At 41.0% G+C, this 144,179-nt stretch overlaps 4 protein-coding genes across 5 annotated transcripts; all 4 read right to left on the bottom strand.

Annotated features, from left to right (window-relative positions):
• Nucleotides 1–76,929: 76,929 nt before the first annotated feature.
• On the bottom strand, nucleotides 76,930–108,387 carry hace1 (HECT domain and ankyrin repeat containing E3 ubiquitin protein ligase 1). 2 transcript variants are annotated; one of them, XM_035164322.2, is made up of 24 exons: nucleotides 106,999–108,387; nucleotides 105,216–105,270; nucleotides 105,005–105,094; nucleotides 103,658–103,762; nucleotides 102,343–102,418; nucleotides 102,056–102,187; nucleotides 100,940–101,022; nucleotides 100,630–100,726; nucleotides 100,419–100,520; nucleotides 100,219–100,325; nucleotides 99,514–99,664; nucleotides 97,762–98,066; nucleotides 95,110–95,178; nucleotides 94,880–94,967; nucleotides 93,614–93,725; nucleotides 91,807–91,904; nucleotides 91,597–91,684; nucleotides 91,324–91,473; nucleotides 90,691–90,887; nucleotides 87,621–87,752; nucleotides 84,366–84,464; nucleotides 83,226–83,296; nucleotides 83,027–83,140; nucleotides 76,930–81,665 (listed from the first exon to the last, which is right to left on the bottom strand). In XM_035164322.2, the coding sequence occupies exons 1-24, from the start codon at nucleotides 107,087–107,089 to the stop codon at nucleotides 81,563–81,565; spliced, it is 2,715 nt and encodes a 904-aa protein (XP_035020213.1). In that variant the 5' UTR covers nucleotides 107,090–108,387; the 3' UTR covers nucleotides 76,930–81,562. The 2 variants fall into 2 exon arrangements, with proteins under 2 accessions (XP_035020213.1, XP_035020214.1); XM_035164323.2 differs by lacking the exons at nucleotides 102,343–102,418; nucleotides 105,005–105,094; nucleotides 105,216–105,270; nucleotides 106,999–108,387 and having other exon boundaries at nucleotides 103,658–103,756.
• A 145-nt stretch (nucleotides 108,388–108,532) lies between these two features.
• On the bottom strand, nucleotides 108,533–117,153 carry bves (blood vessel epicardial substance). Its single transcript, XM_035164324.2, has 8 exons — nucleotides 116,997–117,153; nucleotides 114,645–114,895; nucleotides 113,249–113,373; nucleotides 112,630–112,817; nucleotides 111,970–112,078; nucleotides 111,548–111,715; nucleotides 111,290–111,431; nucleotides 108,533–110,747 (listed from the first exon to the last, which is right to left on the bottom strand). Exons 2-8 carry the CDS (start codon nucleotides 114,868–114,870, stop codon nucleotides 110,620–110,622), a joined length of 1,086 nt encoding a protein of 361 aa, XP_035020215.2. The 5' UTR covers nucleotides 114,871–114,895; nucleotides 116,997–117,153; the 3' UTR covers nucleotides 108,533–110,619.
• Nucleotides 117,154–119,009: 1,856 nt separating this feature from the next.
• popdc3 (popeye domain containing 3) lies at nucleotides 119,010–125,949 on the bottom strand. The gene is made up of 3 exons (XM_035164326.2): nucleotides 125,294–125,949; nucleotides 123,300–123,408; nucleotides 119,010–120,857 (listed from the first exon to the last, which is right to left on the bottom strand). The coding sequence occupies exons 1-3, from the start codon at nucleotides 125,797–125,799 to the stop codon at nucleotides 120,582–120,584; spliced, it is 891 nt and encodes a 296-aa protein (XP_035020217.1). The 5' UTR covers nucleotides 125,800–125,949; the 3' UTR covers nucleotides 119,010–120,581.
• An 8,466-nt stretch (nucleotides 125,950–134,415) lies between these two features.
• LOC118113283 (syntaxin-12) lies at nucleotides 134,416–142,566 on the bottom strand. The gene is made up of 10 exons (XM_035162820.2): nucleotides 142,412–142,566; nucleotides 140,854–141,006; nucleotides 140,665–140,734; nucleotides 140,444–140,543; nucleotides 138,475–138,612; nucleotides 138,263–138,306; nucleotides 137,412–137,517; nucleotides 137,238–137,310; nucleotides 137,067–137,149; nucleotides 134,416–135,708 (listed from the first exon to the last, which is right to left on the bottom strand). The coding sequence occupies exons 2-10, from the start codon at nucleotides 140,951–140,953 to the stop codon at nucleotides 135,616–135,618; spliced, it is 807 nt and encodes a 268-aa protein (XP_035018711.1). The 5' UTR covers nucleotides 140,954–141,006; nucleotides 142,412–142,566; the 3' UTR covers nucleotides 134,416–135,615.
• Nucleotides 142,567–144,179: the final 1,613 nt, after the last annotated feature.

Raw genomic sequence — 144,179 nt, 5'->3', positions numbered from 1 at the left:
AGTCTGTGAGAGATGAAGACAGCAGCCCAGAGTTTGACAGTGAGTCATCGCCTGACTCCTACTGAGAAGTGGTGAATTTGCAGCTCAATGAATTTAACATCAGAAAATATCGTCTCTGGCTTTTTTTTGTATCAAAATTTTATTAGCCCTAAGGCATTGGCTTGTTTACTATTTAATCTTTGCTGTCGAACGGAATGTCTAACTAAACTCTGAAATCTGGCACTTCAATGCATTGTTTGATAGTCTATGGAAAAAAGGGACAAATAATCGATATACATAATTCTTACAACCCACAAATTATTATATTTCCATGCATTCATGTGTTTTCCTGATACATTACCAGATACACATACTGTGAAGCACCCACATCGAGCTCTGTGTGCAGGACACCGTCAGATATTGACTGCAACCCTGAAAGTAAAATACATTTTGGAAATATACTGTGTGTAAATGCATGGCTGTTCTTATTTGCTTGACTTGCAGTGATAAGTCTGTAGTTTTAAATTTCACACAATCTGTGTTACACAAATGATGAAGTTTTCATTAGATTTAATCAAGCGTTGTTGCTTATCACAATAATGGCCAGAACACATGCGGTTTCAGTGTTTGGACTCATCAGCTACAGTTTTCACAATTCTGTCATGTGTTTTTCTTACAGTAAGGCGAGTCTGTAGTGGAAATTGAGTTTAGAGCTTCCCTGCCCTCAGACCTTGTATACACCGATATGCAGCCACTTTTCAATTTAATGCGTTCAAGGAGAGAAACTTGGTGACCCAGTTGTTACTGTACCTGATTCAGTAGAAGACAGAGAAGTTATTGGGCCAGAGGAAAGATAATTCAGCATTACAATTTGGGAAGATGGATAGGATCATTATTATTTACTTGCAAGCCCGTTGCCCTTTTAGCTGAGCTTTGGGAAAGCTGTGGAAAAGGAGCAGCCCCAGACCTTGCCCATACGGATCTAATATGTGACTCTCTGATGGGAATTGTGAAAAGCTGCTCTCCCAACTGGATGGCCATGTTTGCCCTCCAATTGTCCCACAGGGTCCCTGCAGTGCAATTTATCAAGCCCATTCTCTACGGCAGTGCTCCATACCTGGATGATGACCAGTTACATGCATACACAACCAGTGATCAACCAAGTTAATATCACAACGTCTTGGTTCAATACGTTTCTCACTAAGAACATTAGTGTAAAATCTATGACTTCAAGTTAAATTCAAGAGCAATTAAAAACAGTTTTTGCAAAACATAAAATCTGAAAGTATGGAGCTTGGCCAGTGTTGTGGTTACAAGTTAGTCACATAAAACCTCAACTAAACCTCCATAGAAATGTAAACAATTCTTCATAACTTTTCTCATACTAGTCAGACGGTTTTCTGCACAATCTGTATAATCAAGTGCATCAAATGCAAAAAGGAAAGGTTGATGCCCAATGTCAGTGCAACATGACTTTTCCTCGTCATTTGCTATTGAAGCTGGCATATAGACAGGCTGAAGTCAGAAAAACTGCAGCAAGATGGCAGATGGCTTTTCAAACTCATTATTCAAAGGCACTTAATAACTTTACATCTATCTGGACCTTTTCTCATTAGAACCTTCACCTTCAAAATAAAAGCTCGGCTTTTTTGGAAATGAAAATGCACCAGTCTGGAAGATGTACACCTTCTGGTGAAGTCAGTTTCAGTGTGAATCTGGACACAAATATTTTTGTCAAACATTTATAGGTACAGATGGTGCCTTTGTGTTGCACCCCTATACTTATTCTCATATACTTACATTACCTCTATTTAGTTGGAAGAGGCTTTTACAAATGAGGTGTAATTCCAGACACGGTAGATCAAGGAGAAGCAGCTGAAAATAAGTGCACAGCAAATTACATTTTTCTTTTGAAGGATAAAGAGGAGAGAGGGGCAGTAGTTGGGTAGTTTTTAAAGAGGTTGATCTGAAAGTGATTCTTGAAGACAGAGGGCTTTTGCTGACTTAACTAAGTTACTTTTGTTCAATAAATGCAGCCATTTTTTCTGTAAAGAAGAAAGACTACATAAGAAGTTAGACGCTAAATCTACAGGTCATTTTGTTTCCAGAACGAAACCAAAAATCTATTCAGAACGTTTTCATGAAACTTAAAAAGCTGTTAATCAGTTAGTGAAGTGTTGCCTTTTGATAGTGTTGGCAACAATGATATGACTGAGATTGTATCGATGCGTTCAGGTGAGTCTGTGCTCAGTGGAGATCTGAGTAACACATCTAGAAAGTAAGGATTTAAATGGTAGAATAACTGGGTCCCTCTCAGACCTGCATGGCTGTGTGACCCATGTTTAGCTGCTGAATACAGATTACTCTGAAGGGACAATCCGTAAACAAGCACATAGGATTTCTTTAAAACACTATTATAGATAAACATAAAGGTGTTTTTTTTTCCCGAGTTGCGCTCAGTGCGTGTCTTCTTAATCTGGGTGTTCCTTCAGTTGTCAGTGTGTTTTCAGCAGTCACCATGCTGAGAAGACTTAAATGACACAAAGTGAGAAGAAGACTGCAATATTGTGGGTGGGTTGGTTGGTTGGTGGGGTGCAATGTTTGTGGTCAAGGCAGGTGTGAATACCTTGTGGCATCAATCCCTTTTGCAGGTTGTCATGTATAAAATAAGCCTGTTAAGTTTTAGGGTTAGGTAGGTCAGGAGAGGGGGAGGGATTAGGATAAGGTTAGCGGGGGTAGAGGTTGGGTTGAGGAGGGGGTTCTTAGAGATGGGTATAAAGTGTAGTTTAAGAAAAGTACTCAGTGAATTAGGAAGGTGGTGGTCTTATGTTGGGTCTGGGTGAAGTGGCTCATGACTCTGTTGAGGTTGTTGGGTGAGTGATTTGATTTGTTCTTTCTATGTGCTGAGATGACCTTGTAGTTTTGGAAGGTTGACTGTTGTGACTCTGTGTGAGAGAAATTGTGTTTCATGATCTGGTGCAAGCTGGTTGTCCTGTGTGAGGAAGTGGAGACCAGGGGTATGAGTTGAGGCTAATGTGGTGTTCGCCTGTTGGAAGGGTAGAAATGGCCACCATCCCCAGTAGAAGAGGATTGGGTGTTGGGATGCGGACCCTGGTTCGGGTAAGGTAAGGGGGGTTCAGAGGATGCTGATACTGGGGGCAGAGGTCGTCCCATGCTGGCAATCTGGGATGGAGCTAGATCATCTGGGGTGCCAGTGGGAGTAAGAGCAGCCAAGGTACTGTTCTTTACTGTGCGGAGGAACCGTGTTGAATATCCTCTGTTTGAGGCTATTGAATAGGATTTGTGTTGATTGTTAAAAATCTGAGAGGTTGGATGAGATGCGGTGGAAGCGGATTAGCTGTGGGTTTTATGATTCCTTTGAATGTGTGTTTTGGGTGGTAACTTGATTTGTGAAGAAGAGCATGTGTCGATAGCTTTATAATTGATTGATCAGCATTTGTTTGTGTGGCATTAATTGGCTGAAATAAAAACTGTATTGTCTAAGTACCCAATGTGGGTCTATAGTGCATTTTACCTGTATGGATGGATAATGACTATTGAGTGTGTTGAATTCTGGGAATAGGGCAACCTCATGTGGCCCAGCACCGATGATGTCGTCAGGTATCTGAGGTAGAATCTGGGCTGCAGTTTACACTTGGCTAGTGCTTCTCTGAGGTATCGTTTGGAATATCCTCTCTTCCTAAGGCTATGAAAAGTGTTTTGGTGAGATGCAATGAAAACGGCTCAATTGAGATTGTATTATACTTTTGAAAGTGTGTTTTGGATGATAGCTGGATTTGTGTAGTGATGCATTGGTGTCTCTGGCTTTGAAATAAACTTTGGTCCATAGCTGTTGTTCCGGATTAGAATTTTGAAAGTAGACTTGGATATCATCTAGAACAGTGATTCTCAACTGGTGGGTCGCGGACCCGTTTTCATTGGGTCGCGGGCCTTTGCCTGGGCAAAATAAAATGTTAAGAAAAAAGTCCTGTGCTTTTATTTTGAAGGGGATTTTTGTTATGCAGCAGAGTGCCATCTATTCACACTCAACAGTATTTATTAAGGAGTGTGAATAGGATCAGTTTTGTTGGTTATCATAGATTCAGTGAGTGAGTATTTTCAGCTAAAGCTACATAATTTGGGTCTTTTTGAAACTACTTCTCAGTAGTTGGACTTTTTTATTTCAAGTTTGTGCATGAAAGCACTGTTGAGTCTGTTTAAAAAAGGCTGAAGTTACTGAATTGTTATGTATGTTGTTTTACCTTGTGTCCTTAAGATTCACTTTTTGGTTTTTAATTAAAAGGCAGCTAATTGAGTGTAAAAGGAAATATTTCCCTCTAGCATCGCCACCTGCTGGTCGTTTTGGTTTATCATGATTTTTTTTGTGTGTGTTGGCATACTGTGATATTGTGTACTATCTCAGGTTCAAACTGTACCATCTTTTTATTAAATAAATTTGAGAAGTTGAATATTTGCCTCCATTTGGGTCGCGGCTTGTCATTAAGGGGTGATGGTGGGTCCTGAAGCCAGACCAGTTGAGAACCACTGATCTAGAAAACTGAGATAGGAGAGGTTTGTGTGTGCATTTTGCCAAGGCTACTCGCTCCCACTCGCTCATGTATATGTTGGCATAGTACAGTGCAAGGCTTTGACCCACTGATTTGGAGAAAGTGACTTATTGAATGTTAAATCATTATGGTTAATTAGATTAAGCCACTCCCAAGATAACGCCCCCCTTGGAATGTTTACGACATGTAGCGGGGGTCAGAGAGATGGGTGCTGAGATATGCGTGTGTGTTGGTGCCAAGTTAGAGAGAGCGTAGAGTGAAGAGCATACATAACTAACATAACTTTCAAATAACTTGTAACCAAAATATCACTGCAACATAAATCAAACGTATAAACATCACAAGGAATCGAATAAACAGTCTTGCTTAGCCTAGTATAATTATTACGCTCAGTTGTGTTACCCGTCCATGGAAAGGGAAAAAAAAAGGTTGCTGTGCTGTTCGAAGTTCTGTGAAGTCGTCTTGCTGGTTTGTGGCTCCTGCCTTCGTGGTTCTGTTGGGCTGTGCAGCAGTTTTGCTGTTCGTTGTTAGGCAGGACCTCGTGTCGCAGCTTGAAGGTTGGTAGAGCTTGGATTGGGAGGAGGTTTCCTTGTTGAGATGAGTGGAAAGCTGCACCTCTCCTCCAAAGTTCTCTCCTCGGAGGGTTGCATGGAAAGATGAGCTGGACAGCCACCCTTCTCCTCTGAGGGTTTCGTGGAAAGAGAGCTTATATTGGCCCGGTGACCTCATAGGTCAGGGGGCCCAGAGTGACCAATAGTAGTGGAAACTTGTGTCCCTGGTCGGTTTTCACACCTCTGTGTGACATTGCCGCACCCTGGGAGACGGAGTTCTGGAGGCTCTGGTTTTCTCCAGAACAAAGGACATGCAGCCTTTGGCTTTTGACTACACATGTAGGCCGAACTGTAGTTCACAAATACCAGGTCCCAATATCACTAATACGGCAGCTAAATCAATCTGTTAGCCGAATTAGCTCACCAGCCACAAACAACTCACACCTACCAGTGACACGTGATAGACTTTGATACCAGATGTCATACACAACCAGCAGCATTAAGTCTGGTTTTAACAACAACAAACTCTCCCAGATCCTGCCAAAGCAAACACCAGTGGCCAAAACCCTGAAACACCTACCCCCATCTGGGACTTATCCCCACCCAGGATTACTCCGAAAACAAAAATAATAACAGTGCCCAAAGGAAAGACTGATTAAGTCAAGTTGGACACTCACCTCGTGGAAGGAAGCTGTGGAATGTTACGTTTAAGAAAAACTATCCAATCAACGTCAAATATCCACACAAAGAAAACACACGCTTATCAATCTATCAGCTCTTCCAATCCCGCACGAGCCCCCATTTGTTATGTTCCCCAATTAAAGTCCAGAGGATGAGGGGATTAACAATATAAATTACCCAGGAAAAAAATCATGGGCAAAGGATGAATGAACAAACAGTAATTTATTTATAATTAACTGAAAACAACTTTCTAAAAAGGAAAGAGAGACTGACTAGCAGCAGTTACAATTAACCTCAAAACCACAACCTAAACGGTCACACGACCAAAAACGGCACACCCGACCTAACAGAGGAGATCACCAAATCCACAACACTAAGCCTGAATGCTGCCACTTGGCCCTGCGGCTGGGTGTCTGCTTCTCTCTGCCTCTTAACCATCATGGTCTTAATTGGTGATTGAGCCCAACCGTGTACACTCACACACTGCAGCTGCAGGGAAAAGAGAGGCTCCTGAATGGACATTTGGGAGAGAGCAGAGAGAAAACACAACAAGGCACGTAACATTTGTTGAGGCAGATTTCAAGTAATTGGGAGATGTATTGATCTGGTCTTTTTTTGTCTGGGTATTTTGAAAAATCTGATGTAATGGCCCTAAGTCTGGCTTCTGTTTGAATGTTTGTATAAAGGCCGTCTATATCAATTGTGAAGAGAAGGGAGTGAATGGGGACAACCATGGGTCGGATGATTTCGAGGAAAGGGTGTCTTTGAGATAACTGGGGTGTCTGTTGGAGAGGGGGCCAAGGAAATGATCTATGTATTGGGAGATGTTGTATGAGGCACTATTGCAGTCTGAAACCATTGGTTGACCTGGAGGAACTTCAAAAGGAATGGTCCATGTCTGTGGTTCTTTATTTATTTTTGGTAATGGGTAAAAGTGTCTGGAACATGAGGTGTTGTGAATAGGAAGTCTTTGTTTTCCGGTAATGCATTTTTTATTGTATAGTGTTTGAGTGAATGGAATATGTTGGTGGTCTGTCTTGGTGTGGAAGTAGTCTGTTAACTTTAATTGTCTGTGGTATCTGTACAGGTCCCTTTGAATTTCCTCCCAGTCATATTTAGAAGGTCGTGGAATGAATGAAAGCCCCTCTCCAGTAGTTGGATCTGTGCTGGGGATGGAGAGGTTTGGGGTAAGGAGGTGGGGTTAGATAAGGGGAGTTGAAGGGGTTGTTTACAGGTTGTGGTTGTTGGTCTTAGGGAGGAATCACCGGGTTGGGTTTATGGGTTATTGTAAATGTAGCTGTTGACACCTTGAAAGTTTGTCTGGGGCTTGTGCTTTGGGGAGGCCTGGAAAGTCTTCTTCGGTTTCCAAAATGGGGGGTAAAGGGTTTTCTGGGGGGATGCTGTATTTTTTTATTTCTACACAAAGTAAAACACAATGTTAATTATGTGGTGTGGGTGTGTTTGTGAGTAAGAGAGAGAGGAGCGCTCGCTCCGTGTATGTCTAGCCGAGCATTGCGCACTCTGACTCAGCCAGTGGAGCTTGTGCGAGCCGCCTGGCTCTCACTCACTCACTCAACTTGTGGAGAGAAGCGCTCGCTCCGTGTGCGTCTAGCCGAGCATGACGCACTCTGACTCAGCCAGTGGAGATTGTGCGAGCCGCCTGGCTCTCACTAACTCACTCCGCTGGTAGAGGGGAGCGCTCACTCCCTGTGCGTCTAGCCCATACAGTCTATGGTCTAGCCGGGTCACTCTGACTCTGCCAGTGGACACTGAGAATGTATGATCATAGATGACGATGTTACACGTTAGTATCCCTGTGGACAGACTGGCTGTGACTGTGTTGTAGGCAGTCAACTTTTTATAGGCTTTGTGTAGGGGAAGAGCTCTGTGTGTGGCTGGCCTGTCAAGGAATGATGGGGACACAGCTATCCAATGAGGATTTTCATTGCCCCTGTCCCACACATCACACAACCATGCAGCCAGAACTGTTGACACAAGGCAGGTTGGGTCAATGGATTGATGTTGTTGGTGCCAAATTCTGTGCCTACCATCTGCAGCCTCAGCAGTAATCCAGACAGAAAGACAGAATACTTACATCTGCCATCCTCCCCATGAGCTTTAAAACTGCTGTGGTTACTTAAGAAATTGCACCCTGATCCTCTGAATAATTATCAACCAGTCCGACACACAATATGCTAATGAATCTTTTCACCCTTTTAAATCTGTGTTCAGGGCCTGTCACTCTATTGAAAGTAGTAGTCCTGAATGATTGTCTGCTTACTATTCAGACTTCACCTCTGCATTTCTCACTCAGCTTTCCGATAACACAGATATCTGAGTATTCCTAAACTGACTGGAAATCCAATTTGGCATCTGTGGCCTGGCTCACAAGTGTTTCTTATCTGAAAAATACACTGTTTCTACCAATAATACTACATCAATATTTTCAGGAGTAACCCAGGGCTCTGTTCTCTGCCCTCTTTCTGTATGTATTTATATTTAACATATTTACCAAATTATGAAATCTTTCCACTGGGTGGATTAATTTCACTTATGCAGCTATGATTGGGCTCGGGCTGGGCAGTGGAGCCTGAGGCTGCACCCTTGGGTCTGAGGCCCTCTGCAGCCAATCGGTCCTGAGGTTGTTACACAATCAGCTGGTGCACGGCTGAGGGTTGGCTATTAATGATTTTAATGTGTCCACGCAGACTCAAACCCACAACCTAAACAAACTAAATGGTCACGCTACCAAAAACGGCACACACGACTAAACAGAGGAGATCACGAAATCCACAACACTAAGCTTGAATGCTGCCACTTGGCACTGCGGCTAGGTATTATACCATTCCCCCTGGTTGAATTTTTCTAAATTTCTCTTCCTTGAATCTACTGTGTTCTTTAGCAAGAGGGAAATACTGGTGATCATGCATTTGATATTGACTGAGCAATGGAAAGCTTTGGTTTCATTTAGCTCTTTCTTAAATGGCTCAATAGCTTTTCTTCTTTTTGACAACAAATGTTTAATGTTGCCGTTTGTCCCTCATTTTGAAAACCGTTTCATATTAGTCATAATCAAACAAATAACATTTCTTATTTCAAATTCTCCTAGTAAAAAAGACTGTGGCTTTGTATGTGCGATTATCTGTGAGTGGTCTGAGTCGCATAGATTGACTGTTGAGGATCTTTTAAAATGAATCCTGTTTTTGTGTGTTTCTTTCCTTAATTTAGAGTCTGGGTGAAAAGGAACGTGTTGACTTTGTGGAGCCTTCAGCCTCCTCGAGGAAGAGAACAGAGGCTACAGTTTTTTTTCTTACCTGAGGAGCGAAAAGTGGTGTCTTAAAAACAAGTGATTTCTCTGTCCTTAAATAAAGCATGAACGTTTGGCCCAGGTTTGGTTAATCCTGTGGGTACTAACCTGAATTCTAAATTGGTCAGTTAAAGTAACTCATGGTCAACTACTCAAGATCACACAACAATTGTTTTCCCCTTTCAGTTTTATTCTCCTTGACTGATTCAATTGGTGTACAGATTGTTAAGGCCCTTGGGGGAAATATGTGATTTGTGGTATTGGGCTTTATGAATAAAATCTGACTCACCATGACAATAGTGGCCCCAGTGCATGCAGATTTTTTTAATGGATAAGATCATATTTGGCATGCAACTGTGGATTGCTAAAAGGCAGAACAGATTGGAGCTCTTGTACTCTGGAACAAATCAAAGCTTTTGTGTTGTGTGTCTATCATTCAAAGTGATGTTCTTCATGTCTTATATCATCCACTTTTGGCTTCTATGTGTGCTGTAGAACATTGTGGTATTCAGCTTATGGTGCTGTATACTTTCTTTCATCACGGGTCTGGTTTCATGTATTGTGTGCAGGCTCACTAGAGCACATTCACGACCAAACATTTTATGAATCAGAATAGCAAGTGAGCAGTAGTGACAGTGAATTCCAATTTTCCTCTTGGCGGGGCCTCAGAAGATTGAAATTCTAATGAATAAAAGATAATCACTTCAGCAGAGCTTTTGTCAGCCAGTTTCAGCTCATTTTCAATTATAACCCCAGCCTCCTTTCCACCTCTGTGAATGCATTATGCTCAATAATATTTAAAGCTTTTTTTCCAGGTCCCCTCAACCGCCACAGCCACTGAAAATGTCTTGTCAGCTTAGGTAATCTCTGACAGGTGAGCACATATTGTTCCCATATTGAGGATCTACATTAGTCTCAATATTTCTGCTGCTATGCAGAACATTTAACTGACTGAGCTGAGGGTGGGATTATAGCCAGTCCAAATATAGTTTAACTTCACCAATAATGACAAATAGAAAAAGCGACGGCAACAAAAAAGTAACAAAATGGAGATGATGTCTCACTGGCTTCCCATCCACAAGCACAGTCCATTGTGTTGGTTGGATCAAAGAGCATATAAAGATTGACGATGTGTCTCCACATCGTCCAATTCTTCAGAAATTAAGCTAAAATATCCTGAATATAAACGCAGCCATTTTGGACCATTGATGTCAATGGGAGCAGGGCGTTGTGCAGTAGCGATCAGGGAGATGGAGCTGCAATATCAGGGTCTTGCCGATAGACTTTTTTAAGTTTACTACTTGAAGCCTCTGGATTGTGAATGTGTCTTTGATGGTCACTCCGTCCATTATTACTGCTGACTTTGTGAATTAATGAATTATATTCATCGATAAAACCATCAAAGAACCCAAACATTCAAATAATTTACCATAGAAAGCTCCACAAAACGTAAATAAGAGGCATTTTGAGCATCCAAAGAAAAGACAGCAATTGCTGTAGAGGACACTTTTAAAAGGGATGACCTTCCATTTATGAATCCTATTATATGAATGTTTTAGTTTTGGCAGAATCTTTGTCAAGGGTGGAATGGTGTTTCAGTGTTTTGTACTTTTGCGCCACAGCAAGACGTTCTTTGTGCGAATCCTGGTTCAGTCCTAAATTGACTGTAGGAGTATATGGTTGTTTGTCTCTACTGGCCATGCGATCAACTGGCAATGTCCAGTGTGTACACTGTGCCATGCCCAATGATGGATGTGATTGGCTCCAACCTTTATAAGATGTTACAAAGCATTTATTGACAATTTGCAACTGACATTTAATTATCTGTCTAGATATTGTTACATCCTGGTATTACTATGTTACTCTAGTATCTACATTGAGATCTTATTGAGGGACTCCTTTCATTTGTAAGCCTCAATTAAAACAAATTAAAAAACATTGATCCATCCACATATCTTGAATATCATCCATAGTTGATGACTGAAAAGAAGACGCGTATGTTTACTGGATTATAGCTGCTATCTGGTGTAGTGCAATGTATTTCAACCCAGGGCAGTAGTCATAATAGTCATTGGGGGGGACGTTTAAATATGGTCAAATTGTTTTGGGCTAGTGCTGGTTCACAGTTGCTTTTCGACAGGCCAGTGCCGTTTAAAGAGCCACGTCATGACGTCACTGTATACGTCTGTCTACGGCTCCGCTCTCCCGGCTAATGCTAGCGCTAACTTTATGCACAACAACAAAAACAGCGGTGGATACATCGTATTTTAATAGTGTTGCTTGTGGCTTTGCTTTTCTGTTTTCCGAGCATATGCAGACTTCCAAACACAACTGGTCCAGCATATTTTTGCTGCTCGTCGCGATCGCTATGGATGGCGATCAACCCCCATAAATGTGAACAGTCATCAACGTTATTTGTTTCCATGATTGCTACTTCTGGTTTGAGGACGGTGTGCACAGCTGTTTTCGGTTCAGGACGACGGTCATTGACAAGACAAATAACTAAATTACGAGGTGTGTCCAGGATCTACCAATTAAAAACAATCATGTGCGCTGGTATTGCTAATGTTATGCTACCGCTATCTCGATCGAGGTCTTTCCACCGCAAACAGTTAAGCTCACCCCGCATACCCGGAAGTTGAGAGACGCCATCTTATGAACCGGGCGTGTATTAGCAGCCACTCATTCACCCAGCGACCAACAGTCATGCGCATAAGTTAAAATATTAACGTTCTTGTTTTTATCAAAGATTTAAGTGGGTGCCATCTTGTCGAAGAGAAAGGGTGCCTCTTTACTGATAATATTTCTTTCAGGTTCACTGTGGTGTGTTCAGAGTAAAGAAAGAGAGAGAGAGAGAAGGAGAGAAAGAGGATGCTGTCAGGGCAGGGAGAGCAGGTGACATGGAGGTGAGTGAAAAAGGTACATGTTTATTATAACTAAATAAGGACATCATACCAGTCTAATCTGAATGTACAGACTTGGCCTACATGTATTTGTATCTCAATATTTTTGTGTAGACCGTAGTTTGCTACTACAGTGGTTTTCCCGTTTAGTTAACTGTCTAGGAGATATTAAAGACTGGATGTCAAATAATTTCCTTCAATTGAACTCTGACAGAACTGAAATTCTCATTATTTGCCCAGATCACTTGCATTCCCAAATTCAGTCATCTCTGGGTCCACTGTTCAAACAATGTTAGGTCTGTCCCCAAAAACCTTGGTGTCATATTTGATCCCAGCCTACACTTTGAAAGCCATGTTATCAAACTTGCTCAGACATGTTTTTTACCATTTCAGGAATATATCCAGGATCAGATCGATCTTGAGTTTTAAAGACACTAAAATCATCATACATGCTTTTATTTCTTCACGGCTTGATTATTGTAATGGTGTTTTAACATGTCTTAAGCAAAAAACACTCAATAGGCTCCAACTTTTACAGAACGATGCTGCTAGGCTTTTATCTTAATCCAGGAGAAGAGAGCCTATCACTCCTATTTTAGCTTCCCTACACTGGTTGCCTGTCTGTTTTACCAATTGATTTTAAGATGTTATTGTCTACTTTTAAAGCACTTCATGACCTGGCCCCTAACATTTTAGAATTATTAACCCCTCACTAGCCTGTGCGCAGCCTGAGGTCCTCAGACAGGAACCTGCTGGTTGTTCCTGAGTCAAGGATGAGGACAAGGGGTGACCGTGCGTTTGCTGTCACGGCTCCTCGACTCTGGACCGACCTGCCTGAGGAGCTCAGGCTTGCTAAATCAGTGTCTTATTTTAAAACACGCACTTTTATCCAAAGGCCTTTCCATAATTTAAAACTTTGATATTGAATTTGATTTTCTTGGTGTTTCAATTTCCGCTGCATTTTACATTTCATACATGTTTTGATTGATACAATTGTATTATTCTCTATTTTAGGTAAAGCAGTTTTGATAAGTGCTTTATAAATAAAGTTTATTATTATTCATTCATATTTACTGTGGTGCGTTCAGAGTAAAAAGAGAGAGAGGGAGATAACTTGGTTGCTGCAGGGAGAGCAGGTGACATGTAGGTGAGTGAGACAAGGAACCAATGTTGATGATTGTTGATTTTCTTAGGCTATCCTTGCATAGTAACTTAGTTGAAGAACCATATAATTTCACTACATGTTTTACTTAGTAAGTCTGTTTGTGACAAGTAAAAGTCCTTGTATCCTTGATTTATTATAACCACATAATAACATAGGAGTCTAATCCATATGTACAGACTGCATATATTTGTATCAATATTTTTGTAGTCAATAGTTTTCTAATAATATTTCATTGATATTCACTGTAGTGCGTTCATAGAAAAGAGAGAGGGAGATAGAGAGAACGAGGTTGCTGTCAGGGCAGGAAGAGCAGGTGACATGGAGGTGAGTGAGAAAAGGTTTATGTTGATTGTAATCAAATAAGGGCATCATAGCAGTCTAATCTGAATATTAATTGAAGCTAAAATATCCATCTGAGTAGAGCCTCTCATGTGTATTTCAGATAACACAGTCAAGCAGGGAGGGAGAAAGAGAGCAGTCAGTCAGGCAGGCGAGGAAGGGGAGAAGCTTGGACCCGCACCAAATCAACCCAGTGTGAATACCCTACCTTGTCAAATATTAGCAAACTAAATTCTCCACTTTCAGCAGAAATGTTTTCAAGACTACACCTGGCTCCATTACAGTCCATCTTTAAAGGGTGTCCTGTGTTTTCATTGTGCTAAATACTTTGTAACACAAAAGTCAAATCTTGGGTCAAAAGCTGATCCAGCGTTTGTGACAAAAGGTTTTCAGAATTGGAAGAAATGTAATGCCCACAAGGAAAGCCGGTGCTAGAAACAGGCTATGATGACCTTGATCCAAGAACCAAAGTCGATAAAAGTGCAACTGTCAAGGGAGATTGAAAGACAGCAGCAACAGGCAAAAATAAACCTGTTGAAGATAGTTGGGGGTGTTAAGTACTTGGCGCGGTAAGGTCTGGTACTTCGTGGTGCCAATAAAGAGTCTGGGCCGACACTTTAGGGTTGGCGATAAAGTCTTGGTGTTGCTGCCGATACCCGGTTCTGCCCTCTCAGCCAAATTTTCCAACATACTTATCGTGTTAACCCAGTTAAGCGTAGTTTGATGAAAAAGGAAGTATCTCTTGCAACATGGTTTAGCCATACCCAGCTTCACTTCCTGGAGTTCACCGTGCCTCTTGGAGGTTAAATCTGGCCAACACTTAGCTAGCTGCTGAAGTACAAGGCAGAGGGAGATTTAGAGCTAGCCACCTGGCTGAAAGGTTACTTTGATTTCACCTGTCCCCAAATTCAAAATGAAATTCGTGGGCAGCACCATTATCCCGACAATAGTTTCAGAAATCGGTTATGGGCCAGTTGTCCAGTGTTCATTAAAAATTGATGACACCCAGGATATATCTGGTGTTGAGCAGGAGTCGACCTGTGCGCGCTATCTGCATCTAATTCCAAAGGAGGAATTCCTGGGGCTGTTTGAACTGTCATCAACAACTGGACAGAGCATTGCCAAAATGGCATGTGATGTTATGATGCGTCTACGCCTTCCTCTATCCCAGCTGCGAGGACAAACATATGGCGGTGAAGCAAATAAGACTGGACATATGCAGGGTGTGCAGGCCATTTTAAGACAACAGAAACTGCTGTGTTCTTTCATTGTTGTCTACACTGTGTAGCCTCTCCACTCGTCAGAGACTCAATGGCCTTAGTGCATGAACTGGGGGGATTTTTCAACCAATGCGGTAAGTTCAAAGTGATCTTCCAGGAAGTTGCAAAATGTACAGATCATGTCTTCACCTTGTTGAAACCACTATGTCCCACCAGATGGACAGATCATACTAAAGCCATCTGTTCAGTACTAAGCCAGTACGAGTCAGTCCTGACAGCTCTAGAGGAAATGGCCACATGAGGCTCATTGGACACGTCATCCAAGGCCAGTGGTCTTCACGGGGCATTTCTTAAAGGGAACACTGTGGTTGGTCTCATAATGGCTGAAGATCTGACTGGGGAGTTGGAGTGCCTCAATACCTCTACAGTACAGTTTCAGGCATGTTGGAAGCTGTGGACCATGTCAGAACGAGTATGCAGGAAAAACGGTCAGAGGGGCACTTTGAGGACCTTTATAAAAAAGCATCTTCCATGGTAACCAAGTTTGATTTGCAGCCCATTCAGATGCCTCATGTCCGTAAACCAACAAAGCGCTACACTGGTCAGGCTGCAGCCAATACACTTCCAGATGCAAAGCATTTATACAGAGCCAAATTCTATCATGCTCTGGATACTGTGAATATTCAATTTACAGAGAGATTTGATCAAGCCGGTTTTCAGAAATGCTACTACACGGAAACATGGACAAGGTGGTGGACGAGTATCCACAATTGGATTCAAAATTACTACAAACCCATTTTTGGGGCCAATTAAACCTATCAATCAATTGCATATGTTGCCAGCATTATCCTAAAATGGTGCCAGAGGTCACAGTAGTGAAGCTTCTGCTTGTTGTCCCGGCCTCCTCTGCAGAGGCTGAGAGGAGTTTTAGTGCCCTGAGGAGGCTGAAAGCATTGGCTCTATGCCACCAGTGTTCAGGGCCTGGTTTAATTTCTATCTCGTGTGAAACTAAATATCGGCCATGCTTCTATCACAGATCTGTAGAAAGGGGTCGGTCCGGTGCGGTCTATGTCCTCAGATTGTAAGTGGAAAAGATGTTTGTCATACACCAAATGACCAGCTCTCTTCAGCAGCAGACGAGCTGCATCACACCATCTCGGGCCACAGTTGTATAATAGTCTTTGTGCAGGCCGAAGTCGAAATGCTGCAATTTTGGACTGAATGTCTACTAGTCCCTGCCCTCCTTCAACCACAGGCAGAAAGACGACCACTGCCCAAACCCAGTGTTTGCCAGACCAGAAAAAATCCAGTATGGCTCTTTGAATGTCCTCTTGGTGGTGTCAGTGCCATAAGTCTGTGCCAGAGAGTCGAGGCGACCGAGCTGCCGGCAACCATCTTCCTCTATATGACAGCTGGGGTAGCAACCATTTCCATTTAGACAACCGAGCACACACTTTCTCCTTCACTCCCTCAGTTTTTTTTAAAACCCTTCATTTCCCAAAAAGACACCCAAAACTTTTAGTACCTCCTTTCCCCACTCAAGACCACCAGGCAGACCTGGTACTGCCTGACCTCTCCACTGTCCCACCAAAAACCCTCACTCTTCTTCCAGTTCACCCATGCAGAGGAAGCCTTTACATATAATGAAAGTGTTTCTTGTAAAATCTGTACATCGTTTTGATAAGAGACAAAAACATTTACATCGTCTGCATAAGCAGAAACAGTGAGGGAATAATCAGGGTCTGAGAACCCAGGCAGTGAGAGACCACAGATCCTACTCCTCAACCTGCACAGCAAAGGCTCTATAGCCAGACTATATAGCTGACCGGAAATGGGACACCCTTGTCTTATCCCTCGCTGTACAAGGATTGGTCGACTCAGCCCTGTCCCCATCTTAACCATGCATTGAGCACTGTTTTATAGTAAACTAAGCCACGCCAGAAACCCATTACCCAAACCAAAAGCTCTTAATGTGGAAAATAATTAAGACTGATCTACCCGATCAAAGGCTTTCTCCTGATCTAAAGACACAATGCCACAATAAAAATTACAGTGTTTACATATATCACTAACATCACGAATAAGAAAGATATTGTCCATAATTGTCCGAGCTGGTATGCAGTAGGTTTGGTCTCTGAACAATTATCTCCAAAATGTTTTTGAGTATTTGCTAAGGCCTTAGAAAGCACCTTGTAGTCAGTACATACGAGAGCAACGGGCCTTCAGGTTGTAAGTAAAGCCAAATGTCCTTTCTTTGGTAGCAGGGAAATGACAGCTCGCTGACAGGAAATAGGAAGTGATCCTGTTCTAAGGCACTCCAAAAAGACACCATGCAAGTCAGGGCCAATGATGTTCCAGAACCTCCTTAGGAAATCATTGGAGAGACCATCGATTCCTGGTGCTCGTCCTGATGCGATCTGCTTTACAGCATCTGTCAACTCCTCTAGAGGCAGCGCAAAGTCCAAAACGGTCCTCTCCTCGAGGCTAAGTTGCGGTAGTCCCTGCAGCAGCTCCTCACGGCACTCCATGCTGCATGTTTCTGCAGCAAAGAGGTCAGTGTGTCAGGTTTGTGAGGAGCAGGTGGACCCAAGTTGCAGAGACAGAAATGTTTTAACAAAAAGTGTCAATCAACAAAACAGAAAAAAACCACTAGAAAAGGATATCAAAAGTGTAAACTGAAAAAACATAGATCACACTGGAGATACACTAGGAACTCAAGAGTGAAGGAGAGACGGGTAATTGAACACAGGTGGAACACATGAGGACTGGTGCAGACAATCACAAGGGCGGGAAACAGGACAAAGACAGAAAGTCAAGATGGAAAACAAAATAAAACAGAACACAGGGAGAAAACATAAATCGAAACACAGAGTGGGACACCATGAAACACAGATACAGATCAAATACAAACGTAAACACAGGGATGGATACGAAACACAAGGAGGTCATAATCAAACTGAAAACACTCTTCATAAAAGAGGCAACAACTAGAGAGAGTAAATAGTCCAGAGTCATAATTGTGACATAGTGTAAAAATCTGATGCATGGCTCCTTATTTCACCTGGGCTGGTGGTTACTCTGCCTCCTGGGAATCTAAGCGAGGTCAGCCGTTTCCTCTGCGCAACTGATCTCTCAAGATTGAAAAAAAAAAAAGGAGTTGGAGCATCCATTTCTTTTAGAGGGAGGAAACGAGACCTGACCAGAGCTCCTGTGGTGGTATCTGCAGATAAGACCTCCTTTGTTTTTAATGCTGGCCTCTAGTTCTTAAATAACTGCCTTAGTTCTGGCAGTGGAGTAGGAGGTGTATTGTTGGCAAAAGATTAATAAAATGGTACCTTGCTTATCTCCCAACAGAGCTTGCAAGAACTGAAATCAGTTTTTTGATTCTTCCACTGCTGCCAAAAGAGCTCAAAAGAATGCAACAGCAGAACTTAACCCTCTCTCCTGGTGAAATTACTAACTAGATGGTGATACGTTAAACCAACAGGGCTTATGTTGCTGTGAATAAGTCTGGATCTAAAGTTTTGTGAAATGACAATCATGTCCAGTCTGGCTGCAGTCACCCTGTTATTTCTGAGCCTCACCCATGAGTACTGTCTGGATTGTGAACCAGCCACTCAGACTCATTCACAGCATCACCACCAATCACTTCTCTGACGCGGGTGGACTCCGCCGGAGCGGCCCGCAGAGTGTGTGTGGTTGAATCCAGAAACATGAACGCTTTCGCCTCAGGGACTGAACGTGCTTCAGTTTCAGATCCTTACAGCCTAAACTCAGAGTTTTGAACCCGCTGGAAAATGTCCCAAACCTGCGGAGCTTAGACTGTAAGAGCTCATTCGGTATAAACGGCGGAACTCCAGAGACAGTGATCCGCGTTGAGGGAACTGACAGGAGGGAAACCTGCATGAAGAAGTCCCTAATAAACAGGCCACTTTTGATCAACTTGTAAACCTGTAGTTGCTCTTTCAAAAACACCACCACTGCTTTATTCATTCTGGAGGCGAAACATAACTTATCGTGTCCGACCTGTTCGCCCACAGCCAGCAGGACCTCCTCCACACTAATGTCATTTTAGGGCGGAGCTGTCCTCACTCCCTTCCGGATTGACGGAGGACACCATTCCTCCAGAGACCACCGACAAAAACAGCGATCTCTTGGTAAACACTCACCTGGCCCAGGTGTGCACTGATTAAAGCTGACGTCATCTCCACCTACAGCTCAGGGGAAAGAAGAACAGGGAAACCTAGGGTCCAGGTGAGGGTGGAGGGGGTACGAGTTGGAACATCATTAATCAGACAACTCAGCACACCGTTTACTGGACAAATGTCCAAATACAGATTTTAATTCACGTAGTGACTCAGAATTTTTCAAACGACCCGGCAGCCGGTTTTCATCGGGTGAAACCACGACATCTTCCTCCTGTACAGACACCCCAGAAGCAGGTGAGCGTCTTCCAACAGTGTCTGTCACTAACACAGGTTTCACAGTCTGCTGCGGCACACTCCCCCCAGTTTCACAAAATGCCGACTCACGAGTAAATACGGCTTTAACAGATTCACATGGCAGAGCTTAGTTGACTTTCTACGTTTTGGCATAGACCGCAGGTAATTCTGCTCAGACACCTGGTGCAAAACTGTAAAAGGGCCGTCGAACTTGGCCTGAAACAGTGAACACACTAGTGGTAACAAAGCCAGAACCTGGTCACCAGGACTGAAGTTCAGTCTTGGCAGTACAGCCATAAATATTTTGTATCTTTTTCTGAGCAGATGCTAAATTTCCCCTAGCTTTCTCCCCATCAACATACAACCTATGCCGGAAAACATTCATATAATCAAGCAGACTATGGAGTGGTTCAGATTGAACAACTTCATCTTGCAGTAACGTTAATGGTCCACGCATCGTGTGACCAAACACAAGTTGGTTCGGACTAAATCCTGTGCTCTCCTGAACTACTCCTCTGTTGCAGCCAGGGTAAACCTTCCTCCCAATCCTGACTCAACTCTACACAATAACTACGCAACAGAGATTTAAGGGTTTGATGAAACCTTTCCAACGCGCCTTGACTCTGAGCGTGGTATGCTGAGGCCTGATTATGTTTTACACCCAGCTGTTTCAAAACCTGGGAAAAGACTGGATGTAAAATTTGTGCCCTGGTCACTTTGGATCACCTTAGGGATCCCAAAAACAGAAATAAATTGTGTTAAAGCTTTAACAACGGATTTAGCAGGAATGGAGCGTAACGGATTTGCAGCCGGATATCTCCTGCTCTGACACATTACTGTAAGCAAATAATTACTTCCCGACTTTGAGCGTGGTAAGGGACCAACACAATCGATTATTAAAGGCTCAAATGGCTGAGAAATTGCAGGAATGGGATAGAGAGGAGCCGGCTTAATAGTCTGGTTCGGTTTACTCGTCATTTGACAAGTGTGACATGTTTTAATATAACGAGATGGATCCCTCTTCATGCGCGGCCAGAAAAAATACCTGAGGATATAGTCATAGGTCTTACGAACCCCCAAGTGCCCCAACTGATCGTGCAAGGTCCTCAGTACCTCTTCGCGAAACTTTGGTGGAACAACAACCTGAAAAACCAGCCCAGGTGTGCACTGATTAAAGCTGAAGTCACCTCCACCTACAGCTCAGGGAAAAGAACAGGGACACCTAGTGTCCAGGTGAGGGTGGAGGGGGTCGTCACAACAGACAGAAAACCAGTTCAAAACTCTGCGCCACTCACACGTCGACCACCACCACTCACTCACACCTGAAACGAGAGGAGAGGTTTGGTTTTCAAAATCCATTTATTGTGAATTTCCAGGAAGAAAAACCCTCCTTACGTCAACAACCAAATGTAAAACCTAATACAAAACAAGATGAGTAAATAATACAGTTTTCCTTTCCATATATACACAAACACATATATATATTTTTTCTCAATTTAAAGGTAAATACTCAGTTCCCCATCTTCCCCAAGAGAGCATAAAATCCCCCCAACAGCCCATATGTGACTAAAAGCCAGCACATTGTCCATCATCCTGTAGTAGGCGTGTTCTTATTTTAAGTCTGGCTTTCAGAAGTCCCACTAGCATTGGCGCCGGATGTACGCCACCAGTGTTCAGGCCTGGTTCCTACGTGCACTACCCTCTACTGGAGGTCTGCTGTCCGTTATTCGATGGGCAGCTTGTACAAGGACCGCCAGCTGCCTTTCAAAGAAGCGTCCGGTTCCAAAAGCCCAGTCCACCTTGACTCTCGTCCCTTCCAGAGAGTGAAAAGTGCGAACCTTTACACAGGTCTGGTAAACTGACTGTTTTTCCACAGTCTGAAGGTTGTCCAGGTGAGGAGTTGGGAAGGACAACAGCTGACCACCCCCCTCCTGCCACTCCCCTACAGCTGGGGTGATGGACAGGGAGGGGAAAACTGTATTCCGATTCTTCACTCCACTGGTCACACAGAGCATGTTTTTTTTTGCAAAAACTCTCATGGTTTGTGGCAGGGCGGCAGAGACCTCCTCCAACACTTTATTGATCAGTCTGGTGGACGTGATGTTGCTTTTCTCTCTGAGGGTGTCCAACGATATTGCTGTCATCCTCATCAGATGGCCCAGTTTGGTGCAGCCAGCTCGTCTGGATGAGTACTGTCTGGATTGTGGATGCTTATTCCTCCAAGTGACAATCAGATCTTGCTGTGCAATGAGGCTATTGAGGGTCTGTGATGACTGGGGATGAGGTTCCTCACTGGTCCTGTCCATAGTAAAGTCCAAAGTACAGTTGAAATCCCCACTGATAATTAACTGACCCTGATGATAATTTTTCAGTTCATTTTTAAGTAAATGAAAAAAAAAATCTGACGCTCTCTGAACCTTGATTGGGGGCATATATGTTCATGAAAACTAACCGTGTGTTTTCTATTTCTGCCCTAACTATTAACAGCCGCCCCTTTACTACTTCTGAACTGGATATGATGGTAGCATCTGTTGTTGTTGTTGTGAACAGGACAGCTACTCCTGCACTAAGATTAGAGCCATGTCTAAGGGCAAGAGGACCCCCCCCACCATAAACCCCAGTCTACTTCATCTCTAGGTGTCGTATGTGTCTCTTGCAAAAATAACACAATGTGTTTCTGAATAGAGATCTCAGCTATTACTGCTCTTTTCTGACTGTCTCTCCCTCCATTGATGTTTAGCGACCCTGTTTTTAATTTCCTCATAGAAAAATCAGAGCAGAGAAAATGGACAGGAAAAAAACAGAAATCAGTGAAGAAGGAGAATCACCATGTGATGCATGATCATTTTGATGTACTCCTCGTTTTTCTCATGGTTTCAGCTTTCGCATCTTTCCTCATGGTTGTCATATTTTTTTTAAGACGGAAGCGTTTCTTCTCATCCAGCTGATTGAACCCAACTTGTCTTTTCAAAACAGCCACCGATCTAATAAATGTATCACTGTCTTCAAAGTTTCGTCCAGAAAGCTGTTAATTTCTTCTAGTCTGTAAAGAGAAGTGTTTCTAGCAGGGGTCCCAACAGAGGATACACTGAGTCTGAGTCGTCCTCCATTTCTTCACATGATGCCTGACTGTTTGACTGATTGGTGTTCACAATGTGATCTGTGGCATCTGAGGAAGCTGCTTCCTCAACATGTTCTTCTGTCTGTGTAATTGCAGCAGCTGCAGACTGAGAGGAGTTTCTACATCCTCAGACACACGTAGCTTCTTAGACTGACTCTGACCCTCTGAATACTCGTTTCTAGGCTGTGAAACGGCCGCAGCACTCACAGTCTCATTCACGGCATCACCACCACTCATAACTCTGACGTGAGTGGACTTTGCCACTTCGGCGCGATGAGCGTCTGCCGATTCGGTGGGAGCGGACTCCTCTGCTTCGGCGCTAGGTGCATCCGCCGCCCCTGCGCCGCTAAGTGCAGCCGCCACTTCGGCGCATCTGCCGCCTCTGCGCGAGCGGCACCGGCAGCAGCTTGCGCGCCGCTGCCGTCACCTGCCGCTTCATCGGGGTCACTGTTTGTGCGGACACGAGAAGCGTTTGTGTCCAACATCTCCACATTCAAAACATTTAAGGCTCCCGGAGCTTGCGTACACCATGTAGTGACCGTCACCATACTTGACTCTGAAGGACACCTCCAGAGTGTTCGTGGGTGAGTCCAGGAACATGAAAGCCTGTTGCCTCAGGGACTGCACGTGCTTCAGTTTTGGGTTCTTACATCCTAAATTAAGCGTTCTAAACCCCCTAGCAAATTTTCCAAACCGGCGGAGCTCAGACTTTAAGAGCTCGTTTGGTATGAACAGCGGAACTGCGGAGACCGTGATCCGCGTTGAGGGAACCTACAGCGGGGAAACCTGCACAAAGCCGTCCCTAATATACAGGCCACTTTCTATCAGCTGGTACACCTGGAGTTCTTCTTTTAAAAACACCACCACTGCTTTGTTCATTCTGCTGGCGAAACATAGTTTATCATGTCCTACCTGTTCGCCCACAGCCAGCAGGACCTCCTCCACGCTAATGTCATTTTCCAGCGGGACTATCCTCACTCCCTGCCGGATTGACGGAGGAGGCGCCCCAGGGGACGCCATTCCTCCAGACACCACCGACAAAACCAGCGGTCTCTTGGTTGATACTCAACGATATTAAAGAGAAAAACTTACCTGATCATGCAAAGATCAGATAAAATGTACAAGGCAATACCCGTAAACAGGCAAAAACCCAGTTCAAATCTCCACGCCACTCACACGTCCACCACCACCACTCGCTCACACCGGAAACGGAAAGAGAGGAGAGGAGAGATGACTGGAGAGGAGAAGAGTGGAGAGGGGGGGGAGGAGGAGAAAAGATGACTGAAGATTTGCTAAACCTTTTGCTAAAACTTGCATACATTTCTGTTCATTGTTTAAAAAAATAATACAATAAAATATTCAACATTGTGGGCCCTAATGTGTTTGCTGTCTTATGTCTTAAGTCTAGTGTATACATGCTAATTTAAAGATATGTATGTATATTTTATATAATTTAATATACTTGATGTGGGGATGAGAAATTAATATATTAAGTCATACACATAAACATGTTTATATTGCAAAGCACACATTAGACTTTTGATACAGTATTAAACATTGTTTTAAATAACAAAATCCATAAAAATCCATCTTGTGTGTTTAATTAGTGATATTTTGGTCCCCCCCAATGTTCACTTCATGACTACGGCCTTGTTTCAACCTCATAGTTGTTGTAATTAGATTGACAACACAATGGCATATGCAATTGCATCTCAGGTGCATTTACACCGATACTTTCATGGGGTCAAGCTTTACCAGTTACAATCAGATCCCCTAAAACTCATGTTAATGCCAGGTGTAAATGTGGGGTTTGACTACAATGGTGAATCTTGTCTCTTGACATCTTGCCAACAGCAGCACATCACTGAACCCTGCTGCTTTACTAATTCCAACCAGACTAATTGCATCACCATTTCATTTGGTTCTGATATTACCACAGGGAAACAGACCTGTCATTATTTCCTGTGCCGAAAGCCAGATGGTTTGGTCTTCTGCAAACACACACACACACTCACACACTGTCTTCCTCCTGCTCCCACCTCGACAAAAGAGTTATTCAACAAAGCAGCCTCTGACATTACAGCTTAATTCCTCAGTAAATACACAATAGTGCAACAACACCTGCTGTCATCCTCCGCTGCCAATTCTTCTCTAACTTCCCCTGGAATCGTTTGAGAAAGGGCCTCGTTCACATGCCTGTGTTTATGTGCTCAACTGATTATTCGTAAGAAGAGCAGGTCACATATCGCAGCGCAAACAGAACTATGAGCTGCAATAGAAAGGGAAAAAAGCAGTGTTGGGGGTGAGAGACAGTGTTTTTGTAGGTGTCGCTGAATGTGTCAAGGTCAAGTGAGAGTCCTTGGTTTGTTTCTACTGTTAACAGCTCTGATTTGATTCTTAGAGAAGAGTTCAACCTCTCAGGAAATTGTGCTGCTAAGCCCAAGGTCATCAGAATTTATTGCACTCCTTAATTGGAGTCTTCTTTGGTTCACTAGCCCTCCACAGCCTGAGCAACTCTTCCGAGTTATTTGTTTTTGCTCAGTTCTCTTTCTTCATTTCTTTTTGTTTTCAGAGGGTTTGTGTGGGGCATCGGGGACGTGTTCCTCTGCTGTGAAGTCGGGGACTAAAGTCAAGCCTCAAGCTCTTGATTAACAAACACAATATTGAACTTTTTCCTGCTTTTAGTGAGACTTATTAAAACTCTCTGCTTCTTGGCTGCCTTGTTCTTACACTCGCACGTTTATCGTCTGCCCTGATAATTAGATTATGTGGCTTGTGTATGTGCAGGTGTGAAAGAGATTAAATTCCCCTGAACTAGCACACACAGTTTTATCTCATGTGATAACCATTCAGAAAGGGCTTTGTAAACAGCTGTAATGTTTTGCTAGATCAAATGTGCATCATTAACCTGCGTAAAATGGCACATTCACAGCCAAATGCTACATGTGGGCTAACCCTTGTATTTTGCTATTTTTCATTTCATTTCACATCAGAGAATGAACATATATAGAGGGTAATATCTCCCCGTCCTTCACTGATTAGATTAAGATTCTTAGCGGTCTGCTCCCACTGTGGCTTAGAAGGCGAAAGCTACCAAAATGAGGTGTCATTGCAAATTACAGGCGCAGCTGAGGCCCTGTGCCGCCCCATCGGCTAAGCTCACCCATCAAGGTGGCACCCACAGTAATCACTCCTGATCTGGCCCACAGTTAAGCAGCAGAAATTGGTGCTGATGTAGTGTTTGTGTCAGGGCCTGGGTGGGTGGGGAGGGCTGAGGAGTCTGAGGGAGTCGCATCCCTCCCCCACCACCACATTCCACCTGTGATGAAAAGACAATGGTAGAAAAGCAGACCTGTGCTTGGGATGGAAAGAAGAACAGCAACCCTTCCATGCTCCCGGTGAACTGACCCTCGAATTTCACTGCCCTGATGGAGAAGCATTATCCCGCATGAGCCCTCCTCAAGTCAAGTAGAGTCATGAAACATACAATAATTCAAAATAATCTAGTATTTTTGACAATTTCACTCTCAGCAGGGAGCGTGGAATAAAGAGCAGTGAGTCTTCAGATGATCTGAGTTTGAGTCTGGATGTGGAATAGAGGCTGAGAAGATCAGAAATATAAGTTTTCATGGAAAAGTACTTTAGTGCATTATCCTGCTGACAAAAAAACTAAACTCAAACCTGAGGTTCTCCTACAGGTCAGGGCCAAACCAAATTTGGAAATACAACTGGTAAATGTTGAAATATTTTATTTTAATGTCACAATCCTTAACCAGAAGGGAAGGTTTTAATCGTAAATTGAAATTGGTGGAAATGCTAGTGCTAACAACTAAGTTAAAGGGGACATAGTATGCCCATTTTACCACAAGTTGATATGGTTCCTTGGGGTCTTAATGAAATGTCTGTAACATACTTTGGTCAAAATACCACAAGGATCATTTAAAACAGCACCCTTTTTACCCTGTATAAAACAGCCCTCCACAGAGTGACCTGTTTTGAGTGCCTGTTCCTTTAAATGCTAATGAGCCAGCTCCCCCCTCCCCCTCTCCCCCCATGATTTTAAACGATATAAATTACATATTTTATATGATATAAATTATCAAATATGCATCCCATACTTTGTATTCCCCTTCTGTTGTCCTGGAGTTTTAATTTTCCCAATCACATAATTAAATGTCCCCTCTGCCCATCCACTACAAGCACACAAGCAGACAGACAGAGAGAAAGGGGTGGGGGGGCTATGAAGACCATCATTTACCCCCGAACCCCGACATTCAACGGGTACAACAACAAGCGGAGAAAGCAGAATCGCGGGCTGACCTTATATATACAGTCTATGGGGCTGACCAGCGGAGAAATGCACGTCCCGTGTGAACAGCCAGGCGGCTGTTCACACGAAACGTGCAAGTGTTTTTTCCCCAGAGTTTTTGGGTTGGTAGACATGCCAGATACCCACATTAACGTGTAGAAGCACTAACAAAGTGGAATTTGCATGCTATGTCCCCTTTAAAGCGGAACCAAAAATGTCACATAGACTTTATGCATTATTTAAAGTACTGTAAAAGAGAGATCCAAGAATGTTGTTCTTTGTCCTGGAAGACTCTACAGAGCTAAAAACATGAAGATTGGTTCCTGTTGCATTTCACTGTGGGAATCTTTAAGCAATCCAAGACTTTCTATCGCCAATGCAATTCACAGCAGGGAGTGAAATCAGCATGGATCACCAGGTTTCAGCAGAAGTACTGCTGAGCAACATCAGCATCACTGAAGTGGGCAGTATTGTATTTTCTGAAGTCCAAAGGAAATGAAATACGTTTCAGATGGAAGAGGAACTCTACTGTCTGTGAGACCGAACACTGGACGTCATTTAAAGAAGAGTATAAAGAAATTCAACAAATTGTTATGTAGCTTTAAATCGCTTTCCCCTCTCAGACATCTTCATGCTAATTGAAGCCACACGATCCTCACACTGAGTGAACTATTCTAACCTACAACTCCTTGATTTTGTTTTCGATGTACTGCATCATTTGAACATTTGGCTGAATAACATGTAAGTAATCTCAAACTAAAAGGTCAGCTTTAAGAGGTTACATTGTCATAGAACCAGAAGGTGTTTCAGAGCTAAAACATATTTTTCAGTTACCCTATGACCACAGATTTACATATCTACCTGAATATGTTTCTCTCCTTAATAAGGTGATTAGGATCCTCCCTCGACCTTATGTGACGAGAAGTGATGCATCTTTATGAGAAAGAGAAACTGAAGTTTGGACTAGAGGAAAGGAAAACAAGTCAGGAGGAAGTGATGGCGTGAGACCATGACAGCAAGCTGCTAGTCTCAGTGACATTTGGTTGGTCCCTGCTGCACAGCAGGATCATCTTGCTTCACTGTGATATTCCACCAAATGGAAGTTTTCAAAGGAATGACGGGCCGCTTGGGGCTTGTCCCCCCCAGGTAAGGTCAAACATTGCTTCACTGCACCTTCTGCTCACTTTCCTCCACCAGGGAGGTGCCCTTGAGTCATGCACACCTCTCCTTCACTGCACAGTAAGCCTCGGAGTTGTGGATATTTATTTTCTCTGCTCACGCTCCTTTGCTCTACTGACACAACCTGGATTGGAATAAAAACCCTTCAAAGCAATATCTCGCCCATCTCTACTTCTTAAACATGTGCTTGGGTTCCTTCCCACTTCACAGGCATTTTTTTCAGTTCTGAGAACACTCCATCTACTCAGACAGAAAGATGAGGGGGAAAAAAATCAAGCCTGATCACTTTCGGATGTTTTTTCAGCAGATTAATCAAGCACCTCAAATTACACAGATGATTGAGATCCAATTATTTGCTGAATGATATACAGTTTTAATTAATTTGAATTTACAAGGCATGAGCCTGGAATTAATATTTCTAATTTTAATCTGAAGGAAATCCGGTGGGTGGCTCTGATTGAATCAGTCGTTCATGCTTCCCGTACTCTGGGCATGTAAGCCTGAGCACAGTTTGTGATATATCAGTTGTACTGGCTGTATTGTATTGTAGCATAAGGCTAGGGTTAGTGTTCAGGAGTAAGGGCTAGGGGATAGGGGATGAAAACCACCTCGGGCTGAATAACTATTTATATTTAGAGACGTTGATGTTGTTTCATAGGGGTGAGGGTATAACAGATTGACTGATGGCACCCCCCAAGTCTGTAGGACAAAAATAAAGGAATAAAGGAGATAATTAGAATATGCTATTTGGAGTTGCTAGAACTGAATAACTCAGTGGTAGCTGTGGTGGATGAGTTGGAGCCCCACCCTAACTCTAGTCCCAAGTAATATTTTATTTATTTTTAGTCCCAGGTTAGAACTTAATTATCTATACAGGTTGTCACACGATTCACATCCAAACGTGTGCCCTAGATTCAAAGGTAAGTGAGGACTCTTTAGCGTGGCCTTTCGCCTCAGAAATCTCCAGTACGGTTTTAGCCAGCAGAAATCCCTCCTGTTTGGTTAGGCAGTAGTACATTATGCTCTGCTAGGGGGCTACTGGGGAGTCCTTAGGGTCACTGAGGCACGCAAGCCCCTATGCCACATCCAGCAGAATCCATGTGTTTTTTTCTTAGAAAAACTGTCTGACATCAAATGAAAAAAAGGAAAATAATGAGTCACAGTCATGTAAAAATTAAATAAAAGCAAAGAACAGAAGGGAAATGAGAGTCCTCCAGAAGAAGAGGCTGCAGCAGAGACAGTCAGGATGTCTGAAAAAGCATTGAAAAACAAAACAGAATTAATGAGTCTCTCAACTCCTCTCTTGGAGGTCTGTCAGCATAAAAACCAAAAGAAACAAAAACAGGGGGCTGCTTACCTCTGCAACATCGATAGCTTCTTGTATTTTAATGCCTCTCTACTTTGCGTTGGGACGCGGTGGTGTCGGCTACCCCACAAATATAGGTATGCCTCCATATAAAGGTTAAAGTATAAATAAATGCAGAAATTGACAATATAAATAAATACATTTTTCACTTTACAAAGTTATAGAGCAACCCAACATTTCCTAAAAGAAGCAGGACTGACGACTGCTGAGAGTGTATAATATATGTATATAATATGTGTGCAGAAATGTCTTGTCTCTCCCCACACAAAATAAGTGCACTCACTCTACCAATAAACATCATTGATCACAAGTTATTAAGACACTTACAGGACTGTGTACTTTGTGTTTGTTTGATTCGCTCCAGAGTTTATGAGACATGTTTCAACCTGCTATACAACACAGACGATGTGAACATCAGACATCGGTTAAGGCGGAACGATCTCATGATCAATATAATGATTATTACTTTAGAATATAGACTAGATGGTGATATCCCATGTGATATCAGTTTGTGTGTGAAGTGTAACAGAACGGACACACACACAAGATGTTATTTCTTATATATGACACGAGTGTTTATTGTTGAAGCCTTATCAGAACATAAAGATCGCAGGTTTTAAAGATGTTCGGAGATTAGAAAACATCAATTTGACCAGCGAGAAGCTGGACCACGGGGCCTATGCTCAGCTGTTCATGCACGCTCGTTCTTTTCCCGGTTGACTCGCCTTCCGCCCGCCAAGTGACCCCCGGGCTGCGCCGCGGTCGCATAGTGAGGGCTGCAGATACTATTTATATTGCAGCACAATTTCATCTGTAAATGGCTTTTATTTAATTAAATGGGTTTAATACACTTGCATTAGTTATAGTGTGTGTTTACTTTTCTGACGGCCTTCATCATTTGTCGCGCATGGTCGGAGTTCAAATTTGTTTCCTCAAACAAATTAAAAATCTGAATCTTAGATTTGTGCGTCAAATGTTTGTGAATGAGGCCCAATGTGAGCATTCATCACCTTGACCAGTTGAAGTGAGCAGAGACATTTTTAATGGGGAAAGAGGAGAGTGGTTGTTTAAAGGGGACATAGCATCAAATTCACTTTGTTAGTGCTTCTACAGGTTAATGGGTATCTGGCATGTCTACCACCAAAACTGGAAAACACTGCGCGTTTTGTTATGTCTCTGTCAAACGTCACTTGTGACTAATGAGCTTCCTGTGTTGTGTCAATACACTGGAAGTCTCCTACATCTTGGCCACCCCCCCCGTCAGCGGTTTACGAGAGCGCTCGGCAGCGCCTCCAGCGTGGCTGTTCCACGGGCCTTCTCCGCTGGTCAGCCGATTCACTCACATGTGGCGTTTGTCTGATCGTTGGGACTGGAGCTGCAGCAGCTGCTCGCGCAGCCTCCCACGTGAGCTGAATTTGTGTCAACGCCCACAGCCAGCAGTGTGGAAGACTTCGAGTGTTCAGCACTACTAACACTGGCACAAACACACAGAGCCCCCACTGTTCCGTTTACCCGGGCAGGCAGCGCGCTCTCGCACAGAAAGTGCGGTCTGGTGCTAGTGTTTCCCAACAGTAAAGAGACAAGGTGCAATATGTCCTCAATTCGAAATAACAGCTTTATTATTTATTTCCTGTTAGTTTTCTCTCCAGCATAATCCCCTGAATAGATGCTCTTAACAGGCACTTGCCACCTTGAAGGATGTAATTAAATGGAGTCAGATTTAAATTTGCAGCTTTGAAGACTAAATATGTCCTGTTTGGATGTGGTGTGTGCGAGTGTGTGTGTGTATGTGTGTGTACCAGTGTGCAACATTTTGTCATTGAGCATTTTCACACTCTTTATCTCTCTCCCCCACCCCTCAGATGTCAGAGGAGATGGAGCTGTGTGAGGTGGTGGCATGCAGCTACTTGAGACAACCCGTGAGGAGGAGCGTTAAGTAACCCATACCCTAAACCTGATGTCCCACTGTCATCACAGGGATTTATTAACGGTATCCAGCAGCTAAATCATTAACTGATCAACAGTTAGATTCCTCATCTAGCAAATAAAAATCCACTGAGAACTCTGTGACTCAGGTTATCCCTCTGAGACTGGGATGTTTATAATTTAGTGTAAAATAAGGTATAAAAGTTATGTGAATTTGTAAAGGAAGGATGCGTATCTCATAAATCTTGATGCCTTAACCTGATTTCTTTGCATTCTCATAGTTACCTCGACGTGTTCTGAGGTGCAAGAGCTCAGCTTTAGAACTTAAAGATTTGTTCAGATTTTCTGATGGATAACTCAACATCAAGGGTGTTATAAGGAGCTCAGATTCATGCAACTTCAATAATGGACAAACAATTCAGAATTGAACTACTCTCCATATCCCACAATATTCAACTCAATAAGAATTGTCTAGTTAAAGTTGTAAGGCTTAAACTTTACTATCACACTGATTTATTTGGTTTAAAAACTAAAACAGTGCTGGGATGTGAAAAAAGTACTTAGTCATTGTATTTAAGTACGTTATTCATGTATCGGTTGATTTATTTTTGGGTACTTTTCACTTTTACTCCACTACATACATTATACAACAACTATCTGTATTTTCCAGTCTACTACATTTTTACAATGCAGTGTGTTTCATGTTCACATAGTTAGTGTTGACTTTAAAAAAAATATTTTTTTAAGTCATCACTAACGAAAGGGGAATAGAGCTCAACAGTGTGGTGCTGGAAGTAACTTAATTTAAATTAAATACATTTTCTGAATAGAGATTTTAAACATCAGCCATAATATTTTAACCTTCCAAGGTAGACATACTACAAGCTACAAGATTGTGAAATGATGTTATATACCCCTGTAGAAGCCACAGGTCTGTAGTATATCAACTGTGTTTTGTTCAAGAACAAAAAATAATCCTCAGGTGTAATGGCTACGTCTCTGATAGAATCTTCAACTCATCAAACATTCATCATCTACAGAACAATATTTGTGTTCTGTCATCTAACTCACTCTACATTGAAAGAAAACAAGACAACTACACAATTATTTTACCGCTTATCCCTGCACACGTACAATACAGGACAGATCTTGCATTTCATCAAGAAATACAGATAAACAGATTAAATAATATACCTAATTTGGTTGTATATTAGTTAAACATGGTGGCCGTAATGCGTAGGCCCTTCCATGGGTTCTCTAAATCAAGCAGACATCCCAAAACAGGATTAGAACAAATCGACCCATTCAATGGCCCGATAGCAGTCAAATCCGGTGGGTGTTTACATCATTTTGGGCCAGAGAGGCCCCCTGAACATGCAAAGCATTATGGTTATTTGTTGTGTTGAACTGAGGATGCACATTTTCACACTTATATTATTATATAGTTTTCAATAATGATACATTATATTTGGTGTTTCCACAGCAACCCTCTGAATTGGGTCCATCCGAAATAGGTCAGGGGATTCCCAATCCTCTCCCTCTGTATAGACTCATATGATGACATCAGACTTTAAAATCACCGTCATGACACTATTGGTCAGTGGGGAACCCTCTCATGTTAAAAAGTGCTCCTTCTTGGGAATTTTTATTTTGTTATTCATGCATTATTGCATAATTTTCTCTGGTGGCCAAAGTACTGCATCTCATATTGAACCCCTCCTTTGTTCCCCTGTGATTCCTCTCACACATTATTAATACAGTCATGACACAGAGCTAAACATCCATTTTCCTAAACAGCTATACATCCGACAATCTTTAAAATACTCAGAGGATCTTTTAACAGCACCTAAAGCAGTGTTCAAATTAACATGGAAAAATGGGTTTTGTGTATGTGTGGGTGGGTTGGGGGGTGGATCAGAGCTCCAGGACTGACAGTGACTTACATTCAGGTAGAGGGAGCTGCCAGCTCCACTCTATACTCAGAGCAGATGTGAGAGGCAGCTTGTTCCCCTTGATTAATGTCCTCTAGCACTTTACTACTAAGGACTTCAAATAGAGGTTTGATGTATATAATAAGCCACCATTCACCCTCTGGAAAAAATAAACCTAAATTTAGTGAAGCCACCAGCTGGAGGAAGCAAACCTGCCTCCGAGGCTATCAGCTCGGATTGTCTGTGGTGCTGTGTTTATGACGGTCCACAGGGAAAAGGGGAATGAGTTTTATTTATTTATTGTTTGTTTTTTCAATCATCTGTCTGTCTGTTTTTTGTGCATTGATTGAATGACACGACTTGTGAGCCCTCTCCTCGTGTCAATAGCTGCTAAAGTGAGAGATCATCTGAGTGGGTTGCTCACTTCTGAAGCATCCAAGGGATTCCAAAAACAGCATATGATTTCATTGCTATTGATGAGTTAACACAGTCCCACAGTTAAAATGGCTAAAAATAGACCTGAGCAAACTATCATCACGGTATACAGTATCTCAGTGTTGATAATTAAACATAAGAAGGATGAATGCGGATTAATTCGGTAGCATTCATAGGACAACACTGGAAACAGTTCACAGTTGAGGATGAATTAAAATGTAATTGACAAGAACTAATGGGTTGAAATGGTAAAGTTCATAACTCGTTAACAAAATTAAGCCGACACATTATCCTTGATGAAAATCTGAAAATTGTACAGATTGGCAACATAACCACTGGCAAACGGACTAAGCAAACCTAGGAGATTATGCTCTAAAAACAATGGTGTTATATTGATATTATTCAAGAAAATACCAGTTTCTGAATGAGGAAAGTGCATATACATGATATTTGTGCCTATGCACCATTTGTGCATGTGGCCCAAGGAGTCCTGGAGTGTGCACTGAACATAGTGAGCACATGTGAGTTGGAATACAATGGGAGTTTTACTTGCCAAGTTTGAACTCTCAAAAACATAAATTTTAGCCAGTTGTGCTCAGTAATGGAAAAAGAGGCCTAATCCGTACTATCTTTACCATCACACTTTAGTGTGTCAACATGTTAACATATGTTGATCATGTCATTATAAGGATGTTGAACTTAGGTTTGCACTGGATGACAAGAGGATCAAGACCAAAGTGATTACAAATTATCCTCTAGAAACCATGAATGTCTGTATTTTATGGGAACAGCCAATCAAAGAGACAATCCTTTGACTCCTGCTGCAGCCATGGCGACAAAGCAAGACCTAGAGTCGATATGCTGGCAGCTCTGTGAGACTGTATGTAGGCACAGGGCTTTGTTTACATACTATCAATGAAAGCTGTGTTAAATTTACCATGATCGAACATTTGCTAGGTAGCAGCAAAGTAATGGACAAACAGAGCTTTTAAAAAATGTCGTGTTTGATGGAAAGACAGGGATCATGTCAGCAGTATTTACCATCTGGTGATAATGAATATCTGCACAAAATGTAATGGCAATCCATTTAATGGTTGTTACAGAGATAGAGATAGTCCTTTAGTGTTGATCAACCAGTGTTGCTAAAGAAAAGAAAAATGATGCATCCCTTCCTGTTGGCTGAACCGCCCTTTACTACTTGGAGGAATCGGTGGCAGAGCTGTGATAACTGTGTTTCAATGTGATTCACATTCCAAACAAGGGTATGAATCTGTACATCTGGACCTAATGTTACTCTGCAGCCCAGGGGCCACCTGTTTATGCTTCCTACCCAGAAGCTGGAATTGGATTGTGCCATCTACTACTCTCATAAGAACCAAAAGATAAACTGATACGTTTTCTTAAATCCAAAGCAGAAAGTGAAGTAAACTCTTTCGAACAGTAGTACCACAGCCTTGTTATGACCTGGTGAAAGATCAAGACTCACCAAACACACACCTTCACCACTTATTAAACCTTCGATACCCACAGTGCTCTTTCAGATGTGGCCAACTCAATCTGCTTGATGTGAACAGTTGGGCCATTTTCACAACAACTGCTTTTAATCCATTGTGTTTTAACCTGGAACATGGGTCACAAAAATTTAGTAATCTTCAAGAGAGCAGGTAAATGGTAAATGTTAGTTCAACATACTTTCAACTTGTGAGCTTTCCGTGGATTGTACCTTCTCATCACTAACACACTTGTATTATGTCTTCTGATGCTCTGCAGGAACTTTATCCAGAAGGATGTTTGTCATAGTGGTGTCATGTGACTCACCCTTACTTGGGTTTGGAGATATGTTTCAGAGTCTGCATTACAATCTGGAGTCGTGAAGTTTGAAAGACTGGCATTTACCAGGCACCAAATAATGTTATTGGGTCCTTTTGGGAAACTTGGGATCCAGTAACTTAACATAAGCCCGAACATCGGTGGCACTCAAGATGCAGCCATCATGTTGGCACACCAGAAACACTTAAGAAAAGCAACTTTACTCTATTCACCCTTTTATCTGCGAGATGAAATAAGCATTCACTTGTTTTTGTAAATACATTTTTGATGAGGGGCCGCTGTTAGCAATCACCCCAGCAGAAAATACTACGTAAAATGCGTGTCTTCTGACTGCTTCACGATAATAACCAAACTTTTTTTTTTTATGTGAACCAGCTGCAGTAGGAAATGTTGGGTTTGAATGGACAATAATAGCATACAGCTGTAGATTGAACAGTAAACAGTGAGGCTGATGATTGAGTACATCAAATATAAACACAGCAATGCTTGATTACACACATGCATTTCTGTTTTCTGTGTGTGGATGAAAGGTATTTTAATCAATCTGAACAGTAAAGTTTAGTTTTGATTTTATGATAGTATCAAGGATTTTAGCGCCATACAGCTTTAGAATGTTGTTAGATCAGAGAAATTATGTTTATGTCATTGATTTAAAAGACTTAAAAACATATGCAGGTCTCAGTTTCACAACTTGCCGCAGAGAGCAGCTGCTATCAAAATGTTTGCTCGGCTCGCTCCATCCAATCTGGTGTGCAAGACTACCTTTGAATGCACATATAGCATCCCATCAGGCATGGCTGCTGAGATCCTGTACATACGCACCACCTCATCATGTTCCACAGGGAGGCAGATTGATTACAATGTCTGAGGAAATCAGGACGTGTTGAGGAGAGGCAGGGGGTGGAGGATGATCCTGCACCACACTGAGAAAACGCACACATCCAGGTGACATTGGAGATAAAGGGCTCCGTAATAGCAGCTATACAGTATCGCCCGCCACCATCACCCCCCCCCCGGGACGCTGACAGCGCCACCCACCCTCCCGCATTCTCCCTCCAGGACAGTGATCCAGATCAGGCAGTGCCATCAGTGGGGATGGAGGATGTCTTGGAGAAAAAAGCAGCAGTTCATTTATCACCCTGATGCAACTCTAATGAAGTGACAATGCATTAACACATTAACTCAGGGTGGCACAGGGACAAGAGGATGTGATGAGAGGAAAGGAGAACTAATAAGAATGCCTGATGTTCCCAGTAAATGTGATGGTATACTCACAACTTACTCAGAATAGAAATAAGAGTGTAGCCAGTTTGTCTGCGTCTCTATTACAAAGGCAATGTCCCCAGACAGATATGACAACATTCAAGTAATTACTCAGTTATTAAGGTTCATTAATGCTTCTTAGCGGCGTACTTGAGGTATTTGTTTTTTGTTTTGAAGGACTGAACCAAGCACAGTGTGAACGTCTAGCTGATTGCTACTATATAGTACAGTTGCAGAAGAACATTTGATAACAGTAGAGAGGAGCGGGGAGTTGCGACACTGAAAAGAGACCAGAGAGTGCAACAACAGCCGCAGAGAAGTCCACCCTACGAGTCTGCATTAAACATTCTGGTCAGTTAGCGCGCTTTCACACCTACCTTGTCTGGTCTGGACAATTATATTTTTCAGTTTAGTTCAAACCGTTATTTGACATGTTAAAGGTGCATTTGTCCGACCAAAGGATGTGGTCTGGACCGGATCAAACTGAACCATTGTTCGATTCGTTTGCAGTCTGAAAACACCTTTGAGGATAGTTCAGACTTTCTGATCAACTGCAGGAAGTTGAGAAATCAATAAACAACAACAAGAAAAAGAACCTTGCAGGATTGCTTACAGTCATCACTGATTTAGTGTTTGAACAGCAAGGATGTTATTATTCCTGGTAGTCAGACCATGATAATATTGACAGTGGCAACAAAATAAATGAAAATAAAATCAAACCGAAATGACGCAGAAAGATACAAAACAGCTGGAGTGACAAAATACTGACATTAGACACATGATCTACAGGCAGACGCAGCCCACTCGGTGATGAAAACAGGACATACGTACATCATTCAAACGTTTTTTATTCATTCCTTAAATTAAAATTGTGAAACCAAAACTAATTGGATGTAATCTATACAAATAAACAAGAAACACAACTTGATTCTGACCATTGTTAGGACTTCCAGGTGTGGTTAGATGCTAGCTAACTAACCACAATGGCAGCGCATCTGCATAACGCTTTTACTCTATTAACTTTAACAACAACATTAACGGGAACTTTGCCAATTTTCAACCCATATCGTATTGTTACAATATCGATATATATGAGGACGAGCAATGATTCCTTTTTATTTTCATTTCATGTTGCCTGGACAGAGATATGCTTGACAGATTTTTCAGCAAACGCACTTGTATAAAATATAAGTGACATATAAGTGAGTGTTTTAATACATGTAGAGCAGAAGTTTCAATAAATTTTCCTGTAACCTAATTTGCACAACTGTAACCACCACTGCCAATATTCCAGCAGCTGCTCTACCATCACCACGTGGTTAATTCCACCACTGGCAGCATATTTGGAGGATCTATATCAATATTAGGTGTAATGTGTGTGTTTTTTGGGGGAACTTGTTGGAGAGGAACTTGATAAAAACTTGCTTTTAAAAGGAATTAAGAGCAGCTCATGTGATTGGTCATTACTGAAACTCACCCAGATAATTCACTTTCACGCCAGCTGTACTTGTTGCTCCTGGTATGTGCCAGCAGCACCTGTCGTCACCAAAATTGCAAAGAAAGAAAACAATTTTTAGCCTGTTGTGTTTTCTTTTCTTCTCGTAATCACCAGCACAGCTTTAAAAGACCATAGCAGTTTGTTTTCCTCAGGTTGAAACCTATTTGTTGTCTGCTCAGTTTCTTCATTTGAATGATGAATGAATTATCTTTTAAAAATAACCGTTAGACAGCAGAATGCACATTTCAGGATATTCTAGTGATTTAAAAAAAAAGCTGAACAATGATAATTCAACTAATCACTAGACTGAAAAAAACGTTGTTTTTCTACCATCTCTGTTTGGAAGCTTCAAGTCTGTATTACCTCTGGCCTCAAACTCTCAACAGATTGTGTGTGGTCAGTGCTTTGTTGCACTAATAACTATATCCAACTTTGATATCATGGAGTTCTAGAGTGCAAGGCTCATTACATCAGCAAGGTGAGAAGCTAAACTGCGGTCTGTGTCAAATTAATCACAATTAAGTCACCATCAAAAATCTTACACCAGTCAACAATGTATATTGAATTAGATTCAGAATAGATTAGCTTCAAGAGTGAACTCAATCTTGATCCACTCACTCCAGCAAGGCTTTTATATGATGTTTTAAAGTAAATGCTGATGACAACAATCACTGTCACTACATTTGTTGCGCTTTTTCTTCTTTTCTGGCTCTTGCATTGGAAGATGCTTTCCAATTCTCCAATTCTTACCTGCAAAGGTCTAATTGACTCTGTTGCTTTTCAAAAAACCAAAACCACACCAGACTTTTGGGACCAGGTTTCCAGAAACCATGATTAATTTACCTTGCAATACGTAGGAATTACAGTGCTTTTGCAGTACATTTTTCTTTCAGTCTTGAGTGTGCGTGAAAGAGAGAGCGGTATAGAAAGAGAGGAGTCAGGAGGGGCTGAATGGATCTCGAGCAGCTGGACTGTAAAGAACACTTTTTACCAATTTAGGAAAAAGTATCAATCATTATGTTGTGGTCAGTGTTAATATTGTGGCAGTGGCTACAAACAAATCAACGTATAGGCACAGAGAAGACTAAAACTACATTTGATTCATTGTGAAACTGATGCAGGTCAGAGGAGTAGGCTGCCCTTCATATCACTAGACGAAAATGCAGAATTTTCGTCACTGCAAACGTCTGCAGACTCTCCTAATTCCTGGCAGGTAGTGCCCGTTTACAGGAGGCGAATTCCGCGTTCGCCGGTGACACAAAGGGGCAGAAACATACCCCCGCTTTCGCAGTGGTGGGGGCTGGAGAAGGGGGCGTGCCGCCAGCAGGGAGTCGCGGCGCGAAGGTGTGATCAGATTAGCAAGTGAATCGCAGTGAAGCCGCTGGTGAGAACTTTCTCGCTTCACCATTGGATGAAACCACAGACCTTTTGAAACGAAAAGTCACTCGTGATTGGCTGGTAGATATGTTGCTATTGGTCACCCTGGGTCATTGCAATACTCACGTGGGAAAACCCCTCCCACAAATTAACGATGATAATTATAATAATCATAATAATTATAATAATAAATGTATTGTTGCTTATATTTATTAATATTAATTATTAGTAAGCCTATACCAAAAGCATTGCAGATGCTTGATGCTATATTTATTCATGTCATTGTTATCATATTGGCTACAATATATCAATGACGTGAATATTAATTTCTGGGGCAAAGAGAAAAAACATTAATGCTGTAAATGTTGAATCAAAGCTTTATTTACAGTGTGTACAATTTGAACAAACAAAACTGGCCCAAGCAGTGTCAGCCTACACCCAGATCTGGGGTGTCATTTGAGGCTTAAAATGCCTCTTTGCAGCCTCTGGATCGTAGGGGTGGCAATCTGTCCGAAACTGCCCCAGTGTGCAGCCGCCTGTGGCGAGTTGCTGTGTACTTCTGACCAGCTTCCAGCCTAGTCTGAAGTTTGGCACACAGGTCGGCGAGCTCCTGGCTGCGGAAGGATGGAGGCCGCACAATCCACCCAGACAACCCCTCAGATGAGCCATCCTCCTCATCCGACATCATGTCGATGGTGGTGCCCCTCCAGAACTCTGCGTCATCTGGCACCAGGACACTCTTCCTTGCTCCAAGCAACTGAAACACAATCAGTGCAATCAGCACAGTTCAATGACGCAACACAAGTGTGAATTATTTTATGTAATAGTAGTTATCTTACCCTCTTCCTTCTCTGTCGAGACCGAGCTGAACTTTTCAGTGCAGCTCCCAGAGCTTCAAGGTCTGGTTGGCTGTAGCGGAATTTCCTCCGTATTGTCCCAAAGTATGTCTTACATGCAGCTGGAAAACAACATGAGTAGCATGAGTTCAATACTATTAAAGCAAGTAAAGCAGTCGCTGAATCACTGTAATAAGATCCAAATTATAATGACGCTGGTTCGTACACTGCGCAAATCCGGACTTTCAGCGAGAGCATCAACTAAATGTGCAGTGATGGACTTGTTGTGTCGGGAGCTCACCCTGTGAAAACAATATGATAGAAAGAGAACGTATTTCATATAGAAACAAAGCGTATCTTTTTAATCTTACCATTGCCCGGTTCATAGCGCCTGCCATTTGTGCAGTGCACAGTGGTTGAGATTAGGATAGTGTTCATGGGCAAGATTGAAGAGGTGGGTTGTCAGTCCTGTCCAGGGAAACAGACTTACTGAGCCTCATTGTTTTGGATTATAATAAAATGTTGAAATAAATTGCACTGTTTCTAATTTTTTTCATAGCATTGACCTTTGCTCATGGTATACAATGTAATTCATTATAGCACACTTACTTACATAAGGGAAATCTATATAAGCTACAATTTCAGATTTTATATTTATTTTAAGCCTGCTGTACTTACGCCAGATATTTTAGTTGGTACCTTAGTTAGTACCTTTTAGAAAAAGGTGTTACCTCTGCACCACTGAGTGAAACTATCCTGATTTGCATTTGTAAAGCTCACAGCATTGTCATTTACATGTGAAAGCCTCCCCTGGGCTTGGGAGCAGGGGGGTCACCTCCCAACATACTCAGGCTTGTAAAACTGCCAGAAACTGGAACCCCGCGTCAATTCCCGGCAGTTCCTGGCAGTTTTCTGTGCTGCGTGCAGATTCCTGTGAACAGCCGTTAACCTGAACTTCCACCGAAATTTGCAGCGACAGTATCTGACACAAATACTTCTTTTCATGCAGTGTATGTGGCCCAGGAGGCATTTGTGTGCACACAGCAAAGAGAATGTGAGCACATGCGTCCTAAACCACCGCCCATAGTGGTTGTTGTGATCGGATCACAGGACGCATTCAGAACGGATGGGGGAGCTTTCAGACTTGAACTTAACGCTGACCACTTGTCATGGGAGCACTCAGAACAGATGTTACTGTAATGCCAGGTCTTAATGGGGTCAAATTAATGGTTATTAATTTCGCTGGTATACTATTTTCTTGCCACATCATCTATAGGCTTCAAGAATCCATTTCAGACAATCTCACAATGACCAAAGAGCTTCACGCCCTTGTGTAACGTGTGTGGCATGTTCAGGTGGAATAACCTGCTGTGCTGCTGATGAGTAAGATGCCTCCCACCAGTCTGAAAATGACCATCATTCTGATCCCGTGGAGGGAATGTAGGAGCCAAAACATTGCTTGTTGGTGATCCTGTGCTAAAGTAGAAGAAAAGTGGCAACTCTGGTTCTGAAAAGCCGCTCATTCCCCACGATTCCATGGCAAGAAACCAGATCCACTTAAAATCCTCATCATACCAGGGTTGTGTCCACAGTCAATCCACCATCAGCATAGAGAAGGTACAGAATTCAAGTTTAACAATGCACAATATAGTTATAACAACAAGCCTGGGGATAACATTGATCCTAGATGGGTTTCAAACTAATGTGCACCATTAAATCCTAACCTCTAGTGGTGGTTTGAGATAAAAAGGGACAGGCCTAATGATGTTTCACAGAAATTTGTGCTCCAGAGAAAAGTGAATCTCCCCGGTGCCAATCTGTCCTCACAAACATCTCTGCCACATCCACCACAGAGACTGATTGAAAATGCACAGTACAGGAATGTAGAGCTTTCAATTTTGCATGATTTCTTCACGTCTGCTATACGTCTCTTTATAGGAATCAGTTCATACACAGGAAGAGTTGTCCAATTCAGGAATCTGCAAAGAACAATTTCCATGCACCACCTATATGCTCAGTGCAAGTCAAGGGCAATGTTACTGATGGTGTTTTTAAGCTATATATCTCTTTTACAAATTTATACGCAGGTTTTTCTTTACATGTGGGTAAACCCGCTAAAAAGGCGATTGACTCCTTTCCCATTGCCAATGGAGTTTAGCGTTTTCTTTGTTTACATACATTTTTTGATTAGAGTAGAGAAACAAACCATACAACATCATTGGCAAGATAGTTTCTATTTTAGAATGTATTCTTAATTTATTTATTTTGTAATTTAAATGAAACACAGTGAGACACGAGAGCATGCAGCCTCACAGAAAGAACAAACATCTGGAGCTTGTTCATTCTGAGAGGCTGCCGGCTTCATCAGTGTCACTCTGAAAGTAAGGAGAGGCTCCCTGTTAGGGAGGATCAGCAAAGACAGGTGAATGAAAGCAGCAGGAGAGACGACAGGTGGAAGTTAGGGGTTATGCTACTTCTGTGCCTCCTAAACTGTACTGCATAACCCGTGTTGGTGTCTGTGGCTTGGATTTGCTGCTGCTCTCTCAGCACTGAAGACTGTGAAAGGTAAGGGGCAGTGCAGCGAGTGACATTTAGAAAAATGATCAGTAAAAAAAAAAAGGCTGCTGGGATATATTTTTCCTCCAGTCAAGATTAAAGAAGTGAGCGGGTGTTATGGTTTGAGGGAGGGGAGGGGGAGGGGGGGTCACGAGCGGACCGCCGAGACGACTCGTAAAACACCAGGCCATTATCGTCATGCTTTAATGCAGAGCTTAGCATTCCACACATCAATTTCATTCTGCCATGGCTCGGGGTTCATTTGGAATTCAGTCACAGTTTCATTTTGAGGCAGTGGCAAGATAAGGAGAGGTGTGATGGGAAGAACAAACGAGAAAGAGAGTGGGAGGGGGAAAGGGGGATGCAAAAGTAGAGGTCTTTAAGGTGAAGCAGCAGTGGTGCTTATGGTCATTTCTGTCATACACGTCAGCAGCGTGGGCCCATTAGAGTCAAGAATCTGTACAAACCACATGTTGACATGACAACTGACAAACTGCTTCTATGCACACTGTTATTATCTGTTCATTCTAAACGGCCATCTGGATTGTGGAATAGCAAATGTAGACACAGCAGTGTCCAACGTTTCCTTCGCCATTCAGTTTCAGTGCCCCCGCTGGGTTCCCACGGTAACATGCAGCATCCTCCAACTCTGCACAGACCCTCCAGCAGGCTGTTTTCATCTCTGCCATCCCTGAGAAGCAGCCGGAGGAGCGTCACTACACAATACAAGACAATACAATACATTTCATTCAGATCCACTGGGCAGGGTGCTACAAGTCACTACAGGTTTCAGAGGACAACATTCAATCAACATATTAAATATATCACACAACTGATGTGATAAACCTGTTGTCTCTGACAATGTCATAAATGTCATATATTACTCCTGGTTAACAGTATGCTGTCTGCAGTATACGTTGAGACCAAATCTGTTTCCATGTACTTCTCCTTTGTCTGATATCATGAACAGGAACAACTTAACTGTATTTGTCTGCATTAACAACAGTGTAGGTCATCAGAGCAAAGAGCAGGCATGTGAGGCTTTATTAGTTTAATGATCAATGTTTGAGCACGGTCGTGGATCATGCATCATGGTGGCAGCTGATCGTGGATTATGATTACAACCAGATTTCTTAGATATACAATATTTCCACTCACATATACTAATATTAGCAATACTTACATCATTGCGGCTGCCTTCATATCTATCAGACTTTTTAAATAAATACATTGATACACCTTTTATACACATTTATGTTCGACAATCTTTACTTACGAATGTTGTAAGTATTGTTATTTTGTTGCTACAAGTGGCAGCTATTGCTCTTCTGTGCATCAGGCGTTCTATGTTTTCTTCTTGTTGAGGATTAAGGGCAGAGGATGTCGCACCTTGATAAACTCCATGAGACAATAAGAATATACAACGTTGTATTTCATTTATATATTTCCATGCCTGATATTTAAGTTGCAGCTTCATGTCCCCTTGCCACGGAGTTAAATAATTCCTACCTGCCATTGTTTAGGGGGGGGACAGGTATGAATGTGACAACAGAGAAAGCCTCGTGCTGTGGTAGAGAAACGAGCCGGCTGTGAAACCCGAGAGAGGGTTACATAGTCATCAGTTACTGTACACACAGAGTTTCACATTTCCACTCAAAAGTATATATTTAAAGCCATCGGTCATGCTGTGTTGAATTATTGTTGCCTACTGTGCCTAGACGGTGGATGTATAATGTATACACATAACAGTATGTGGATCAAAACATGCTTAAGGCAAACTTCAGACATATTATTGTACTGAAACAATTGTTTCAATTCATTACTATTGGCTTCATCCCAGCACACTGAGTGCACCAGTGTGTACACGTGGAGCCAACATTAGTTTATATAGTTCTAGTTTTAACCTTTTATTATACTAGATTTAAATGTCCCATTTGACCCTTTTTAATAAATTTGAAGTCGCTCAGCCTTACGGAGAATAAGGGTTCTAAATTATCTTCAATTTGATGAACTTTTACTGAAAGTTTATATGCAATATCCAACCTGTATGTTACATATCTATATCCAACCCCTCGCCCCTATTTTCTCTTCTTTTTTATATGCGTTATTATTATGATTATTTATTTTTCCTCATTATTATTGTTATTTCTCTCAATTATAAATGTTCTATGTTATGAATTGTAATAAATCATTTTGGAAGCAGATAATCTGAGTGTAAGAATTTCGTTTGGAAAAAAAAACTCAAAATCAACTCTAAACAAATTCACATAGACAGAAGTCATTGATGTGGCTGCATTTTGGTAAAACAGATAACCAGACACCTAAGTGTACGTTTTGCAGAAGTTGGCTGATCTCAGCTCAACAACATTCACAGAGAAGTTACGGGTGTAATCCACGCCCCAGCATGAGCACATATCAGAGCAAAGTTGAATTTCCCGCTGTGAAAAAACGTTTTAAACTTCCCATCCTCAGACGTTACTTACAGGCTGCAGTTAACAGTTCTTAGAATAAAGTCTCACTACAGGTGGGATTGTGTGTCTCTTCTTTTTTGTTCATTTCCACAAGTCTGTCAAACGAAGCTCTGCGGTTGCATCATGGCAGATATCAGACAGATCAACCTGGAGCTCTGCTCTGAAAATAAAAAAATATTAGAGATTGGGCCCCTGCTTCTCTTTCCTCCTCTTTTCCTGCTGTTTCCACCTTCCTGTAATGTTTTTCCTTGTTTTGTCAGTGTTTGTTCGTCAGGCTGGACGTGGTTTCCCATGGTTCCTGTCACCCGCCAACGCACCTGCACAACTGAGGCCTATTTTACAATCAATCTACAGTCCTGCCTCTGAGCACCGGTTCATCCCACCACACTTTGCCAGATCACACAGTCAATCACAGTGGTACTTATGCTCTCTGCCTTTCTAAATCCTGCATTTTGCCAGTTTGCATGTTCCCCTGCATTCTGCTCTGCCCAGGATCATCTCTCCTGCCTTACCTGCCGCGCTCAGCCAGACGCCCCAGGATTAGGATCTAAACCGTTTGTTTGCCTACCTGCTGCTCTCATCTGATTTGGACCTGGATAAAAGAATTGCTGGAGCCCTTGTCTGCGCAGCTGTCCAGAAAAATCTCCTTGGCACTCTTCACCTGTTCAACGTATTCAACTCTTTGCTAGTTTAAAAAAATAATAATAATAATAGTGAATAGCTTAAAACTTATTCTGTCTCTAACAACAAATGAAGGTTTAATCTCTGGATACAGTGAGGTGGTTTCACCAACTATGTCAAATATTTCCCTGACTTTTGACAGCATGTATTGAGGACATTTAAAAATGAACCGTCACAATCTGCAGCAACCATGCTCCAATCGGATAAATGCAACAGCACAGTAGCTGTGAGTGTGTAGACAGCAAAGACTAATGCAGCAACACTCACAATGACAGTGGCATCTTGTCACTAAGAGGAAGAGGGCTTTACTTTTTGCGAGTACTGGGCACATTTTAATTGCTTTAGGGTTTTTTTTCTATGTCCCTGACGAGTGTTTTAGAACTGATATCTAGCTCTGAGTATACTCAGGAAGAACAGGCAGGCATCTCTTCCTCCATTTTGGAGCCAGTCACTCTCTGACTGGCTGGTTCTTTTTGAGTAAATACATTGTTTTGTTAGTTATGTTGGTTCAGCCTCTCACTCAAGTTAACTTTCACAATATCACTTTTTTTACTTTTGTAGTATTTTCTGCAGTAATCAATCAGCTCTAATCACAGACAGCAGATTTTAAGTTTAAGCTACTTTAGCCGCAGCATATGGGAGTTTGGCACTAACTGGATCCAGAGTACTTCCATCGTCACTTCACTTGCACCTCCCTACAGCAGGGGGCCCTGATCAGGGTCGCCAAGCAACAAGGCTCTGATAACAGGGCCTCACTCCATTGGACGGAGCTGATCTTGTTGAACATACAACAGAACTATCCCATTAAGATTTTAAAATATAAAAACATACCAGTTTGGTATCAGGGAAAACAACAGTTTTTTTGTCCCTGTTTTACCAAGCAGGCCATGTAAAAATGTAATTCAGCCTGTTTATTATTTTTTTTAACCTTTAACACCAAACACAAACACAAAATTGCACATGTCAAAACAACAGCAAAACATTTTTTTTCCGATACTAAGTGCAGCGCTTTACAACAACCGGACCAAATATCTGATACACCTCTTTAAAACAGTTTCAACAAACACAAACTATTATCTCACGTTTGTAAAGGAGGATTTACTGCAGGACTGTTTGCCTTTTGCCACTCACTTTCTGAATAGCTGACATTTTATGTTTGGTATTAAATCCGATTGTAAATGCCAGTTGTGGATAACACCAGCTTTGAGACTGTTGGGCAACATGGGAGGTTGGGGCTGTCAATTGTTTCATCGCTCAAGCTATTCCTGTATTGATCCTAACAAAGATTATCAGTTTGTTTTTGATGTAGGTTCCCAGAGTGATGGCAGTGGAGCTGCACCATATTTGACGGATGAGACTACAATAGTTTCTGTACCATAGTTCGATGACTCCCCCTAGGCACCTTGTATTTTTAATAACTTTTTTTTCAAAGTCCACTTTAACACACGCTTCTAACTGAAGTCTTCAATCTTAGATGATTTTCTCTGACATTACAAAGCTCGAAGACATGATACAACTGTAAGCAATGTCTAAGTTGATGCTAGAAAGTCCATGGCAACACATAAGATGTGTTATCTCATTCTATTCAAAAGTTCTAAATCTTTCTTCTGTGAAAACAGAGCGTGCTTATTGCCTCTTTAGCCTTTCAGAAACTTTCACCAAACTGGGGATAAAAAAAATATTGATATGCACAATGTGTACCTGCAAATGTGCTTACATTTCAATACACTTAAGCAGTTAATCTCACACTATCTGTGGGGAGTGGAAATTAACTGCAGAATGAGGTTGTTTGAGTGAAAGGCTTTTCTTGAAAAGGTCAGCGCTCGCTTAATAATCAAGCAACCTGTTGGAGGCTTCAGGCAGCAGACTGGATATTCAGTGGAAGATGGCTGGCTGTCAAGCAGCGTCAGGACTGCTGCTATGACAGCTGTGCGAGGATGATTAATGTCTCAGTCAATTACTCCGTTTGATAGACGTTATAGCTGTGAAGCCAATGGTGGTACGACATCTTCTCGTGCATAAATAACTTAAATCCTCGACACGCATTGAATTAAACAACAGCCTGATCAGAGTGATCCGAATGATCAAGAAGATAAAATAATAGTCACCGGAAAATCCCGCTGTCCTCCCAAAGGCCATAATGTTCACGCAACTATGGCAGAGTGCAAACTCTTTGTAGGTAAATGTAAGGTTCAGAGAGTCAGGGCAGGTTCCATGCCACATCACAGCCCTTCATCCATAAGTAAAGAGCAGTGGACTGGTGCCGTCAACACCAGTGAATAATTCATCCACATGTGCAGCGCTCAGAACTTTTTTTAAAGGCCAGCATCAGCAGTCCTGCTGGATTTCAAAAGAAGAAACAAGCTGACCTCAATTAAAACCGATCGATACAATGGAGAAAATAGTGATATTTCTCTGATGCTCTTGTCTGCAAGGCAATAAAGCAGAGGAGTAAAAACTCAAGTGTGACTATCATACAAGGACACGGAAAATATATTTACAGGGTTTTGAGGAAATTCCTCAAACATGCCTGTTTTTTTGCAGTTATTTGTACTTCTGACTCAACTTCCCTTTTGAAATCTACATTTTTCTTAATTTAACAGGGAAGTATATTAAGGTAATAAAAAAGATTCAAAGGGGTAATCTATACCATATAAGTCTTCTATAATACCACAGTTTTATAATAACAGAAACATTTTTACAAAACATAAAAGATTGGTAACTTGATGTTTTGTGCAGAGGCTACACTTTAGATATGTGTGCTTTGCTCTTCGGTCCTCTTTCTTCCTCTCAAGCAGGGTTGGATTCCCCGGGGGGGAACAGGGGGGTCCAGACCCCCCATCCAGAGAGTCGCCCTCTTCAATATCATTGCAAACACAAGCGATGATCATTTTATTATATGTTATTATAATATATAATAGTAAAATGATATACACTGAATGCATGTTCATTAATTATAAACACAGAATAAAGCATTCTTAAAGCATCCCCCTTGCCTCACAGTGGTTTGGTCCACCGCTCACCCTCTAGTGTCTCTCTAGCTGTGTCCTAATTCGGGGGCTGCTTCCTTTGTCGGCTGCATTCTTAGACCAATTGCGGCACAGCGGCACACTGTCCTAATTCGAAGGCCCCTCAAATGTGTCCTTCCAGGTCCGAGCATTCGAAGGCTCCACCAGGTGGATCCTTCCCAGCCCAACATATCCCATGATTCATTGCGCTTCAGTGACACACTGTTTTTCAAAGAGGTAATAGTGGCAAAAAGTGAAGTGAAAACGTCAGGAGAATTTAACCCTGGCCCCGCTTTGTAAGAGTGTGCTGTGATCACCGGAAAATCTGTTCATGCATTGTTGACTTATTTTACACACACACACATTTAGGGGTACAAACGATACCTACTATCGTAAAGGGTAAAAAAAAATTCTCCACAATTAAAAAGTGAATCTGGTGTCATTCAGCCAATCCCGAATCCCCTCACAACTTTCTGACTTTACTCCAAAGTACCACAGTTTCATTTGTAAAGCAATGAATCACAGTAGCAAGCTTTACTCAAAGAAGAATAAATAGTGTATTTGATGGGGGACAGGAGTTTATTTTACCACACAAACCAAATAGTTGAGTCAGTCCATCAAAGGTTGGTCGCTGATGGATGATTTGAATCTTTGACTTTCAAAATTAAATAACAATCAAGTCTATAAGTCAAGAACTATGTTCGAGGGAAGCCAAACCCCCCCCGTTTGGGTAATAATGAGTTAACATGGAAAATCACAGGTTAATTTGGTGACTGACACAGCCCTAACATGACATGATCTGTGGCCGTGGTCTTTGTAGGTCACCTCTAAGGGTAGGTCAGCAGACACTTGGAGATATAGTCATCAACTTCTCCGTGAGACATTCCCAACACAGAAGCTGTTCACAGTGGAATCAACAGCAACATTAGATTTTAATGTCTTGTAGTTAGGATACGTTGACGCTGTTGTAAAATCACGTCCTAATTTTTTTACGTTAACATTGTGAGTTCACGAACAGCAGGAAGCGTTGATTGATGTTTTTGGGGACAAAATTGAAGCTCTCTTGCACAGACGGAATAACACTTATGACATGTGCATGTTTTAGGATCAATTGATTGTTGTTTTGGGGTTGCACACAAGGGATTTGTTAAATATTACAATAGTTGCCATCTAAATTACCACCAAAAATGACAGGGACAGAAAAAAGTCCGACCTAGGAGTTTTCAGAGTTTATATGTCTGACTCCCTGTCCTGTGCTGTTCTTGCTGTTGATGATTTTCTTTCTTGAAGCGTACTCAGCCGTGTGAGGAAAAAGCAGAGCAGAGAGCATTTGAAGACTCTCTCCCTCTGCCACCCAGCTGTCCTCTGAAAACAAGAGGTCGTGTCATTATTGCCTCCCTATAGGATGGGAAGCATCCAGATGAGCGGCCTAATCAGAACATCGACTCAATGATCCCTGTCTGGGGAAATAATTACTCTGCCGTCATCTTAATTAAAACTTGGCCTGGTGATTAAGAGTCATTGTTTACCTTGCAAAAGCACCATTGATATGCATGTCATCACTCACTATTCCTGGCTTTCATTGTCATCTGACTGCCTGAGGCTCCGAGCCTGTCATTCTTCTCCTCTTTTATTTATGTTCTTTTGCTGTCAGAAAGGCACTGTGGGCTTGAGGGGAACCTCCAACAACACCCAATTATCCCATAGTTGCTGATTGTCCCTGAATTGATGGTAGAGCACTTTGATGTGTGGAACACCTCCCCAGGAGGAAGATAGAGGGAACAAGAGGCAAATAGGGGTCAGGGATGATGCAGATGGAAGGATGGACAAAGGGAAGGGTGTTGAATAAAGGTTTACTGAAAGGGAGAGGAAATAGTGTGTGACGTACACTGGCCGTGCACGTGACTGTGTCAACAGGATAACAGCTCGTCTCCTACGCATATAAGCAGTTGTATCATTGTAAAATGCAGAAGTTAACTGCACAACAGTTGATAGCAAAGATAACAGAGTGAGCAACGCTTGTAATTGACCGTCCATGTTGCATTCTACACTGGTGGTCAAAGGTAATGCCAGTTATTTTCTTAAAAAAGGAGATCTTTTGATAGGAGCCTGGCGAATCAGTGAAACTTAATCATGACCAAAAAGACCTAATCAACAAGCGGTTGTAAGTGTCTACGTCATTGTTTCCAATCTGTTTCTGCTCGTCCAGACTAACATGCAAGAGTAGAGTAGATGCCAGACGTACCCGTAGCAGGGTTGATGCATTTTCAACCTAAATAATGTTTGGATGGAGCCTCGGTTGCAAATTGTATAAAGAAACAGATTCTTCACCCAAGGTGCTCTTGCATTTTTACAGAGTCTGGAGACAAAGCATCACCACTTGTTTTATAACTACTGGTTTGAAACGAACTATTATTCTCATGTGGCTATTACATCAAGTCTAGTCCTGTTGTCCTTCACTGAGGCTTTAATATTTGTCAGAGGACACTGTCAAACATTAGTGCTAGAAACCTTCAGGAGACAACATTTTGTTCCTCGACACAAAAGACAGAGCCTGGACTCAGGTGGATGAACAGTACAGCATGGTAATTGTCCACTGCAGGTTGAGGGGCAGGTCAAAAAGTCTGGGTAACAAAAATCTTTGAGCTGTGCATCACTATTTTTAACTTAAAGGAATATAAGGTAATTAAGGTGCAGCTGTAGCTAAGGAGATCGGGTCATTCCCATTCCGCATGCCGAAGTTTCCTTTGGCAAGATACAGAACTCTGCGCCTCTGATGGCTGCACTGACGGTGTGTAAGTGATGTATACTAGAGAAAGTGCTGCACATAGAAGCACTGTATGACTGTGTGTGTGAATGAGTGAATGGCAAAACTGTCCTGTAAAGCGCTTTGAGTGGTCATCAAGACTAGAAAAACACTATATAAATACAAACCATTTACCATTTTACCATTCAGTGAACTTGAACTTTCAATAGAAATTAAAAATAAATGATATTTAGCTTTGATTTTTCTTTCTTTTTTTCTACTCATTGATGCAGTTAAACTTCCCAGGGAGCAGTATTCCCTCCATTCTTTATTATCAAACATAACTATAATATTACGATCACCAAAACAACTGGTACAGACGCCACCTGAGCTAAAACGCTCAATGTTATTGGAGAGATAAATTGCATTTGTAATGTTTAACAAGTTTTCTCCTCATCGGCCATGCTGCTGAATGCCAATCAAGGAGAAAAGTGGAAATCAGTGAGGAAAAAATAATCAAGATTATAATGAAGCAGAGAAGGCCTGTGCAGAAATACGCCAAACATCTGTTGCTGTTTAATGAAGACTGGCTGCAGTTTCTGTCTGCTTTAACATTTGTGGATGTCTTCATGGATTTCAGTTTGCTCAGCCACCAACCAGCAGCTGTTTGCAGGAAGACAGCTCATCAAGGTGAGTGACTGTAGTGTTTGGGCAGAAACTTGACAAACTGTGAGAGGAGGACAGGACAAACAATACACTTCCTGGCTCTGTTAGAAAATGATATGGTTTAACTAGTGTGTCTCAATCAGTCATTTGCGTATGGTATGATGGTAATATTACAGATCACATATATGTAAGAACAGTCAATATTCATCAGTCCATTTATATTCTTTACAGGTACGATGAAAAGAGGCACTCCAGTGATCTACTTGTCATTGGATGTACCACTCATGACACTGTAAATAGAGTTAAAATGACGTTACATTCATGGCAGCATTACCAGGAGGAGTAAAGCAAGCTCAGTGATCTTTGACCTCACTTCGAAGGCTCTGAATGACCCAAGATGTGTTCTGCCAGTTAAAACCTGACCAAACCATTTATTTGCTGTACATTTTGATTCTTTCTTCCCCCCTTCGCTCCATGTCTCATCCCAGTAACATAAAGGAGGCAGGGTTGATGACCTCTACTTCAGCCAGCCACCAGGGGGCCATCGAGAAGTTTTGGCTTCACCTTTCGGAGTTGTCATGTTGTCCATCTTTATATATAATCATTGCACAAGAGCATTGTGGGGGTTGAGGATTGGAGGTGGAAGGGAACGGTGGTAATTTGTCTCGTTGAAGGCTTATGAAACATTCAGAAATCCTGCCAACAGGTGTCAGGCAAAGGTCGAAATATCCAGACTGCAACACAGGCAACATTGTTCAGCCGCATGTCTCCCACCCAGTCTGTCTCCCCGACACAACAGGAAAACTTCAACTTCAGCACGGACAAGACACAGGCAATTATCAAGCAGGTCATGGAGCAGTTGAAACGCTGTTTCTGCTGCCTACATACTGAGCTGTGTGTTTCTGTGAGATCCGGGCGGAGCATGCAAGTTCATTCCTACATGAAAAGTGCTGTTCATCTTGTCAAGACTTGGTAGATGATGAGGACGAGCAGCATGAGACACTGAGGAGGCCGAGGAGGATGAGCAAGGAGGGGGGGGAGCTGCACAGCTACACTCAGACCATAGAAAAAACATTTTTAAAGATAAAATAATAGGCAACAAATAAAGAATCCTACCTCTTCCACATATTTCTCAGGAAAATATTGTACGGATCTTGATTAAAAGAGCGACATATATAGTGTGTGATGAATTGTGAGTTTGAACAGTGAGGTGCAGATGATCAGACTTCTTCCTTTTCACTTTTATTTTTCTATTATAGGAGCTAGATCAGGTGTATAGGATTGTTTGGCCTTAGCGGAGGTTTGCGCTCTACTGAGTGCCAATCTGGGTTTTTTTGTATCTCCTGGCCTTGTGAGTTGGTTGATGTTCAGTCATTTCCTTGGTGGCAGCACTCTCAGCACTCAGTGGCTGGAAGGGACATTAGGCTTCTGAATCTATGACAGAGGACGATATTAGGTGTCCAGTGATGGGAACAAGTAAGACAAATGTGGCAACGCGACCGAATGGATGTGGTGGTTTGATCAGGGGACTGTGAAGTAAGCAGGTGTTGGTGGGAGTTTCTCCTCTGGTCTGCCCAGTAACAAGGCCATAGGAGCCCCGGTGGGACCAATTTCTGTCTGTTCTGTGGGCCATGTCGTGTCTTTGTGTTGGGTTGAAGAGGATGAGGACGAAGAGGAAAAGGAGGTGAGATTAGAGTAATTGGTATATGTGTTGAAACCAAGACACCTGACACTGTTTTCTGTCTGCTATAGGCCCACAAAGACCAATGTTTTTGTTTTTTTACTTTTGTGAGGCATTTGCTACCTTTCAGCAGCACAGAAAAGAAGAGCCTCTCCAGAGGACGATGGGTTTCAGGAAAATAAGAAAATTCTGTAGTGATTTTGTCCAATTCCCATCAAATGGACTGCTCCACATTTCGCATTTCAACAGAACTTCTGTAAAGAACGTGCTTTTTTTTATTGCCCTTTGAACAGAGTTGCACATTATTCCCAACTCTCACCTGGACAGAGGTGCAATAGAGAAGTTCTCATTACAGAATAGGGCGAGTGTAACCCCGAGCCAGACAACTCATTCTCTCCTCATTCCTACAGCTGCTTGTGAATGCATCAGGGAGTAGGGGAGCTGTTTGGTGCAGTAGGGGTCTCACAAACAGGATGTGACCTGCAAGTCAGAGAGCTCCAGCTGTTTCCACATACTGAGGTGTAGCATAGGTACACCGACCCGCTGACCCCAGGTCGGCAGCCCCCTGCACACAGCAGGATTATCTTGTGGCCAGTGAGAACGATTAGTATTTCATCCCTGCTCTTCCCACTATCACATGAATGGGCCAAAACACAAGTAATTAGACTGGAATTATCCAGCATGAAAGAGCCTTTTTATTTATGCGACAGTAAAAATTAAGGAATCTAGGAACTAGCCATCCAACCCGAGACAGCCTACAGCTCATCCCCCCAATGGTGGCCATGTGGTCACCACACAACAGTAATGTTTGGTGCTCATCAAAGCATCTGCACCTGTAAGCAAGACTGAACAAGTGTTTTTCTGTAAATATGCTGATGCATGTGAGATTGAACCAATTTATGTGTGAATGCAGTAACTACTGAAATACTGAACTGAAAAATCTAAGGAAAGGTTTTATTACATATTTTTTAATGCGGCAGTGTCACAATCAAACGTCAAACCAGAGGCAAATTATTATCATCCCATTGAGGTTAATGGGGTGAATGATTTAAATGAAATAATTTATATATTATATTGTAAGGTTTCTTAGGGAGAACTTGAGCAGTGTTTTACTCCACTAATAACACTGTATAAGACAATTGGACCCAATCCAGTTTTTAGTGTTTCTTGCAGAGAGAAGGTCACAAAATTGAAAGAGCCATGAATAGAGCAGTTTGAGTCATTAATTAATGTTATAAACATAAATATTCATGAGTGACTGGAAGTTCATTCTAACTCCTATTCATATTAATGGAACTCATGAGTTGCTTGTCATCTGCCATCAAGAGGCAATGCTGACTTTTCATTTATTTTGCCAATGTCAAATAAAAAATGAACTGAACTAAAAATAAGCCCAGTCGTTGAGGGTGTCCTGTTCTCAGTGACTTTTATTTTAAAGGATACAGAAAGTAAGGTCAATATGTATTTGAATAAAGGTGACATTCAGTAATAAAACAATAATCTGATGTTTTTTCTGTCTAAAATTTGTACTTTCCCTCCCTCCACCATGTCTCCCTCAGCCCACTTGTACAATAATGAGATGCTGCGCAACTTGGCAGTGTGTAAATATGTCATGAAGCTGAGCAGCTGCTGGGTGGCCTGACTTCTAAAATGCTGACCTCCAACGTAAAATGTCCATCCATAGGTTCACGTCTTCATCATAATATATTCATCATATCTGCCAAGCTGGAATGCAGATGGTTACTTGACAGGAAGGGATCCTGCAGCTTCTTTGCAGCTATAATTTAAAGATAATGTAAGTGAAAGCTGTAAGTTGCTGGCAACACGTGAACAGTTTGTGTTACTTAAAGCACAAGGCTGGTGACGAAATGTGATCAAACCGTTTTCTGGGTGTGGAAATGGTTTGATGAAGTTATCAGAACGTAACATTTTCGTCTATTGTTTACAATTTGTTCATAAAATCCCACATCACTTGTATTAATTTAAAATTAATTTAATCTGCTGCTGAACAAGCTGCATTAAATTGATGAACATGAACATATGGGCACCTCATCCATAAAACAAGCGGTGAGATTGCTTCCCCATTATTCAGTTAGCTCAAGCATATTGTGGTTTTGCTTCCCCATTGTTTCTTAAGAGAATAAAGTTATTATAAAGTCCTTGCAGTCACATGATTTTATCTAAACAGCCTATCTCAGTCATTATTTCACTATTTTCAGCAAGGGACAGAAAACCCCTTGAGTTGGTTGTGTCTGACATGCTGCTGATCCACATGGTTGTGTTGTGATATTTTGTTGAAACCGTCAAGATGAAGCGGTAATATATTATTTTATACATCTGTCATTCAATAATACCCGAGAGGTTTCCACAAATACATGTCATTTGTAATGATAGTGTAAACCCTTTACAATTGGCCGTTTATTTTATATTTTATTCCAAAGAGTTTGTATTTCAGGTGCTGAATAAAAGTTCTGCTGAAGATGCAAAAATGTAAAAGAACAAAACCACACGTACATTTCCAATCCATGATCTATGTACGACAAAAAAATGTCACGTGACTTTTGTCACAATCTTTCTACTGTTGTCATTTTCAACCTCCAAGCCACTTGACCGTGTTTTCTTAGAAAATTCTTTAAAAATGTACCATGCATTAGACTATATATTTCAGGGTGGGCCCTTCTGGCTGAATGCTAATCAAGCCATAAAGGATGAATGCAGATCAAAGTGTTACATGTAATTAATAACAAGCATCATAATGACTGTCAAGAAAGGTTTATGCAAAATGTTGCACTTTCCAAAAGAAATGAACCAATATATTGTTTTTTCTCGAAGTAAGAGGTGCCACTCGAAGTTATGAAAAAGATTCATCTCAGGCATCATTACAACTCAAAATGCTACAGTGGATGAGTTGCTGATGCAGAGCTGCGAAAACTGTCCGTTTTTCAATTTGAAGAACAATGGCAGAGGGGAATACTGATATGACTCTGCAATACATTTCCAGTTTGTCTCTCCGTCCTGAAATGAGAACAGAAATAACAAATACTACACAACTAGTCATTTTTGATTGTGGCATGCAGAGTTTGATATGAGGGAGGAATTACTGTCTTTGCTTCCTATGCATATCACTATTTAACATCAGGATTTAATAAAGCAAAAGTTTTTTTTTGTTAAAACCAGCTGTGAGTAGCATCATCGTCATCACTACCATCTGACACCAGGCTCTTCATCACATAGAAGCAGTCCCAGCAAATGAGAGAGATGAGCGTGGTATACGTGCTGGATAATTTAGTATGGCACTTGAAGGATACTATAAAATGGAAATAGCTCTTGATAAATGCTCCACTGGTGTACTGCATTGTCTGTTCAGTGTATGACACTTGTACTCTTTTGCTTTGTTGGGGTCTAGTCCACAATACAGACCAAACAATATGCAATTGAGGAAAACGTGTTATAATGAGATCATCACGTTGAAGAGCAGTAGCGCCACAGTCAGACCTTGTCATCATGAACACTTACCACAACCCCCTGGACATTTTTCATGAAGTGCAGCCTTCAGTTGCTCAAGGTGTGAATTAAACCTACTCTGATGCAAAACTTGAGCAGACTTTAGATCTGCTAATTGGTGGGAAGTGTGTTCTGTGTTGCTCTGTGCTGTTTCTTCTGACTGCAGCTAATCAGATGGTGCATGGTGAGTGTTCATATGGAGCAACACTACCCCCAACCCAGCAGCACAGAGGGGAGAGAATAATCGCTTCGCCGTCTGCTTCCTCCACCACTGCGGTACCAATCCAGTGGGGTGGAAAATTGTCTTGTCATTTTATTTCCACCACACAAAAAAACTTTGTTTTCATAGGATTAATATCTCTGCTTTGCTCCACTTAAGTTGAAAGCTCAGCAAAATGAAGCAAGCTGTGTCTGTATCAGCAATCTGTTGAGTTTTTTTGTTACGAGTTTGAGAAGGCACCGAAAGATGAATAATGATCAGCTTCCTTGTCTGCATGTTACTGTTTACTCCGTGGAAGCCATTAATTACCCCAAACCAAGGCCTCAAAGTATTTTAATGAAATGCAGGACAATAGAAATGTTCTTTACTTCCAACAGGTGGACACAGCGTCACTCTGTTCCCATCACATCACAATAACCCAAACACAAGCTTTGTTCAGCAAACTGCACAAATTCATTCTTAAGTAGCATTAGCGTTGGGTAACTTGTGCGAATTTGGCCGCAGGATCATTTGTGTTGACTTAAAATCTGCATAAAATCTATCATCAAACATGATGTTTCTATTATTCCATCACGTGCACAAACCTTCCTCCATGTTTTTGTAAGCACATTACAGATTGATGAGCGGTGGTTCTACTTGAAATAAAAATGTCATCTTATTGCTGTCCACTGTACTGTCTCCACTCATGTTGGCACAATACTTCAAACGATTTATTCTGACCCACATTTAAGTTCTTGTTCTCATCAACATCAACAGTCCCTCTTCCCACACCTTTCCAATGTGTCTGACAATTTTTTTTAAGTTTGCGAAACAGACAACAGATGAGGTTCAGAACTGTCCATCATGGAGAGTGAACAGCCATTATGTGTGCATATGTCCTGGCATAGAAGGGAGTTTAATGCTTGGTCAAAAAGGTCAATACATTCTCAAAAATAAGTGAAACCAGTAAGAATGAGTTTTATGTCATAGTAGTGATAAATCATGTGGTAAAAATGCTTCATAACCACGTATATGCTAAATGAAACTGGTTTTCCGGAACTAACAACTATGAAAATACATAAATATAATATATTTGGCAAAGAATTTCTAAAGGAGAGTGGAGGTGAGGAAGTGCAGCCCATGCAAAGCACAAGCTAGAGGACATCGCTGACTGCCAGTCACCCCATCTGTTCCCCTGTAGCCTCATTAAAAGAAATGGATTTGATCCAGTCAGAAATTCTCTACCCAGTGGCTGACCGGATCAATCAATTTGTGCAAGTGACGACGGGCTCATAAAAGGCATGTGTTTAATGAAAACACAAATAGATGGAGATTGAGGAACATGTTAATTGCACAAGAAAAAGCATGAGGCGGGGATCAGACGGGCTCATGACTTCAACCAGGGAGAGTCGGGGAAGGAGGGTTATACTTATTAACCTTTCAGAAATGGCTCATGAGCTGAGCCTCTATTGATAGCCCAGGTTATGAAGTCACGATGATTTCTCTAGAAGGCTGAAATGAAAGGTTAGACTATTCACATTAATTGCTCCATGAGGTCAGTTACTGTGTGAACAGCCCTTAAGCTTTAGCCAGCACAGTAAGAAAAGAAGGAGCAAAGATGGGAGAAAGAGACAGAAACTAGGGGATAAAGTTGGCCAGGCGTTTGATGTTGGTGCGAGTTCTGAGCCGACTGCAAACTGTTTTTTGATAACGTCGGGTGCTCTCATGTGCCTATGAATAACTCAGAAAAGTAGGCACTAACAACAGCCGTCACAAACCTCAGAGGAATCGATTTTTCATGAATAAAATCACCGGGGGAATTCACATGTGCAAATACAATGCATTTGCACATAAATGTGCAGCTCTTAGTGCTGTGGTCCACAGCAGAGCTGCTGCCCTTTTATCAGACTCACAACATGAAACACCACACAGCACTGGAGTCTGTGAACAATACGCACAAACCACGTTGGGTTACAAAGAACATACTGTATACTGGCATGATGCAAACACAGAGGCAGGATATTGAAAGCCGATACCAAGATCATTTCCATGTCAAAAGATGGAACAGCACTGAAGGCAGGGGAAGTCGTCCAGCCCTGGAAAATATGCTGTGAATGCGCCTCATCATTTTGGACACACCCTGACCTCTGTTGCAGTGCTAATGCTAGTGAACATCAGCGGTCCACAGAGGGCGATGATGTTGGTAAAGATACAATTGAGTCACTCTGACAAAGGTTATTCCAGTTTCCTTTCCATTTGTATTTTCACTTTGGAGAGTCAGTACCTCATCACTGACGCTGTCCCAGAGTTAGTGATGGACAACCTGTGAGGGATCATGTAGTTGTAGTATTAGTTCAAAGTGTCCTGCGTTGTTTTGAGTGCTTACGTTGAAATAAAAATTCCATTCATTCATTCATTCATTTGACAGATTGCAGGTTCAATTGTGTATTTGAATGTGTTTAATATGCAACATTTCTGGTTTCACACCCACATAGCATACAGATGTGGGCAAAATCAGGCAGTGATGTGGCTCTTCTGGTTTTCCTGTGGCACATCAACATGGACGTGAGCCCTAAAGCGGCTCATTTGTAAAATAGCAAATGTGGCAAAAATACCCCTAAACAAATGTGGGCCTTTTTCTGCAAACATGCGGTGCTGCTCTCTGCAATTAGTAATCTGGATGTGAACCTGAAACTCCAAAAGGGTTTTATGGACTCAAACATTTCAACCATCCCTCCATCGGCATAGTGGTGAGTAGATAATGAGTGAATTTTCATTTTTGGGTGAACTATCCATTTAAATGGCCCATGTAATAAATGGTGAATATAGCCCAAATAGCACAAAACTAATACCGGCCACCTTTGGCACCTTTGGTTGACATTGCTATGGTCCAGCTCTGGCAAACAGGAGTGGACCGCCCAACTGCCCTCATTCCACATGGTCCGTGGGCCAGATGACAGTGTGACAGTGTGGGCAAAATCTGGGCCCAAACTATTTTGCTATGTGGGTATGAAGCAGCCTGAAACTTGACAGCAAGATTTAGTTTTCAACTCACGGCCTATATGTCCCCAGGCCAACAGTAGGAGGCACTAGTGACAACACAACAACTTGAAGTGGAAGGAAGAAAAAAAGGAAATCCAATCCTGCCATTGAAAATGGGCAATAGTCCTAGAACACCCAGCATTCACTGATAGATATGCCTCAGGAATCTCTTAAAGCCAGGACAGGCCAGCTCTGCACACTCTAATGTGCACATAGGAAACACACAAGTCCATCAGTTCAAAAGAGCTGCACACGACTACTGAGACATGAGAGCTTCTGGAATCCACAGCTGATGTATCCACAGGGTTTGATACCGGAAAGACAAAAAGAATTGGGTGATTAAGATTAATGCACAGAAACATAAGACATAGCATGAGCTGTCCTTGCTGAAAATAAAATTCTTAGTAATGTTTTACGATCGCTGGGCTTCGATGAGGACAGACGTGAGGGTGTTTAGCATTCTCTACCTCCGCGTGTCTGTCTCCAGCTCGTCTCATGTGTCTGTGAACAGCAGGGCGACATGAGGCAGGGCCGTGTTTTCTTTGTACGAGCGCCTGTTTACCAGAGCAATATTGCTTCCTCAGATGTAGTCATTGTGTTTATTCTCCCAAGGACAAGGACCTCCTCTCCTCCCCCTCCCCCTCCTCCTCCTTCTCCTCCTCCCCCTCCTCTTCCTCCTCACTGGCTTCCCGGAGACAATCTTGTGTTTTTGATGTACCTCATCTCTGGTTTTTGATTATTAACAAGCACAGTAGTCAGTATGCAGGTAAAACTCATCTGTGGGCCCAGCAGGCACAGCATCGTGACAGTTCAATAACTTGCAGTTACAAAAGGCAGACTGGTCTCTGTTCTTTTGTTTTGACCAGTGCTCCAAGATTGTATACAGGAACTGTAGCACATTCATTGCAGCTGTGTTACTCAGTTTATATGAATTCCTGCGTTCATGCAGTCATCATTCGTTCCCTTTAAATCACTTTATTACTGATTAGGTTCATCAATTCTCCATAGTTTTTTATTCAAATATTGTTTCTTTTGATTTTCATCCATCTGCTTCTTATAGATAACCCATTTAGTTGGTTTTTTTAATTCAATAAATATTTTATATTCAAATTGTCATTCTTTTCCTACTTAGTTTTCATTAACTTATGTGCTTTAGGTACAGCTGAAGTCCCTCTAATTTTTCCATTATCAATTATTGTTTCAATTCCATTTTCTACAATTGACTATGTACATCATACATCAACTGACTTTGTTAATTTAGATAATCATTCATTAATTTACTGTTTTTAGTTGTTCATTCATCAAACAAACATTTAAATACTCCACCCATTCTTGACATTTATAGGTTTTAATCCATTATCAATTCCTATTGTTATTTATTCAAAATGTTTTGTTGATAATTTGTTTGTAATGATCATTTCTTTATTTTGTCACTTATATTTTAAACTTGACTTAATTTCCATTTAATTCATATATTCATTTATATTTTTATTTAGTCTATACATTTAGAATATTCTTATGTAGTCCCATACTATAAACCATTTACACAAGTAACTTGGTTTATACATTAATTTATTGATTTAAGTTTTTTCATTCTAACAACATTTTTTTTTTGTTATAAATATATTTCTATTTGCTAAATAATCCATTCAAGCTTGGGGCCGGCATGTGTGTAACATTCCTCAGAGTAAATCTGGTACGGTTCAGTGGAAAGCCATTCCAGCTCTCACAAGCTGCTGCCGTGCGGCTCGGCGCGGAGTAATGTCAGCACTCCTGCTGGGTGGCGGCCGTAGGTGGGTGATTAGGGCTGAGGCGAGAGACGTCAAATCAAATCAGATCTGAAATGTGGCATTATGCAGCCTTAATGGAGATTAAAAGCCCTCAGCGTCAGCACTGTACAGCTCGGCCTTACCTGCACTCACCTCCACTGTTTTCACGTCTGACCAACAGAAACACTAAAAGCCTACAAAAGCAGCTCCACATCAAGGCTACACTCTGAAAGAGGGTAATTTTCCCTGCATCAGAGCCACAGAGAATGGCACACGCTTTTAGACCTGGAACATATGTGCCCCTTGACAGTGGTCTCCTTACACTTTGCAGGACAAGGAAAATAAAGAATTACACGTAAACACACGGCTTGGTTTGTCCATCTACGTGTCCAACAACAACATGAGAGAACAAGAGACTGTTATACGGTTTTATGGTTCCTGCAAACATCCCATGATTAGGACTTGATGTCCAAACTGTGCCTTTGTCTTGTTTTCTGTGCAGAAACATGAGACCATCAATTTGAAGTACATAGAATTTTGAGCCTTGAACAAACAGGAGATTATTTTATTATTTTGCACAAGGCGTTCACGAGAAGAGCTGTCTCACATTTGGCAGTTTGTGTTGGTAATGATTGTTCAGAATGTCCAAAACAAAGACTGTAGTGTGACAATGCTGCTGTATTATAGCAATCTCTACATGTGTTGTATCTTTTTCATAAGCATCCTTATTTTCCGTTCGTCTGTTTGCACTGTTTTATTATTTTTGTTTCCAAATCCCACAGTCTTTGTCACTGTCATTCTAAGATGACAAAAAGCAGTGACAGATAATTGTTGGTGCAGAGAAAGAGGCGGCTATACCCTCGCTTGCATCCTTTCCACAAACACGGACAGAGCTAGAGAATCACCAACACGCCTGCACCGCCTCTGCACCCTGTCCTCATTCGTAAGGCTAGTGGGTCTGATTTGATAGACAACAACATATTCATTATATATGATATATTTGTTATCCAAACGTAAACAACTTTGTGAATTCATGTTTGGACATTCTGTCGCTTCCTCCCCCTGCAGGATAAGACATGGTCTTGGCTCTTCCTCACTAAGTGAAATCATTAATAGATGACTAATAAGCTGGTGAGACAGCTCTGCTTTAATCCACTGGACCTGCAGCTCCTCCACGTTCCATCTCCTTCAATAGAGGGACTTAGCCCGCTTGGCTAACTTCCCAAATTCAGCATTGATGTAGGTGTTATTTCTGTGAAAACCGTGAGGGTTAGATGTCAATCAGGGTTAGTTGTATTACTGTGTGATGATTAGAGCTTTTCACTGCAGGATGCATTCAGAGACTAATCAGAATAATCACTTTAATGAGACCTCTTTCCAAGCCACGCCACAGAGCACCAGGGAACCTCATGACTTCCTGTGTGGTCTGGCTCTATTCTGTCTGATGAGATGAGAGAGGGATGAAGCTCAGACATGACAAGACAGCATGATTGTACCAGCATTCAGGAAAATCTGAAGAATAGCTTGCAGGTGTACTGAGAACTATTGTACTCGTGCTTTGAACAAAATAAGTGTATAATTTTAGCAGTGATTTGCGAGTGTTGCTAATCTATGCCTAGCCGTACCTCTAACACTAAAAAGTGTCCTAAACTGCAGGGTTCCCAGTAATTGCACGCAATCTGTATGATCCCACTGTGCATGATTGACGTCCAGCACTTTTCAGCGCCAACACAGGAAGCGGTGTCCCCTTTCTGCGGTAAAGTGCCAACTAAACACATGCATGTAGCACACATCTGACACACTCTGCAGTGGAGTGAACGTGATCAAATTGCTGCTTTATTGAAAGGGAGACTTGTTGATGTTTGGAAATAGGACTCAGCACTAAGCACTGACACATCACAAGTTATTGAGCTGCATTTGTCATTATTTCCTGATGGCGGATTTTATGTCTGTGCAGTGTCCTTGTTCAATCTACAATCAGACGGCAGCAGAATAAATATAACGGCTTTTTGAAATGTAAAGTCAATATGTCATAATTTACTTGGTTGTTGTCATATCCACAGACTGTATATAAATATGAACAACTGCACTCCACTTCCTGCCACTGTACAAACATGAAGCCAAATTATCCAGAGTTTGTGTGGTAGTGATTGTGGCGTGATGCTGCAGTCTTGAGGTCCTGCTCATACACATGATCAACCAACACAATCTCAGCTTTATCTATGACATTTAACCCTGTTTTAGCAGCATTAAAGGGATAGTTCATAGAAGAATGAAAATTCACTCATCTACTCACCACTATGTAGATGGAGTGGTGGGTGAAGTGTTTGAGTCCACAAAACACTTTTAGAGTTTTAGGAGTAAACAGCATCGAAGCAAATCCAATACAATTAAAGTAAATGGTGACCAATTCTTCAAATGTAAAAAACAAATGAAAAAAAAACACATTAAATACAAAGGTCTCCATCCTCTGTGATCCTTCTCTGGAGCCGGGTTCGCATGTGGATCACAGCGGACATTTAACTTAAAAACATGGTGTAAATGACCTTGTTATGAGTCAAATTTGAATGTCAGGACTTACGGTAACTTGGAAGACACCACAGCAGCAGTGTGAAGGCATTTTAGGGGTTTTTTCTGTTATTTTTTACATTTGCTTACTTGTCGCTAACCTTTTGACAAAAAAAAGACAACTGCCAGCCTTTGCATCTAACTAGGTTGCCAAAAGAAAGTGAAATCCAAAACAATGAGTAAATGTGACTAAAATCCTGTCTTAAGTTTCAGTGCTGAAGCAGAATCTGTCCTAATACGACTTGAAACAACTTAATGCTTCAATTTGTAACAAACACCTGTAATGTGATCCATCAGCATGTTTCTCAACTTCTAACATTACTATTGCTTCTTCCTATAAATGGCAGCACATATCATGTAAGTCTCTCCCCTTTCCCCAAAATACCCTGAAAAAGGTTTATAGAAAGAAACATTATTCACAAACACCAGGACTGCATTCATACATCTTTATATATAGAAACATTGGCACTTTATTATTTATATGTAAATGATAAGTCAAATTTTAGACAACAGTGTTTACAGGAAATATTACAAATAAAACACAAATGAAACTTACAATATTGATTAGTAGAGTTAGTGAGTTGGCGAGTTTTTAAAAGATGATGGTTGTGGAGAATTATGTTGGCAGCAGTTGAAATTATTAATTAGGGCTCTGAAAGCATTTTCGGAGGAAATTCAAGAAACCCAACCTCATCACCAGGGAGAAATGAAACATACTGTCACTTCTAGTCCATGCTGTTGTCCATACTGATCCCTCTATGTCTGTCATATTCACTGATAATCATGGGTTTCCTAGATAAACATTGTTAGGTGGTTATATTACCAATGTTTAAGGAATGTGGAGAATGCCATTTCTTAAAAAATACAACTAGAAGTAGTGTGATGTTCTTATAGAGCCACAAAACCTCACTGACAAGAGGTACACCACTGTAAATGGTCTGTAATTATATAGCGCTTGTCTAGTCTTGATGACATTGCCATTTATGGCCATTCACCTACTTTTTTCTATGAGGTTCAGTATCTTGCCCAAGGACACTTCAGCATGCAGATGGGGAAGACCTTCAGGTTAGAGGACGACCCCTCAGCCACAGCCGCCCTATCCCGTCACATGCACCTCCCTCAAACATTGAATATTATGTCACACTGGTTATCCTGACTTGTCTCAACAGTTCCTTTCAGTTGTTGCTTTTAGTCTATCAACTTGGCATAAGAAACAGCAATGTAGGATTTTAATGTCGTCTCTAATGTCTGTCATAAATAGCTCATCAATAATTGCAATTAAATTTTGTACATTTACTAAATAAATCCTCTGGTGATCCCCTGAGTTTTCCTTCAGTGTCACCATGTCACCATGGTATCAACTGCATTGAGTGCCAGTAATTATTGTAAGGATGTATAACTTTGGCTAATGGGAATGTAATCAGTGTTGTTAAACCCTCCAATGATCACCAATTTGTACTTAATCATAACCAGAAAATGATATCATGAAAACTTGGCTTGCTTGACATTAGTTGCGTGGATGGTTTGAATCATGCAGCTCAGGAACCTGCTGTTAGCTTTCTGTTTCATTCCAGCAGTCATTGTTGGTTCGTTAACTTTATATAATTAAACCACCATCATGATTATTCCATGACCTAAATCACATAGTTATTTTGATGCCAAATGTTTCCTCACCTAACCATAATTTTTAGCATTTGTAGTGGAAGTCTACATGGTGTTGGTCTGTTGGCCCATTGTGGTCCACACTGCAAATATATTTATCTACTAATTCCAGAAATCTCTGTCCGTCTGTAGAGGGGACTGTCTGTATGTTGATCCCATCACTGGTGGAAAACGTTGATCTGTTTTAATTCAAGAACAGTTGTATTGTCCAGGTACATGTTCAGTACGTATATTGGTCCAACCACAGACAAGTCTCATGTGAACTCATTTCCTCTCATGCTTTGTGTGGGGGGGGCAGATAACGCCCTTTAAATATGCTGTGGTAACACAGATCCGCCTCATGTCCATGGGACCTTGCGAGCCACAGAAAGGCAGGCGAGATGAAAATGTGTTTCACCTGTCCGGGACTAAATTAATTATCCAATTACTCTTTTCCGAGTGACTGTGCTGAGCAGATAACTTCAGAGCTATTTACAACAGACTGTCCTGCCAAGATAACAAAAGGGCTAGTTTCCACATCATCACTTCACGTGGTAAAGGATCGACGAAAAACTCCTGAGCCTGCCAAAAACTCCCCGGGACCTCAAAAGAATCCATCAGCATATTTTACTTTTTCTCTCGGGAAAAACGGATGATAAGGTAATGAGCAAAAACACAATAAAAATCCCCTAAGAAACTGGAAGTAGGACCAACCAGAGGGGATTTAATTCAGCAAAATTCACTTAGTTTGTCACTCATTTGCTCTCACGTCCATCCTGAGCCCATCTTCATACTTTGGAGCCAGTTGTTTAATTACTATTGCACCAATCCATTTTGTTTTTATCTCGCCCATAGCCAAGAGCAGCAAAGGGGAGGGGGGAACTTGTGGCTTCAGGCGCGGGCGTCACTCTTTATAAAGCCCAATTACACCCCCCCATCCACTCATCACCTTGACAAGAGGAGCAGCAATGTTTTAATCCAGAGTTTTCAGCGCAGCTGAGGATGGCGGCCAGCAGCGAGATTTATCGGAGTTCTGTAACAATCTCAATAGATCAAATAGTGGATCAACACTCTGCATGGGCACTATGTCTCCAGCTGTTCTCCAGGAAAAAAAACAATTTGTCTCCAGTAAAGGAAAACTCAGAGAGTTCCATACATCTTTTCACTGCTTAGAAACAAGTATCAGCGGCTGCTGTGTGTTCACTGTATTAAAGCACTGAGGTTCATCAGCATCGTCTTTCAAATTAAAATCCAAGCTCCATGCCTTCCTGCATTGTCTTTTCTTACCTACCTCACAAATTGAAGAGACAAAGCGTATCCCTAAGCTGTGAAAGTTTCATGAAAAGATCACTCAGAAAAGACTGGACTACACATGCACTAGAAACAATAATAAAAGTTAAAAAAGAAGAAAGTGATCATATTTACACTGGACCTATGCCAATCACATGGGTGGAAGAAAATGTGGCCTCAAAGGTCTGCGCAGTATGTGACTGCTTGACATGAAGCAGGGGAAGGAGAGCTGTACGATCAATATGGCAGGTCAGCAGCCTGCAGGCCTGATGAAGACACCCTCAGGCCCAGCTCCACACATGCGGGGTGGATGTTGGCGAGGGTGTCAGCACAAAATGGCAAACCGGCTCGCTCCACAAGGGGCAACATCAGAGCCAATGTCAAAACAGAGGTGGAGAGAGTTCAAACGCAGAAACATGATTACTGGGTTGAACTACTGCCCTCTTAAAAGCGAACCGTCACTAATGTGTATTCATGACTGCCGAGCAAAAAGGCAAGGCCAGGGTGCGGGAGAATCCATACACACCTACATACACACGCACACACACTCACAGACATTACAGAGTAGTTAATCTGTGCTTTTGATGGGTTGACCCTTTCATAGTGCTGTGAGGGAGGAAATAAAACACACAAGAAGGGCGACCCTGACCATAACCCTGACCCATCCTTTGAGACCAGAGGCATAAGAAGAGAAGGATCCATGCATAAAAGAGCAGCCTGAAGTTCGCTCAGCCTCTCTGCCCTCCAGTCAAGGTCCTCTGAGTCAAGGCTGCCACCTGGAGACACATCAAACTTGTTTTCTGATGGCCTTACAATTCTACAAGGAATTTTGTGCTTTGTGCTACTACAACCCTTTTTACATATAAAATCAGCCACGAAGACACATGGCACCAAATGCAGTGTGACCTGCATGACCTCATTCCCTGCGCGGAAGGTGTAGTGCTGCTTGATGCAAAAGAATGTGTTCAAATATCAGAAAGCTGAGATTTGTTAACTAAGTATTTTCAAACAACTACTGCTGTGCCGTTCTAATCCTGCCTGTTTGCTTGTCTCGTGGTAATTCTGGTTGCAGCTCTCTTTCTGAAAGTGTACGAGTGACCTGCAGTAATTGAACTGCGGCAAGTAAAGAACCCTGAGGCTGCTGCACAAAGAGCTGTTTGCCTGTTAATTCAAAGTTAATTGCAGCTCAACTCAGTATGCAGGACCCCAAAGTGAAGAATCAGTTGTCATTGCCGTTGTTGTGAACTCGCTGTTGTCGTGATCGACGTAGCTTACATCCATGACTCCCAGCTGCCACTGGCCCTGGTCGCTCGTTTATTTAAAGTTTATTGATATTGAAAATAATGTTTCCAAATCACACTGCACCTCCTTGGACTAATACACATGCCAAGTACACAGTTCCCGAAATATGCGTTCTACAGACAGACAGAGATTTCAGGGACGAGGATGAGGTGTGTTTAGTGTTTAGTTTGGAAAATGCACCTCTAGTTAAAAGCCCTACCTCTGTGAAGGTGCAAAGCAGCTTTCCAAAGCCTTTTCAGTATTCAAGATGAACACACTATTCACAGTGCAACACTTCTGAAGCTGCTTTCGGTTGAAAAGTGCATTTTGATTATTGTGCATGCTGGAGATGCAGAAACACACATTTTGACTGGTTTGGTGAAGCAGAAGGCGAATGTGTTGAGCTTTCTTCTGCAGGTGAATGACATTGGCTCAACAGGATGAGCAGGGAGGTAATGGAGGGACAGGGGTGTGTGTATTAAAACATCGGTTTGGGCTCCTGTGAACCAACAGCAGACTCTCTTTTGACAGTGAGCAGATGGAGTGGCAAGTGCTATTCAGACAAGCTGCCACATTCTGAATATGGAGTTAGACTGACAATGCCGTGTTGTGATTTTCTTGTTACCTTGTAGGGCTGACTCAACTCCCCCCCCACATCCCCACTGGCCCTATCTCTGAGGCCTGGCTGCCATGGGTCTGAGTGAATTAATGAGTGAAGGCAGCTCCTGTAACAAGGATGCCAGAGCATGTTAAGGCTGCAGCCCGATCCCGGTAAGCAGCAGTGAGGGCAGCAGTCTGCTTCAATGAGGAGGACTCGGAGTGGAGAGGGGTAGGAAGGGGAGTTTGAAGGGGTAAAAGCTGAAACCTGCATCAGTTGCTAACACCACCTTTGTGCAAAGAACATTTGCAACAACAAAGGGCTCAGTGGAGCACCAGAGAATGGATCTGTGCACAGACCAAAGATGAATCACTTCACTGCGTTAGAACCTCTTGGGGGAATATGACTTACAGATAACCAGGTAATACACATTCAGTCTGAGAGCTCTTTTTCAAGGGGGACCCGACTGCATAAACAACATCACAATATACTGTATGGGAGAACAGTGACCTAAGATACAGATTAGTCAATCAGATTAGTCAATCATGTGGCAATTGCAGTGCAATGCATAAAATCAGTTTGAGTGAGTGAGTCGAGCTGACAGAGAGGCCACAGCACCGACAGAACACTGCACAAATGATCCAGTGGGCTAATGAGTGAAATGATACAGTATAGCTGTTTTCAGACATGATCTGGACACGAAGGCATGACGTCCGAACAATTGGGTCCATTCATTCCCTCCACACTCTGGAGTTGGCCTTTCACTCATCGAGCTTGCAGCAGGCAATTCTCCGGCCAACATAAAAAATTCTGGGCTATTCAGGTGAGGGATGGCACAGGGGTGGTTGGTTTCCTCGGCGGAGGAGTGAGGGAGGGCCTTTGAAACCATGAAATGGCCCTCAGCTCACTTGATGTGTGACTGTCAACAGAGCGGAGGGGGGACACTGGGCTTGGGATCATTTCACTCTACAGCTAGTCCTCTCTGCCCCTTGATCTCCAGTATTCTGGACTCTCTTCTGACTGTGGCTGCCAGGTGGCTGCTAAAGATATATCTTTTTAATGTTAAGGTCTTTAAGTCCATTGTTAATAATTAAACAGTTTAATCAGTCTATTATAGTACAATACAGCATGTTCTATATCATCAGGTGAGTGCTGTCAGGGCGAGGAAGTCAAACAATATCTCTCCTTACATCTGATCTTAGACCAGTGATCTGTCCCAACGAAAACGCCATTTTCACACAAAATTGTTGAGGAATGGATGCAAACCGAGTTTCTTCTCAGTTTTGCTAGTTTGTCTCAACACCTTTGAGTTTAATGTTCTGACGTCTGATTCTCCTGGTGATTTTTGTCTTTTGCCTTATGGTTTTGATTCCTTACATGACATAAATCTACGCCTAATGTTGCCCCTGGAACTCCAATTTATAATCCTTCATGTACCTTTCCCATGAAATCAATGGAAATCTCAAAATCCAGTTGGTTCAAACTGTGCTTTTATGCCCTGGTATGTTATTGGTATATAGAATATGTACCTGTTTCTTCACCTACAGCCGCACTGTCATGCTCTGTTTCCTCTCCGGCTGCTTGGTATAATTTATCTCTCTAGGGTCTAGACATGTCAACGGAACTGATTTCAGGGAGATTTGAGGATGTTTCAGAGACTGGCAGAGACCACTGCGACTGAAATACCTGAAGCAACAGAAGGAATTTGTTGTGTGTGCAAATACAACACAGCTGTTTGTTCTCACTGCCTGGAATCACAGACATTTAGACTCATTTACAGAAGATGTTTAGGACATTTGCAAAATCAAGAAGCATTGTGGGTCCTTTTCAATGTCACCTACCTACTAATTCCACAAATGTCTGTCCGTCTTTCTGTCATAGAATCACTTCCTGTTTGGCAATTAGACTTATAGGTAAAAACACAACGTTCATTTTGTTGCTGGAATACGTTATATCGAGCTGAATTACAGAGCTGTCGTGATGGTTTGTCTCCTGCATTTGTAACAGATCGGTTTCTGTGCATATCGATTATCATCTCTCTTGTCATCTCTGAAAGTCTCAGTGGAGAAAAGTCCTGGTTTTCAAATAATTTCCCTCATTTGAACCAAAGAATAACTGAGATCATCATCCTTGGCTCTTTAGTCTCCTCCCATGTTTTCCAGGACTCTTGAGCCTCCCACCCTCACTCATGCAAAGAATCCAGATTCAGCTTTAACATTTGACAGATTGCTTCTGTTGTCTGCTCTAGTTTCTTCCACCTCAGATCCATCGATAAAGTTAAATCGTTGCTCTTTCACAAAGACGTTGAATTTATCATTCCTGCTTTCATCTCCTTTAGAATCGATTATCGTAATTCCCTCTGTGTTGGAATAGAATGATCATTACTTCATTACCTCCAAGAGGTTCAAAATGCAGCATCTTGATCAGGTACAAGAAAAAGAGAACACTTTTTACTCATACTATCTCAGATGCACCTATCAAATCTCTTCTCTGTATTACACCCACATATTTACTAAAGCTCCTCATTCCCCTGTCCACTCCCAGGCCCTTAAGGTTTTCTGATAAGAACCTTCACAGTGTCCCACACTCAATTTGGAGATCTAAAGGGGATCAAGCTTTGTTTTAAACTCTTGCTCCTTTCATTTTAATAATATGAATGATAATAATATTATTAAGTCAATCATTTTTATCATTGGAATTTTACTGTTTTATCCTTATGTCTTCTTGATTATTTTTTGTAACTTTGTCACGTTTACTATTCTTTTAGTTGAATGGTCTTTAAAGTACATATTGATTTGATGAAAATAAAGTTATATTACAAGAATAAAGAAATGATTCAATGAGAAAAAAAGGCCACAACATAACAATTACATTTTGTAGGAGATGAGCATGCGTCTCGATCCGATCCCATCGTTCTTTGAGAAACAATGAAACCCCTTTGAATATCACACAGATGTAACAGATAACCTCTCAATCGACATTTCCTCCTCCAGTCTTCAGAATAGACTTTCTTACACAATCTTTTCAAAGTCCTGATACTTGTGATTATGTAGTGCTGATGAGCCAAAAGATGAAGCATTTTGTTATTTGTTAAACTTAATCTCAAGTATAACTTAACAAGATGCTCCACATTCCTCATTCAAATGCAAATAGCCTAAAGTAGAAATAGGAGCCTAAGGTTATGACTATATTCTCATAATATTATAAACTTATTCTCAAAATCTCCCATGTTTTTCCCCTTTAAGTGGCCCTATCACACATTATTTGTGCTGAATAAATAAAATGACTTGCCCTGTGTTGAAAAGGACATTGGTTCATCCATTGCTCAGTGTATCCCATCCACTGCAGTTCGTGGTATGACCCTGAGGCGTGCCGCCACGATCAGTGCATGAAAATTCAAATAAACTGGCGATTTCCTGCTGACTTTCATAATGCATGTTAACCTCCTTAATGCTTGGTAAGCTCCAGTGAATGCATGCACCCTAACATCTCCCAGCCATAATTGAATCAAAGGTACCAAAGGGACAAGGTGAGTCCATTCATCCCTCTGAGCTGCCTGCAGAAATAAATACTGGGTATGATGGTTTGAGACTTGCTATGAAACATGATGGATATCTTGGGCTGCCGATCTGTAAAGTGTGGAAATACTTGAGATCTCAAAAGAGAAGAAGGAATCATAGCATAAATGCAGAATGTGATGCAAAAAAATGTACTAATGCATTTTCTTTAATTTCACCATGTGCTACAAAATGATAAATACTGGTCACAGTTGGTACACAACATGATTTATGGTGAGGCCTGTTTGGAGGACTGTAATCTGTGCAAGAGAGAAAGAGGAGGTGGAGGAAAACTGGTGTGTGTGTAAGACTAACCCTTAGCCGTTTTCAGACACGACCTGCGGGTAAAGTCCGGAGAATTGGGTCCAGACTTGATCTTCAGTTTGCTTTTCACACTTGCACTACGCAGCGGGAGGTTCTCTGCACAGACGCGTTCACAACAGCAACAAATCCTCCACATTATTCAGGCGAGAAGTGAAGCAGCCGGGGGCAGCAGTTAGAAGCAGGAGGTAACGTTTTAATTCCCGAGATCACATGATTTGCTTGACTTGAATCTCCGGAGTCAGGTGCGTGTCTGAAAGAAGCTCTTTAATGTGGATATTAAGATTAAAGGTGAGACTACCTGTTTTCAATTCAGTCTGTCGAAAGTATACAAAGGAAACTTGACTTTTTATATAACATTTCTCCCACTTGCATTATGATTGATGAGGTTTTTCTGGCTTAGGGTAATAGGGAAGTATACAACCTTTACCAGTTTTCTTTTGCTAAGGCATCCATTTTGACACACACATACAAATGTGATCTGGTTGAAAGCGGCTACATTATACTTTTTGTTCATGCTACATAGCCAACGTTAGCATTAAATGCTGTTAACTTATTTTAGCTACCAGGAAAGTTGCAAGTACAGCATCAAACTTAATTTTAATTGCCAAGAGCAGTGTCTAGTGGTGGTATCACTTTGTTGCATCTACAAAAGTTAGCGTGCTAGGCCCAGCCTGACAGGGGTGTCTTTCTGATAGAGAGTCACTGTGGCATCCAGCCCTGAACAAGCAGCGCCGCTCAGACCTCATGTAAATGCAACAATGGCTGTCGTTTTTGGCAAGCAACCATCACCACCTCTACCTGCTCCCAGCAACAAATCACATCATGTAGTACAGAAAACTAACATGCTGCACCTTTAAAGCCACAGCCCTTGCTTAACTACTGGATGCGTGCTTGTCTGACTCCCCTGCTGTTCGGTCGTTGCCTTTGTAGCATTTGCCGAAGTCCTGCCACTGAGACGAGGGAGTTAGCACATTTTCAGCCTCATTACTTTGTAGTAGTCCGGGCTAAAGGAACATATGTGTATAATGAATACCTGAATATAAGTGTGTGTGTGTGTGTGGTAAAATGAGGAGGGGAGGTGGGCCGACACAGTCAGAAGACAGGGAATGGGGAGGTAGAGGCAGGACAGGGTGTTTTGTGGAATTGGAACAGGTTGTTGTACAGGAGCAGCCGTAGTGTGTACCTGTGCGTGAGAGAGAGTGAACAGATGTAATCAGCCCATGTGGATGGAGAGGCAATAACTCCACGGGGGAAGGTTGGAGAAGTGAATCTATCTCTGTCATGAAAACACGGAGCAATCAGGAAAAAACTGAGGCAGCAGATAAAGAAGCAGCGGTTTGGAGTTCAGGCACAGGGAGTGGATCACCTGTGAGGGATTTACAGTCGGAGAGGAGAAGTCGGCCACCGTGAGAAAACTCCCATTATTGACTCAATTCTTTTAATGTTTCAGAGAAAGAAAGATGGCTCTAACAGTCAAAATATGTTATCAATAAATGTTTGTTCTAGTACATTATGTGATGATGCTCCTATGGATACTAAAATTCTGACTAATATATTGATACAATAGCTGCCTAAATATACCAATACTAATATAATATCAACAGTCTGTTCTCATTAAAAGTCGTTTTTAAATCTAGTTGGAGCTGAGTTTGAGAAGTGACATGTTTACAGTTAATGCAATTTATGTTTACTATATTGACACATTTTTATATTTGTAACAATATAACAGTCACAGTCATAGTGTTATTAAAGTGCTTTACATGGTATGCAGTAATCAAACCTCATATTTGTGAATAACATTTCAATTTTCTTTTGTTTTGTGTACTTTGCATGCATTTCATTTGAATGCAGTGTGTTGAGGTTTCAAGGCCACTCAACAGTAAATTATGCTTCTGTAAAATATTGTATCATACAAGTAGAAAATGTTACGCAAACACAATTTTATGAAATCTACAAAAAAAATGCATTGTAAGAAACATCAGAGGTTCTTTTACTGTAAGTGGATGTTATTCACAAGGCATCACAATCCGTTCATCTTCTCGGCTTCACATGTGGCGTTTGTATTTTTTATGTCCCAGGAAAGTGCAGTGCAAAGATTGGTGAGTTTTGGACACGTGTTAAGTTCAATATTAATAAAAGTTTAAATAAACAGGCGATCCGGTGCTCTGTAGCAGTCAGTTGGGGGGGGGGGGATCAGTGTGTCTTCAGTCTGTAGTTGAATGTGTTTCCTTCTACATCCTTGGATAAACTTTAGCAGTGGTCTGCAACTAACCTTTATAACATTGGTTTACTGTGCAACACTAGCCCAATGTAGGTTAGTAAATATGGCTCCCTCCCTCGGTTTGACTGGACTAATCCTTAATTGTGGATTTGATGGTTCCTGTTGTTGGCCACTCTAAGTTTAAAGCCACAAGTCTATTAAAACCTAATTAATGGAGGCCTGGATTAAGCGATTTGATTAATTAAGCCAATCATTTCAAACTTTATGCAGGACATGCTGCTTAAATATGTGCTAACCCAAGTGATGCACTCTAGTCCACCAGTCACCAACAGAGTGAATGGAGATTCAGCAGCAGACCCACTGTTTACAAGAGTCCATTGAATTCATTGCACAGGTTTTGGGATTTGACCATTGTCTTTATTAAGGCTGCATGTGTACTTTCCAATGTGGGTTGTAGATGGTACTATAGTAAACTCCAGGTCTTCCTTAATGCTTTTCATCTGTAGTTTGTGTTTAAACAAGGAGAGTAAGTGGAGTCATATGGACTGACAGACTGACTGGTGACCGTCATCCTGCATCATCAGCATTTCAAAGCAAACCAAACTGGCCAACATGCCAGCAAACCAAACAGGGAAGACTCCATTGTGGTTTGAGGCCACACTTTTGTATATATTACTTTGATGAATTACCTTGCTTGATTACATCCCATACTATTTGAGTACCATACATAGTATGTGTATGAACTGTATTGTTTTTTTCTGTCCGTGCTTAATCTGTACATCAGGACCACATGGTGCACAGAGCCTGGAGAGCACGAGATAAAACTAGAAACTAACAAACAAAGCATCACTTTATAACACGAAATCATGTGAAAGAATAATTGCCATAATGAGGAAAAAATTGAATTAGGAGTGACATTTTTATTTACAACCACGAAAAGCAAACAGTAAACCAAAGTAGGTGAGGTGCTCTATCTGTCTCTGTGTCAGTCTCCTCTGCTTAGTGTCAGTACTATGACAGCGTGGATCCTACACACACACACACACACACACACACAGCGAACCACTCCACACGCTTCAAGTATCGCCTGAGTGATTGAAATCTCTCTCTCTCTCTCTTTTCTATTCAAATTTTAAATGCACCCAAAGTAGGCAAACAAGCAATTCACAAGTCACTTCAATGTGAAATAAAAATAATGGCAGAACAGATCACAATGAATATTAAACAAAAAAACATTTAAAGGTTTTGAGAAGAGGGTGCCAGTCCCAGTCTAGGAGGAACAGGCTCCAGGGCTAAATTGTAACAGAAGGGGAGCTGCTGACGCTCTGTCCACATGAATGCAGGTATTTGGCAAAACAAACTTTCTCCTCTGTGTTCGAGGCTCTCGTTCACATGCAAACAGCGTTTAACGGAAACTAAAAGAGGACATTTTTACAAACACCTTCCAAAATGCAGATTTTCAAATAGAGAGAAACAGCTGAAGGGCTGCACAGGAAATACAGTAATTATGAAAATATTGTCATAATAAATTAAATAGGCCTGCACTGTGCAACACTACACAGAACACACTCTACCAGACAGACAGAATTACTGCAGCACACCCGACAGCTCTGTCACTGGTGCTGACAACGTGACAGAGCTGTTGCACAAAGGCGTTGTGACAAAGACCTCAGACCTCAGTGTAAGCCTGACTTCTCTGTGTTTTGTCTTTTCCTTTCAGGCCTGCCAGCGGGAAAGAGGTAGCACTTGAAAAAGCTGCCAATACCAGACAAATGTTGTGAGGAAGTTGTTGCCATGGCAAGCATCCTATGTTCAAAAAAAGAGAGTGCAGTCCATTCTCAGTGAAAAGGGAAGGGTTGTCATGGGGACCAGGTTCTCTGGCGAGGGATAAGGTTATGCAGCCTTTCACTGAAATCAAATCCATTGGTGTCACCCTTGGTGATTGGAGCATGTCCTGGCCACTATGTTGCTGTGAAGGTTTGAGTCTAGTAATACAGGTGCTACCAACAGTGTGAAGGCTTCCACCCATTAAACACTGCATCATTTAGGCTTGATTACACAATAGTTGTTTACATTTTTCCATGGAGTCTCAGGGTCAATATGATATTTTTCACTTAAGATCAAGGTAAAAAAACAAAAACATTATTAATGTTGGCAAGCCAGCTAAGCACACACAACATGTGAGTGAGACAACATTAGAACTATTGAGTCACATCTCTCCTCTTTCTGTAGAGGCCGACTGCCAACCTCGACGTCAAGCCCACAAGTTAACATTTCCCAGACAAGTGTCTCCACTAAACGGATACAGACCAAACTGAAATCAACCCTCCATCAAAAAAAAAAAAAAGATTTCCTCGAAACTTGATGGAAAGATGCCCTGTGGGTCAGGGAAGAATCCATAAAATTTGGGTGCTGATCTGAATACAGATTTTCAAAACATCTTTAGTGTTTTCCCAGGGAATAATTGACAGATCTTCTCAGGCACATTTAGGGAACTGAATTCTATGAGTGTGTACGGTGAGCCTATGGTCCTGCCTCCAAAGTTCTGATTGGACAGTTAACTGAACCCCCTGAACTTCCTCCTGAAAACTATAATGACAAAGCTTTGTTTTTAGTTTTTGCAGGTCTACGCTGCCCTCTGTGGGACAGAACGGAAATGTTATACACCACTTTGTTTTCTGTGTTAGTAAAACAATGTTCGGTTAAGACAAAAGGCTAAATTGCTTATTTTTTCGTCCAATTATGCGAATTTCTACTCATCCTTGTTAACCCATAAGTATAATTGTTTTGTTTTTTTTACCTGATCTCTGACCCATTTTCACCTATTTCACACAAACAGTAAAACATTGTACCATCTCTCTGTATATCCCTATATCTTATATACATATATAATCTGGCTTTATTTAAAGCTCTTAATAATATTCTAATAGGTTTTTCATTGATTGGACTTGGCCGGTAATGTTGTGGTGTGGCATCAGTTCTAGTCTGATACTGTACAGGGGTGAGGAGCGAGGCAGAGGTCTTAGTGAGTGTAAACTGCTGTCAGGACGGTGCTGCAGCAGATGTTGGACTCACTAAACACTGGTTAAGGGCCATTTAGCAGCAGTAGACCTGCTGCTCTAAACTGGTGACCCAGCACAGCACTCATGCTGTGGCCACATATGTCTATGCAGGCAAACACACACACCCACACCCACACCCACACACAAACACCAATGGGCTGCATGCATCAGCTGCATGCAGCCTCTCCTCACGCTCATCATCTCCCTTCTGTTTCATCGCAGCAGAAACATGAGACCCGTTCTCCTGTGCAGCTCGCCACCAAACCACCTGGCTTCTCAAAACAAGGTTTATTGGATAAAATCTCAAAGCACAAAAAAACTTACTCTGACAAACCACATAATTTGATACTGAAGATATTTACAGAAGTTTGTATAAATGTTCCATTTTCAACAATCAGTATACAAAAGCTTGTAGATGATGCATTCAAAACAATACTGCTGGATAATGGGATTGTACGTTTTAAATCAATATACTCCCTTTACAAATGGAAAGAAGGAAAACTAAGCTACCTGATACATTCATGACGTTGTCCCCATTCCTTTTAGAAATACAGCACATTTTCAGCATCTTTGTGTCGGCAGAATACAAAAAAATAACGTATTTAAAATGATTCCGGCTTTGTCTTTTTGGCAATGCAGGCCAAACGTGTTCAGATATGTTGTATCATTCCTCATTTAAGAGTCTACTGGACTGGGACAGATACAAACAATAAACCATCACTGAAATCTGCTGTTCATGAAGCACAAATACAGACGAAAGAAAGTAAAGAAGTTCAGAGTCAACCACATGACACATACCTTTCATACTTAGGGAGTGTTCACACAGCTACTGTATGTAGAGGATAGAACCCCTTGATCATACAGTATCTTCAATAGCCTCACCTCAATGTATTATATATTCAGTTTATCTTCTGCATACTTATTTTTCTGAGAAATTACAAATATTTATCCTTGGCTTTTATTTTAATCGGTAACTTTGTAATTACCCAAAAGTAATAAATATTACACTTACTATTATCCTGCAGTGATAGCGCCCCATACATTGGTATTATACAATGGACATCTATTTTTACCAACTTAACAATGTGTTGGCTGTATTTTGATTGGTCCAATATCTGTGTGTCTGACTGTATTGTGATTGGTGCAGTATCCGCGTTGTTCTGCATTTTAATCGGTCCAATATCTGTGTGTATCTGTATTGTTATTGGTGTAGTATCTGTGTGTATCTGCAAAGGACAGTAGCCAGGATATTACAAATACTAAGGTATTTGCAACATAATTCATTGTTGTGTTCATTTTTATTTTCTGTAAATGTAAGATTCCTGACCCCTGTTATTGCTTTATTTGTATAATCATTATTTGCGCTTGAATACTGCATTTTACAAACACTTTATGGCCAAAAGTATTTGGACACCACAGCTCACATACAGTACTTGAGTGTATATTTAAACTAGGTGTATTTCTACTAGTTAGGGCCCCTTATTTTTTATTGAGGATACATATTAATACCACACCTCATAATAATAGTAGTCTTCCCTTTTGGGTAAACCCTTTGTTTGTGGCTCTTTGTTGCTGCACACAGCCAGTTTTCCCAGTTTGCTGTGGAAGAACATAACCATCCTGCACAGGGCTCTGACGTGTACTACCCCCAATACCTTGGAGGGGAACAGGAATACCGGCTGCCAGCACGGCCTTATCACCCAACATCAGTGTTGGGCTGCCCTAATGCTCTTGTAACTTGTGGCTGAATGGTAGAAAATCCCTGCAGCCAAGGATGTGAAAGCAGAAGAGTGGAGGCTGGTAAAGCAGCACACCACGTATGTTCCCATTGGAAGCTGAGAAGCTTGGATTGTTTAAATCAAATGAACGGACTATTAAAACAGTGAAATGGAGACTTAAAAATAAATAAAAATCTTAAAATCTAAACGAACTAAAATCGTATTATACCAGTTTGCTGGTATGTGGGCCTGGGGCAGGCCCGTTAAATAAATCTGCACTGTGAACCTATGATATGAACATGATGCTGTTTGATTGACAGCGTGTTTAAAGCTGATCAATTCTATCCTGCATCCATACGGAAATCACCTTAAACTCAGTCAATATTTGACATTCAGTAAGCTTGCAAGAATATGCTTTAGCCTGTGTTTTAAGTAGAGTTCATTTTATAAATGCTGTTTTTCATAAATGCTTGAAAATAGTGACATTTTAAGATATCAAATCATGATTTGCATAAATTACCTGAAACCAGCTTCGATAAAAACAAAAAAAGAGTTAAGGCACAGGTATGAGTGGAGCTCCAGAACCTGTGGCCTCTATTCAGTCTGTTGTGCCTCTCCAGCAGCTCATCAATAGGAATCTGGATTTCCTTTTTTTTGTCAAAAGCAGTACCTGACAACTAAATGAGCATGTGTGGAGGTGGGATTGTTGCTTGGGTCTGCAGCCTCTCATGGCAGCAGGAACTGATGTGATGTTTACGCCATGGTGTAGCCGTAGCTCCCACAATGCAGAGCTACCAGCAGCCGGTCTCTCAGAACCTCCTGACTCGGGTATTCTGGTAGTTTCAGCATGTTGATACTGCAGAGGGGGGAGAAAAAGTGAGTCGGGGTGCTGGGGGAGGGGTACGCATGGTCAACACTGTGCAACACTGTGGTCATGATGGCTCATATGAATTATCTGATGCACATTCCACCATGCAGAAATCTCTCCCCGCTTTCTAAGTGTGCCATCAGTGTACGTGAATGACACTACCTAGTGGCTCTGAAGAGACATACTGCCCTCTAGTGGTATCTCCGGCTGTGGAGGCTGCAGAGTGACTTGTACTGTCTCTCTTTGTCTGTTTAGTCCTTTTTTAATCTTTAACAGGGTGGAGGGGAGAACGCGAGGGATGGTTAGAACACTTACTTGGTTCCAGGGAAGAATAAAGCTCACAGTTCTGCTGAGCGTCGTTGCCAGCACAGTAAAAGTGTGGCACTGAGCCACGGCTGTAAGAACATCTAAGCTTAGTGTAACTGCAGTTTAAGACTAGGGTCTAGTCCAAAGAAACACATCAGTGCTCATTTTATATTCTTATACTGTGGGGGTTGTTCAAAGTGTCTACTGCCACTGAAAATAACTTTGGATTTAGAAAAGTTCAAAATGTGAGAATAAAGGGTAGTGTAGTGGTCTATTTTGATCGGGTGTTTGAAGAACACAATCTTCCTATAATTTCCCTGAAATAAACTGATATGTGTGAGGATTCATAGGAAATCTGACAAACGTCATTCCATAACAGCTGTACCAAAGTGTGATCTTGTAAATGCTACTGCCACCGTATTGACAGGAGAAACACTGGAGAGCATTTGGCGTTCACACAGGCGTTTGGCATTTGGCGCTGACCACCTGCCACTGTGGTTTGAGTGTTTGAGTGCACTTAGCGCTGAGCGACGTTAATACCAGATCAGAACAGGGTCTAAATTGCCCAAAGGTTTGACTGTGAGTGTGGATGGTTGTAAGTCTCTGTATGCTGGCCCTGAGATATGATTGCGTCATGGCGGCAGCGACCCCACCTATCACTCAATGTCAGATGAGACTCGCAATAACCCACCAATAAATAATAAATAATATGGTTCTTTTCGGAAAACTGACAAGGAAATTATTATAAAATGGAAAAGACGCACAAAGGAAAATATACAGTATGTGTTAAAAAAGAAACTAAAACACTGAATGTCTCTCTGGGGAACTGATGTGTGACTGAGAGCAGAGCAGCTGAGCCAGTCTGATACCATACGTGATTTGTGGGCAGGAAAAGGCAAAAAACTAAAAAGCCAACTGAACCAAGACAAATCAGTGAACACACTCTTGAGACCATGACAAGTCAAGGATTGCAGAATGAATAAAACCGGTCTGAAGAGAACTAAGACAATGCAAGGAGACTGACAGAGAAATAAAGCGATTACCAGGTACTAGAGGTAGGTAGAAGGTTGGAGGTGAACGGCACTGCAGCAATGGTGAACTTTTGTAAACCGCTGCCGCCCATCAGGTAAGCAAAACCGCCATGAGGAACCCTGGAACTGAGAAATAAGGTTACATCATTATAACAAACACTCGCACGCATTTTTTATATCAAGAACTATAGAATACATGCAACAGACAAACCTTCCAGTGACAAACTGAAGCATAAGAACTCGTTCCTCCTGGGTCAGGCTCTTCACCACCTCCCAGAACCACTGAGAAAACAAAATGCAGACAGGGTTAGCTGATGGCTAAACAGAGACAGACGCAGTCCGACATCCCAGAGGGGGTGAGGTTGTTTTGTTTCTCCACAAGGAAGTGACATGAATACAATTCTGCCTAGTCTGTGCTCAAGTAAAATGGATCCTGACACTATATCGGGGAGTATTGGGAAACAATTTCACCTTAATCTTCTTTAACATCATCTTCATTATTTTTCCATGGAAATAAGTATATATATATATTTGTTTTTTTGTCTTTGAGTGGTGACTTAGTTGGATCTATATTACTGTAGGTCATGAGTCCATTAAACGTTATGTGTAATAACTAAGTGGACCCAAGAAGAAACGGCTCCAGCTATGTCAAACATCACTGAAAATCGATGTCCAACTTTTCCAGGTATATTCGGGTTGGGAAACTCATGAAAAACTCTATTGTTAACATTTGATGATTGGAAACAGAAACTGCCCTCTTCACTCGTTGTTTTTAACTGTTTTGAATCGAAAAAGTTGCTCAAGTCTCTAGTGCTGAGCTGAACTTACATATTTATTTAATTCACCCTCCAGGTGAGTCAAAAAAAAACCAAAACAAGGCATGAAGCAGAATAATAAACTTGCCTTTAAATTTTATATCCAGATTCTGTAACGTTTCACTCACACTTTTAAAAATGAAGCAACCTTTGATGAGTAACGGCTGCGAGTGTCAGAGTCAAGTGGTAAAGATCCAATGTGTGGGCTCATCTGGCTCTAAAACTGTATAGATGCAGACATAAAGCCTAAGGGAGGAGAAGGCAGGAAACCTGAAGTTTTCTATCAGCCGCCTGGAAAATAATATGTAGTGAAAGTTAGAAATAGTTTAAAGTTTGATGACACGTTGCACCATGTATAGCATAAATAATCTGCAGCTTTCCTTAAATATTTCTTAACAAATCCATAAATGCAATAAGGTAACAGCCTGTGTGTAACGTCAGGAAAACCTAACTGGTGAACAGCAACGTGACTAAACACTATTGTCTGGTGTTAAAGGATTCAGTCCATGTGGCAGGTGGAAGAAACAAGAGCCCACCTGGATGACGGGCTCCTGGGGGTCGTAGCCACTAGTGTACTCAGTGTTCCTGTACCAGTCCTGCACATCGATCTCCGGCATCCCTGACAGCAGGAGCTCCTGTACGCACACGTATGCACCCAAACACAGACAAAGACACACACACACACACACATACACAGCTTGAAGCTAAAAACTATAAATTAAGACACTGGCAATTCGAAAAGGTGAAAACTAGTAAAGAGAAAGAGGAAAAAACTAAAACTGTCTGCATCCGATTTAATGAATACAGTGCAGTGTGATTGTTAAGCTGGTTATTTAAGGATGGCTCTTTGCCTGCACTGATCATTAGGGACACACAGACCTCTCTTTATCCCTTGCAATACTGATTCAGAATATCTACCATAACTGAGCACTGATCCTCTCCCAGCGCTCTCTTTTTCTCACACTTTAAACCTCTGCATGTAGAAACCATCTAAATATTTTTTACAAATAATGTGTCAAAACCTGAGGTCAGGAATGCTACGCAAACTACAGTTGGCTGTCAGCTGTGACTAAAACTGTAACTGACAGCAGACATGCTGAATTGACTAAGAAACAGTATTTATTTTGGATCCTCCAGTCACCCAGTCACCCACCCATGTTTTGCATGAGGACAACAAAGTTTCCAGTTGGTGCTTGCTTCCCGCAGAGTTTTCTCTTGTTTCTTTGTTTTCATGAACTTAAAACGTCTGAACAATACAGTTTGTTCTCAATATGTTGAGAACTATTAGAAGCAGCGGATTAATTCACATTTGGTGCTCAGGAGAGAATCTGGGGCAGCAGGACGACGTATGCGAGTTAAAATTAACCTCAGTGTGTGTGTTCATTGTAATGTGTGGCTCATTGATATGTGTATAAGTTGTTTCAGGACAATGGAGCTCTATTGCCCAGAGGAATCAGATATATGAGGCGTTGGATACACATGCAGTACTTGTTAGAAAAATACAGTAATTGTTGGTTTGGCTCTGCCAAGTTTTTTTGTGACCAACATTTTTTTGTTGTATTTTTTCCTTTAACTGATGAGGGTGCAGTGGAGTAACATAAATTAGACTTTATGTCCTCATCCAAGACACAGAGTGAGTTAAATAATTTCTCTTCACTGCAGATTCTGCAGGTTCTCAATCATGTCATAATTTTGTTCAAAGTGTAATTCACATTTATTTTTAATTTTAATGGATACATTTTTAGTTTACACACACATACAGGGTCCCTTTCCATGTGCCAAGACCATTTTATCTTTGACAATGGAGAACAATGCACTATGAACAGTTGTGGAGTGAACTGACATAAATCCAGCCTGAAGCCAAACAAAGAAAATCAGGCCAAGATGCAACTACAGGTAATGTCCTGTATGACTGTGGTGGAAGCTCTCAGGGCGACAAGGTGCCAGTGAGACTGAAATAAGATTGAACAAACTGAAAAAGAAAAGCAAACACTGCTGCGGGACATAAACATGTTTAAAACACAAAACTGAAACCCTTGAGAACAACAGTACAGTTCAGTTGGAGGATGCTCAGACTGCTTGGAGGAATAAAAGAGGGAAAGAGTGACATCTGTAGTGAATTAAATGACATATGATCACCTGTGGCTATACAGAACTGGGAAAGCAAAAAGCAGAAATGCGCACTAATCTGCTGCTGACCTGTTTTAATGTTGTGCCTAATCAGTGTGAATTAAAGATTTAACAACCTCAAGAACTAAAATTATCGCACTGTGGTTGTTTGCCCCCTCCAACCAGTGCAGTTTCCATGTACACATTTATTTTCCAGGTTCATATAAGGTCACTGTGCCCTTTGACCACTGAAATGTATCACTCCATCTTTGAGACCAAGAGAGAACTGATGACATTCCCTCAAGCAGCCGTGAGATATCACTCTTAAGAGGCCTTTTTTTTAGGCCACTGTGACCTTGACCTTTGACCACCAAAATCAAATCAGTTAATCCAAGTTAACATGTGTGCCAAATTTGAAAGAATTCCCTTGGGATGGTCCTGGGATATTACATTCACAAAGCAGAACAAGTGTTTGAGAGGTCACAGTGACTTTGACCTCCAAATAAGGTCCTCCATGAGTCAAAGAGAATTGTGCCAGATGGAATGAATTTCCCTACGGGGCAGTCCTGATATATCACAACAAAATCTAATCACTTCCTCTTTGAGTCCAAGTGAACATTTGTACCAAATTTGAAGACGTTCCCTCGAGCTGATCTTAAGATATCATGTTCAAGAAAGACATCAACATAGTGTGTGTGGCCACCGTGACCTAGACCTTTGACTACAAAAAGGTCAAGTGAATGCTCGTGCCGAATGGGAAATTTCCACGAGGCGTTCTGGAGATATCACATTCACGAGGCAAAAGACTGTGCTCACAAGGTCACAGTGACTTGACCTTTGACCACCAAAATCGAATCAGTTCGTCCTTGAGTACAAGTGAATATTTGTACCAAAATTTAAGAAGTTCCCACAAAGCAATCTTGAGATATCACGTTCCCGAGAATGGGACGGATGGACAACACAAAAAGATAATGCCCGCACGGAGGCAGAAAAAGACTAAACTCAAAATCCCTTCTGCACTTTATGAGTCCAAAAATCACTTGGTGTTAACATGCCTACAATGTGGGAAAGCTCAATAGAATAGTGGTTATGGGATGGAAAACCCACCATGAGTTTAGCTTATTTCAGTAAAGCTTGTCACTGTCAATTTATAGCTTTCTGAGAGTGGCCAGAACTGGATTCGATCCAATTTTTTTGTCAATGAAATTAAATGTCAATGACAAAATTGAATATTACCATCCTTACCATTTAAACTGCATGTACACTGATAATGCTGAAAGAGTGTGAGAGTGTGTGTGAGAGTGAAACGGCTACAGTGCTGTTCAAACACAAAACAGGGCCTACCAGTTGCCCTCCAATGACAGCATGACCGAGGAATGGCCAACAAATCCAGGGTGGGATAATCATCATGCTACACTATTGATCCTCGCAGGAGTGAGGACAGGAAATCCGCCGACACACACAGGAAAAAAACCCAGAACCCCTCTAATGGAGTTAGACAAGAGGGAGGAGCTTCAAGGTGACCCCCCCCAGACAAGGCTAATCAATCCCTGCATCAGAGCCGAAGCCGAGCAGGGTGGCAGGCTCAGGGGGACGAGAATACCAACTGTGAAAGACGAAAGAGGAGAACAGACAGAGGAAAAGGTATAAAAAGACAGGAAGGTCAGAGGACGATGACTCACCAATTCGTATTCGTCGAAAAGCTGGACGAGTGAGGCGAGGATGAAAGTGTGGAATCCTTGTAGGAAGGCGTTTATCTGAGGCTGGATGGCTCGTGTCATCCTCAGCTCCGTTACCAGCTGCACGTACTCTTCCTGAGAGAGGACACACACACACACACAATGTTCAAAGTCCACAGATACTGACGGACAAGAGAAACAGACACAATTCATACATAGTTATTCGTCCTGCTATTCTCTGCTTTATGAGACAGTGCCATCTGCAGGGACCCTGCAGCACTGCAATCTCTAATTAGGACTCCTCCAGGCAAAACCCTATAGGAGAGGGTTCAATCGATCATACAAGACCAACTATGGACAGAGGGGAATGGTCATTAACGCCACCGTCAGCCACACTGCTGCAGCATGAACCCACAGAAATATTCAAAACTTTTAAGTGAATAACTACAAGTTATTGTCTAGTGTTCTCATCAGAATCTAAACCAATTCTGGGATTATATTTAAAAACTAATCAGGAAAAAAGGGCAGGGATTTATTTTCTTTTTGATGATTTGAGATAAGGACATATTTTGCCTTAAATCATTATCAAAATATAATAACAATAATAATAGTAATAGTAATAATAACCAAATAATTATTTATATTTGTTTATGATGACAGAAATAAAAGCAGGCGACAAATAAGCAAAATATGATTATATATAAATAAAACAGTAACTGAATAACCAACAATGTAATAAATAATTCCCTGAAAAGCAGTTCTGAAAGAGAGTTTTTAAAAGATGAAGCTCTGATATCCTCAGGCAAGTCATTCCAAAATCTATGTGTTGCCCCTTTGTTTCTGAGTCTCCATTTGGAACAATGAGAAGATCTCAGGGGACTGTAGGCGACAACCATTAGTCAGAAATGTAACTTGAGGCATGACCTCTCTGGGCTTTATAAGCAAGCAGTGGAATTTTGTGCTGGAGTTTTGTAAGAGCAACAGGTCGTCAGTTTAGAGAGGCCATGGTCACAGAAATGGGGTCATGTCTCTTTGCACAGGGTAAAAAGTCCAATCGACTGGTATGGATGATAATCAAAGAAATGATCCAGTATAGAAATGTTTCCTGCTGTGCTGAGTTATTGTTAAGGACAATGATCCAAGTCTGTTAGAGATCTCTGTATGTACTATCGATGATCAGTATTCCAGAAATTGTATGACATCCACCTATGGGTGTGTTGAAGGCCATTATGAAGCTTGTCAGTATTTTTAGATCTGAATGAGGGCTGGGCGATGTGACTTCAAATCAATATCACGACTATTTAAAACTTTTACCTCGATTACGATTAATGAACGATTATTTTATGCCTCCCCCAACAAGTGACTCTGCTCCTCTGCTGTTTTCTAATCACTCAGACGTAGAACTGATCTTTATAATAACCCGCTGGATTCATATTTATGTTCATGGATAAACGGGGTGTCGCTTCTTCTGCAACAATGAATATAAAACACTGGGCTGCGTCATAATCTGCGGGAATAAATTCTCTCCTGTCTGCAGGAGCCTGTGTGTGTGTGTGTCTGTTCATCTCAGACGCTCTTCAGACAAACTGACGATCACATTTGTTTAGTTATCAATCAATGATGTCGGATCATGAATCCGGATCGTACTGGCTGTGCGCGTCACCCTACGTCTGGAATTGTGTTTAGAATTTGAAAGTAAACTTCAAGTACTGTATGCGTCCTAATAACTTCTGATTAGTGCTGGTGTTTATTGTTAAAGTGTAAAGTGAGCACAGGTCAGCGGGGGTGTAAGGGGGACATGCGGCAGGGTGATACAGCACGAAACGTAGCAGAAGCCTGACATGAGCAATATTCTGTTGGTTAGAGGTTAGAGTATCGGTATCTATACATTTGCGGTTAATTGCACAGCCACAATCTGAATATAACATAAAAATGAAAACTGATAGTATGTCTTTGATACTGTGACATAATGAGCATGTACATGAAAATTGAGAGTGGGATGAGAACTAAGCCTTGAGGTGCCTTGTAGTCCTGGGGTCATAAATATCCACATAGACTCCTGTCCTAGAGTAGGACCTGAACCATTGAATCAAAGGCTGCGCTAAGAGAAAACAGACTGATAGCAACATCGGCTGACAATAGAAAGTCGATTATGACCTTAAGAAATGCAACTTTTACCTGAGTTCGTTTCTCAAATGGTAATTCTGGCCTTTACTTGAGTAATTTGTTATGAGAGTAATTGAAGGCTATTTTTACTCACTGCATATATGCAATGGAGACAGGCTAATCATTTCTGAAAATCACATTTATTATTGATGTTGTGAGGAATTATGAAAGATAAACTCAAGCATTAGAGACAGCGAACGCAGCAAGTATGTAAATTACGGTCTGGGAGGAGCGTAACGCGGCAGGAAGAGGGAAGGTCAGGAGGAGCGGTTTGCTTGACTTCAACAACTTATTTATACCGTGGCTTTAGGAAGATGACTATTAAGAGTTCTAGAAGGTTGTATCAACCCCACCTCAGATTCAGCCAAATGTAACAAAACTCATCAATCAGCAGAACCACGGTCTTAAACATACAACAGCAAAAGCAACCAAAGAGATTTTCAAGGTACAGAGGTGGAAGATCCTTGACAAGCCAAATCCATCACCTGATCAACCAAGCAGAGAACCTGAAGGACCAAACCAAACCACACTTCATCAGCAGCACATTGAAATGGCGCTTTTATATTTTGTGCTTATGACTGATTAGAGGCAGTGTCTCCTTGAACAGCACAATCATCAGAAAGCTAATATAAAAGTATAATATAACAGTTTAATATAATATCAATGAAAACATTCAGATAATTTTGTATCATTTCAAATCCAAACAAAGATATGGAAGTCAAGCCTGGGTATAGTATAAGGTCTGTATGCATTACTTGAAAAGAGTATAAGTAAAATATTGCTTATTTGAAATTAATTGATTCAAAACTTTGTACAGAAAGTATTATAATAAAGTCTCAGCACTGCCCCCTGAGCCTGGTCTTTCACCAAACACAGTTCTGCATTGTATTGGCACTGTGTGACTGACCTTGTTGTCCTGGGTGACCAGGATGCTGGTCCCTCCAGGTTTGAGCGGCACTTCCTCCATCGCCCCGAACACGTCTGTCTCCACAGAGAAGGTGAGCTCCAGACCCAGATCACTGATGTCGTTGTCCAGGATCCACTGCAGGTTCTTAGCATACTCTGGATCAATGGATGATACATCCTGGTAGCTCACTGGGATACCTGGAAAACACACACATGTTAACTATAGGGTGGAAAGTCATGATCACTGTATACAGGAAGATATATTATACTTAACCTGAAGCAGATCAGATACATAACAAAGCAGTTAGGAAACTATATTTTTTAAACTTACAGTAGAAACGTTTTTGTGCCTGTATGTGCGTGTAAGTTTTAAACACAGGGCCTAACCCTAATCCATTACTTTACCCATGTACTGAAAACAACCACCCTGAATACCTTTAGTACAAAAAACAATTTGTGTTTTGGAGGCAAGATCTGAAGTTTTACAGAGTATATTTGTATGTAATGTATAATCTGAATTAACTATTGTAGGAAAATGTATTTGCCTCCACAATATTTCCATTTGATGACTAGAGCCATAAAACCATGATAACACATTTTGAACTTTGCCGCCATCACTTTCTCTCTCTCTTACCCAGTATGTGTTTGTAGAAGGAGCGGGTAAAGTAGATGTTCACCAGCTGTCGATGGTACATAGCCAAACCCAGGATATGACCGGCAAACCGGAAGTAGTTCAGATGGTCTGGGTTCACTGAGGAGTTTCTGTTGGGCTGAAAAGTGGTTCCTGCGAAGTGAACGCACACACAAACACACACAGACACACACACACACACACCCCTTCAATCCACATGATAAAGGTCTGCTTCTCACAGTGAATGTTATCGAGTAACAGGAAAACGTCAATTACCATCAGCTGACTGAGTGAACAGGGCATAGTCTGGGTTGATGATCTCATTGGACAGGACGTCGAACCACTCCCGAACCACACCCTGACCCTGGAACACACACACAAGACCACTCCACTTAGGATTACATGAGACATGGAAGTGGATCATTGTTGGTCCATCACAGGTTTTATTTCTGACAACTCATGCAGTGGCACAGGTTAGAAACCCACCATGCCCTCCTCGCCGTGGAAGCGAACAGCAATGCCCTGTTTGAGTTTCTCGTTGGTGGACTTGGAAACCATCTCACAGCTGCTCCTGAATATGGAGTCTGTTAGTGAGATAGAAGAGCAGAATTTGAATTTTGTGTAACATAGCTTGAAAGAGAAAGAGATGAGGAGGCAGACATAAAATACCGTGGTTAGGTTCGATGCTGCATCCTGTACTTTCTGTGACAAACTCAGTTTATTGTCCTGTTATTTATTAACAAAAATACAAACCTTTCAACCCGACAACTGTATTTATGTTGTGTAACATTAGACTTCACTCTTAATGACAGAGTCCATCTTTCTTATGTGGGATTCAAATCGCTGAACCCACACGTATGATTTTCGCAGGAAGTGGTGCGTGCATGTAATGATGTGATGCAGAGGCATGTATTTCAACAATGCAGCAGACAAAAGTTGATGCTTACTTGATTGATGCGTGTTGATTGCCTTCAGTTTTTGTGATGTAATTTTGAACGGAACCACAAGAGATCGATTTTGAGTCCTATTTGATTCCACATATTTACACAAAGCTATGGAGGAAACTGCCATGAATATTGATTGTTATTTACAGCGGTCAATAGCGCTGAATGTGTGCCATGCCCTGGCTGACCAGGACGCTTGACCCTACAGGCGCCTGTGGATTTACCCAATGATTTAGACAGTGTAGGTTCCTGTGCACCAGTCAATAACTGGCAGGAGTCACAGGGAGGAAGATAAATATTCAAGAATGCAGTCCAATTATCATTGGATGCAAAATTTGTAAATGCTCTTGAGTGCAGGGTGACTCATCAAACAGTAAGATAAATGACAATAATTTTGACTTAACAATACTATGATAGTGGCATTTTGACAGATTTGACAAATTAGAGGAGATAAATGAACAATTAACACAGAAACACATAATTAAACCTGACTTCCTATGAAAAACCTTAAATTACCACCAGTAACCACTGGTGTCACCAAACCAACCAGGAATGAACTGTTAAAACTTAAAGGCCTTCAGTTGTTAATAACGACATTAGAACATTATTAAAGGTTCAGTGTGTAGAATTAGTGATATCTAGTGGTAAAGTTGCATGTTGCAGCTAAATACCCCTCACCTCACCTCACCCTCCCCTTCCAAACATGAAAGAGAACCTGTGGTTGGCTTCAGTTGTCATAAAAACTCAAAGGTTTGTCTGGTCTGGGCTACTGTAAATATGTAAATATAAAGTATTTAAATATAAAGGGTCCATTCTAGGGTGAAGAAAACAACTATTCATACAATTTAGATGATCACACACTTGTGAAAACATCACTACAATTATTTTATATTCAATTTCTGCCAATAGATCCTTTTCACCTAAATCTTACACACTGGACCATTTGAAGGATGTTCATTTATTTATATTAACCACTGCTTTGTCGTAGTGGTGCTACCAACAGAGATGTGTATATGTATCTAAGATGTAGGTGACACACGTTTTTTATAGTCTTACCTTTATCTGCAAAAACCAACACAAATACAGCTGAAACAAAACTTAACCTGCATGACGCAGATTGCAAATCCAATTAATGAAACTTTCAGTGAGGAGCTGTTTTGGCATTAACTTGGTCCTAAAGTGAGACTAAATGTTCCCACTGTCCCAACAACTAGCAAATATCCTTCAGAAACTCATTCTCATCTCATTCTTGCTAATAAGCCAGGCAACATTACACTGGAGAGTGCATTATATTTCCTCCCCTGACACATGAACAGCGGAGGGTCCGTGGTGGTAAGAACAGTTTGTACCTCTGTGGATGAGGAGGATGTCGTTCTCGTTGACCGGACGATGAACCATGTCTGAGTCTGGCTGGCCGGCCAGCAGATGCTCGTAGAACCACTCACAGCGATCCTTGAAAGGCTGAGAGGGAAAACAAGACTTCACACCACAGTGCACAGCACTTTTCTTAAACTAATTACCACTTTACTGTGCTTTCAATGCTCAGACTGTGGATTTTTCAGCCTCCACTGACGCCTCAGAAAGCTTTCGGTTCTGAAATACAAAGATGAAGCTAAAGTCTATTTGCATAATACTGTATATGCCTTTGTTCTCTAAGCACTGGAGGAAGAGTGAAAGATGAGAGAGAAAGGCTTTTCCCCCTGGGGCTTTCGGTGCGCACTAAGAGAAGAATCAGAAGATGAAATCAAATTCGCCAGGTTAAAGCCTGCAATTAAAACAAGAGCCTGCTCCCAGGCAAGACACAATCCATGGGTAACGAGGCTCGAACGCTGCATTTCAAATATGAATGCTGCAGAGCGAGTGAACAGCACACAACTCAGAGCAGCACTTAAAATTTATGAAGCCGTATAAATGGAACTTAAGACAAGTGTTATCGCCGTGGTTGTAACACAGTTAAATGATCCTGAAGTAAAGACACAGGACTTTCAAAGTCACTTTCTATAAAGTCCCCGAAGACACAAACATACAGACACAGAGGGACTAAGAGCTACTTGTCAAAGTTGAAAAATACAGAAAAATGGAGTGAGTACTTTTGGATCCACAGCATAGTTTACATAACACAGAGGTATGGTGATGAGAAAATGTTTATGTACTTTACTCAGCTTGAGAAGAACTACACCTACTCAGCAAACACGAGTTTGATTTACAATGTCAGAAAAACAGACCGATTAAAGCTCAGTTTTCAATGGTTTGGACGATTTAGAACAGGTTTGAAGTTCCCATCCCTGATAGAAAGCACTCAAATGTAAAAATATAGTCAAAAACATTTTGAGGCACCTGCAGATCTGTTGATTTGTTTGAAGCTGGAGTGCGTTGCAAGTCAGCTCGGAGAGTTTATATATCGAACGGTCTGCTGTTAGACAAACTTCCTATAAGTGGAAGAGTTGCTAACGTGGTTACTTCTCTAGAAGTGTGAGCCGAGCTAAGATAACTCCAAAAGCACAACGCAGAATGGTCAATGAGGTTAAAAAAAAACAAGTCAAGTAGCTGAAGAACCATTGATTAACATCTATATTCAACAGTCTACCACACACAATTTATGCATCATGTCTTACCTGCCCCTTAATTATATGCATGAAGCGTGACATTATCTCTGGACACTCCAGGAGGAAGTGGAAGTGGTTAAAGATGATCTTTGGATTCCTGTGCAGAGAGAGGAGGAGGTGAGAGAGCAAAGAGACACACATGCAAATAAATTGAGAGGAAAGAAGGTGCTGGATCAATATCCATTCTCTGAGTACGGTGTGAAGAGGCTGATGCGTGACAGAGGGTCACACTGACTCACCTGGTTACAAAACACTTGAGCACGTTGTCATGCTTGCAGACAAATTCAATGAAGCGAGGGGACGTCATTCTGTAAAAGGAAAGAGAGGGAGGTGAAGCGTGAGGAGGAGTGAGAATAGAATAGAAAAGAGACAGGCAGCAGCAACTGTTTGACAGTAGGATCCCTCGATTATATCTAAAAAGTAAAAAATCTCTAAACTGAAAAGGATCTTGGACCATAATAGAAGACTGCGCTCATCCAGAATGCCAATAGAGAGGAGGGTAAAAAGAGCAAGCACAACAAAAAATAGGAAGAGAGAGAGAGCTCATTTTAGCAGGCGAGTCAATAACAGGCCTCTACTGGCAGTTAATTAAGCATCTTTAATGATCTAATTGCTTATAATTATGAAGAGACATAAATGTGGGAGCAAACAGGAGGTAGATGAGGCATGGCTGGTCACAGTGGGAGCTGTCTCAAGTTGTTACAGAGATATAGTGATACCTTTGATTAGACTGATACACACTTCTGCAGAAAAGTTTCAGGGGAAGCTACTGATTGGTCCCAAATTTATTCTGCAGCACGGCAGTGACCCCAAACACAAAGAACTATCTTTAGAGACAAGTGGAACGAGGAGTCCTGTCAGAGTTTGGCCCCCACAGGGGATATGATCTCAACATCATGAAGTCAGTCATATGAAAAGATGGAAGACATTGAGACACAGAGGGACAATGGCAAGGTCTTCAAGATACATAGAACAGCCTGCCTGTGCACATGTGTAATGAGTATAATGATTGATGTTTTAGTCAGTCTGATATGAATGTGATAAATTACAAGATTGATGTAGCAATGGGTCACACTACACTGGAGGTCAATGGGAAGCAGTAACAGTAGTAACAGTAGTAGTAGAAATAGAAGTTGTGATAGAAGTATAAGCAGTAGCAGTAACTAGAATTAGTAACCTGCGGTTGTATGCCTCTGCCAACTAGTGCAGTTTCAGTCTGCATACATTTTTTTTCTGGACCCACCTGAGGTCACTGTGACATTTGACCACTGAAATCTAATCAGTTCATCCTTTAGTCCAGGTTAACATATGCACCAAATTTGAATCCTTTGTGAGGGGTCAGTGACCTTGACCTTTGACCACCAAAATCTAATCCCTTCATCCTTGACTCACACTGAATATTTATTCCAAATTTGAAGACATTCCCTCCAATGCCTTTTTGAGATATCGTGTTCACAAGAATGGACGGAAAACCCCAAAACAAAATGCCACTGGCCAATGGAGGTCTCCAGCACGGTGGCATAATAATCAGTTTGATAGTAGTATTAATAGATCATCTATGACAGGAGTTCACAAACCTTTCAGCCCCAGACCCCCAAAAAGGACAAAGATGTGTGAACCCCCACTATCTCCAAAGGTGGTTGAAGCAAGATAATATAAGATATTGATTAAAGTTATGTTGTAAAAAGTAAAAATAAAATAAAAAAAATATAACCTTCAACATGTACACTTGGCAATGTTTCCTTTGGTGCTGAAAATGTACCTGCTGCAACTGTTGCTGTCACTAATCTGACATTATTACCTCAGAGGTCAGGGGAACAAATACAATCTGAAGGCTCTATTTGGCTTTCATTTGCATTGGTTTTATTTCAAATTAAAACTATATTTTTTTTTTAATGTCTTATATAATAATGTTATATAATAATAATATTATAATGGCATAAGTATGCAGTTTATAATTATTTCATTTAATATATATGTTTTTTGCCTTTTAAAAGGTTTTTTGGTTGTTGATGATTAAGGGTGTCGCACCTTGTTAAGCCCCATGAGGTAAATTGTGATTTGTGAATATGGGTTATACAAATTTAATTTTAATTGAATGTGATTCCTGACCTACGGCGTCCCAACCACTAGTTCGGGAACCATTGATGTATAGAGGTGTTTGCAGTCGAGTTATTTCTCTGGCCTTGTCACTCCTCCCAATGACACACTAAACTCAGCACAGCACAGATTAAGTGTGTGACAACCCCACGCAGCTTTCTACTGAGGAGATATTCAGCTTTGTGTCTGTCTTTAGTGTCTTTCAGTCATCCACAATCATTCACACAGAGCAGATACGCTTCTGTTTCAGAGGAATAGCACGAGTTTCATTTCATTGCAGCAACAGCGATTGAGTTTTGACCTATGAGCGCTGCCAAAACGCCTCCTACACAACTGCAGGGATGTTTCTAAACACATCTGGAGTGACAGTGACACAGGACTGAAGCTGCTGCTGCTGCTGCCAGCAAATGTGTTAGATTCAGAGCCTATGGAACATAAGAAATACTATACGAACAACAGAAAGTGAACATTGATATAACATCAGATATAGAGCACTAGTTCAGTGGGGGTAGAGGCAGTAGTACTTGCGTTGTAAAGAAGCAGTAGTCGCAGTAATAGTTGTGAGTATAGCTGTAGTCGTATGTCAGAAGTAATAGTAGTAGCGACAGTGGTACATAAGAAGCAGTGTCAGCAGTAGCAGATTGGTAATAGTGGCTATGAGACTAGCAGTAGTGAAAAATGATGAAAAATAGATTTTCTTGTACTGTATAGTGGGAGAAATGTTCCAGCAGTAAGTGCGTCTCTGTATATTGAGAGATCTGAAGGCTGACACATGAAAGCTGAGCACACACCCTTGTGGCATCTGACAGGAGCAGCACATGTAGAAGGCCTGGATCACAGCACTGAGTCGATTGGCTGTCATGGAGATGACGTCCTCCCCGTCAGCGTAGACCTCTGTTTCCATGACGATCGGAGGGTCCAGCAAGGAAGGAAGCTTTGGTGCGGAGCCAGAGTGGTCAACCTCCCGCTGTTTGAGGAGCAGAGAAGCTATCTCGCTCCCGGAGGAGGAGGAGGATGGGTTCTTCCTGTTCCTGTCCAGCTCTGTAGAGATGAGCACTAGCCACTCATCCAGGGAGTGCCACAGCAGCTCCAACGGCTGCAGAGAGGCACACACCCACACACACACACAGACAGACAGGAGGTGAGAGGTGCACAGGCCCAGAAAGAAAACAAAGCGAGTGATCCATGTAGGTGTTACAGCAGAGGAGTGACTTTGGCCTTTAAGGCTTAATTCAAGGCTTTGGCACCTTTTCCACATCACGTGGGGTTGAATTAAGATTAGTTTCAAAGAAGTACAAAGCTCCAGGGAGCCATGAAAGTTCTGACTTCATGAAAAGATCATTGTCAGGAACAAAATCCGGATTGTTAAATAACCTGGTTGGTTCATCCAAAATACAAAAACTTTGTATTATTTCCTTATTTACCTCTTACACTACCTAGTAACACATTTTATTTATTAACATATGTATATTTTATATACAGCATATTTATTATGAGTATTAGAATATCTGTGAACAATTTTGTTTCCACATCAATAGAAAGGAGGTATACAGAAGTTTAGATTGTAGAATTTATAACAGTTGAACATTTAAAAAAGTATAATCCACACATTCTGTTGTTTACTGGGACTACTTTCTGTGACAGAATTAGTCTCTTTGAGCACGAGTCCTGCATGAGGTGTTTTGGGGGTTTACACTAGAGCAGAATCCACTAAGTTGCTACAAGAATTTTTAGAATGAGAAATATTTATAGAATAATTAAATGATCTACAACAGCAACAAAAAAAACATTTCGGGACTTGGTTTGCTTTTTGTCCTAATTTTAATCATTGTCTTTTTTAAATTGGCAAATGGATGTGAAGGCCCAAACATTGCAGTGACTAATTTCTCCCTGATAAGCTGCTTTCAGACATGTACTGAATGCCGAAGACTCTCAGTTCTTTCTCCGGAGGAGGTGCATGTGTGAACATAAATGTCAAAGTGAGAGCCTCCAGATTATCTGGGGACTTTCTCCGCATGGCCCCCTTGTACAAAGTCTGCAGCAAGTCAGGGGAATCCAATGTGAAAGCACAGCGGGGGAGCGCTGGATTCACAGCGAGCAAGAAGGGGAGTTGTCGATGTGACAGACGCAGAAAAAAAAAGAAAGAAAAAAAGAAAACAAAGACGATGATGTCTACAGAGTTCGTGGTGTCTGTGTCTTTTCAAGAAAATCGTGCGATATCTGCAGCGGAATTAATACGTCACTTCCTGCCTCTGCCTGCTGCACCCAGCTGCTCCCCCACTTGCTGAATAAAGCAGAGGATTTGTTGCTCCTGCTGCGTTGTGCATGTGTAAAAAGCAAACTGCGGGTAAAATCCATGTCTGAAAACGGCTATACTGTCAAGAAAATGTACTCTCTGAGAGTTCACCCCCAGCAAAAGGAAAAGATTGTGACTATATTCGTGTTTTTGGAACATTGTGCTATTTTCCCCATTTCCAATTCCTTTTTTAGGAAGGAAAACCAATTTTCCAGGTGTGCATAGATAAATGTGACCCCCAACTCACCTTAAAGACCTGACTGCGAGGCGTCTTGTTGCCGTTGTAGCACATGTCGTTGCCGTTGTTGGGTGACGAAGGCCCGAGGCAGAACACGTGGCAGAAAATACGAACGATTCTCAGCAGGCTCTTCATCTGAGCTTCGAAACTACTGGACAGGCTGAGGAGGGACAGAGGGGAAAGGAGGGACTGTCAAGCATATCTCAGCATTGCTCAACATTTAGTTTGTATGAACTACATCAAACTAAACCTACTGACACAGAAACAACAGCTGCATTGTAGGGAGGCACACTGTATTTTTTCTGTTTGTGATGCCATGTGTCTATAGTCAGTGAAGGAGATAAATACTGATATCTCTGAGTCATGATACAGGAGGAGGAGGCTGTTCAATTAACTGTAATCTATCCTGGTTTCAAATTTTATATATATTATGATGAAAAAAGGAGATAGAAACCACAAATTCAGTGTGTTTTATTCTAAACTTAGACAGAGCAAGGCTGTTTATCTTTTTGGTAGGCTATGCGAGCCACATTTACACACACATGTACCTGTATATTGAGACATGGGCAGTGGTATAATGTAACAAAGTACATTTACTTTGTTACTGTACTTAAGTACATTTTTCATGATGTGTACTTTACTTAAGTACATTTATCTTTGGGTACTTTTCCCTTTTATTTATATCTTCTTCAATATTGACTGTATTGATTCTACCTGAGAAGTTTGTGTCCATTGGTGGTCCCCACTTCAGCGAGACTAGTCAAGATCCTCTGGTAGTGACTGTCACTCTGCTGAGAGACATGCTCCAGAACCTGCCTGAGCTAAACACACACAAACACACACACACACACACTCAATACACATGTATAAAAGGGCTTATCAATGAATGTAGTGACAAACTGGTTGCACTGTACCATGCTTTCTTTAATCTCATCATTCTGTGTCATCTGGATGAGGGTCTGGAAGAGTCGGGCGTGATGTTGGATGAGGATCTCACAGGTCTCCCCATATCCACCCTGATGAACACACAGGAGGAACAGGAACCACAGGAGCTTATTAACGTGAACAGAACAAAACAACACAAAGAAGAAAAGTACAGGAAAGGTTAAGGTGACAAACGCTCACCTGCACACAGAGATCCAGAGGAGTGATTCCATTCTTGTCAGCCAGGTATTTGGCACTTCGAGAGAGCAGGATCTGTGCTGTGTCTCTTTGGCCATGGCTACAGAAGAAAGGCAAGTTTCAATACAAGCAGAACAACATGTACTGACAAAAGGTAAATGTGAATATTTGAGAATATCACACGCCTTAATACTTCAGCACTATTTTAACCTGTGAATTAATAAGAATAAAGGGGAAGAGAAGAAGAGGTGAGCTGTGACCACAAAATGACACAACAGCACTACTGTGGCATAACTGGTGACATCACTGATACCTGCAGGCAAAGTAAAGAGGCGTGGCTCCAGAGACGTTTGGCCTGTTGATGTCAGCTCCGCTGTCCAGAAGGCACAACACCGTCTGTCCAGACACAACACACACTCACTCTCACTTACTATAATACTGTCATGTTTCACTGACATTCTGAATAACAAGTCAGTTATTATTATAACAAAGTCATTGTACAATGACAGTAATTGTCATTGTACAATTACTTGATTATCAATAGCATAAAGGGTTATAAAATAAGAAAATCTCTCTATCAAAGGATAACTATTACAAAGTAAGTGTGGTTTCAGTGCTTTCATTACAATCACTTATAATAGTACTGTACCCATCTGACATTACAGAGTAGCTACACTAAAAATGACGGATGAAACTACAGAAATAAGACACTAGAATTACAGAGTTATCCTTCAAAAATTGTGCGTTCTGTGACACTGAGTGAAATATGTCTCTTCCCATAAGGCCGAGCTCTGACAGCGGCAACATGCACTCGCTAAGAAACTGGGAACTCCCTCTGCTGTGGCTAGCTAATGACAGGCTGCATCATTTGGTCAGCATTTATTTCTGCAGCTGCTGTAACTTAACAAGGATGTGGTCGCTTGGCATTGTAGATGAGTCATTCCTGAATACAAAATATGTCACATGTGATAGAAGTATCATGTTCAAATCCTGGGTTTACCGCACTGTCTTGGTCAGTTTTACCATCTTAGGCTCTGTAAAGAAAAGAATAGCGATCTAGGCACAAACACAGCTACATTCATGGCCAAGTTTCATTTTGTCAACAGCCAGAAATAACCAGCTACAGCAAAGTACATGGCCACTGAGCGGTTGAGGATAATGTCAAGGCTCATGGGGAAATATGGATAAAAGGAAATGCAAAAATAATCTGAGGCAACACAAACAAGCTGACCACTATTTTCACTTCCACTAAAACTAAACATTGGCTGCCTTCAAACTGTTTACTGCCCATAAACTTTATGCTACAAAGTCCTGAAACTCTAACAAATAGTCCCTGACACAAAAGCCATTGCCAAGCTTTGAGTCAGGGCTAAATTTATACAAACAAAAAATGTTTTAAATGTGTTCTATATAATGTGTATTTTCTCACTGTTTTGTGTCCGTTCTGACAGGCTACATGTAGAGCTGTCTGTCCCATGGCGTCCTCCACATCCACATTGGTCACATGCTGGACCAGATCATGGAGGAGCTCCGTCCGCCCGTTCACTGCCAGCCAGTGGATCTGCAGCAGAGGTTCACATACTGACTACAGGAGTTCATTAACCACCAGTCATATAGATAGAACATCACGGTTGTTTCATTAGCAACAATGAACACAGGGGTTTTAAGATATTCAGCACAACATGAGCCACAGCCAGAGGATTATCGTCCACTCACAGCAGTTAGTCCCTCATTGTTGCAGATGTTGACATCAGCATTATATTCCAATAGTTTGCCCATGCACTTCTTCTGTCTGAGGGAACAGTGGAGGGAAAGTGTTTAGTAACAGTATCATCACACACTAGTGCTGCCCACGAACAGTCCATGAGTCAATGCATCAGTCATGAAGACCCTGAATCGACTCACATTTTGTCAGTCGATACATTGAGCTTCTTTAATTTGTATTGTTCACAGAGCAACGCAGGGCAGGCTGTGATCTTTACAGAGCCACAAAAATAAACGTGATGGAAACAGAGAAGCATGATGGGAACTAAGGCCAGCGCAGCACCAGACAGAATGACGCAGGGCTGCACCATTCGTGTCTGCGACGCTCTCAGCTTCAGTGTTCACTGTGAAGGCTATAATGACTTTTGAACCATAAGCTGGTACAGCTTCCTCTACTGCCGTCCACTGTGACTGAGTTTTTGGGGGACACAAACAACACAAGCAAGAAAATGCGACAGTAGCAGCAACATCTTAGGCCACAGTAGCTCTCAAACGAGACAACCAGCTGCTGCTGAGGGGTGTGTAAGACAACATACCCCTTGAGCAAAGTGACAGTAGAATTAAGCAGCAAAAATACAATAAAAATTACATATTGTCTTGTAGATGGATACAATTTTATGTTTAGTCTGAAAATGTTTCTATTAGTCTAACCCAGTAATAGCTGCTACACTCTATACTACAGTGTCTGTGATACAGGAGAGAGAAGTGAACAGTCTTAGACCATAAGGAGTTGGACAGTTGCACATTCAATCTGAAATAAAAATGATGGGTACTAGATTTAGGTGCAGAGTCTTAGCTTTAATTTAATTAGGTTTACATCGATAATGAAAGAACTGTGTGTGACATTTTAACACATAATGACGAAATTATTTGAAAAAATTGGACAAATTAAATGTGAAACGTTAATGTAGCGTCCATTACTTTTCTTCGGGCCTGATGAATAAAATGTGCAACTATCCAGGTGCTTATGGTCTGAACTCTATCACTTGAAAAATCACTATGGGACCTTTTTCAAGACAAAAAAGGTTTTTGACTCAGTGGCAACATTTCTTAACAATATTTTGAAAATAATAGTGGTTCCAAATACTTCACAATACAAAATTCCCAAAAGATTCATGGGAAAGAAAATTATTCAATGTGTTTTTTCACCACCAAAAGGCACTGTGAGCATTTGTGAGCTGTAGCAATGAACAAACTTAAACATGAATTAAAACGGAGCAAAACAGCAACATGTAAACAGACATGAAAAGCAGCATGAGGCTCATACCCATTCCTGGCAGCAAGATGCAGAGGGGTACAGCCGGAGATGTCCTGGTAGTTTGGGTTGGCTCCTCTCTTTAGCAGCAGAACCAGACACTCCACGGACCCACAGCTGTACAGAGAGAACACACAACAACTTAGTCTTCCTACAGACACAAACACCCAGTCTGCTCAATGTGTGACAGGTCAGTGTCGTCAATAATACAATAAACAGCACTTTCATTTGATTTTTTTAAATAAACCTTGATGTACGAAGAAAAAATTCTACAATACAAATTCTTCTGAAAATACGGTGTGTGAGAACAACATGTTGTCATTAAGGATGTTCAAAACAATATTTTCGGTACCAACAGTTACTGGATTCGTGAGGCTGATGCAAATATTAATCTCTGGTAATTAAATAACTACAGGATGAAAAACCTATTCATTACATAAACTATTTTCAGTAGGGGGGACATTTCAGTGATGAATGAAAAGCATCAGAGGGGCAATGCATGTGTGCTGTATACCCCAATCAAGCAATGTTAACTTCAATATTGCGATAATGATGTCATGAAACAGCAGTGGTATGTCATTATCCAAGCAAATGATCATCATTTTTTATTTATTGATATAAGCTTAGTTTTTAAGAAGATGACAAGATATCTTGGAAAAGGTGTTTTTCAAATGTTATTTTTGTGTAACTTAATCTTGACTGATCAGCTCCAAATTGCTATCTAGGGCTCGACATATAACAATATCAATAACTATTGCAATATTATTGTAATCAATATAATAAAAGTCCAGTATATATTTTAATATATTGCCCCTGCATCACACAGGTAGGAGATATAACACATAACTGATCTCCTAAGATTTGTTAAATGTTTGTTTGTCATTATGAAGAGTTTAAAACCACAACCTTTACTCAGGAGCAAAAATCTGTCTTTAAACTTAACAGAAATAACAATGTGACATTTAACTGTCGATTTCAACTTATATGAAGATTTATATCTTCATATAAGTTTTGGCCTTACTGTCTAATTTAATTATCTGGAGATGCCCTGTCAAGTAATATTCCCATTAACTGTAGTTTGGTGAAAGGTGGCCATCAACTCAAAAATGTCTCTGGTGGACAAACTATGCAACTGATAAAACAAATTTATTCAAATTTCTTTTGGCTTTCCTGTTCCATAATTTCTACCTATACAGCAATAAGCTACTATAATCAAGTCTAGCTCTAAAATGAGGCCCCCATGTCCTCACACACTTATAGAGACAAGGATACACCTCACTCAGACATACTTAAAATACAAGTCCCAGAATTCAGTGGTGAGCTCAGTTGTGATTAAGAACCGAGTGAACAATAGCTTACTTGGCAGCGATGTGCAACAGACTTCTCTTTACACGTCCAAAGGCGTAGTTCACATCAAACTTGGAGTTGAGCAGCAGCTCTGTCACTGACCTGTTGGAGAAGAGGATGGAGCAAGTCAATGACAACAACACTAATTCACTGTAACTCAGCAGTGGTATCAGACCAAGCCTGTTACTACTGGTAAATCCTCTGAATGTGCCACAGTGCTTACCTGTGCTGGTCAGCCATGACCATTGGCATAAGAGTGTACACAGCAGTTTCATTGTCTGTGGAGGGGAAATAAAACCATCAGTCAAATTTAGACCTCGTGTTTTACTTCAGCGCATGATAGGACCTTGTGTGTTGGGTCAGTCGACAACAATGAAATTATTATTATTAATTATAGTTCAATCGATTGATTATTTGATTGAGTGGTATCAGTTGTTAAATGAAACTTTTGTCAGTCATCTGTCAGTTGCAGCCTCCCAAAACTGAAAATTATTTTTTTTGTGTTTTATAGATTTAAATTTGAATATTTTCATGTTGTGAACTGTTAATCAAATAACATTAGACATTTTGAACACGCACAGTGAGTGTTTTAGGGAGCCTGGATGAAGTTAAACTCTTCACAGTCTGATGTGGAGGAGGAGCTGAACTGGAGCTTTATGTCCTGTAGTTCCTGCTAACTGCCACTAGATGTAGCCAAAGATACAGTGTAAAAACATAGTACTGACTGACTCACACATATACGTTTCACTCTTCACGCAAATGTTGTGTGTTGCCACACATTCAGACGGCGTTCTTACGACACATTTTGACGCCTTTTATATCTTATTTCCAAGTTCTATATATTTAGTTGTATTTGGGTTTTCTTTTTATTTATGGTTATTTATAAAAAAAAAGTTTAAGGTAAAAATATCCATTCTCAATCAATGTTTTTTATCATTAGGAATCATACGTATAAGACAATATATATGTATCCGAATTTGTTTGCTCCCTAATATCAGTATCAGTCACCACAAATCCAAATTCACACATGAACAATCATAACAAACTTGTATTTATGTCAGTTTATGCTGCATGATTTCCAAACTACTCTTACACATAAACATGGGTAAGTGGATGTTTATATAAATCCTTCACACATCCCAGTAGCTCATTTGCTCCTACTAAGTCATGATAAGATGACACAGAAAGTAATGCGCTGGTCATGTTGCAGACTAAAGAAACGTGTTCTCGAAAACCTACAGGACGTTGTGTAGGAAATGATTTTATAGATGTTTATGATGGAGCCCTGGTTCCTGTTGTCAGATCAGACTGAACAAAACTTAAACTGCTGGATTTGTGTGGAAGCTGACAGACACAAACAACGTGTAGTGCAACACATTAAACACACACTACTGTGCAGCTGACAGAGTGCCTGTGACAAATAGTTACAATCACTGTGATCATCACCCAGTCAACACCTCATCACTGAGACCTCACTGTAAAGTCTCACTTTGATATTACTGTGAAACCTCATTGTGAAATCACTGTCACATCACACTGTGGCAGTGATTTCAGACAGTGAATTGTAATTGTCACTGTCACGTGAGTTGTCACAATGATGTCACAGTAATGTCAAAGTGAGGCTGCACAGTGATTTCACCTCATCATAAAACCTCAATGTGACATCACTACGAAATCACCATGACACTTCATTGTGACACCTCATCCTTGTGACATCATTGGTACATCAATTATACACTATGATTAAACCTCATTGTGACATCACTATGACGTGTTACTGCACCTCACTGTGACCTCACTGACGCCTCACTGTGACTATGACGCCTCGCTATGATGCCTTACTGTGACATCATTGTGACATCACTATGAAGCTCCTGCTTGTGACATCACTATGAAGCCTCACTGTAACTGTGACATCACTGACACCTCATCGTGACTGTAACGCCTCACTATGACGCCTCACTGTGACTGTGACATCATTATGAAGCCACAGTCAGTGTTGTTACCTTCAGGGAGTTCTACTGTCCTGGCCCGGCGGAGGGACCGAGTCAGCCGGCTGAGCTGTACGTTGAGCTGCTCCATCGCCCGTTCCATCATATGTGAACGTCCACCGGGAAGAACCTCAGGAACAGCGCCTCGCCGTCGGGTTTAGCGGGTCCTAACGTGTCGGTGTCGCTCCTGGGCGTCGCCCATGGGCGCTGGCAGAAGAGGAACCGTGTCTCCGACGGACGGTAATTTACTCGACACTCATTTTTGTCCTATTGCCTCACTGCTCTGCTCGTTCACCTACAGCGACTGACCAAGCCTCTGTTACTTCCTGTTGTGATGACGTAAAGACGCTATGCAGCGTGGGAGACGTAGTTTCACTAGTCATTGCCTTAAAAGGTAACAGCAGTGGTGTTATTGCCCACTGAGGTCGAATCACATCTCGTTTAATTTAAAAGAAAGAAACAATTGTTCAGTACAACAAAAAACAGAAGTCAGACATATTATATAATATAAAATAATATGTTTACTCATGTGTAGTAATCTCAATGTGAAAGTGGTACAAGGTAAAGCACATAAATACATTTGCATCTCATTTGGTTTTGCAGGTCACAGTTTGCCATTTGCACTCGTCAGTCTTTCTTTTTCTAATGTTGAATTTGTATCTTCCTTCTAGCTGCTTTCTAGACGTGGCACTTACATGGACAGACACACACGAAGAGACACACGCAAACCACTCCCCAGTTCTAGTGAGAATATTATTGTTGTCCTTAGTTATATTCTGTTTATTCTTAAATGGCAGTGGGACCTCATCTTCCTATTTTGAATCTGCAAAAGTAGTTTACATCTTCAAGTATTTGCAACTGTGCAACAAAATGGTGTAAACATAACTGTAACATTTCTTTTGTGTGGTTTACACAGGGCTAACATCAATTATGGCAAATGGACGTTTGGCTGTAAAGATTTACTTTTGCTAACACCACGCCAATGACTGCGGCTTTTTCTGTGTTCAGGAAAATGTGAGTGATGAACTGGTGTTGTTTTTGTATGTAGCCTTTCAACTGTCTCCTCAGAGGTTTCTCTTGCAGGTAGAGATGTCATGTAGACATGTTTCCTATAGGTGCTATTTAGGAATATGGTCCGGTGTGAATCTGGTTTGGGGTGCGTGCTAATTGACTCCTAATTGAATCTGGTTTGGGGAGCATCCTAATTCCTAAAAGTTGTGCACACTACTCTGCCTATATGAGTTTTCCACCTCTATCATTTAACATTACAAACAAGAGACATGTTCCAAGGTGGCTATATTGTTTTACTCATCAGAAAATGATTGAATGAATTTTGATTATTTTAAGTTTCAGTGTTGTATCAATTTCAATTCTTCCAAACTGAAAAAGAGATAAAAGACTTAAGATAATTGTCCTGAAACTGGATGTTTGAATCATCGGTTAATCCTTGACAATTTCACTGACTTTACTATGATGAGACAAGCACACATTGTGACCACAGGGGGGCACTACACTACTGGAATATATTTTTACAACTCAGTTCCAACCAAACATTTCACACCAAATGTTTATTGAACACACACAGTGCACTGGTTTCTAGTACAAACATTTAAACAAGAATATACAACACACAGATAAAATCCTTTCTCAAGAAAATCCTCACTAACAAAAGCTCTTTTGTGGATGTTGAGATTTATGCTTGTGCTTATAAAACAAAAAATACATTCAAAATGAATTTTCATCAATGCTCGTATCACACAGAGAGAAGAGACTGATCAGTTATGTTCTCCAGAAGGAATCGCTCTCATTCCCTTTTGGGGATCAAAGAACTCTAGCGTACTGTAACTTTACAACTTATATATCACTTGAAAATACTTAGATGTCGTTATTAGAACCCAACTGATACAGGCATGTGACACTGATTGCCATGAGGGAATATAAAGATAGATTTTATATAATCAATAGATCAAAAGAAAGGGATTTGAAAGGAGTCACTCATTATGATGAACTAACAAATTATCCAAATATGGAGTGTGTGATTCCAGAAAGCAAGATGGCATTTCAGAGTCAATGGAGTAACGTGTAACACAACATCATAAGTGCAGCCATGCCACCTTTTACACAGACATCTATTTGGTTCTGTGACCACTTCTGCTGCTGGCATAAAGGGAGAACATCTCTCTGGAGATTTTTAGCATCTTTAGCTGTTGCATGCCCACCTGCATTAAAACTGCAGCCGTTCTCATTCTTATTGAATCGGGGATAAGATTTATTCAATGGTGAATGGCACCAATGGGGGGGTCTTCCAAAACGATGCTGTGTTGTGCTGGAAACAAGTTAAATCTGCTCTAACTTCTTCTGCAACACAATGCACTTTGTGGGGCGAAGCGATGCGATGGCCAATCACGTACCAGAGATGAACACAGCAAGAGAATCTTGTTTACCACAAAAATATAAACATAGAGGAGAAAACATTGATTGTATATAAAAAGTGAACGCAGATTTTGGCCCTGAAAAATGAATGCGGAAGAGCTTAAAAGCGCAATACCACGGAGAGCCAACAGGCGCAGGGCTGGCTCCTAGAAATCTCTGGCTACATAGACTGCCATATATAAAAAAGTAAGCGTTAACACTCAAACTGATCACATGGACCCATGCATGATCTGCACCAGCGTTTCCTCTCTGGTGGCAACCAGCCTGTTAATAACGTTGAGCATTTAGCAACTAAAAGCCTGACAGTGTTCTCAGGCGTCGGTGAAGACTAAACCAAAGCTATATGGAGAATGATTGCTTGATTGACATGCTTGTAAACTTCATGAAGATGATCATTTGTGTCTGTTGGATCAACACTTCACCATAAGAACCTTGTAAGAGGATAATAAGTCAGTTCTGTTCTTCGGCTTCGATCAAATCAATGTCTGTATATAAAGATGGACGACACGACTCAACTTCCTCCCACTGAACAAAAACAAAGCCATTATTTCCAGGACACAGGTGCTGCCATCTTGCACAGGTGATGTAGTTTGGAGCCAGAGTCTGTGCCGTGTGATCGAGGAGTGAAGCCATAACCAATTTCCATCGCGATGTCACACCCACCTTTTATAGCATCAAATACCTTATTAAAATCTAACCATTTTCTGAAAAAAAATATATTTCATGTGTACTTTAATTTTTTAGTTTGGTATCTGTTAACATGGAGGACGTGGGATTTAGGGCCTCTACTGCAGCCAGCCACCAGGGGGCGATCCAGATGTTTTGGCCTCACTATTTCCGAGATGTCATGTCTTCACAATAATTGAGCCAAATTAATAAATGAATGCAGCTTTCATAAAAATCTGATAATAATAGGTATACCAACATTGTTTTTTTACATAAACACATTTACATTTCATAACTTTGATTTTTAAAGAATTGTGATCAAGATTTGTGCTGACATTTTACATCATAAAAATAACTTGTCAGTGCTCTATGGTGGAGAAACTACAAATTGAAGACACTATTTCTACATGACCACACACACGTCTTTTGACATTTTCTTTAGTATCAGCCATGTTGGTGTTCAATCAGGCTCTGGATGTTAGGTTGAAAAACACACCTACTTAATAATTGTGATGGTGTCCATTCGTCCCCTGCGGACTACACTTCCTCAGTGGACGTGCTGGGCATACGCTGAGACTCGGAGGGAGTAGATTCTTTGAAAACGTCATCCTCCATGCCTTCTTCTATGGGGTTCATCTTGGAGGCCTTGGTGCCAGGAGATTTTTCTAGAAAGAATATTTACACTTAAAGACAGAAAAAATGCATGATCTTGGCTCGGCAGCCAATTGAAGGGGTCCAATGTCACAAAAGAACCAAAAAGGATTCACACTTGAGAAGGAGGTCCATACACTCACAGAGCAGAGGGTGTATGTACAAGCAGATATTCTGAAAGCAGAAAACAGCCTGTGAATGTTTCTCCATCACCACTCGTAGCTGATCCATTAAAACACTAAGAACCTTAATGCAGAACAGAAATGCTGCGGCTCTGCTGGGCTCAGAGTACTTTTAAGAGCAACACTGTACTGCAGGTGCTTTTAGCCTGTGTGCAGGGTAGAAGAATGTCCAAACATTTGGTTTGCTGGAGTGTCTCCTCCTAATGCGCATGATGCTTTCACTCTGTTCACTGACTGAGTGATGTCACTGGAGTTCAACAAATATTGGCTGAGGGAGAAGTGGATATTTTAGATAGGTGCTGCCAAGTGTCAAAAATGTAGAAACATTGAACCACTTTGAAATTCTACACACAGTAACAACTCAGTTGACTTACGGATGGACGATCCAGCAGATCCTCCTCGTAGGATCTGGTTCAGAACATCATCGGTGTCGCTGGCGCTCGCCATGCTGTTCCTCATCTGCATCATAGACAGCTGTGAGCACAGGCTGGGCTGACGGTCCATCTTCTTCACTGCCTGGGTCACATCCAACACCATCCTCATCGTCATCATCATCATCATCATCATCATCACCACAATATGAATAGTTATGGTAGGGTAAATCTAGAATCTGACAGCAGAGCTTGACCCACCTTGTCACTGAGGGTGGGGTCGTTCAGAGAGTACAGTTTATTGGTGATGTCTTTGCCGATGAGGTAGCGGAACACCTCACTGAGGAAAGTGTCGGACTCCAGGAAGTAGGTGAGCCTTTCTCGAGACCAGCACAGGAACTTACAGTTCTCCTCAGCCATGATGGTAACCTGCCAATCAATCAATCACAATAAACCATTGTTTTTCAAGATTGTCAGGATTATATGCTATATGACTGAAACAGAAGGAGCAGCAGGACGTTAATTAAAGAGCTGACACATCATTCATTTCACCTCACAGTCATTAAGGGTCGGTGTGGATGGCAGGGCAGTCAAATCTTTGTGTTCTTTTAATAGTTTTTAAGAAATTCACCAACCATTGCACAAATTGGGTTTGTTCATTTCTTTTTCCGCTTTCATATTACCTGGAACTTATCTCCTTTGTGCATATTAGTGGACCTGAACTCTGGAGAATCAATGAAAGCGTTGGTGTAGATGTTGTGGAGGAAATGGCCTCTGTACGACACCTTCATCCTGTCACAGAGAAAGAGCCAAGTCAAAACTAGGATCTTACAATCTTACAAAAGTGCACTGTCTTCTAAAGTGATTTTAAAAAGGATGGTTTATTTGCAGTTCCAAATTAAACTGAGAGATATTTAATGTGCCAGAAATTTTAAATCAAAAACGGTTAAAAGGTTTGAAATTCAAGCTGAGATATAAAAATAGTGAATTTCAGTTTATATGAAACTGACAAAAGCAGATAAGAAGTAAACAGAGAAGCTGGATCAACTCTATCTTTAGCATTTTTTATTGATACCTTTTTAATCCTAATTTATTTAACTTCTAGAATTTCAGCACTAAATCTTAATATTAATAACAATAATGAATAACAACAAACATTTTCCATGTGAACCTCCATTCCAGTAAAGACGTCTACTTAGTCCAGGTTTGTGTTGCATGCAGACAGTGCAGTATTAGTCAGTCCTACAATTTGACTCAAATGCTCAGACTCACATGAAACATCATATACAAGATGGTTGACACAGAATAAGAGCTGCACCTACAGCCAAACAAGCAGCACATACTTTCCTTTGAGGAGAATGCTGAGGCGTTCATCCACGGACGTCTTGTCCTCCGCAGCGTAGGCCTGGCCTTTCTTTAGTGTCTGGATGGTGCAGAACTGTCCTGTGAGCCTCTGAAACAGAGCCTCCTTCACGTGGAGCGGCTCAAACATCCGCTTGTAGACTGACCGCAGCTCCCGGTCGATCTTAATCTGACAAGAGCAGAGACACAAACGTAACTCGTTGTTGATAATGATATGAAAGCAAACTACAGTGATGCTGCTGTGAAATTACAGCCAGTGAGTTGGAGCAGTGACCGAGGAGGACAAGTCTCCTGTCTCATTATGAAAAGTCCTGGTCTGATTCTATCAGCTTGCTGGAGGCCCCTTATATTATATCCCCCGGTGGCTCCCATGGATTTGATCAAACCTGCATCTTATTAGCATAAAGCAGGAGAGAACCCAGGAGGATGAGCTGCCTCCTGCCGGAGTCAGCCAAGAAAATCTCAACACTGAGCCCCTGCATAAATAAACACACTGTTTCCCTAACGTCTGCTTCAGTATTTCAATTCGGTGAAAAACTTTGGCCTGAATGTGAAGGGACTGTTGAAATGTGAAGGAGAGCGTGTTGCTGTAGAACTCACTGGCCTTCGCTTGTACAGGAGGTAGAAGAGGTGCATGAAGTTGACCACCATAAAAACCACGTTCCAAACCATCACATCCAGGTTGCACCTATACAGAGTCGCCCAGGCAATGTAGAAACCACATCCTGTCACGGATAAAGACACACAACAAAAAGAAGTGAATGATAACACTTCATTCAAAGATTCAGAATCTAAAACCAAACACAAGTTAATTTATCATTTATTTTCAGATTTGAATGACTCCGTCTCTTAAAAGCAATGAGAGAGAAAAAATATTAATAATTGTGACCTGAGATAACGTGTTAATGATTGATGAATAATCAATGTCTGTGTTTTTCATGATAAAGTGCACATATAATAGTCAAGAGTAGCCAATGAAATAAAAGCAGCGCATCGAGAGGAAAAACAGTTCAAACTTAGCTTGAGACACCACAGGCAAAAGGAATAAATTACAAAGTTTGTGATTGTTGTGAAACCATTGGATTTACCACTAACATCTTTAATTAGCCTATAACACATGAAAACAATGATTATTTGTTAGTGTGAATGACTTAAGTGACTTAAATCTATCAGTATGGATCAGTTATGTATTAGAACTCATTTCTGAACTTAGTGTGCAGGAAATTTGATTGGATCTCTAGTTTTAAAGTGTATTCCACATGTGTGAATTACGGTTTCACAACACTGATAAAACTTGCATGAAATGTTATAGGGAAAATTCTCCAGCACCTATTTAGTAATTGTTTTGTTTAAAACTGTTAAATTGGTAAAAACTAAAAAGGAGTAGTTTTAAAATTAAGATAAATATTTAAAAATAAACATGTCATTAATATTTTAATTGATTTTCGATATTTACTCACGATAATTGTTATTATTTTACTCGCAATGTTTTGAAGTTAGCTTTAACTCCTTCGGTTGTGTGAGTTTACTCTTCCTCTCTACTGTGTCTGTTTCTTTTCCTCTGTAAAACCCCCTGAGACAGAAAAGGCTAATATAAATAAATAAACTGTCAAAATGGCCATTTTTTCAATAAATCCTGCTGCTTCCTGTCTCCTCTCTTTCCAAGGAGAAGATAAACATGTTGGAAGTGTTTTTTCCATCTGCCATCCTCTCCTTCCGTTTTCTGCCACTATCAGAGCCTTTTAGGGCCTCGGACAGGGCCCAGTACCGAAGAGATCCCTCTCTAGGTAAAAGAGCTCTTAGAACAAAAATACAAATCCTCCAAACGTGAACTGAGCTCAACTGACTACTCAAAAAGCTTGTGGTGATAATATACTGATGCATTGACACAGAGCACATTTTTGATTACAATAAAAACATCTGCTGAGGCTGTTAATGGTGTTGTCCCTCTGGTGAGCAGAGAAATGCCATTCGGCAGGGGGCGCTGTGGGCTGACCTGTCATCAGCAGGAGGCGCAGCAGGATCATGTGCAGGCCCACGGTGGTTGGGATGACCAGGCCCAGCAGCAGCGACAGGTTCCCCAGATGGAAGAGGAGGTGGTGGGCCTGCTCCCACTCCTCACACGAGGTAGCATTGGGCACAGCGGCGAATCCTGGCGTGGGCGAGGGGAAGGGGAGCAGGGTGGTGAAGGAGAGGAGGGGTTGATCCGAGGGAGAGGACATCCTTCAGCAGGGGTCACCTTAGAAACTGGAGCAAGGTTAGAGTCGATGTGATTGGATGAATTATTCAGGGCTGATAAGATGTTTGAGAGAAAACAGCATGTGCTCATCCTTACAGAACAGGGGCACTTGATTTTAACTTAGCATTTTAAACTCAAAGTGTCTATTGTTTCTTTTAGGTCATCACATGTATTAATAACTTATGAAGTTGTCATGGTAAACATGTCAGCAAACAGTTTCCTATTCACACATTCTGGACCTGGAGCAATATTTTCAATTATTTGTTGCTGTGTTTGATTTACATCTACTTTAGCTCAGGTTTGGTCTTCACAAACACAGTAAATCTGACTGTTTATTGTTTTGTATTTTATTTAACTTATGTTATTCAGGTGAATCCGGTTGACATAGGATGAATGTTGCAAATTATTCTGAGATGGTTCCTGCTCTCACAACACATACAAAATAATCCACAACCACCATCAGTGTGAATTTGGGAATAGCTGCTCTGAACATTACCTTTATGTAAGGGTTACCATTTGTAGCTTCAGTTAACGAGACACATGTTGCTATTTACTCTGATAATGTGGCAGACATACAAAAACAGTTGTGCAGAACACACTGATACAATTATCAATGTGCTTTAAGTGTATTGATGCTTTAATGTTCTGCCTACACAATGCTTTGTGTGTGCGTGTGTGTGTGCATGTGTGTGTACTGATTGTGCACCATAAATAGGCTCTTGTTTTTTTTGTTCACATTGTTGTTCTTCTACTTTGATGTCAGGGCTGCATTAAGAGAAGTAATTTAAATAACAGCGATCTCAATTTTGTATGCACACGTGTGTAAAAAGTACATGAATATGAATATTTTCTGAAAGTGCAAACAATTTGTTTACATCAGTCTTTCTACAGCTTGTGAGCAACCATTTCATGACTGTTACAATTATGTACATGTAACAGCTAGTTGTGTTTTGCTCTTTTTACCATGATTTGGATACTGAACAATAGAACCCTACTTTACTGTATTTCATTTTTCTTTATTATTTATATGAGCTGAGATTATTTGTTTTTGCTTTTTCTGTTATTTTGTATCTGTTGTTTCAATTGCTGTAACCGGAAGAGAGACAGCATCTCACCTGTACTTGCATCCTGGTATTTGCTCAAAGTGAAATGTAAAATTTTGTCTTTTGTTTGTTTTTAAAGGGATAGTTCACCCCCAAAAAAAAATTCACTCATTATATACTCACCACTATGCCGATGGAGTTTCAGGGGTAAACAGTGTTGCAGCCAAATCCAATACAGTTGAAGTAAATGGTGACCGATTCTTCAAAGGTAAACTTTGTACTGCTCCTGTGGTTTCATCCAGGTGTCCGTAAGCCCTGACATTAACATTTTCTGTTGATTTTTTACGTTTGAATAATTGGTCACCATTTATTTCAATTGTATTGGATTTGGCTGCAACACTGTTTACCCCTGACTCAAACACTTCACCCACCCCTCCATCGGCATAGCGGTGAGTGGATAATGAGTGAATTTTCATTTTTGGGTGAGCTATCCCTTTAAAGCTTTACATAGCCTAACCATAGGTTATAGCTCACCATAACTCTGAGCTCCTATGCCCCCTTTCCATAACCACATCATCAACTTTGAATTAGTTTCCTTCCATTAACAAGTTGAAGAGTAAAGTGAAGATTCAAGTGTCCTTATGTTGTTATTATTCACTTCTGAGCCTTTTATGTTTCTGTATTTATTTCTTCTACTTCTCTTTAAGTTGTTGCATTGTACAGCATGTTGCTCACTTCTGGTTGTTTGAAATGAGCTTTATAAATAAACTTGACTTTAAGGGCAGTTCATGTCCAGTTCGTCACGCACACACACACGCACATACACACGCACACACATCCTGTGATACATCTAGACTCACACGTGAAATATAAACATGCGAAAACATGTGCTCTCAAAATAATGTTCAGATTTGAGCATGGCTCCCACTGTAACAGCTGTGGGTGTGTGAGTGTGTGTGAGTAAAAATAGACATGGTTGTACTCTGAAGCTGCAGATATTTACCTCGTAGTTACAACTTTCTCTCAAAGTAAAAGTACCGGGAGGAGAGGGCGGCTCGTTACTCACCTTTCCCCGGGCTGGTGTGGGTGAAGCGGGGCTGTGCACGGCAGAGGACGAGGGGCTGGTTCCGATGAAGAAGGGGCAGAGACGGTGCTGTGGCTGCGGCTGCTTCCTCGCGTCGGGGCTGCACAGTGTGCGTCGCACATTCCTCAGTGAGGAGACTAAAATAGGCAAGAAGGCGAGAGCAGTGCGCCTGCAGTGTCTCAGAGCCCCGACAGGGGGAGACAGAGCTCAGAATAACACCTATCATTCCCTCCTCTTTACTCTCTTTCTCTCTTTATTAAACAAGTTAAGTCCAATGACAGCTAGTGTAAATACAGTTTAATACTTCTTGAAATATTGTCAGGTATTTAAAAAAGTTATACATTGTTAGGACATCCAGTTATTCCAGAAGAGGATTAGGTCAGAGTTATTTATTTTTAAGAAAAATAAAAACATTTACAATTTTGACTTTAGTCTTAGAATTGAATTTCTACTTCTTAAAGACCAATCACATAAAAGCATTGATTCAGTTTCTTCATGTAAGCAGGGGCAGACCACGCCAGGCCTCTGGGCTGTATGTACAGTTTAATTTGGCCCAAAAGACAATTCTTGAAGACGAAAAACCAGTTTAGCAAAACATGAAATTCTCCTGACAACAATTAATAGAAAGAAAATAAGATAAAATGGAGCAAGCATAAGTAAACCAACCATGCAGTCCACTTAAATATGAGCACCTACTGTTCACTTTCCCAAAACAACTACACAGCAGAGTAGTGAATGCCATGGACAAGAATAGCAGTGATAGTGGACCAGTAAAGTAACACACAATCTTCCTACTCAAGCAGAAATACAATTATTAAAGAAAAATCTCTTAGAAGTGAAAGTATCATTTCAAGTTATTTAATGATAGTCAAATATACGGGTAGAGAATGTATAAACAAGTTCCTCTCTGCCTCACTCCTCCACTGGGAACTCCACTGGGAACTCCACAACCTTGACTTGACTTGTAAGAGAAATGATTTGGCCAGCTCAGCGTCAGTGTAGAAAATTTCCAATAGGGCCACTGTCTCTGCTTTATAAGCAAGCCACTGGCAAAACAAACAAATATAGATAAATAAATCATATTTTCAAGAGAAACAGACAAAGGATTATTCTTTTTGTGGAAGTAAACGACAAGCCAGTGTGACTTCTGTTCGTTTGTGGTGATGAAGTCATTAGCAGGGCACATTCAACCAAACTGGAGGAGGTACATTGAGATGTGTTCCAAATTATCCCTTAGTGTCAGTTTTTCTCAAAGAATGATTGCTAACGATAGCAGGCGTGTACGAATGCCAACTGACGTTTTTTAAAACATTGTACATGGAATTAAATGAATAATGAGGTTGAGGAAGATCTTCAGCAAAGTGGAGCTCGTTCTTACAAATGAAGGGATTGTTTTGGGGAAACATATTTGTGGAGGTGAGGGGGCTGGGAGAGCACCCTCACCTGCTCATAGAGGATCAATCAGCGCAGGTGAGAGCTGTTAGCTGATTGGTCCTCGTGCTTAAAAGGCAGCGTCTACGCTGCCTCAAGGAGGAACTCAAAAGGAACTCAGAGACAGAGACACTGGAGAGACGCCCGGACTGAGCTGCAAAGCCAGTCTGCTTTAAGTTTGTAGTTTCTAAGCATTTTTTATTAAATGACCAAACATAAACTTAAATCAGACTGGCTTTGCAGCTCAGTCGCTCATGTCTCTGTCTCTCCAGTGTCTGAATCTCTGAGTTCCTTTTGAGTTCCTCCTTGAGGCAGCGTAGACGCTGCCTTTTAAGCACGAGGACCAATCAGCTAACACTCTCACCTGCGCTGATTGATCCTCTATGAGCAGGTGAGGGTGCTCTCCCAGCCACCTCACCTCCACAATATTCTAATGTGGCACAATCACACCGATATTATCATAACGATTCATCAATATCTCACACACTCACTGATGATGAATACTATTTAGACTGAGATGTAGTTAAAAGCATAAGAAAACAAGAAATTAATAACACTGCAACCTACTGTAAATTTCAATTTAATACATCGTATTGTAGCCAGTCTATTTTGTATTGTTTGCATTGTGTGTATGTGTTTACTAGAAAAATCGATTGAATTTACACATTAAAATAAAGTTACATTTATTTTTTAAAGTGAAATATAGACACAATTAGCCTATTTACATTTTACATTTGCACAATCTTACAACAATAGTAACTGATCAAATCTGTCAATATTGCACATCACAATCTTATTCAGTTAAGACATCTACAGCCTCCTATTAATGTCACTTTATACATGTATAACGTAATTATAAATGACTAAATAAAATAAATAACATGAATTCACCTGTAGGTTCATTTCACCTTAGTTGAACAGCACAATCTTTAGTGTCATTTGTCTACAACTATTACCATACACACAAACACAATTTTCACAAAATCTTCAACGGTTAATCACTTTAAACTGCTTCTGTGAAGAAGTGACGCCTGCTACTATCTAGGTTCTGACAGATTGCGAAGCGAAGCAAAAAGTGAAGCAAAGCTGTCCTGATCGCCCTCTGGTAGCTGGCTGCAATATAGACCATAAATATTGCCTCCCCAATGTTAGTGGATGGGACCAAACTAAAAAGTCAAAATCCGGGTCAAGTTAATGTTTCTCAAAGATGTTTTCTGCCATTTTAGGTAGCTGTTATCACAATGATGTTTGTCTAATTGTTTATGTTTGTAATAAGTAGGGTTTAAAATAGTTTTTTGATACAAAATAAAAAACAGGGTCAAACATCATTATCGACAGTGGGAGCTCAATGGTATGGCTCTATCCCCGGATAGAGAATTTTCAGACTCTGGCTTCAAATGATGTCTTTGGCGTAAAATGGCACCATTCATATTGTATTTACATTATGGCATCATTTCTGGGTAGTGGGAGGAAATGGAGACAAGTCGTCCATCTTTATATATAGTCTAGTGAGTGGTCATCAATACTAGAAAAGCTCTATATAAATACAGACCATTTGACCATTTGTCTATGAGATAAAACAGTTATTAGCATTAGCATTAGCAGCATTACAAACAAGTAAGTCCGGATGAAAAAGGAAAGTTACACAAGTGCAAACTTTGATGTTTTGGCAGATTTGGTGTAGTGTTTTCGAGCTTTCAATGTACCACATATCTAGGTCATGTGAAGCTTGAGTGTAGTTCAAAACACACTGAACGTAGGACAACCTAGACCAAAGTGTCCCATGGGTGGGACGATATAAGGACTTGTTAACAAGGCAGCTATAATGTAGCCTATTGATTTATTGGGCTGTCAGTCATGTGACCCTTTTCAAATAAATCTATAGCATTCCCTGGACACATGACTGGTGACATGTCTGCCAGCTCAACCTACCTACTACTGCATATTGAGATCTAAAAACGTAGGCAGATATGATACAACTGCAATTGAGACCTACTTTCCCTAAATGGTACAGTCACACTTTGGCCTTCTTAAATAACACTATATTTACATTACATTACTACACACAGTGAGTGCCTTCCAAGTGTTTTAGGCCTAGAGCAGAGTGTGTTTGTGTGTGCAAGTGTGTGTGTGTGTTCAGGCCGTGCTCCCACCCTGCACCGGCACTTGCAGGACATCTGCCCCTTCTAATTCTGTCCCTGGCATGTGACAGTAACTTGGTAAGCGGAGGTCATAGCGGCGGCCGGACTCGCTGAAAGCCTTATCATTAAGGGAGAACAGCTTCTCTGCAATGTCATTGCGCACAACGAGGGCGAAGATCTTGGCGATGTAGCGATGCTTAGCAAAAAGCAGGTAGAGTTTCTTCCTCCTCCACGCCACGTAGCGGCAGGGGTTATCGGCACGCAGGGTCACCTGTGGAGAGCAAAACATTCAACAGAGAGACAAGGCTGTAAGGAAGTAAACTGGTATTCAAGCTAAGATCCAAGTTATAATAAACTACTGTTTTATGTTTGGTCTATTGCTGATATAAATGTCTGGATCACATATGATTTGATGAAATCCGGATTAAACATGTCACAATTCACAGGGAGCATGGACAGTTTGAGGAGACCTATTATGTTCATTTCCAGCTTTATATATTTTTAGTGTGAGACTCCATTATTGAGCTTTGTATAATTCAAAGAGTTTTCTTTAAAAGACTTAATTTGTGTATAAGCATCCTGTTATGTACCCCCTCGATTGTCTGACTGAAATGTGTAATATCAAATTAGACCTTTTTAAAGGGATAGTTCACCCAAAAGTGAAACTTTACTCATTATCTACTCATCACTATGCCGATAGAGGGGTGGGTGAAGTGTTTGAGTCCACAAAACACTTCTGGAGTCTCAGAAGTAAACAATGGAAGTAACTGGTGACCAAGACTTTAGACGTAATAAAACAACAGAAAAACACTTCACCCACCCCTCCATGTCAGAGTGGTGAGTAGATAATGAGTGAAATTTCATTTGTGGGTTAACTATCCCTTTAATGCTTAACTCTTTCTGATTGGCCAAACAACAGGAAGCCTGCCTGAGAGGCAACCCCCCTGTTTTTTGTGAGCACTGCCTCATCCTCTTACAGATGAACCTGGATTTATTCTTTCAGTCAAAATCACTACCCTACCATTTGCCCGTTATTAGTTGTATGTTTGGGAAACAAGCTAAAATGCTAATTGAATAGTGAAACGTCTGCCGTTAATGTTACTGATAAAGTATTATTCTGCTGCCATCGCTAAACAACTGTATATTAAACCTGCACCCTCTGTTATTTCTATGGAGTACATGAAATGCCTTTAATACTTCTCCAGTAGACAGATTTGGGGGAACAATGTGCTTGGAGCAGAAAACTGAATCAAGAAATCTGTGACGTGCTGATGTCAACTTGCCCCAAGAACAAGAAAAAAGGATACTTCGTTTTCAGAGCACTTTTGTCTCACAGGGTTTACTTTTACACACGTTTATCTCTTTATTCGACACATTGTCCTTGTTTAATATGGACATCTGACATTGTAGAATCATAAATAGGTCCTAGATCATTAAATTGAATTGTACATTTTAAGACTAAAGCAAGTGTTTCATCTTTATTTTATCAAATCCCATCAAATCCCATCAAAAGACAAACTAATAATGTGTTAGTCCATCATTCAGTTGCACTTTGTCTGTGGCTCTACGTCTCAAGCCCACAGGTTCCTGCACACAAAGGGGATCTTGAAAACTTTATAAATACTGTACAAATTCTCTTAAAATAAAACAGATGTAAAACACTGTAGTTTGTGACAAATCGTGGCTTAATCCACATTTGGTGCATATTTAGGACAGCAGGAAGGTGTATGACTAATTAAAAAAAAGAAAAATGCAATATGTGTGTGTGTGTGCACGTGTGTGTTTGTACAGCTTTGTGAGGACCAGATTGAGCATATAACATTTTTGGAAAGTGAGGACATTTTGGCCGGTCCTCACTTTGTGACCCCCCTTTAATGGACTGTTTGGGGGTTAAGACTTGGTTTTGGGTTAGGGTTAGAATTAGGTTTAGGTAAGGTTAAGGGTTAGGGTTAGGAATTTAGTTTGGATGGTTAGGGTTAGGGTAAGGGAATGCATTATGTCAATGAATGTCCTCACTAAGACAGCTGTACAAACATGTGTGTGTGTGTGTTTATGGTAATAAAGAATCATGTCACCCAGTCCAACAATAGGGTTAGGGTTAGGTTTTCACAACATTGTATTGTGGTGTCACAGCCATTCAGTCCATTCCAGTGACCCAATAATACACACTACACAAACTTGCTTGTTATTACTTACAGTCGGATTTTTGCAGCCAAATCCAATACAGATTTTGGGAAATATTTCCTCTATTGATATATATATATATATATATATATATATACACACGCACACATATACTTGGTTCATTTGTTTAGTGAAGATAGGCTGTTCTGTTTATTACATTTACAGTTTCTAATTTGCCCCAAACAACCTTTTCTGTATTAGGTTTAAGTTTTCATATCAGCACATATCAAACATCATATACACAGATAATTGTGATAGTCCGATATTAACTAATGAAAACAGCAAACCAATATATTGGTCAGCGTGTAAATTACACAAATGCTTTTCATGCCATGACAAGTCAAAACTGCTTCTGTAAAAAAGAGCGACAAAAGGTCTATGACCCAAAGAAAGAAGATGCAGTTTGTTGAGGACGCGGAGATTTGTGGAATTTTTAAAAAATGGGGTTACAGGCTTGTAGAAGCTACTGACACAGGGTTTGGTGAATTGCCTGAAATGTGTTTTTGCAAATGCATGAGTTGAACTGAACCTGGAAGATCCCCTCCTCTGCTGGTCTGAGAGAGTCCCACTCAGGAGAATCCAGGAACTGAAACGGGTAGATGTAATGCAGAAACTCTCCATTCACTGTCACACGGACTCTGGAGGATGGACGGAGAGTTGATTTTAAATTTCCAGAGGGAAACACTGCTACATGAAGGACACGTTAACACTAAATCACACAGAATACAAGACAGTGCTGATAAAAGCATGACCAGTGATACTGTCTTACAGCTGAGGTCCTGCTGAACAACTGGAAATACAGTTGCTGTGACCTACAGTGCGGCTCAAAGTGCAACAGGCTAGAGGATCTTTCTCTTTTACAGCATAAATCTGATGCAAGCAGTATGATTAGCATTTGAGTTCGGTATAACCTTTAACACATCCATCATCAGACACCTGCAGCAACACAATCCTCCTTAAGGTTTTACCACTTTAAATGGCCCTGAAGTGCAAAACACAAAACAAAACAGCAAATAAGAAAACACGATCGCAAATAGAAACCACAAAAAACAAATCACAAAACACATGGACAGTGCATCCGTCCAATCAGCGACGAGCCTTGTCTATAGCAGGTACCACCTACCTTTTGCTAGAAGTAATGCCGTTGTTTTTTCTTATTTGCTGTTGTGTTTTGCAATTTGCTGTTGTATTTTGTGATTTGTGTTGTGTAATTTGTTGTTGTGTTTTGTGATTTGTAATTTGTTGTTGTGTTTTACAATTCTGAGTCTTTCGTCAAATTATTATATATCCTCCGTTATACTTTTTTTTACCCACAATGAGCCTGATACACTGTCGTACTTATATTTGATCAATGTCATTTTTATTCTTTGTGTTTATTGTTTAAAACAGCACTGAACAAACAGGCTATTTCCCCTGCAAACTAAACATCGTATATATAAAGACAGTACATTCCACCTTGTCCATCATTTCATTGTGTCCCCTGTGTTGAATGCTGACAAATCTCCACTTCTCTCATGGAAACACACACTTTATATCTAATGCCAGTTGTTATCTCTGCTTCTTATTCCACGAGACGTTAGCTGTTGGAAATTTGAACAACTCTGATGAGGCTGGATTCATTCACAACATGCATTGCTGCACATCAAAATCCGAATCATCAGCAGTCATCAACACGCCCTGAACACAGATCATGATGACACGGAAGCCTTGGCCCCACTTCACAGCTCCCGAATCGTATTAGAAATATGAAGGGAGAGTAATAAATTATAGCAAGACATATCTTCACTCCTATCAATGCTGGTGCTTAATGTGGTGATGTCAGAAGTGGGCACACTAAAGGTATAACATCTAATGAGCTATGAGTATTTATAATTAAAATGTAATTATACTATAATGCAGGGGCGTATCCAGGGGGGCACTGGCCCTAGCTGAAATCAGATTGGCCCCTGAAGTGCCCCTGTCCTATCAGTCTAAAAAAATAGTCACTACAAACAGTACAACAACAAATGTGACAATATTTAAATAATTGTTTATATTTCCTACATTTTTTTAACGAAGACAATACGATTGAACAAGGAACACTTTTCAACGTATATTCAATGATGTGTGGTTTTGCTCAAAGCTACAGAGCCATGCATGGATGTTGGACAAATAACTTCCCCCTCTTTGTGGCCCCTTTATGGCCCCTGGTCTATAAAAAATCCAAGATGCACCACTGCTATAATGGAGGTATAATAATGTTGCAATGTGACACTTTTTCATTCTTTTGCATGTCCAGTGCAGTAAACGAATCACAGTGCATCACATCATGTGTTTATTGGGACAATTAAACATGTCAGCAGTAATTACCTCAAACATGTCGCAGCTCCTACTTGATGCATGTTACAAATTAGGCTTCATGACGTCAGTGTTTTCAGTTTTTAGTGTTTAAGTGACTCTGGCAAAAAGAAAAAAGCCGCGCTGTCTTTATTTAATGTGTGTTTGATGTAGTGGAGCACTTTGGTGTGAGACACGTGCAGTCACCTGCCAGACAGCAGCACCGACAGCTTGTCGATGGCGGTTTTCCCCTCGATGGCGAAGCAGTGGCTGGGCTCTAAGGTGTGGATGTCTCCTTCACTGCAGGCCACGATCTTCCCGAACTGTGTGAGCGACACCCCCAGCTTCTGGAACATGCACTGGTACAGCTCCTGGAGGTCCCGCTCGAAGGAGACGCCCCGCAGCCGGTAGGCGACGTGCACCGCCTGCGCCAGGCTGACGGCGAACAGCGCGAAGGTCCAGAGGAACGAGTCGGTGGTGCACGAGTCCGACCAAGCCCAGAGCGAGGCGCAGAAGAAGCCCAGCGTGAGGAAGGTGAAGAGGTAGAGGAGCCCGTAGAAGCCGCTGCCGCCCATGAAGCCGAGGAAGAGGAGGATGTGCGCCAGGTGGAAGACGGAGCCCTCCGCGCCGTCCCTCCACGCCTCACACAGCGGGTAGAGCGACGGCACCTGCTGCACCGTGAAGTTCATGGCTTCGAAGTCCGGAGGCTCCATGTCGGAGGAAAGTCCACCACACCACCGGCCGCGGTGCGTCGCCGCGCGCTGAGGAGTTTATCTAAAGTAAAGTTGACGGAGCGAAGCTGAGAAACGCGCAGACACTTGTAGTGAGTGTTTACACCAAGACTGTGGAGAGCGGCGCGTCAGGACCGGATGTTGTGTGGGAGTAGAGAAAATAAAACAACATTCAAAGCACCAACATTCAAATGTGTTAAGATAAGATAGGATGAGAAAATATAAGATGAGATGATAGGATAAGATAAGATAAGATAAGATAAGATAATCATTTATTAGTCCACCATGTTTAAATTTGCCATGTTACAGAAGCAAAGAGGACAGTAAAAATACAAACATTATATAAATCAAACACAACATGTAAACATCATGCACAGTGTATAAATAAAATGTATATATTAAATGTGAAAAGAGCATATACAATGTAAACAACAACATATACAATACAAACAATATATTCAGTGCGAACAGAATATATAAAATGTAAACTGAATATATACAATGTGAAGAGTTCATACAATGTAAACAGAATGTGTCATGTGACCTGAACAGATACAGTGTGATCAGAATCTATAGTGTGAACAGAATATAGTGTGACTGGATTGCCCATAAGACTTAATTGCACAGATAGAATATAAAGTATTCATATTTGTATTCAGACAAAAAATAAGTGCTGCCTCCATTATTTTGGCCAAACTATATATATATATATATATATATATATATTGAGAGGAAACAGTATGATTATATATGTGGAGGACCTATCAAGATGTATTAGGAATTAAGTGCAGAAATCAAATGTAATGTTAAAATATATGTAATATGTATACAATATTTTTTAAGTCAAGCTGTCACACATTTAATATTGCTTTATTCATTTTGGTTAGATTTAATGTATTCTAAGAACAAAATGTATAAAATAGAATGATATAGTGTTGTTATGGCAATGAATATATTCAATATTAAAGGACTCATCAGGATTTATTGAAAAAAAAAGATGATTGACCTGATGTGAAAATATTTATCTTCATAAAATTTTTGGCCTTATTTCCTAGCCCCAATATTCTGAAGATCAGCTCATGAACTCTAAATGAAAAGCTTTTATTTTGACAATCAGAGGAGCTCTTTCTTTGATATGTCTATCTCAGTGTGACTTGACACTGCAGGTCATCTAAAAAAGAAGGCACTGGGCTGCCTCTCTTGGCTCTGGTATCCCCTTGATTCTAAATATGACATGGTGAACGGTAAATGAAAACTAATAAAATACATTAAAATAAGCAGTCAGAATTTGCAAAGTGAGAGAGTATATCAGTCTGTACGATGCATCTAAATAAGAGGTAGTCGTGAACTGATTTCTTTAAACGTCCTCATTAATCAGAGCTACAGGGGGTTATGAGAGTATGTGATCTTTGTGGACCAGAATAGCAGAAATACTCTCTCTGTGTATCTGGTCAAGGTGACTGTGACTGTTATCTGGATGGGAGAAAGCGAGTGTGGTTGCTACCGTATGTAGGGCAGCAGAGAGGGACAGAGAACCCCTGGGTGTACTTCACATCGTGTCAGACAGAAGCAGCAGAAACATCCTCACCATGTCTGGCCCAGTTTTTTTCAAACCAGGGTTTAATGATGAAGGAAAGCAACAGGACAGCTGGCCATCAAATGTCAGTTTTGGAGCTAGTTTTATGAGAGAATTGTTGAGTTTGTGTGTCACAGGGGAGTGTATCTCCATACATGTTTGATTGCATGCATAAGCCTCATATAAATAGATTTCTCTCCATGGTGAACATATCACCAGCATCTATTTTTAGAGGGTTTCCACCCTGGACAGCCTGTGTGTCTTTGTGATATGTCTGAATATGTGTCTGTCAACGGATGACCCCGTGCCAGTCAGCACTACTGTTGCTGCAAATGGCTGTGCGTCCAATCACACATCACCTTTTCCAAAAACACACCCGTGAGAAACAAACTACAATTTATCTCCTCCAGCAGATAAGCTTTGGTGTTAGCTGCTAGTGCTCTTTTATTTTTAGCCATCCCTGGATAGAGCAACAACTCCATTGGCACTGGAGCAGTAACAGGGCTCATCTTGGGCCATTTGCTTTTGGTAAAAAAATAAAAATAAAAAAAGCATCTGTATAAAACAAATTAGTTTTGAGGTAGTTCCAAATGGTGCTTTTCATTCCATTAAATTTAATCTCAACTGACTATAGGAAAAGCTGACACCCATACATGAACTGTTTCATAACAACATTGGCACATGAAGAAATACAGCATTTGGAATGAAAGCACTTGCATGCAACAAAAGTTGTACCCAAGAGTATTTTTACATAAAGATTGAGTAGAACCTGTGTAAAATAGGGAAGTAGTCCTTATTACATTAATCTTCCTTATAATATATCATTATTATCGACTCTTCAGTGCACTTAGCCTGGCATCATCCCTCAGTTCATGTCTAGTTTTCAGGGGCCGTTGTCAACTCTCAAAGAACAGACGTCTCATTTCAAGGTCACTGTTGCAAAATAAAAGTGTGTCAGGATCCTGTGTTTTTGGGCAAACAGTGCATGAGTCCTTCTTTGATTGAGATAGTTGATGCCATGCGTACTCCCTGTACTCATGATACTCTTCTTTGAGACACTTGATTTAAAAGAATCTAATTTAACTAGTGCAGTGGACTCCACAGAACCTGCAGTAAAGACCTGCTGCGGCACAAAGAGCTGTTCGGCTGTTTACTCAAAGTTCAGTGAAGCTTGACTCAGTACGCACAACCCTGAGCTGGAGAATCAGTTGTCGTCTCCATTGTCATGAATGCGACTGTTGTTGTGAATGCACTGTTATCAGGATCAACAATGTCCCGTTGATTAAATCCCAACCGCTGCTGCTACAGAGCGCTTTATTAATATTTAATGTATTACGTGTCCAAATCTCACCAAATTCCACACTGCACTTTCCTGGGCCATATACAATACAAATGCCAAGTGTGGAGCCGATTACGTGGACGGTTCTTAAGATATGTGAGCCACACAGAGATTACTGGAATTAGAAGATCATTTTAAATTAGGAGGTTCCCAAACTCACTATCCTGAAGGAGGTTAAAGAGCCCAAATAACATTGATTGGAGCTAGTTTATGAATCACCGACATGTCAGTGTTTCACAGTGACATCTGATTTTGAAAACATCAGCTGACTATTCATGATTTTTGACCTGTCAGTCTTTGTGGTGAACTTTATAACTCTTCAGGTGGAGATTTCTGTTTCTGTTGAGTTCTTTTTCCATGGCTAAACAATGATTGCTGCGACAGAAACGGAGCCTGAATAGATGAACACTATCAACATGATGATCAGACTCATGTTAAATTGTTGCATCTGGGTTGGGAGCAGGATAATTTGCTCTTTAACTGAGAGACGTGCCTCTCTCCCTGTGATAGATCCCTATCTCTGACATACCAATGAGATGAGCTCCTGCCTGGAGAGAAGAATGCCACAGTCAGTCTACCCAGTCTACAGATGTGGTTTGACATGCCTGTTGCACCTTAGAGGAACAGTGGCTTGCAGAGAGGGCAGACAATATATGAGGGTGAATTCAGATGATTGGAGGCAGATGACAAGTGGTGGTGCACATGAAAGGCCAGTCCATGTTGTCCTGAACTTCCTGTCAGGAAGGGTCCTCATGACGTTAAGTTCTGTGTGGAGGTCCATGTGTCCACAATTTGACTGCCAATGCTGCAACGCAAACTGGACACTTGTTTTGTGAAGTTTATGTTTATTTCCCATCATTGGTCCTACTCTTGCTAAGCTGTCACACACGTTCTCTTCCAACAAAGAAAGGAGCCCTTCCTCTTGCCTCGTGATTATTATTAAGTGTGTCTGCGTCCATGTCTGCAGTCTGCATGTGTCATCCAGAAACCATTAACTGACCTTTATTCTGTCTTTAAAAGCTTTCTGATGGTGTGAGAAAAATGTAAACAGTTCAGGATGAGTGCACAGAAAGAGGTTGTTTGCCATCTGATGGGAGGGTAATGTCAAAGAGGAGTTCTTTAGCCATTCTTCCCTTCACCAACCCCATCAAACATCCATCAAGAGACATGAAATATGCTCCCTTTCATTTCCTGCAATCAAGAGAGCCTCTGTTGCCTCTCTTCAAAGAGGGGAAATCGCTGTCACTCTCACTTGTTGTCTGCACATCAGCGAGGCAGATCAGTGCTGATGATGTGTGTTCAAGTCTTTATAACAGAGGAAATGAAAGAAGAGCTTGGACAATGGGTTCAGCCTCCAACAAAAAGGATATGGAAATTAGATGCACCCTCCTTTTATCCTCCCAGAATAATGAAAGACGAGCAGGCAGGCGGTTTCCATCTGACCTTTTTTACTGGGTTACCTTAGAGATATCCGGTCTCACAAGGAATACACACTTTCTATAATCTAAAGGCCAGGTGAAAAGATGGAGAGAAGACATTGTAACATGGGCCTTTTCATACTGTATGTGCTTCTTAATCCACAAAGATGGCAGGAGCTGCAGGTAAGAGCTACCATCTATTCACAGGTACACCATGAAACCATCAGACATTAAAATTTGATCAGAAATTATTTTTCATTACATCATGCATGAGTTTAAGGATGAAGGGATCAACCACTCAGGAACCTCATGGGCAAAAATTAATTAAATCCAGTTGATTTGACATGGTTTGCAAAGACACACACCTTTCTGTGTAAAGCCTCACAGCTGACAGTGTATGTCACAGCACAAACTAAACCATGAGGTCGAACCAACTGCCTGTGGAGAAAACAGTAATGTGTCAAGGGGAGGGCTACAACTAAAATTCCGCTGCATTAAACGTCCCAACAGCCACAGTAACATCCATAATTAGGACCTCGACACGTAATGGTACCAGGAGCCTATTTGTCAGGGACCGAGCAGGAAGACCAGAGAGCCACAGATAGTTTTCTTTGAAGAAAATAGTATTTTCATTTGGTTTTCATTAACAAAAATGCAAAAGGTCAAACTTCACAAATCTGGGCCAGCAAAAGGCCAACCAACCAAACTAGCCTCCGGTAGCCAGTGAAGCCAAGTTAACATCACCACAAAACTGCCTCTCAACTTACACAGGGGAACATATATAGTGGCGGATCAAGCCACTCAAAACACAAAAGGGGGGTAGAATTAGACATAATAATATTGAAAACAAACTACAGCCACAACATAGCACCCCAGTATAAGGCCGTATAATATTAACTTAGGAACAATAATTAAACATAAATATCAAAAAGTAGTCAAAGATTAACAACTACAAATCAAAATAAGGAAACAATATCCCTCCCCATGATTACAAGGGACATGGTGCAGTCCAATTAATGCTCAAAGCCATTTAAGGTTGTCTGCTGCAGCTGGGCCTCCTTTTGATGAATGGCCAGATGAAGCTTTAAAACTCACAAAACTATAAAAACGTCTGGTTAATGCTTAATATGTTGTGGTTGTTGTAGCACATGGGTGTGATGAACAGTTTCAATAATCAAAGCCCCCTGCTTTAACTTTGCCCTGGATGGATGAAATTATAGGGGGGGCATGTCTATCAGGCTGAGACTTTAAAAAGCCTCTCGGAGCCATAACCGAAACCCTTTTTCAACTCATTGGTAAAATGTTTTTGCCATTTCCACACTTTATACTTAAAGGCATATTTCTACTTCAAATTCTGTGAGTTGTATTGGAGAGCTTTACCTTTGTCTTAAAACTTAAAATATGCAGTTTTACTTTCACCTTACTGTAGCAGCTTGTTGCTTCTGTTGATGTGACACTACATGTATCCTAATACAGTGTTCCCCTGAATGCTGTGTCTTTAACAGTTAATAGCCTTTGAAAAGTATTTATAGACGACACAGGAAATTAAAAAATTCTCATTGAAAGCCTCATTCATTAAAATTCTCTCAAGCTAAGCAGCTTAAGACAAATTGAGGCATTTGATCTGCTTAGTAAAATATTCCTGTAACACACTGGAATGATTCTAATGTGTCTAATCAGACATCTGATACAATGACTCCACTGTCTCGATACAGGAGTAGCAGCAGCTTTCCTGTGGAGTTTACAGCCATGCTGGCAGCTCCGTACAGCAGTGCTTTGATGAGCAATGCGAACATGCTATTTTTTAGCAGGTATTATAATGGTAATCAATCAAATTTTATTTGTATAACAGAAGTGCAATAGATGTCAATTGTAAAGGAGAACATCAGAAAGATAAGGCTATTTGCAGCATTGATTAGAATAAACATTTTGAAGCATAACTGAAGGTCAATGAATTGATGGATTATTGTCAGTAATGGTCGAGCAGTCATGGGTGATGGTTATGCTGATGTTTACCATATTACACTCCTTAGTCAGTATGTTAGTTTAGTGCTAATTTGCTAATGTGCTAATTTATGATATGTTGGTGGATAAGCAGTATAAATGATGGACTGATTGATAGAATCACAAGTGAGGGATTCCTAGAAGTCCCAGGACGGACAGAAGTGCAATAGTTCCCGCGTGTAGCAGAGCTCATCAACTAAATAACATTTACAACATTGATGAGAAAAGACAGTGTCTAACATAATTGGAGAGGTGTATCCATGTTTAAAGTATTTATACAAAAGACAATGTCTGGCAGAGAAGAAGGGAGCAGGAAAGACAAATGTACTGACTGAATGATTGCAACAAATATCATGGAAATCCATTGAATGCTACTCACCAATTAAGCATTTCAGTCTTGTAAGATTATTCGACTCACAATAGACAGTTTCAGTGCCTCTATTATCCACAATGCAATTTCACTGCAGACTGTTATTTTTTGTTGGACTCAAATAGTTGGAAAAACAGTAAAAATTCCCCAAACTACTACACATATATATATATATATATATATATACACACAGTATATGGCTATTCTAAGACTATTTTTTGGGGGATTATGTAATGTTATTTCTATCCCCCCCAAAAATGATAGATGGGACTTTATCATATTGTTTTTTGTAATTTTAAAGGTTATGATTTCATTAATATCTTCATTCTGATCTTTTTTTTCAACTGTTGGTAATGACATGTAATGTGATGGAATAATAGTTTCCACTGTCTAAGACCAGGTGTAATCCATCTGCCTTTAGCTTATGCTGATAAGTCTTCATGTTGGCATTTTCAACCCTGTTAGCTGACTTTGTAGAGACATTCGTGGTCCCTGGAGACTGTATCCTCATCACTTAATTTGACTTGTTTGACTTTGGATGATGAAATCAGATTTGTCCTCCAGAGTTAAGTGATTTTGAGTGGCTGACACCTCATCTCTTAATAACAGGTCGGTGTGAGCATACCCACACAAACCTGCTGGAACCTCATGACCTTACAGAGACGACGAGGACCACTTAGAGCTCCTCCGCAGCCTAAAGACGGCGTGTGGCCAAGACAACCCTGATGTTAGCCTCATCACATCCCACCACATACTCTCCTTTCTCACTTATTTTCTATTCCGTTCACACCAAGTGTCTCATTCAGACAAAATCCACCCACCATTTGAACATCTTGACTTAACTCTGAGAACGACAGCTAAATGTCTCCAGTACAATAATGAGGCACTCAGAAAACACTACAAAGTTCAGTTCATAATTGGATACTGTTGGATCTCAATCAGCAAAGTAAGTCCACATCACAAATACTGTACAAGTCTATTATTACATCACTTCAGTGGCTACAAGTGCACTTGAGGCCTGATTTCACTGGCAATCAAAGTCCATGTCCAAGTGATTAGCTGACTTAAAAGCACAAGAAGCACTGTCATGAATACAGTTTGTGCTGCACGAACAAGGCTCAGGTGTATTTCTTACCTGAAGCATGTTGTCTTTGTTTTAATGTTCAGTAGAATTACCTGTTCTACTGTGAGTGGTTGAAATAGTAGCACTGCTATTGCAAATAAACAATAAATTGAAAGGGGTTTGTTCAGATAACAAAAATATACTTTTCCTTACCTTTAGTACTATCCAGGCCAGCAACATATTGCTAATATGATGATTGCTATGGAACTTTTTTACACATTTTAATAAAACAGATATATCACTTTATCCATCTCTTCTCTCTAGAGAATATTGTCATTACTAACCCAAATAAACCTGTATTATTTACATTTAAAAAGTTCTCATTGGAAAAAAACTTGCCATAAACTTTAACTCTTGCAGGTGCTCTGTGAGAACACACTGCTGGAAACACAGTGGGCGACAGACAGAGTAACACCCTGAACAGGTCACCAGTCTGTCACAGGACGGACTCAGACAGGAGGAGAGTCATTGATCACATGTTTGTGGTGCAAGTCCAACATCCCTTTACTCTGGACACAGACATATACATTTTGCACTACTACTCTAATAGTTTGGATGTAAGTTATTGACACAATGCTCTGTAGATTAACAGGGAGATTTTAAGGAAACAGATTTTTCTATCAATGATATTCATGCCATTTTTGCATCATAAACTATCCAGTGTATTCAGGTGAAGGCTGGATGCTGCAGTTTTTGTTCTTTGGTACACTGACTCTTTAGGATTGAAGCTCTTGTTATTGTGTTTGACACCATCACATTACACATATAAATGTTTTTTTGTTTTTATTCCAGCACAAGTAAAAAAAATTGACCAGTATACACTTTGCAGCCTGTCCACAAAAAAAAATGGTATCATATTTTTCACATTTTAAAGGTGTGCTTTCTTCTAGTTCTGTCTATTTTAAGCATTTTGTTTTATTTTTTCTCGTTTTCACTCTTGATGATTGTATATTTAGCAGATGTTGCTGGTAATAGCTACATGTATTTGTATGTGGTGTGTTTCCACTATGGTGGTCCCACTTCAGTACACTAAAGTATAAACTCCAGGGCTGCTCATTTACAGTATCAGGTAATCTCCTGTCTGTGGTGTTGATCCCACTGACTCCCATCGTGCTTAGCTCCCCACCTGGTGGACGAAATGAGACATGACACCAGCAGCACATCATCAGGTGGATCTGTATTAAATTCTCTTTCTGCTGAGCACGAGCAGCGAAACAACCTGTTTTACTGAAGACACACATTCATCATATTTCTTTCAACGTTATCATGAGTAAGACACTACTTACTACACTCCACATTCAAACAAGACAAGATGGACTTTCTCTGTACAAAATTGTGCAACATTGGTCATAATAATCCAAGCTGGGACTGTAGTGATAAAAGTTACACTGAAGAGAACGTTACTTTTGTGTAGGGATACAAGGTTTGTATTGTGCATGCATAAAAACACATAGCTTTATTTTGCGCACACACACACACACACACACACACACACACACACACACACACACACACACACACACACACACACACACACACACACACACACACACACACACACACACACACACACACACACACACACACACACACACACACACACACACAATCATCCCCTCCTCCATTCTGCAAAATCCCCATCCAATTATCATCAGTACTATTCGCAGTAGCAGTGGAGTTAGAAGTACAACAGTTGTAACGTACCAAACTACAGGAGGAAGAACTGAACATGTGTCCGTTTTTGACTTAAAAAAACAAACGATAAAAAATGTTCGACAGCATCACAAAATATATTTGCAGGTTAGTTCCTAACATGTTGCTGTTAGCCTCCAAAGACATAAAATATAACAAACCAACTCTTATTCCCACTCATTTGTCCTCCCACATAAATACACACACACACACACACACACACACACACACACAGAGGAAGTTGTGTGAAGGTGTCATCGGGCTGTGCCTCTCCTCTCATTTGATGGCCTGCCAGATGATGATGATGAGGATGGTGAGCACAAGCGTCAGCACCATGGCCAGCATGCACATCCTCTTACGAGATTTCCTCTGCACACAACAAATATCATGTCAGAGTGAGTGAAGAAGATGGGACTGTGCTGTTTTACATCACTGTGGCACTGGTAGAGGACATAACATCAGATCAAACTTTATTAATCGACAAATGATAATGTTGTATCACTTCCTTATGGTTAAAAAAAAAAAATCACATGAAAAGACCCAAACCAACAATGTGTGGGTGAATGTGACTGAGCCAGGGTTTGGAAATTAAAATAAAAAGTTAAATAAAATATTTAATTTAATTTACTTTACTCAGTAAAAGTTACTTTTACTCAGTAATTTCCTGGTTACTGTAGTTTTTATTAAATGTGACTCAAATAGGAGGAAGTGTGCGTTTGGAAAATGAGTGGGTAACAGGATGGTGTGTGTGGCTTGAGTTAAAATAAACAACAATGTATGAATGTTCATAGTGAGGAACATAACACCCACTACACTCCGGTAACTTAACAGGTATAGGAATATATCTATATGAATTCACAGGACCGGATAAATGGGAGCAGGCACTGGATGAGAACTACAATATGTAGTTCATATATTTTTTTAAGAAATCAGAAATTAAAATGATTGTGCAGTATTTGTAACATCAAAACCATTATATATGAAGCCTAGTCGACACCTTTGACCCTTAAACTTCAGCTGAAAAAACTGTCACTACCGACACTGAACTAGTTATTACATTAAAATGGAGACATAAAGACAGAAATAACCAGTGGTAAATACGTTCTTAGTGGCTTTGCTGCTTGTAGAAAGTGACCAAAAGTATTAGCTTCTGATAGCTGCAAACTGGATCATTGACAGCTGCAGGAGTTCAGGGACTGCGACAATTCAGATGCTTTTTCAAGAACACAACTCAACCACTAAAACAGGAGGACAAGAAGCCCATAACCCTGCTGATGTGAGTTACTGTGTATGTTATATTTGTGTAAAATCATGGATGAGGGGTCAGGTGGTGGGACAAATGTAAACGGGTCCAGGTGAGTCCAGATTTGACTTGGAGATAATAGCGAGTAGCGGGTCGGGTCCAGTACAGAGCTTTGCAGGTTACGGTTGGTGTGGGTTTGCAAAGATGGACCAGTGCAGGACTCACTGCAACAGTGCTGCTCACTGCATGTGTTTGTGCAGCTCTACAGATGAAGGATATGTGTGAGGCTGTTTGTTAATGGGATCAGCTCTTTGTTGGTTTGGTATTTTCATGGAATGTAGAATCAGACCACATCTTACCCTTCAACATGCAATCATTGTGTATTATTTAGTTTATTATGCCCTACATCTGTAGCTGGCTTTTAAAATGTGATTAATCTTTACATGTTGTGTTTCCGTTGTTTTGTCCAGACCCTCTATCCTACCTTGTAATAGGCTGCCTTCTGCAGCTGCACTGCTCCTCTGTCTACATGAACCTCAGCGCTCTCCACATTGGCCTCGATGCTGTCTGTCAACGGAAACACAGGAGCCTCAGTGTTAACACACATACACACATCTGTGAGAGTCAGGGCTAACCCGAGTTTCCTTTTACGTACCGATCATATCTCCCTGGTCGTGGATCATCACTGCCAGGTCCTTGAAGATCTGGTTCACATCCATAATGTCGGCCTGGAGAGGAGGACAGGAGGGACTACATGAGGACAACTATGCAGTGACAGTGTGACAGCGTCCCTCTCTCTGTGGGACATCATGTAGGTTCAGGTTTATACCTCCAGCTGTTTGATGTTTGTCTCCCTCTCCTTGATTAGCTCCAGGTCCTCCTCTGTGATGGCGGGCTCCTCAGTCTGAGTCTGGTTCTGACCCCATTCATCATCCCTGAGCAATACAATAATAATAATAATCATCATATCATGATATATATATATATATAACAATACAGATGGAAATGCATTTAATTCATAAATTTACAAAATATCGACAAATACTTATGGCTCTGTTTATGCTGTGATGTCTTGAAACAACCACCTGATTTGATCATGACGGCTTGATCGGCGACTCTTGAGGGTTACGTTCTAAAATTGCTGTCCAATAAAGGAGGTTTGAGGCTCATTCTTTAAGTGCAATAACAAAGTATTCCACAATAACACAATTTATTCACTTATTAATAATTTTCATTAAGATGTCTAAGATTCGGTTATTAAAGAATTATGACCAAGACATATGAAGTACAAACATTATTTAGCTGTAAAGTTGAACAGTATCCTCTATTGGACAAACTGTGTAATGATACTGAATGTTTCTGAATGACCTTACACATATCTTTGGCTTTACTGTGCTGATATGTCTTATTATTCATCAGCCTGCATTTCTACAATATGCTAAAAGCTGATCATATTGATAGTGTCACCATGCTCTGGATTATAATGTCTCATTATTATATTTGGATACAGTGAAAATACTTTCCACAGAACTGTTTCACTGTGGACTGATTCTTTAAAAATAGCTTGAACTTTGCAGTTTATCAAAGAACTTAAAGAAACAAACTGAACAGAGAACAAAATGGCCGACAGAGATTGTGGGTGAGAGTAAAATAATTTTAAAAAACACTTATGAAACTTACTTTTCAAATGTCACCAGCTGGTCATTCACATTCACTCCATCTCCCTGACAGACACAAAAAGGTTTCATCAGCATCAGCCTGCGTCACTTATCAATCACGCATTCATATTTAACAGGAGTAATTCAAGTCATCACTGTGTGTTTGGGAGTATAATGTTACTGGCGGTTAAGTCTAAACCATTGTATTCAATGTAAAGTCTGGTATTTGTTCACCATGACTCTGGATCCAGCTCGAGCTCTGGCCACTGACTCCTTCTCTTTCTCAGCCGCCTTCCGCTGTCCCACCTGGAAGTTGTTGAGGGCTGCAGAGAAATCATTCATCAGGCGTTCCCTCTGGAGCTTCTGCTGCCTCTGGAAGAAAGAAGACAGGAAACAATAAAGACTGTTTCAATGTTCTTTCTTTTACTTTCTCATATCGGACACCCAAATGCACAAATGTTAAACCTTTAATTTCCCAGATCTGCAGAAACCAGTAGAGGCTGGAGCAGGGTCACTACCTGAGTACTATTAAGAGAGCAGGATCTGCTGTTCCTTTCTGGACAGAGCACAGTCCCAAGGCACAAATACATATAGAAGTTGTTGTGAGTCCAAAACAAAATGTTGATCTAACTTTTCTGAATGTTTTTTTTTTATGCATAAATAGAGCAGGTTTATTTCATAGCTGTGAACGAGCACTGAAAGAGAAAGAGCACAACTGAGTTAAGTTATCATATGCATTATAGGTATAAATAAAATTTAAATATCATTGTTTACATTTTTATCAGTGAGTTCTTTAAATAAATTTATCACAGACATCCACTAATCCAGGGGAATACAGAAAAAGTAAAGCTTAGCTAGTTTTAAAATATCTCACTTTTAAATGTCTAAATCCTTATTGTGTAATTAACATGTTATTCAACATTAACATTTATTCTAAATGTTTAAATAAATATATCATATTTTGTTGCATGAATACTGTATGTCCCGAGGTTAAGCAAGTGGACATTTTGTTTGCCTAGTAAAAGTTTGCAAGTCCCATTTTTGTGGGTTTGACATGTGCATGTGGAGTATTTTAGCCTTCTCTGTTTATTCTGTATGTAACTTTACAGGTGTGGCGCTGTCCATGGTTCTGAAACAGAGCAGAGGACATCACGGTGCACGTCACTCAGTCCGTTTACTTTCCATGGTGAGAATAGAACTAATTGAATGTACCCCCATTGTAACAGGAGACAGACAGACAGACAAGGGATTGATTACTGTGATCATTCAAAGACAATAACTAAGATTTTGTTTGTCACGACAGTTTTGTTCAGTATTGTCTCGTTTCACCGGCTGACACCAAGGTTGTCTGATGTGCTCCAGGAGCTGTGGATTATTTTTAGATGTGCTCCATGACCTTTGCCCTCACCTGACCCTTCACACTCCCTGTGTTTCAGCACCTCCTGATGTACAAAACACACACATTTCTCTTTCATCACCGTAAAATCAGTAAACTAGTCTCTTTTTGTGAGCATAGATGTTTCTTTTACATGGACTCAAGTGTATACTCCTGTTCCTTTTTTGTGTTTTCAGCCTTAATGCCTTTTAATTTGATGGCATATTATTTATAGGTGCTTGTGTTATTTTATGGTGCATTCACCTGAGATGGTACTCTCAACAAAAGCAATCCATGAATCATCTTTGTATAAATAGCAAACATATCGCATCATATGCTGGCTACCGTAGTTCTTTATAAGTCTAAAGTTGAGACAGTTAAAACAGCAAATTCATGATCATGGTTGTGGAATGACAATGTGTTATGGAATTTTTACTGTCTCCTGTCCTCTCTCTGGGGCATAGTGCAGCTGGCTGTCGTGTTTGGGGAAGTCAAAGGTCAAAGGCTTCACTCCCTGACACCACAGATATGAGACTGAGTAAGTGTTACATTATCTGTAAGGGTTTAAAGTATGACCACAGGAAATGAGACTTCAGAATATGAGAGGACATCATGCACAGTTGTTGTATCGCTGGATTCTAATTTTCTCCTTGGCCAAGCTTCAATACATATTTCAGCATAAGACACCAAAGGGCTCCTGAGCACTTTCTTCACTGATGAGTTGACCTTTGACCAGCAGATTTATGTACCAGATGTATGTTAATTCAAAATGTCATTAATATGAACATGTAGCTTGAGTGAAAGAGTGAAACAGGCTTCTACACTGACCTGCTCGGATGGAGACATTGGCGGGGGCAGTGCTCCCAGCTCCTTCAGGTGTCTGTTGGTTTCTTTAGCCAGCTGGTTGGTGTAGTGCTGGAGCTGTTGGCTGCGGGGGGAGAGCACAAACAAATGCTTAGACTGAACTTTTGAGTTGTTGCAGTGCTCACAAACTGTATCAAATGATGATAACATGCATAAGATACTGTTAATGCCAGACAAGCACTCACAGCCTCTCCTGTAGCTCTGAGGTCTCCTCGCTCGTCCCCAGTTGGTAGAGGAGACTTTTGATCTGACCAGCTGCAGAGAGAAGGAACCCACGTCAGTAAACACGCAGCTGTTTGGGGGAAATAATTCATGTGTAGAGGTGTGAACACATTGTTGTGTGAGCGTGTGTTGGATGCAGTAAGGAAGCTCACAGTTTTGGTTGATCCTCTGGATGTTGAAACTGCACGCCTGGATGAGGCTGCTCATGTCCCGCGGCTGGGACCAGCTGCTGTCTCCTCTCATTGACGACATCCTGGCTGTAGCCCGCTGGTCTGTCACACTAACGAACGCTCTCTACACACAAGCTAAACACGGCACAGGAGAATAGTTACATTATATCATTTTAACATTTCCGTAATTTAATTTCCTCCAATCTCTTTTTATTGGATTTATTTGTGCTGAAATAAAAATGTCAATTTCAAAAAAGGTACATCTTATCATATCTAAGATTTTCTTGTCTTATCTTTTTAAATTCAAGACACATACAGCTGTTAAATATTGGAAGCAATGATGGAGGACAGCAACAAAAACAGCAGCAGCAGCAGCAGCAGCAGCAGCAGGGGTATACCCTTCTCCATAGGAGCTGTATGAGTGAAAGCAAATGTCTAAGTGAGAGCCAATGAAAGGAAACAGATCGTCCACAGGTATCACCGTGAGTGAGTGGGTGAGTGTGGTAATGACGTTTCTAGTTTGTGAAAACAGAGTCAGTTGCAGCTTTAGAATTGATGCGCGTCAATTTGTGGTGTTGCGGTACAGTTGTTTGTATGTAAGTTATGGATGCCATAATAAAATGGACTTGACTTTACCTTGAATTTTCTTTTAAATCCTTAAGTACAAACGCTTAAACCTTGACATACAAACACTCAGGGTCAGCCTGAAAAAGACTAGTGGTTTTGATGGATAAAATGTAATAAAAGCAAATTATGAATACCAGAATGAAAATTGAGCTGACTTTCCCCTTAGTTTTCTTAAGATTTCTGCAGTAAAATTACTTGAACCTTGACATGCAGACAGTGGGTGTCATCCTGAACAAGAGTGAGGTGAAAAGTCTTTGTCACCTCTTAAGGATTTTGTTGTTTTTAATAATATTTAACTGGAGCAAATTCCCATAATGATTTTGCCTTTGTTTTCTGAGTTTTTGGTGATAAGACCTGATGCTGGTGTTAGTGTGCTGTAAACAATCCATCCTCTCACTGCCACACCCCTCACCTGAACACTCCGGAGAAAGTCCGGACCCAATTAGCCGGACATCCTCCGGAGGATCGTATCTAACAGCGGCTAATGCCTCTCATCTGTCCTGCTTTGGTGAGAGCACTGTGTTCAGGTAAAAACAGGCTCAACTGCGTGGTCACCGAGTAAAAGCGTCTCGAGCTGAACACAGAGAAAACAGCTCATCACGTGATTTCATGGCATAACGCACAGTTCAGGAGAGGCGGAATAAAGGACCTTGGACCTTAGGCTGCTGACACTGGACTAACGCAGGACTAACACAGGACGAACACAGGCTGCTGACACTGGACTAACGCAGGACTAACACAGGACTAACGCAGGACTAACACAGGCTCCTGACACAGGGTTTCATCCAGCAACTGACACCAACACACATCATAATAAACCTGGTAAACAAACAAATTAATCCGCGCTAATAACTCCAGCCTGCATATTATGGTCTGCAGTGAGGTTGACGTCACGTTCACATAAAGCTCTTACTTGACCCTGACGCTGCTGGACTCCACAGTGTTTGTCTCTGCGCCCCCTCCTCACATCACATCTTTTATTCCTCTGCCACAATTAGCAGCAGACCCAGCCCGGCCGTGACGTCACGTGTCCACAGCACTAATCCGACGGCAGCTCTCGGGATGCGTTCACTGTCGATAAGGACGGTGGGGATTCACACCATTTCAGTGGATTTCCCTGGGAATCCGTGGAATATATCAAGACTTTAGACACAACAAAAGCAACACAACCGTCCAAATTTATTATCAAATTTATAATGAACAATAAGAAACGACCCCCCCCCCCTCTTCCTTTTCTTTCCTTTCCTTTATATGAATGCTTTTTATCATTTTGAACATGATGTAGGTATATACATTTTTATTCTTTCTGACACATATACATTTGTCTACATGCCTGTTTAATTAACTCTACTGTCACTTTAGCTGGTTATTTTTTGTATTAGGCACATATTTGCAATGTTTTTATGCATTTAATTTGTAAATAAAATTTTAAAAAGAACACAAAATTCCTGTGAGATAATAGCTTGCATTATTAGTGTTATACTAGGTTCACAACACCATACAATACTGTTTTCTGCTGTTTATTCAGCATTCACACCCAACCAGCTATCATCCCCACATGAGATGTAGTTCATCATATCAGCTTTTGGGGGTTGTCTTATGTTCTTTGTTTGTTTGTTTTCCCAACTAGATACAGCTTCATGACATGTATGCACACATCATTTGGTTTCATCAAAATCCTGGAACCTACCACTATAATTTGGAGTCACCACCAAGAATAAGAAAATGTCCATTGAAACATTGAATGTGGACTCAGTCAGTATACAGTAAAGTATCTCTCTCTCTCTCTCTCTCTCTCTCTCTCTCTCTCTCTCTCTCTCTAATCCCGTGCCTGTCCCATGACTTTCCCACTGACTAATAATAAGTCTGATTGCAGCAGTGTGGAGCCGTGCACGTGACAACACACTAATCTCTCTAATGCTGCTGGTGTTATCTGATGCTGGTGAGATGCTATATAGTATATATATATAGAGAGAGAGAGAGATGCTATATAGTAGGTCCATAACTTGTTCTTATCAGGGACAATGTGAGGTTTCAGTGTAGACTTTTATTTCTTTTTACATGAAACCATTATGAAACCAGTGCTCACTGCTAAAACCGTGGAGCGTGCTCACAGTTTAAAGACAAATGGTTTCATAACACATTGTGTATCGACAGTAAGGGAATGTGATCATTTGAACAGTTGTGATGGTGACAGTTAAGACTTCTGTCAAAGTCAGGGGGGGTTTTCATGTTAGTTTGCACTTAAAGCAACACGTTTCAATGCAGAACCAGAAAACTGAATAAAATGTATATGTCACAAGCCAACAATCAAACCTCACAGCAGAGCTTTTAGTCAATTTGAAGTCTTAGTAAAAAGACATTTTACTTCATTGTTTTACAGAAACACTGAATTCATGTAATAAAAATCATTACTTTTTCATTTAACTCTTTTTGAGTGTCTTTCCCTATGCTGGTGACTTTCAGTAACACTTTTATAATGATGTCATGTCAAGTAATCAGCAATGACTGAGTGACATGAGAGAAAAATACAGAACCAATGAGTGAAGGTGCCCTCTGCTGTAATAGACTGTGTACTGCATGGCACATGAGCAGAATGCATCATCAGGAGCTCAATGGCTCCCTTTGCTGGGGAGGTGAGGAGTGACATGGCACAGTAAATGAGGCAAAGAATCAATCAC

Source organism: Hippoglossus stenolepis, chromosome 8 (assembly GCF_022539355.2).
Source record: "Hippoglossus stenolepis isolate QCI-W04-F060 chromosome 8, HSTE1.2, whole genome shotgun sequence".
Lineage (NCBI taxonomy): Eukaryota > Metazoa > Chordata > Actinopteri > Pleuronectiformes > Pleuronectidae > Hippoglossus > Hippoglossus stenolepis.
The sequence above is the reverse complement of the archived record's forward strand: the minus strand, read 5'-3'. Positions and strand labels throughout refer to the sequence as shown.

Excerpts from the sequence above, each read along its gene's own strand:
- LOC118113283 (XM_035162820.2), bottom strand. The coding sequence starts at position 140,953 with ATGTCGTCAATGAGAGGAGACAGCAGCTGGTCCCAGCCGCGGGACATG. Across the intron at positions 137,311-137,411 it reads CAAACATCAAACAGCTGGAG|GCCGACATTATGGATGTGAA; the intron begins GTATAAACCTGA and ends CCTCCTCTCCAG. Across the intron at positions 135,709-137,066 it reads AGAAGGCAGCCTATTACAAG|AGGAAATCTCGTAAGAGGAT; the intron begins GTAGGATAGAGG and ends TGTTGTGTGCAG.
- bves (XM_035164324.2), bottom strand. The coding sequence starts at position 114,870 with ATGTCCTCTCCCTCGGATCAACCCCTCCTCTCCTTCACCACCCTGCTC. Across the intron at positions 112,079-112,629 it reads AGCATTCTCCTCAAAGGAAA|GATGAAGGTGTCGTACAGAG; the intron begins GTATGTGCTGCT and ends TCTCTGTGACAG. Across the intron at positions 111,432-111,547 it reads ACCCCACCCTCAGTGACAAG|GCAGTGAAGAAGATGGACCG; the intron begins GTGGGTCAAGCT and ends GATGTGACCCAG.
- popdc3 (XM_035164326.2), bottom strand. The coding sequence starts at position 125,799 with ATGGAGCCTCCGGACTTCGAAGCCATGAACTTCACGGTGCAGCAGGTG. Across the intron at positions 123,409-125,293 it reads TCGGTGCTGCTGTCTGGCAG|AGTCCGTGTGACAGTGAATG; the intron begins GTGACTGCACGT and ends TCCATCCTCCAG. Across the intron at positions 120,858-123,299 it reads CAGAGGAGGGGATCTTCCAG|GTGACCCTGCGTGCCGATAA; the intron begins GTTCAGTTCAAC and ends TGCTCTCCACAG.
- hace1 (XM_035164322.2), bottom strand. The coding sequence starts at position 107,089 with ATGATGGAACGGGCGATGGAGCAGCTCAACGTACAGCTCAGCCGGCTG. Across the intron at positions 94,968-95,109 it reads CTCAAGTGTTTTGTAACCAG|GAATCCAAAGATCATCTTTA; the intron begins GTGAGTCAGTGT and ends CTCTCTGCACAG. Across the intron at positions 91,905-93,613 it reads CATCCTCCTCATCCACAGAG|ACTCCATATTCAGGAGCAGC; the intron begins GTACAAACTGTT and ends TCTCACTAACAG.